The 118694-nt window shown below is 32.4% G+C and overlaps 7 protein-coding genes across 11 annotated transcripts in view; 3 read left to right on the forward strand and 4 right to left on the reverse strand.

Annotated features, from left to right (window-relative positions):
* Positions 1–28977, forward strand: part of LOC108771354 (uncharacterized) — a 57602-nt gene extending 28625 nt beyond the window's left edge. Inside the window, exons 3-21 of the mRNA XM_018536609.1 lie at positions 2396–2587; positions 4132–4242; positions 5168–5257; positions 5496–5582; positions 6551–6649; positions 8904–8984; positions 9635–9730; positions 10103–10337; positions 11124–11195; positions 12251–12416; positions 13211–13320; positions 13943–14118; positions 14475–14691; positions 15383–15453; positions 15911–16087; positions 21701–22015; positions 22517–22768; positions 27795–27928; positions 28326–28977. Of these exons, the coding sequence (XP_018392111.1) occupies positions 2396–2587; positions 4132–4242; positions 5168–5257; positions 5496–5582; positions 6551–6649; positions 8904–8984; positions 9635–9730; positions 10103–10337; positions 11124–11195; positions 12251–12416; positions 13211–13320; positions 13943–14118; positions 14475–14691; positions 15383–15453; positions 15911–16087; positions 21701–22015; positions 22517–22768; positions 27795–27928; positions 28326–28512 (2868 nt within the window). The 3' untranslated portion in view covers positions 28513–28977. The remainder of the gene's footprint in view (positions 1–2395; positions 2588–4131; positions 4243–5167; positions 5258–5495; positions 5583–6550; positions 6650–8903; positions 8985–9634; positions 9731–10102; positions 10338–11123; positions 11196–12250; positions 12417–13210; positions 13321–13942; positions 14119–14474; positions 14692–15382; positions 15454–15910; positions 16088–21700; positions 22016–22516; positions 22769–27794; positions 27929–28325) is intronic.
* Positions 28978–29852: 875 nt separating this feature from the next.
* Positions 29853–34667, forward strand: LOC108783644 (copper homeostasis protein cutC homolog). 2 transcript variants are annotated; one of them, XM_018552266.1, is made up of 3 exons: positions 29853–29901; positions 32446–32637; positions 33858–34667. In XM_018552266.1, the coding sequence occupies exons 2-3, from the start codon at positions 32452–32454 to the stop codon at positions 34587–34589; spliced, it is 918 nt and encodes a 305-aa protein (XP_018407768.1). In that variant the 5' UTR covers positions 29853–29901; positions 32446–32451; the 3' UTR covers positions 34590–34667. The 2 variants fall into 2 exon arrangements, with proteins under 2 accessions (XP_018407768.1, XP_018392079.1); XM_018536577.1 differs by lacking the exon at positions 29853–29901 and adding an exon at positions 31007–31102.
* An 8317-nt stretch (positions 34668–42984) lies between these two features.
* On the forward strand, positions 42985–91217 carry snu (ABC-type transporter snustorr). Of its 2 annotated transcripts, none has more exons than XM_018552212.1 (14): positions 42985–43207; positions 75646–75882; positions 79654–79968; positions 80209–80316; positions 84590–84683; positions 85432–85599; positions 86226–86360; positions 86732–86883; positions 87131–87338; positions 87529–87706; positions 88134–88320; positions 88578–88843; positions 89570–89656; positions 90267–91217. In XM_018552212.1, the coding sequence occupies exons 1-14, from the start codon at positions 43122–43124 to the stop codon at positions 90479–90481; spliced, it is 2436 nt and encodes an 811-aa protein (XP_018407714.1). In that variant the 5' UTR covers positions 42985–43121; the 3' UTR covers positions 90482–91217. The 2 variants fall into 2 exon arrangements, with proteins under 2 accessions (XP_018407714.1, XP_018407715.1); XM_018552213.1 differs by lacking the exon at positions 42985–43207 and adding an exon at positions 69911–69943.
* Positions 91218–94280: 3063 nt separating this feature from the next.
* Positions 94281–97619, reverse strand: LOC108783623 (alpha-tocopherol transfer protein). 2 transcript variants are annotated; one of them, XM_018552233.1, is made up of 6 exons: positions 97205–97619; positions 96894–97117; positions 95797–95956; positions 95208–95313; positions 94729–95101; positions 94281–94508 (listed from the first exon to the last, which is right to left on the reverse strand). In XM_018552233.1, exons 2-6 carry the CDS (start codon positions 97069–97071, stop codon positions 94435–94437), a joined length of 891 nt encoding a protein of 296 aa, XP_018407735.1. In that variant the 5' UTR covers positions 97072–97117; positions 97205–97619; the 3' UTR covers positions 94281–94434. The 2 variants fall into 2 exon arrangements, with proteins under 2 accessions (XP_018407735.1, XP_018407734.1); XM_018552232.1 differs by having other exon boundaries at positions 96894–97120.
* A 6355-nt stretch (positions 97620–103974) lies between these two features.
* On the reverse strand, positions 103975–108816 carry LOC108783639 (alpha-tocopherol transfer protein-like). 2 transcript variants are annotated; one of them, XM_018552261.1, is made up of 6 exons: positions 108743–108816; positions 106766–107023; positions 105364–105523; positions 104829–104934; positions 104363–104729; positions 103975–104104 (listed from the first exon to the last, which is right to left on the reverse strand). In XM_018552261.1, the coding sequence occupies exons 2-6, from the start codon at positions 106935–106937 to the stop codon at positions 104034–104036; spliced, it is 876 nt and encodes a 291-aa protein (XP_018407763.1). In that variant the 5' UTR covers positions 106938–107023; positions 108743–108816; the 3' UTR covers positions 103975–104033. The 2 variants fall into 2 exon arrangements, with proteins under 2 accessions (XP_018407763.1, XP_018407762.1); XM_018552260.1 differs by having other exon boundaries at positions 108649–108798.
* A 1830-nt stretch (positions 108817–110646) lies between these two features.
* Positions 110647–113112, reverse strand: LOC108771340 (alpha-tocopherol transfer protein). The gene is made up of 5 exons (XM_018536582.1): positions 112842–113112; positions 112143–112302; positions 111492–111597; positions 110999–111374; positions 110647–110708 (listed from the first exon to the last, which is right to left on the reverse strand). Exons 1-5 carry the CDS (start codon positions 113092–113094, stop codon positions 110647–110649), a joined length of 957 nt encoding a protein of 318 aa, XP_018392084.1. The 5' UTR covers positions 113095–113112.
* A 2381-nt stretch (positions 113113–115493) lies between these two features.
* Positions 115494–117117, reverse strand: LOC108783610 (alpha-tocopherol transfer protein; the record flags this gene model as incomplete). Its single annotated transcript, XM_018552211.1, has 4 exons — positions 115494–115569; positions 115841–116219; positions 116327–116432; positions 116935–117117. Coding segments are annotated over 4 exons (739 nt in total), but the record flags the coding sequence as incomplete, so codon positions are not given.
* Positions 117118–118694: the final 1577 nt, after the last annotated feature.

A 118694-nucleotide genomic window follows, 5' to 3' on the forward strand; every position in this document is an offset into this window, starting at 1 on the left:
CTCTCTCTCTCTCTCTCTCTCTCTCTCTCTCTCTCTCTCCCTCTCTCTCTCTCTCTCGATCTTTTCAGCTCTTTCTCTTTCTCTCTACCTTGCTCTCCCACTCTCGCTTCGGTTACCAACCATCTCGTTCGCTCTTGAAACTCAGGTCTGACCGCGCTCTTTCTTTCTCCTTCTGTCCTTCGTCGGCTTTCGTCGACCCCGTTGCCAAGGTGGACGCGCGTTCGTCATTCTGAATGCGTGGCCGGTGTCGGTGCTAGAGGCTGCTTGGACCAGCGTCGGATAAGTCCGAAGAAGAAGGACCAGGTTGTGTGCTCGAGGTGATATAAGTTGTGAACTGATGGTGGATGTGATCGGTATTGCTTTCACGTGAAAGTTCTCAGCGAGTATACCGTGGAGAACGTCGGAAGCGATTGTCTTCCGGTTTCTCGAGACGAGACGAATAATCGAGGTAGCGTATACTCGAAACTTCGCTTTTGTGCTTCGAATTAGAGTGTGTAAGTATAGGTGGAGTACCGTAAACTGCTGATGGTCGCAGAGAAATTGTTACGAGTTCCAATTGTTCGGAAGGACCTTGAGAGAGGATTGGGAAGTGTGCCAGGATAATTCTAAAGTGGCAATTTGCAGAACATGTTTCGTGTGGTTTCTCCCAAAGTCGTTTTCTATATTGTTAAATATTTCAAACAAGAAAACCTCGCTAAGAGAACGGGCAGTTTTGTCGACTTATCATAATTATTCTTTATTTCTTCGTTAAACAAGGGTTTATCAGTAGACATTTGTTAAAAGAATTCCTGTAATTAAAATGACATATGGAGTATTTAACTGTAAAAATTATACAGCACTTTTTGCTTTTATATATCTCTTATCTTATCGTTTACATTTGTTAATTTTGAATAACGACGTAATCGCGTCTCTTGCCGATTTCTCGATACTGCGGATAATTAATAGTCGAACGTCGCGGTTGAGATTGCGCATTGTGTCGCGTTTTACGCTACGCTCGCATGGCTCATACTCCGTTCCGGAATATTGCTTTTCGCGCGTGCGGCCTTATCAGAAATCTTCCTTGTCGGACGGCCATACCTGTCGGGCAATTACGCCATCGTGTGTAAATCGTTGGAGCCATGAAAACTTGACGCTCTTATCAGTCGTTTCTAATACTCGCGTCCGAACAAGCCGTTGCTTTCATGTTTCGACGGGACTGAAGACAAATCGCCGTGCAAATCGCTTGATGAAGAGATGAAAGAAGACACGGTTCTCTTTAATGATCTGTAATTTCAATTTCTATAATTTCTCGTCTTCGTCTGCATTTTCGTCTCACATTCTTTTGGTAATTATAATCCGTTATCTCATATCGCGTTATCGTAAAAAAGCGGAGATTATTACCAGCCGGACAATTATGAGTTGAGCCGAGAATCACGTAGGCGAATGACGTTTTAATTGCGCCGCACGATATCGGACTAGTTTCGCTTGTAAGTGAAGCCGTGCGGGTTAAACAAATATTCCGTCTGAAATCTTGCCTAACTAACGTGTGAATCGCGTTATGCATGCTCACGTACGTCTCGAATGACGTAGAATGAATCGAATCGTTGAAACTGAAACGGAAATCAAATGCGTGATATATCAATTTACGTTAGAACAGATTTTGAAGCTATAATCTGGACCGTAAAGAAAACGTTCAAAATTTTGTTTCATCATAAAATGAGAACTTAGTCGGAAGCCTAGCTTATTCTTCTTAGCAAAATTCAAGAAATTTAATTTATTCTCCAGCACGCTTTCTGCTTGACGTCAATCCAGTTTTCGTTTTCAATACGTTTAACCTATAACAATTTAATATTCGAGATTTTATGCGCGTCGAACAGGATATAAACTTTAGAGAGATTCTTTTGCACGTGAAAGAACGACGAAGATTTATCTCTCATAGAGAAGAACATCGACTGATCAATAAGCGAAGATAACGTAATGAGCACGCTAATGTTACTCTTTTCACTGCCACTGTACTTTTACATTCGACGGGAATATTGCGTTACGACACCGTGAAATCGATATTATTGCTTGCAAATCATGTTCGTTAGGCGAATGTAAACTTCCGCGTCGGACCGCAGAGACCGCGTTTCACCTACCTCGGCGTGCGCAGTAAAGACTATTGAATCCCAACGGCACAATGGCGTATGCTAAATCTAGTTCTTCCAAGTCTATTTTCCTTTCCTGAAGACCGTGTGTCCACCAACATTAAATCACGAAAAGAAACATTCAATCATGAAGGAATTATACCTAAACGTCCACTTTAAATCGCGTTCGAGACGCGAGAGATCCCGACGTCGCGTGATAGTAGTTGAAAAAAATAATTCCAAACGTTTCAAGTGTAACGTACGTGTCTCTTCTCTTTTTTTCATCGTAGAGCGAAAGCCGCGAGGAAACGGTGACCACCAGTTCTACCGTGGTGACCTCCTCGAAAGGTGGGACCAAAACGAAGAAGAAGAAGATCGAGGGCGTTGCTGGTAACGATGCTACCTCGCCGAACCTTACGCCGCGCACAAAGAAAACCAAGAAGAGCAAGAAGAGCGATCTCGAGAAGGAGAACATCTCCGTGGTGAGTTATAAATCGTTTTGATAGACGCGCGCGTGTGCTCGGGATGTCCCGCAGCTATCCTTTCACCGGTACGTGTTCTCTAATCGCCATAGCGTGGCAGTCTTGGCCGAACGAAAATTTGATAGGATATCAAATCAGAAAATATACTGTTGAATTAAACTCTCCAAGTGATATCGATCGAAAAACAAATCGGACTTCTATGTACCTACAAGTTGTAGCCTCGTCGTTATTATCGGTTTATCGGCATTTTCGTTTTGAGAACGATTTATCAGGCTGGTAAAAGGATCGGTGAATGTGAACAAAAACCGTGATTGTTCTGGGACATGCTGTGTCACGCGACTATATTGTATCTACTAATTTGCTATACGTTCTGTATATTGATTATCGACAAGACATATATATATATATATGTCACCGGGATTTTTCATCAAATAAACGCTGGTCATACCGGTCGCTACTCTCGGGAGATATAATTGAGGGCGGTTCTCCGACATGTGCGAGATGCTCGAGTACGAAAAATCACCGTGTGTGGAACCGTTATCACGCTAATTATCACTTTACCTATGGTAAAACTCGCCGCCGGCGCAGTCGCGCCGGTGAAAACCGGAAGCTCGCGCTTTTGGTATCGCATCTGCATGCGTCGGCTCGCTGGCTTTTCCGGATTTCGTCGGCACAGATAGGAGCGAGTTTTCTACCGTCTAACGCTCTTCTTGGAATCAGGGGATCTGATACGTGATCGCGACAGATATCGGAGCGCTATTAAGTAGAGCGCGGACGATATCGATCGAGATTGCGACGTTTCCTTTTTACGGGACTTGTCCTCGGCGCGCAATTACAGGCGAGTTGCAGCAGTGGAGCTCTTTACTTCCGTTCCGAAAGTCATTATGATGTTAACGTCGGTAGAAAAGCGAAATAATTAGACGATATTACTTTATTAAATAATATATTTAACATTTTGATTGGTTAAACGAAGAAAAAAGAAACGTTGAAGCTATGCTATTACTATATCATTATTATATTTTATGAAGAAATATAGATTATATTTATGTGTAATAAATCTCTTTTTTTAACGAGTTAATGCTTTTTAGTATAATATCGTCTGATTACGTGTAGATGCTGTGCGGACGAGATCTCGCGTAGCAAATTATTTATATTATTTTTTTTAAAAAAAGCTTATGTCCGTAAATGCAAGGTGAAACAATTTGCGCATTCTGTACAATACGTATAAATATCGAAACAAGTAAATGAAAAAGTGACAATGTAAAAAGTGAATGAAAAATAAATTTCTAATTTATTAAGGAAATGTAAGGATGATTCTCAGTGGGATATTAAAGTGTCTCTATATTTATAAAAATTGAATTGTGAAGAATGTGTCATAAACAAAACGTAGACTGGACGTGTAACGTGTAATAATTAATTATTTCTACCTTTGATTATCGTACTCGACTAACGGCTAGGCGCAAGTTAGCAAGTAGACGCAGCTTATTAATCTCTCATGCAGTTGCATGCTCAGTGTGTTCGTGTTTCTTTTGTTTTTCCATCAGAACTGTAGCTTACAAGACGCAAGCATGCATACGGGCACTCAGCGATCGCATTCGGAGATGATCGATTTTTCCGCCAAGGACGATTTATCGAACGTCAATGTTAAGTCACTGGTAAGTTGCGCTGAAGCGTATACGTATCTGAGAATTAACTGCAAATTACACACGCCGATAATTACAGTCAGAGTGTAATTTAATCCTCAGCTCTTACAAGTGTCGATCTAATTTTATTAATGGATATTACGCACCTTAGAAATTAATCTTTAGTATATGAAATAGCTCACGTTTAAATTCTCATTGTTCGAGTATTAACATAAAATTCGTGGTAAAAAGCACTTTTGACATTTAAGACAGATCTTGCGGAACGCGCTCTCTCTATTCTCAGACATTCCTTTTTCCTCTCGTTTTCCTGACTTCTCTCGGCACAACTGTTTCCCAGCGACGAGCGCGTTGCATTTATGCGAGATGCAAGTACTGTGCTCTAGCTTTGTTTCTCGGTCAACGAGATGAATAGGCGCGCGAATATAGAGATTTCCTGACCCCGGCCACTCACCAAGTGATCTACTAGATGTGAAAGAACGTGGCTTTAAATAATGAACGGCGGGTGCAGTAGACGTACAATTACCTCATTAAGCAATTAAAAGTTACCTACGTTGTTTGATTAAACCTGCCGACGAAATTACGTTGTTACTTTCGGGAATTGCGTGTGTAATTTTGCCATCGCACGAGCGTGATTCCAGTGAATGTTAAAATTTACCTAGCAAGCGTAATGGAGTTGATATAACGAACGTATCTTGCAATCCTTTCATAAAGTAAAGAAGTATGTTTTCCCTGTTGAAGTAAATTCGAACGAATACTACGTGCGAGAATCAGGGTACATTAATATATGTATAATCAAATAAGATAAATACTCAGCGAAAATTATACTTTACGTAATTGTTATTTCGCCATAACGTAAAACTGTGTCCCGAATGTACGTGTCTGTTGTTGCATGTATACTGATCCGCCTGCATTTTTGTTCCTCTTTTTGCGCATGCAGACACAGAACTATGTCTCGGAGACGAGTCGTAGTGATCAGGAGAAGTTGTGCAGGGAGCGGATAGCGACTGGCGTGTCCATCAAGCAATTAGTAAGTAACAACCATGTAGCCGGCATGATCGCGTTTGCAATGAAAGGAGACACATGAAAAAGGCACGCTAGATAGTGTCGTCAATTATTCCGTCATGGTCTTTTCTCCGTAGAATTAAAAAGGCCAATTTTCTCGATCGATGAGATATCGATTTAATTAATGTACGCTTTCGCTACAAATCTGCTTCGTTAATAGCACATGTGGTACATTTGTCAGATACATATTTTGTCACTAACAGTGTCGCAGCTTTGGCGACATCTCGAACATGAGTGACGGCGATCAGGCAACTTTTGGGAAAGCGAGCCATGCGATGGAAATCGAAGAGGTTTGTATATTGTCTTAATTCGTCCAAACGCGCGAATGTCTCGTGTTTTGTTTTCGTCCTGGTCGATGTAATTGAAAGTGATGTTATAATATAACAGCCGTGCAAATTTTGGCTAATGTTTATTTAAATTAGCAGTCTTTTTTTCATATAATGAAAGAGATAATAATCTTAAAGTTACATTTAAGAAGACTAAGATACTTTTAAGAATAGAAGAAAAATTTTTTATGATAATTATCTGAAATAGCCGCGTTTTCCTGATAAATGTGTACATGAATAAATTTTTATTTGTAGTTTGCGATATTTTATAAATTTTTATAATTAGTATTATTTTATTCATTTATGATTTCTATCGTGATAAAGTAAGAAGGGATCGATTACTGCTAGACAAAATTTGCAAGCATGCGAATGCTTATTAACGATGTTGCAAATTAATTTCCGGCGAATGAAAAATGCATTGTGTAACCTTTGTTGTTGCATGAACCATTTTCGACATTTGCTTTGTAACGTGGCGACAATATTACATAAATTCCAAGCAAATAAACATCCCGATAATATACTAATATCGTCTAGAGCGCGAGTTCTGTGACAAAAATTTCTACAGTAATAGCATAATTATTTTTTGATTATAATATATTTTCTGTAGAAAGTATTATTTTTGTATGCCAGATAATATAAAGTTTAATTCCAACAAGCATATTTTCATTATTTTAATTAACGTTATATTAAATAATGTTACGAGGTCTCGTGACACAATTAAAAACAAATAATAAGATATCATCAAAATTTAAAATATTTGTTGCATTATGAAATATTTTTATTCGGCAATTTTCAAAAGTATTTAATGATTATTTAATCTTTGACGAGACCGCTCCATTATCGCTTGCGATCAATATTTCACAGAGCTCGCGTCTCTCGAAACGACTCACCGCTAATTTGTATTCTCGTTGATGCTCTCGCCCCGATCGTAGAAGGCGAGGTCTATGGGTGATCTGAGAGTATGCGAGCAGGGTTACTCGCGATTTACCAGAGACGCACCCGTCTTCGCCAGGGTGTCGGTCAAGGCCCTCGTAAGTACCTCTCGTAAACGGCATGAACAACATTGAAGTCAGTCGAGCGAATGGAATAACGTTAGATAAAACGCGAGCTCAGCCTAATGAAACTGGAACTTTATCAAAGTTCGCAATCGGCAATTTCTACTCGGGAGTAACGATCTATAGAGCCTCTCGCGGTGGGCGTGTAATTGTTCTATCCTACGGTACTCGGTGGCGGCCGTTTACGCATTTACCGCGTTTCCATTAATCGCGAATGTTTAAAACGAGGTGAACGCAACGCCCGTATAGCTTAAGATCCTCATATAAAAATGACAATTTGTTTTTTAGATTCATTTAACGTTTTGTAAAAATATCTCGGATAAAAGTTCTCCGGAATAAACGCTCGGTCAAGTACACCGCTACGCATTCCGAGAACTTGCCGCACGCATGCCGGAGTAGTTTACCGTCACGCTGCGAATGCCGTCTCTCCATTTATGGAAGGGCCGACTTGATAATAACAGACTACTTATTTGCCCTACTTCAGCCGATTACGGGGAAACGCAGGGTCCGGATGTCGATTACAAGTTTTTGCCCCGTATTATCGGTCACGCGGTTATCGGGATTTTGACGTGAGCTCACCTCCCGGTGAAGACACCGTCTTCTGGGATGTGCATTCTATCGTGCAGTTTCGTGTGCTTTTTCACATTTTCTATCGTAGATGTGGAGAGAGAAGCGGGAAAAGCGGATCGACCTTCTTCGTGAGTCGTGAATTAATTAATCGAGATCAGAATGCTCGTTGAACGTCGCATAGAAACGTCAATCATAGAGAGAGAGGTTTTATTTTCAATTTGCGAAATTAAGATAAGCTCTAGTTTCATAATTGCTTCTGAAATAAAATAAACAAGAAGTAATATTAAGCACGTAATAAATAAATATTATTTTTTAAATAGAATCTCACTCTAAAGAGTGAATATTGAGCCAATCTTAAAAAAAGGATAGCTTAATTTTTAACAATGAAATTTCTTCAAAATAAGATTCATTCTGAAAATTTTAGAGAGTAATAAACGCGAGACGTTCTTAAATTAAATGAAAATTCAAGAATTGAAATAACAGCGTTTAAAGTATGATAGTTTTTTCTATTTTAATGAATCTCTTTGTTTCAGTTTTACCTAAAAATTACACAACTTTTAATATTTAATTTAAAATTCTTTCTGTTCTAATTTTTTTTTTAAGAGAGTGAAACGAGAGAACGTAGTACAGCATAATAACTTGACTGTTAACATCGTATGAAAATGTGGCGTTAGTAAAGCACTTGCGTCGAAAGATCGATAGTGTAAACCAACTAAAAGTTTGCGATCATTTTACCGAGGAATGTACCGTGATACATTTAATAACGTGTGATGATGCCGACGCAAAACCAATTTGAGATAAAGAGTGAATTCGTGACGCGAAATGATCGTCCGACGCGATTCAACGGTAATTCTGCGCTACTTCCAATGTTGTTCTTTGTCCGTTCGTTTTGTTCGTTCCCCTTTTCCTTGGTCATCAGACGCAGCAGTTGGCAAAGCTTCGATCAGCGATTAAAACGCCTCACACGTACACCATGCGAGCCAAAAGTAGCTTATTTTCTTGCCTGCCACGCGGTAAGAAAGATTTATTTCTTTTTTTCCTCCACACAAGAAATCGTAAATAATTCAACGCGAGAAGCAGGCTGCGAATACAGTATTCAATTGTATTAGGGAAAGACCGATTAGCAATGCGGCGCTTCGTATAGCAGATGTCTTTAATATTAAGCCGCAATATTAAAGACGGCAACCATATCGCCGGTGGTTTCTTCGCGGAAAATCATTTTCTCCTACACACGTTTACCTCGAGAACATAATGCATACGTTTTATCGAGTGTACGACTGAACGTTAGCTTGGAAAAAGGAACAAATTGATATTCTCGAAAGTAAATATTAGCCCGTGGCATCGTCACGTTGTCTCCACCTCCGCACGCTCGTCTTCCAACCGTGTGAGGGTATATTTCTGCCAATGCGCAAATCGCAATTTTGAAATTTCCGGCCGCGTCGTTTGATGACACCATTACTGCGGAATGTCGCAAATCTGCTAACTGCTGTGTCCTGAGACACTGTAATCGGCTTACCGTGTCTCGTCCGCCTGTGTGTCTTTTTTTTTACACCAAATTATATACTAACGCACGGTCCATTTCTTGTTGCGCGACGTTTCCTCTTCCCGACGTGTGAAACCCTAAATTGATAATCACTGAAACCAACCCCTGGGGAGACAGAGGGCTTCCTATTGTAGTTTGGCAAGTCTAACGAACGAGGGTAAGGACAAGGATCGAGCATGCGAGAGGCCGAAGCTCGAGGTAAGACTCCGACGAGGAAAAGAAAGATAAAACCTTAACGTGATAAGGTTGGTTCGTACAGAGATACAACCCAAATTTTTTCCTCTTCTTTTTATTGCTTTTATTGCTCTTAAGAAAAAATAAAAATATATGCTTCGCTTGCTTAGCTTGCGATTGTCTTTGTTCGTTTTCAGACCTTTGTACGATCTTTCCTCGAAAATAAATGCCATCCTCGTGCAAATCGGAAATTGGAATGTAGAAATGGAGTGTTCGATATTGTTATTATGTAATTACATAATAACAGTGTATTGCCTTCTTTTGATTAGATTTCATTTTTTAAGAGAATTATTACGAATTGAATATCTCAATCATATATTATATGCGATTAATTTATAATTTAATTTAATAATTTTGAAATCATTTAACAATTTCCAATTGCGCACGATGATGACTTGTTTGAATCTGCTTATTTTTTCTTTTATTTCTGCTTGCATTTTATTTTGACAATAATAAAGGTATGTTGAAAATTTTTCTTGCTTCGTTAATAATGCTAGAAAAAATATTTGCCTGTGTAGAACTTATTTTCGGTTTTTTTATATATTTTTTTCTTCTCTTTAAACTTCTTAACTGTAGTGCTTATAGTCTGATACTATTGCTGTTTGTATTTACAGAAATCGAGCTTTAATAAATTCGACGCTCTTAGCAAGAAAACAGTTCTTCATGTGCGTTCGGTCGATGCGGGGAAAGTCCAACAGCAGCTGAATGCAGTAAGTCTCCATTAATTTATTCCATATTAAATATTTGTCGCTACAATTTTTATTTGACAATCGTAATTGTAGTACTCATCCTCACAAGTAATTCGAAACAAAATTAATGTAGAACAATTTGCGTGTGACTCTACTCCCGATATTAATAAAATTACTCCACACATTCGGAAATAAAATCTTTCTTAAATTAAATTCGCGTATAAAGTTTATTATTTCTCGAACGATAAATTCAGCTACGTTAAATTCCAAGTATTCGCACTTCGATACGCGCGCGTTTAATCGAGCCTAGAGAATCGTCCTCTCGTTTCTTCATAGGCGGGGAGAGTGAAAGTTGTGAAGGTGCTAATTAATTGGTGCACTGGTGCATTGCAGGTGGGTCAGAATGCCGATGCGAATACGAACTGTCGCAGCTGCGGCAAGGTCGTGTTCCAAATGGAGCAGACAAAGGCCGAGGGTCTGGTCTGGCACAAGAATTGCTTCCGGTGCGTGCAGTGCAGCAAGCAGCTCAATGTAGACAATTATGAGAGCCACGAGAGTAAGCTCTACTGTAAACCACACTTCAAGGAACTCTTCCAACCGAAACCGGTCGAGGAGTCCGACCAACCTGGTAAGATGATTACCGTCCTGCGCAATATTAATCTGCTTAAATGGATCGTCTTTGCGAATTACTCGTTAAATCTTAACGTGGACGTTTAAACGACCGACCGTGGATTCTATCGTCTCTCCATCTCGCCGCTAATCTCTCTGAGGCGAACTTTGTGCGGACAAAGTTAATTTCAATCTTCACTCAGAGTGTATTAAAGGAATATAAAAACATAGATACGCTTGATCGGCGGGAAACTGGAGACAGGAAAACTGGAAGAGATCAAGTTTGCTTTCTCGGCGTCGTCAGTCGTAAGTTTCTTTCGTGTCGCGATTAACGCCGAGCTTGATTAATTCCGGCGTTCGTTGCAGATCATAATTATACGTATTCACGTGTCCCTTGTTTTCTTTTAAGAACGCGATATACATATATATATATATATGTCAGAGGATGAATGTGCAAAACTATAGACAATTAGAAGTAAAATTGCATCCTTGATGTAAAGATAATGGTAAGAAATATGCCTCAGTTCTCTATGCAACGAAGACAATAGTATATGGGATTTAGGTATACAGTGTAATGCTGCCTTAATGTGCGGACATAACTTAGGGGGCTTGAGTGCCGGCAGTGGGTCGTCTAAGACCCAGTTTGTTAAGCCCTTTAGCATAGGGGCTAGAATTACAGTTCTCTTTTCTTCTCTCTCCCCCCCCCCTCCCTCCTCCCCCCGTATAATTACACGCGAGCGTCCGAGCGCTGAAAGAATGAGAGGTATCGTTAATGTGACAAAGAGTTGTCTTGTGAACTTCGCAGTGCGACCTCGAAAGCCGGAGCTGATCATACGGGAGAACGAGCCGAAAGAATTGCCGCCCGATGTGGTCAGAGGTAACGACAACAGCAACAACAACGTTCGACGTTTGTGAGTGGCGTGGAACGCGATCTGGCGATCTTGCTCCTAACGCTCAATGTGTCTCTTTTGCGAGTGGCTTTTTAATCGTTGTTGATTGGTTGCTGAATCGAAAATTTATCTGTGCATTAAATCGCGTAACGTGTCCCGCATTGGCGTGCCGATTAATAAAACGGGACATTGAATCATTATTAACGCCGGGCATTTCATTAGTCGGCATGTATTTCTCGGGATCTACAAGGCGATATAAATTACTGGTGCATTCCATAGAATTACGATGTATTATAATTTGTACATAATCCTGCTCTCGATATTAAAATTAATTTTTTGTCTGCATGAAAAAAAAAATGGCCAATACATTTAATGATAATACTCTTAACGCTCCATGCATTAAACTCACGTGCAAAATCCCCTTAATAGCATACATTTTAACATATTGTACATATGTGTCTGCATATATATCTTTCTTATCACATTTAACTCGGCCACAGTTTTTAAGAAAATTCATCTAAATATATGAGAGTCGTTACAGTAGTTTGCAAAATTGCTGGCGAATTAACATGAAGAAATAAATACTGCTGTTTGCGAGAGACTTGCGATTGTAAATCGTAAGAATGCTATTACATTATACACGATAATACCAATAGCTCTTGAGAGTAAAGTAAACAATTGGATAGTATCTCGTCGCAGTGGTATGCGATGTGACATCCATGGGAAGAATGTAAGAAATTTGTAAGAGCCGTAACATGATCGATGTTGGAAATTGAACGCTGTGGCTCATGTTTGATCTTAGTATATTATCATATCGCGATAGGTTCAACTTTCTCTCCTCGATATGTGTCCTTTTAACTCTCTTCGACGCTTTTCAGAATTTTCGTGTAGTGTGTGTAGCCTTGCTTTTTCCGCGAATAGTCGTCCTCGAGTGGTCTAACAAGTTTACCGCCGTAGAAAAAAAGAGAGGGTGTTGAAATGTTTGAACAGCGATGAGTATTGCTGAAAGAGAGGAGTAAGAAGGTCTCCATCTGAATTTCAGCTTCTGACAAACCCGATCTGGGACTCGAGGAACTCTCAAGCTTAAACGTCAAGTCGCGCTTCCAGGTCTTCGAGAAAGCTAGTACGGAGAACACCAATGAAATCGAACGATCACCGTCACAGATCGCCGTCAAGAGATCACCCAGCATCCTTAGCAAACTGGCCAAGTGAGTAATGAGTGACACATTTCTTGGGATGGTTTTACAGTGTCAATTATTTTAATAAAAAAATCTATTTATGCTTACTGTATATAACATTTCTAAGATTTTCTCGACTATATATCTCGACATATGTATAAATTTATATTAGATAGTAAAATCAAATCGAGTCTTTCTTCGATAATATGCTCTCTCCACGAGCGATGATAATTTTAAAACATGATATACCGTGACACAGATTCACTTCTATAGAAGATACACAATAATACGTAATTTCGTCGAATTGGTATTTTTCAAAAGGCCAAAACACACAATTATCATTGTATCTATTTTTTAGAAAAAGATCAGCGTAATAATTCATACTTAATTAAAACTTTTACGAGAAGACATTAAAAATAATAACTAATAGTTGCTATAGAGCAGTATTCGTGAAACTGTTCTATTTGTGTAAATATGATATATTATTATAATTATTGTATATTATGATTTTCTGTAATTAGTAACTGCTTATCAAATAATATGTTAAAACATTTCAAGATTTATATTATAATTATATTTAGATTTTTATTATGGGGGGGGGGCGATTTTGTTAATTTGAATATAAATTATTGATGATTTTATTAATCTACTATGTGTGTCGGTATAAATGAGGTTTTCATGGTATTCAGCAGTCAGCAGTTTCTTTCTTGTAATTTGAAACTTGAAAAAATACGGAGTAAATAAATGTTACAATAAGCATAACGGCGCAATCGCTCATCCGTGTGCAAAGTATCTGTAACTATTATGCACGTTTTCTCATCTAGATTTCAAGCGAAAGGTATGGACATTGGCGTGGCGGACGAATCTCTCAATGGCATACCCTACGAAGAATCCAGCGAAAGTGAGGACGAAGTAGAGACAGAAGAAACCGAAGGTAGAGTCAAAAGAAAATATTGTCAATATTAAACAAGAAAAAATACAATAAAAATCTATAGATTTATTAGATTTGAATATAAATTTTCAGTTTAGATACAAATTTTTTAATCTATCTCTGATTAAAAAAATGTTTATTAGAGGTAGGTTAAAAATAACGTTAACATACTTTGACTGTCATGCGTATCCAATTGATACATATTTATATGGGTGCAGGAGAAAGTTTGAATGTTAAACAATGTTAGCTATTCCATAGAAAAATAAGTTGCTTTTTATTATTACGTACTATGCAAGATTACGTATCTCATCATAATTATTTCATAATTTTATAGTTATATATAGACTTCATTTTTTTGACGTCTTTTATGACAAAATTTGATGATTGATTCACAACGGACGTTTTATTGGTTTGTTATTTGAGATGATATTTATTACTCTTATTCTACGTATTTCCTTTATGCACATGGCGGAGGGATCAAATATCCACAAATAAAAACTAAATTCTAAGTCCTATATTAATTTACATTTGATTTATATATGAAAGTTAATCATAAAGTAATATTATGATTGATTATAAAAATCGAAGAATTAAATTGTAATTGTGTCTATTTTTTCTGTTGTAGAAGTGGATACCGAAATTGTGAAGTCAAAACGAACTACACGCGAACGACCGATTAGTTTTTCGAAGATGGATGACATTAAGAATCGTTGGGAGAGCACCAGCCAACAAGGAAGACGCGAAGTTCAGCGCGAGGCTAGGAAGGAAGAAATCGCAGGAATCCGTTCGCGATTATTCTTGGTAATTTCAATAATTTGTCATATAAAACTATAAAAAAAAATATTACGATAAAAATCATAATTTTTGTTATTACTTCATGACAGACTATCGATTTAAGGAAAAAGTCACACGTCCGTTATAACGGTTTAAATATTAACGTAGATGTTTGTATTTTTTTTATTATCGTTATGCGTGTAATATCAGAAAAGCGTAAATTGAACTGTCAGAGAACAGCTGTACATATTTCTCTCGCAACGTTTATTGATCAGTTCTTATTTTTTTCCGCAGAAACTTGCTCCTTAAATACAGATTTTTCCTTTACATCGCACTTTGCTGATGTGACATTAAAAAAATTTTTCTTTTTCTTTGATTTGCAGGGTAAACAGGGTAAAATGAAGGAAATGTATCAACAGGCGGTAGCTGGAAGCGACCGTGTTACAAAGATAAACGCGGCGGAGGAGATTCAGCACTCGACAACCCACGCTCGTTCCCTCAAAGAGAGATTTGAACGGGGTGAGCCAATCGCGGCGTCAGACGACGAAACCGACAGTAAACCGAAACCGGAGAAAGCCGACGAGGAGGTGATCGCAGCAGGTATAAAATGGACTTTCAGCAATTAAATGACTTGCGAATTGCGGAGACTAGCGAATTGCAAAAAGACATAGACGTCAAGATGGTAATTTGAAATAGACTGACGAAATGTTTGATCACACTACTTGTTACACTATAATTGCGAACATATAGGACTGGAGAGGAATTACGTGATGAACTTAGAAGTACCCATGTAACGAAAGTCAAATTGCAGTGAAAAATATAACAAGTCGTTTCGTACTTTGAATATATGAATAGTTATTTATATAGTTGCCAACGAATTGTACCTAATAATTTTTATGTAACAGATTAACAATTCTTAAAGATCTTATAGATATTAATCTACACCTGTCTTATATGAACTCTTTCGAGAGAAAAACTCAAAAGAAAGTAACCTAGTATTTCTTATAATACGAGACGTTCAGCGCAAAAACTCTCTACAGAATAGAAGACTGTGTTAAGAGGTCATATTATTATTTATCGGCTTTATATGAGAAATTATTTTTGTTCCCAACAGAAATAGACCGTTATGAATTGTCGAATTGCGTAGGGTGAAAGTATCTGTACTAATTGACAGTTTAAAGTTACGAGTGATTTATGATAATCTATATTTATAATAATATATGTTGGTCACGCCGCACAGGCATCAGCAGGAAGTCCCGGTCGCTCTTTTTGGAACTAGACGCGACTGCAGCAAAAACAGGACGTCCAGTGACGCCAGTTCATCCAAAAACGCCAACCGAAACCTCACGACGTGCACGAGACGTAAGTTCAGTTTCTTTTATCTATTACACATATTATATTTAGTTAAGTCAAGCTTATGATTTATTTTAGTAATTATTAAAATATGAATTTATTTGCTAAAATTACGAGAATAAAATTTCTATTTTTTATGTATAGTTTATTAAACATTTGTAACTTACAAAAATTATTAAAATGTATATTTTTCTCTTTTATTAAGAGAAAGTATCTATATGTTGAAAAATTTAAGTAATTTAAAATTACTAATTGTTTAAAATAATTAAATATTTTTTACATTGCTACATTGATCAATATAAGAATTATACACACACATACACAAAGTAACATAGTTAAACATAGAAAATATCTCTTTGAAGCAAATATATCTCGTTTTGGAATATAAGGTCTTCTACTAAAAATTGCACATGCAATGTCAATAACGCCTCTAGTAATGATAATTTTTAAAACATTTGTGAGAAAGGCGTTCATGGGTCGTCAAGTCTCAGACGATGTGGTGCGCAGTTCAGACGCGACCGAGGAGATCCAAGTAGAAACGTTGGAAATTTCGAACAAGTTCAAATTCTTCGAGTCCTATAAGGCACCGGAGAAACAGCGGAAGCAATTTCGCATTACGCCTCCTCGTGATGGTCAAGTCAAGGTTCGACCCTTCGACTTTGTTGTTGTTGATTGATTCATGTCTGTGCCAATTTTCTCTAACAATTTTATGCGTGTCAACTAATTAACGGTCATGATTTATCATATTTATTTGGTGGAGTAACTTTGCTTAAGAATTTTTACCGTCTTGTAGAATTACAAGAATGTAAACAGCAGGAATAATTAAATACCCTAATTAAATAATATAATTTCATTTTTATTGTTTAAAATATATTGTTTATTTAATAATTATTATTATTAGAGACTAACAAAAATAGACGTATATAAAATTTTTATAGTATAATATATGGAGATATATAATATATTTTAATGCGATTCTCTTCTATTTGTGAAAGTACTATCATCGTTTATATATGTAGTTTATATACGTATATCTATATTATACTCCGAGTAGATACATTGCATTTATCAATTTTATCGATTTTATTATCAATTTAATCTGAAGGATTTTCAGATTATTGATAAAGAAGAAATATAAAGATATCTTAACACAATTTACATTATTATTGGAGATACAAAAGATAATTTGTATTGTAAAAGGATATTGGTTTACCAAGAAACAGCATGATCTCATTTTCAATTAAGATAGGACAAAATGTTTGCACTCATACGTGTTTGACTGTTTTAAGTTGCATCACGTCTTTAATCATCCGCGCATTTTATATACGTTTTATTTTCAGTTTGATACTAACATGGTTTTGTATTATTTTCCAATTATACATGGCTCTCTACGTTAAGTAACATTTATCCCTTAAACCTTAATTACTTAAAATTTTATTTAAAATATTAACTTCTAATTCTAGGTAAAGAGCAAAGTAAAATTATTAAAACTAAAATTGCCGTATCTATACGTAATTAAAAGTAGATCTGAAGTCATTTTCTTTAGATTAAGTAATAGCTGCATTCTCTCCAACTTCCTCTCGCAACTTTCTGATATTTTATTGCGAATAAAATAAATTTTCGAATGATATATAAAAATGTAATACGATATTTAAATTGTATTTTTTATAAATAGCATTTTTTATATATTTCTATTATATAACAAAGAAAGTATTCCGTTGAAATCAAAAATCTTATTTTTGATATTGTACGTATATCTTGGGAATGAAAAATATTCGTGGAGTTCAGAGAATGAAACGTTTGTTATCTCGCAAGAATAGCAACCCCTTCTTTCATCCATCGATACAGCCTCGGCGTGAGATGCGAGTTTATCGATAATTATCAAAGCGCGACAACGAGTCTCACCATCGTTCGCGGACGCGGCTTAATAAAAGAGGGCCTCGTGCATCTCTTGGGGAACCGACGGCAATGCGCCTCGCGCGGAACGCACAACACGACGAGTCGATTCCAACAAACCGGGCTGTCCTTGAACCCCCTCCCGAAGTGGTCAGCGCAGCAGCAGCCATACTTTTACCGTTAGTATTCCTACATCCTTCCATTCGTGAAGAGCAAGCGGGGCAACACAAGCGGACCGGGTACCGGCGCGGCGCGGGCCCGGGAACCTTAACAGAGGGAAGGCGCGACGCGCGACGGGGCCCCTCGCAGTAACTCTCTCTCACACACACACACACACTCCCAGGGGAGGAGGGCATACACCGTCGGTCCCCTATCCTCTTGTGAACGGCATAGCAACCGGCTGTCGTACGAACTTCTCACGAATCGGAGAGGAGAGCCTCCCTCAAGAAGCGCGCCGAAGTGGCGGACCGGACTCGCGCAGTTTGAACGACGACGCTCAGTCTCGTTCCGCTCGCCGAAGGGGCTTTAATAATCACGGAAAGGTAATTATCGGCCCGACAAACGCTTCGGTTACGTTCTGTAATCGCGATCGGAAATACTGTGCTTTTAACACCTAGTTACTCGAAGTCTCTTCTCAGGCGGCACATTCTGAAAAAAGTGATGCAAAAAGCAGCCTGATGAATCGTTAATGGCTGGATATAATGAGCGTTCCGGTTCATACTTAATGATCCGCGAACAATTTGCATATTCTTCTTCGAGACTCTGTGAAATCGCTACTTAATACCCCGAATTCCGGTTATAATTGAAGATTTTTTTTATTAATATTTCATGAGAGTGATATATTTATTTATAAGATCGAGGGAAAGACTTTTTCTGGCAATTAATTGGAAAGCAATTGACATGGCGGTTATAAAATCATGCTCTGTGATTTCAATCAATTTTTCAGAATACCGTTTGGTAATTGAGGTTTCTTCAAGGAGGAATATTGTGTTCTACTTTCCATAAAAATTACACACCTCGTGTACATGAACGTTCCATTTACTTCGGAGTATTACTGTTCGATTGGATTTTTCGGAGCACTGCATATGATATCTAATATTCAAGCTTCCTTAATAAACATCGCGATGTACTAGTTTCAATTCATGGCCGTTACGACAATTGAAAAATAATTAATTTTAAATAATTAATTCGCACCTCAATTAATTGTTTAATTATATTTGCATTTGATTTATTAATATAAATCGCAGATCATATTTTTCGGAATATCACCTGTATGTTTATTAATACACGAGATCGTAATCATAAATTATTCTACATCGAACGATACATTCTAATGCACTTGCGAATACAGTGAAAATTGCGTGAGACTTTCATATGAAAGTTTCAATTACTTGATATTTAGAGCAAACGATTAATATGTGCAACCGCAATGTGTTTTCATCGAATTGTTAATTGTCCGTAATTGGCCTCCGACGAATCGAGATCTCTTCGTCATATGATTATAAGAGCGTTTCCGTCGACGATGAAGGAACGGACGTCGCTCGGGGGGCGCAATCTCGCCGTGGCTTGATTTACCGCTTGACGTGCCGGCAGAGGGATACCGTGTGATCAAATATCCTTTCTGGACTGGTGATTTTATGGAATTCTGTTGGAAGTACTCTCCCGTAGATCCTCTCGACTCCATTACCACAGCGCGAAATCCAACCAAGACTCGCGATATTAAGATGTTGCTAAGCGTTTTCTTTTTGTTTCGTTAGAACCGAAAATGAAATTGTATTCTTTATATTAGTTAATTTAGAGACCATTCAAGCATATCAAAGTGTCTCTCATTTTAGAGAATACAGAAATATCCTTGTTACAGCAATCACATTCTTATAACAATTAACTCTTCTTATTAATTTATTATTCTCTGCTTTTATATAATTTCCTGTAATGTTTGCATTGACAGACTTATAATTTCGATTTAAAAAATAAATAGTAGCATAATTCACTTTTGTACCGTGACGGAAATTTCCTTGATTCAAAACTAGATGAGGTAAACTCTAATCCAATACTGTACGGGAATTATCGGTTTTCTATTTTCTGTCATTTTCGAACGAAAGTTCTCGCTGAATTAATTTGATGTTTATTTATTATTCAATAAGCACTGTTTGACAAAAATTATTTTTCTTTCTCTTTAAAGTACCATAGTAAATTTCCCGAAAACTTTTTCGCGTTATAAGCATGATTGGTAAAATTTACGTAGCACATTAGAATGTTGAGTAAAATGGAATGAAATGTTTTTAGTCATTTTTTAATACTTCTTTGTGACAAAACGAAGACTTATTTCTGAATGAAGTCTACAACCATTCTACCTACACACAATATACAATTTTATTAACAACATCGTGTTTAATGCAAAAAAAATTTTAGAATATATAATATGATACTTCGGACCAGAATTTGATTGTTGTACAATGTAATTTTAGTTATCTTTTTTTGGTTCTACTTTTTTATTGCAAAATAATTAAAAACAATTAATTAATTACGCAAAGCCTGATTGAAACGTATGATTATACTAGCTTTTCATCTTTTTTCAAATTTATATTATACAAATTGTTTACTTCAATTCCAATTACTTTAACTATTTCCTTCCAATTATATACAATATATAACGTGTCTGTTTCAAGTTCTTAAGAATATCCTTCTCAAAATAAACGTCTCGTACTTTTTGCTGCAGTACTGATTCGTTGGCATAAACGAGTAGCGAATGGACAGATCAAGTGACGGCAATTGACCGTTACAGAGTGCGTATACCATTCTTAAACCTGTCAATTTGTCGCCATTAAATGCTAACCTTGAAGCGTACCACAACCCTTTTGTCTAACTAAAGTCGACTCGTCAGCATCACCTAGTCCCATCCCGATCGGAACTAGCGCAAGGGGGTCTTTCCATTGTAAAATATCGTAAGGCTCGAACAACCTTCGATCATTCCACGTGATCAGGAATCAGGTTTTCGACTTACCTGACCCACTTGGGTTCAGGTATAAACGACAGACCGATTAAACGATTGAAAAGGACCAAAACCTTTGTGTCTCGAAAAGGATTTTATTTTCTGTAATAGAAACCTTTGTTAATATTACAGTATCTTACAATTAGTTGAGATATACAAAGCATGCGAATGTTCATTCATTTACTTATGCACGTTGCATGGCTTCCTTTATTTAATATTTTCTTTTTTCAAGATTGTAATTTGAGTGCGATTGAATTTTTTATCCATAAATGTACTTATTTTTTCTTTAAAATGTTATCTCAATTCTCAGAAATATATTACATTTACTTATATCATTGTAATATAATATTTTTAATTAAAAGGAAAAGATTACATACTTTTTACATAAGATTTATAATCATACCACTCACGCTTGATTCAGGATCCTCGAAGTGACTCATGCCGGATATGATTTATAAAAAGAAACATTTCGGCCGTCAATCTCCGGCTTAGGTGAATCCTCCGACGATGTATTATGACTCAAACATTCAGTTTAAAATTATCAAGCGATATACAATACACATGAGGTGTGTTTTTAATCGAACATCTGTCCTTGTCGTCTTATCATATAATCTCTCTACGAATTTTGAAACAGCATTAATTATGTGAATATGTTAATATATGTCGAAGATATATTTAATTTGCAATAATTTTATGATATATTGGCGATTTACAATATTTTGGAATGAATGGGAAAGAAAGAAATAAACATGATTAATATACAAATAGTTCGATAAAGCTACAAATATGCATGTACATATATAGTATATATATGTATAATTTACATTGAATTATTTAAGATCCCATTTAATTTCTATTTTTTATATGCAAAAACTAAATATCTACATAAATTTTATTAATCTAATTAATAATTAATAAAATTAATCCTTTAAATATAAAATATTTTTGTGCAATTTAATTTTGTTTTTTTGATTCTGAAATACATACTTTGTATCTCCGAATCTATTCGTGTTAAATTAAAAAAAATATATGATTTAGGGTAATATAATTTAATTAAAAATTAGTTTAGAATGATATACAATATTATTCTCCGAGTATGATTGAAAGTATTTTAATAATTTGGTACAATGCAAGACGAAAAAATTGGTCAACTAGAAATACATTTTTTTAAATAAAAAAATCAATACATATTTCAAAAATAAAGAATTTTATTATGAAATATTGTTCGAAATGTTATATTATATACAAAAATTAATTATTAAATAGAATTAAAATTGTTTTACTTGATAACGAGATAATAATAAAGTTGTGTGATTTTTTTCAACTTACATTTAATTATTATATATTAACATATATTTTTTTTTGCAGATGGATTCACCAGATCGTGAGATCTACCGCGATCCAGATGTAGTCAGAGCCGACGACAGGGTGGACGAAGTGGTGCATACGGACACGGCGAGGAAGATGCTGTCCATCTTTCGGCAGATGGAGGAGAACGCGTGTAAGGAAGAACTGCCGGAGGGCCCGAAGCCCTTGAAACGTTTCACACCGCCTCCCGAGGATAAATTCGCCAAAGCAACGGCCTCAGACTCGGAAGAAGGCGAGGATGAAGAGGGCGAGGAAACCGACGGTGATGAAAGCGCTGAGGAGAGAGATCCCAACTACGTCCGCGCTTCTGATAAGGTTGACGCAAGATTTTTTTATTAACGAAAAATTGAACAATTTAAAAGAAATATAAATATATGAGAGAATAATTATAATACAATAAAAACGAGAAAAAACGAGAATAATTACAAGAAGTTGCATGTCTTATTATTATATCTCTATAGATATTATTTTATATTTTTTGCATAAAATGTAACGTTAAAATAAGACTGAATTATTGATTTAAATTATGAAATTTTTTAGTTACTTTTTGTACTTCTCTAACAAACTCTGGTGTTTCTTCACACCAGATGTATATAATTTCCTAATTATTAATAAATGTGAAGATCTACGAAATCTCGAAAGTGGCCGGAGCAAGATTGCCTAAACATGTTATTAGGCGGCTCTAAAAAGTCGGCACGAACTTTCGAGACAGGTCGTTGTCCCACGTTCAAAATTTCGGGAAAGCAGTTCTTTACTCCCGATCGGCACGACCCCACCCTATAATTCATGGAATAATTTCACCTGTTATCGGGCTAGGTGGAGGACGAGTTCTTGAAACAGGCGCAGAACGCGGCGCGCGCCAAGACCCTACGTGCTAAGTTCGAGCACTGGGAGGAGACTGATGGCAAGGTCAGCAATCACCATGTCGCCGAAATAGAGATGGCCCAGGGTACGGGCGAGCAGTCCAGCATAGAATCGGCGAGCAGTCTTAGAGCTCGTTTCGAATCCCTCGGCTCGCAGGCCAACGAGTCCCCGCGCACACCGAAGGTCAAAGTCAATCGATTTGTGGTAAGTACATTTTCTTGATCCATATAACCGCGCACGTCTCCTCGACTTGGTCCAATATCACATTGTGACTTGTCGTTTGTGTAATCACCGTTATTCTTCCTGCATCTATTATAATTAATCTCACTTCATATTACCACTCCTCCTGATTTTTAATTAGTATTGATTAAATTTGGAGAACATGTCTTTTTGATTCTTTTTCTTTTTACCGCAACAATATGCTTTTCTGATTAGTTGGTTGTAATAGTGCTTTTCTTAAACAATTGTAATACTTATAAAATGTTGTCACATAAAATATATTTGCAAGTGTTAAATTAATATTTTTTTTAATCAAAAAGTGTAAGTTGAAAAAATTATATAATACATGTGATTATTATTCTATTCTCATCAAGTAAAGTAAAATTTTGCGATTTTAGGTAATACTACTTTTTAAGTAAAGCACTATTGCAAGTAAAAATCAGTCAGAATTGGAGATTATCTTTTCTAATAAATTCCCATTTTATTTATGGACGATTCGGCATTGTAAAGTATGCGCATGGTGTGATTTTGAATTGTTGTTAGTCTGCCTGTGCTTAATATATCTGTTTTTATGTTAAAATTATAAGTGTATTTTATTCATTGAGCATGTTTGTATTGCGTCCAAAAAGTAAAAACAAACGTAATATAATATGAAATATAATATTTCAAAATAATTACCTGATATTTTTTTAATTAACTTTTTATTGGATGTTAATAAATTATTGTAGCATTTTGACGCAATTCGAATCAATGCTTGAAAATGCACGATTAAGATTTTATTGTATTTTATTTTATTTTATGTGGCTCATTTTTTATGTAACGAAAATTTATATATTTTTGCACTCTTTATTACAATAGTAATATATATATGTGTGTGTGCGTGTATGTGTGTGTGTGTGTACATTCTGCGATAAAAGTTAATTGTTGCTTATAATAATTTAATACAATAATTTTCCATCTCATATATTTAATAGATTTTACGAATATAAATTCATGTTGTTTATTATACTCTTTTTATATTATAACATCTTTTTATGGAACAAATAAGATAATTTGTCATCGCATTACCGCTCTTAGTTTTTTTTGCAATAATATTGCAATTATAATATTTTAATTTTTAACATATAGTACATAAGTCATGATGATATATATTTCTAAGCTATTTATTTATTTAGTTTTTATCCGTGATTAAGCAATAAGAATTAAAAATATGTTTATTTTATAATATAAAAATAGCAATTTACTCTACAACAACAATCTAGTCTACATAACTAGAAGTTACAGCTCTAAATGTTATAAAACTAAAAGTTATAGATTAATTCATTGTGTTTCTAGAATTATTTTCCGTTTGCAAAGAAATGTATTATATTTCTTTTCGAACGAAATATTGATGCAGTATAAAAAATAAATTCAATGTTTACTCACTAACATAGCGTAAAGTTGATTCTTTATTGTTCATTATTATGTGATTGTGAAATAAATGTATAAAATTGCAGTTTTGCAGATAAAAAAGATAAAAATAGCTCGATAACTTAATAAAAAAAATTATGTGAAATTAAAATAATTAGACAAAATTTAACAAATACACATCCTACATTAAGATTAAAAAAATTTCCTGCAAGCAACGACATTTTACCTTTACTCCTTTATAGATTTTTATTGAGCATGATTAATGTAATTTTCTTTTTTATTTAGCGTTATTGTTATTACATTTTCTTTCTTTACTTTTGCCTGCGATATTTTGGTCAAAATCCTGCCCGCTTGTGTCGTGTGTAATGTAAAGTAAAAGTAATCACAAACAAAATCAAGTACTCTTTTTTTTTTGTAACGTGAAGCAGTAAAGGAAAAAGAGAGAAAGAGAGAGACGAAGGAAATACACACCTGAAGATTAATTCGATTACGAGAAAGGTGAGAGAAGAAAGAGAAGAAGGATTAATGGAAGAGGGAGCGTCGTTGAAATCGCGATGGAAAAGCAATTTTTTTAATCTCGCGCATTAAGTAACGGCAATAAAATGTTCGATTATCGTCGATTATTGTAGCGACTTTGCGTTTTCTTAGAGATGATTTTAACACACTTGACGTTATGTTCTTATAGTATATCTTAGCCTGTAGACTGTATCATATGTTATGTGTTAATATTTTATTGTACTACGAGAATTTGTGCGATTGTTGGATTTGTCGAGCGACTGCATCCAATTGCCAATTAGAATGGAAGATATATGCTATCGGAAAATCAATTCCAAACAGATGGCAATAAACCGTTCGAAGCAATATGCCAAGTCACGCAGAAGAAAAAGCATGCAGGAATTTAATACATATTGATTAGCAGATTATAGCGTTATAAAAAGATTTAGATTTATTAATCATTATTTTTTTCTTAAAGATTTACATTAAATGATAAATTGAATTGGACAGCTGCAAAATTTCATTGCATATGTAATAGAAATCTTGCTTTATCAGTAATCTATGGAAATAGAATATTTATTGCATAGAACGCTCGACTTATTCTAATATATATATATATAACAAAGAGAGAACTTTATTATCTACTAATTTACTTTATATGATAAAAGACGAACATCCATCTTTCGTGTCATACGTATGTTGGCTTTATCGTTGAAGAATTTAAAAAAAAAATAATAAATTCTTTCCCACATACGTGTGATGCATCGCTGTAAAACATAAGATGGATTCGCTTTTCACTAGCAGTGAAATTCGTAACGATGTGCATTCAATTTTTACGTACTTTGTTAATTCCACAATACGCCATCATTTGTTAATTAATTGAAAATTCATATGTAATTGTAAACGGATGTCATTAAGCATCTTATATTTCAATTTTTTATTGAAATGGACTAAACCTTGTAAACTATTATAATACACACTGTGTACCAAATTATATTAAACTCCTGAGTAAATTTTTCAAACTATAATTCTGATTTGAACGGATTTAAATCTTCATGACTAATAACTAATTTATCATATGATGTGCCTTTTCGACTTTTTTATATAAATGATTCGCTTTTTAAAACAATACATAAATAAAATGAAAACCGAAATAATTAGGATCTACTATAAGTCTAATATAAAATATTAAACTATAAAATATATTGAGCAAATGTAGGAAATAAAAATATATCACAGTATAAACATCGACATGTATTATTTCGGCTTGTCGATGTCTACATATAATGAAACAGATTCAAAGTTTTCTTGTCTCATCGTTACGATCTTCTTCTGCTGCTTTAGATTTTTAATTTTCATAAGTGCCAAGTTTTTTGTTGAATGAAGAAAGAGAGAACGAGAGAAACAGAGCGAGAGTAAGAGTGCGAAAGGAAAAAAAAGTGCGTGAGAATGACGAACGAGAAGTAATAGGTAATGCTTCCTCAAATTTAATGTGTGCGATAAAGGCCTGAACGAAGAAGTATCGGGTACTGTCGAGGTGTTCTGGGGCCGACTAGCCGTTAGGACCGTAGCTATTTCGATCGCTTTTACAAATTTCGAATCTTTTTACAGCTTAGCGCAGTGGTACAGTAGATTTTTATACTCGTGTGAAAAAAGAAACGGAAACGACAATTTCGTTTTTGTGTCGTCGCGCTCGAGCCTGCTTCCCCGCATTTGTGATTCGAATAAAATCCTTCGTGAACGTTATTATATTTGTATCTCGGCACTTGTGCAATATGATAAACTGTGACTACGTATTTGTTGTTTTACAGAAAGTGCAAATGTCTATAAATTAATTTACTTACCCTGAGAACAAAAATTTACTAAATCTTAATAATATTTTTTTAATAGTACTTTAATTTATTTCTAGTAAATAAATATTTACTTAATACAAAAATTATAATTTAAATTAATTGTTTTTGTACCTAATTGATACAAATATATGTTTACATTTAGTAGGTATCCTGCACTAGTACTATTTAAACAAATAATTATAAAAATTTAGCATATTTTTCTTCAGTATAGTTGTATTGTATCCTAAATACGTTATATTATTTTTCTGTAAGTGAAACGTTCCCTTCCTATGGTTTTATCTTATTATGACATTTTTATACTGTCATGTCCGTTATTTTTTATATCTCTATTTGCCACAAGATTGTATAAAATTTCGCAAATTCTTAGAAACGACATATTTTGCTGCTATTGTTAGGTATGAAAGCGTCGTAAATGTAGAGGCATGATGCCACTTTCGGCATATTTTCTACTTCCAGAGAAGAAGCATAAGTATATGAGCGACTTCGGTCATATAATATCAGGGTAAAAACGCTGTCGCGTTCCTCGAATTTTAATCGAAGGACCCATTTTTAAAAGAGAGCATTGTACGATTTCTTTAGATATGTATCTGAGTACTGTAGAAAGAAAGAAAGAAAGATCGAACATGTATATTCTCGACAGCGAATATTTCTCCGTCTTCCTTTTTTCGTTTGTGCAATGATAATTTCCGTTGCGAATGTGCAAATTGCGAATTACGAATTATTTAAAAGAATTAAGAGATTAGTGCGATTTATAGCAGGAAGCGCGCTAAGCTGATTTTAATTTACGAAAGATCTGCTCCGTTGACCGAGATGCTGACGGAGATCTCGCGTGACAAATTGCGAGTCCTTGTTAACGGCCTTTCGAATTCTTCTGATTTGTATAGCATATATAGCGATAATAGTCTAGTTTACTGCGTCTTTTAGCGTATTATTTCTATTGATGTATAACGATCTGGTTCTGTTTATCTTTCACGTGTAACATTTATTACGATAATACACAAGTGATAAATAAAACAGGTGCTAAATTTATCTAATAAAGGAGGAGTGGGATAAAATCAAGGAGAGAGAGAGATCTCTTGATGCGAGAAACGTGGCCTTTCTTCTTCTTTGCGTAGTGTATGTACATATTTCTCTTAGAGCATCTCTCTTTACACAATCTATCATACATTCAACATACACAAATCTCCGGTATCCGGCTGTTATTGCGGAGTATTCGTAAGCATTAAATTTCCTCTGACGTAACAATCGCGCAGGAGATCCAGACGACATGCGCGGAGGTGTGCGAGAGTTGCGAGAAGAAGGTCTACCCCTTGGAGAAAGTTGAGACAAATAACAAAATCTTCCATAAGCAATGCTTCCGGTGTCTGCAATGCAATTGTATTTTAAGGTAATGAAAAAAGACATGTAAACTTTTGCTTATATTAGATTTAGATAGGATTATAATATACAATATATAATATTTCCTATATTAAATATATTTCGCTTAAAGAAAATGAAGATTCTATAAGTGTCAAGAAATTCAATGTCAGTTGTTGAAAATGTTTTAATAATTAACACAATGTAAATATATGTATAATTATGGAGATATTAGGTCCGTGACAGTAACAATTATATTTTAATTATATTGTAATATGTACATACATAAATATTATAACGTGCGTTATAATCAATCGCGATTTTTGTTTCTTTTTTCGAATTTTTATTCTTCAATTAAATGCAGTCACGAAATTATTGTTAAATATAGTTATGAATGATTATTATATCATTGTAATGTGTTCAAACAGGATGGACTCCTTTACTCTGAATAACGGCAAGCTGTACTGTATCCCGCACTTCAAACAACTCTTTATCACACGGGGAAATTATGACGAGGGCTTCGGTGTCGACCCACACAAGAATAAATGGGCGACAACGAACTCCAGCAATTCCACGAGCCCATCGCCGATCGCGGTCTCGAACGGCGATCTCTGATTTTTCAAGTCTTCCACCTCAATTCTTCCCTGGCTATAAATCGCTATTGAATTTTAGTCGAATGTTAGGTGGATCTAGATAAAGATTTGAAGAAGGAATAGACCCTCTCTATACATTGTAGGATGGATGTCAATCATCGCGGAAGAGATACAATACCTTTTACGATGTTGTTCCCCTTGTGAGTGGTAAATTAGATCCACCTATGATCACAACGCGATGATAATTATGATAAATTGTACATTTTATTACGTTATTATCGCGTACATATGAGAACGCGTAATTGTATATTTAATAACGGTAATTGGAATCAGTCGCGATGATCGGAGACTCGCTCCGAGAAAATGGTCTCTGCATGCGAAAATCTTTTCGAAATGTAAATCTTGCCAAACGCATTGAACAAATAAAAGGAATGCACATGTTTTTTTCTTTAAATAAATCGATAATAAATACTATTTAAATTACATCGAGGAAATAATGAAAAATGCGCGCGATTTTTTGGTTCGTCAAATTGCGTTGCATTAAAATGTATTTTAAAGTTCGTAATGAAAGATCAATGAAAAATTGAAGAAATTGATTCTGATATAATCGCAATGTGCTATATATATAAATTATATTCTCAATTTTTAAACTGTATTGTCATCGCTCACCATAAAATTTGCTTGATATTTGTTACTATTATTATTTTATTGATTTTATTATTATTATATTATAATTATTATTAATATTATTTACGTGCGTCGCACTTGGTATTATTTTATTATATATGTTGTATAATACAATATTACATTACGCTTCGTAAATCTTGTATCCGAACCTGTCCCTCAATAAATAAGAATTTTATACATCTATATTTATTATAATCTCCGCAATATAAACATTTAGAACAACAAATATAATTTATTTGTAGATAAAATAATAATTTTATAATGTATTTATATTGACTGAGTGTTGTCGTCATTATGAAAAATATTTTAGTAATTAGCTTCGTGTTCTCAGTTTTATTATTGTCTCATAATATCTGCGTCAAAAGTGAGTGGCAGTTAACAAATATGATATCGTTATCATTACGCAGTGCATCACGAAAGTAAAATATAGATGGCGAGACTCGCGCGTAAGAAGCATCGAGCATAGTGGTAGCCATATTTATAGTGCGCAGCCATCCGTTGAGGCAGCTCATTCACGAGAGTTTAAAAAAACTTTTTGCAACGAATTCTTATCAAATCAAATATATACGTATGTAATTTTATCATTAATAATGCAAATTTATTAATTAAAAAATTAACAATTATTGAATAAAAATAATATAAATTGGAGTATAGTTGTAAAATAGAGCTAATCGAGTTTATTTGAAGCTATAATTACCAATTGGAGTGATTAATCCAGTAACAAGTAAGTCAACAATTTTTTATTTGCTTTAATCAACCTTTTTGCTACAAGAACAAATATCATTCTGAGAATAATTTTTATTTCCTTCAGTCGATAATATATGTATTTAAATTTCTTTGTACACTGTTTTGTCAACATATGATGAAACTTCTTCGATGTCATAATGTGATATACATTTTTCATGTATCTATCAATCCGTGTATAATATTACAGCTTTTTCTATAATATTTTATATGTATTATACATTATAAATATGTACACTGTAAAAAATAAAATGTTAATTTTAACTCAAAGATGTTGAGTGGATTTTCTGAGACATGCAAAAATGTTAACATTAACACAAAAATGTTAGTTTTAACATTTTTGCATGTCTCAGAAAATCCACTCAACGTCTTTGAGAGTTAAAATTAACATTTTATTCTTCACAGTGTATAATGATTGTTACGTCCGGCGCGGCAACGTGGCACAATTCGCACCCCTTACCTTTTTTTCTTCTTTTCTATTTACGCGCCGTATGAATTTGCCTGCGTGCCTGCAGTAACTCTTTGTAGCGCCACGCTAGCGCGAGGGCACCACCGCCCGGCAACGCGCGCCAGCTAATTAGTATATTAATTTTCTACTCTAATTGAATGCATTGAGGCACAAGAAAGGAAGGTAATATCGGTTGGTACAGCCGACGCTCCATTGCATTACTCTTATTAAGTCATTCTTTCTCTTTTCGCATCTCTTATGCGACAATCGAGCACGACGGCTGCGCAAGAATACTGTCCATCACGCGACATATTCAAAGATTCGCGCTGACAGGTAGGCCGGAAGCCTACTATGAAAAACTGTAATTTGGAATGCGGCATTATCCTCGCGCCTCCACACTCGTTAGCGAGAAACCGATCAGATACAATGTCTTTAATAAAATCAAGTAACATCTGTATTAAAACTCAGGATGACACAATCATTATATTAGCGAGATATTAAATAAGCGATGATATGATTTATCGCCTAATTTTCGTGGAAATTCGGCGTTTCCGCACACCGCGGCCACCAAGCCTGGCCCTATATAAGCGAGCAAATCTGGTGACTCTGATTCAGATTCTCTCGTTCTATTGTACAGTCTAAAATTGTAGCCATTATTTGATCGATAAAGTTTATCAAGTCAATACATTGATAATTTCCGTCGGTCCGTACAAGCCGCGAAACATAGTGCGAGGTAATTAATAAGTTAATTAAGATAAGTAATGCGCATCTCGTTTTCTTTCTCTCTATCCGAACGGAATTCGGCATAATTCAGTTAGTTTCCGCGCGTTTTGTAGTGAACAATAAGTTAGTCCGAGTTGACTTAATCATAAGTGGCTGTGACGGTGATTCAGTGCTTTAATTGCAGTTTTCCTTGCGTTTGACTATTTTATCCGAGGAACGGTTTCCGTGTCCCGGCAAATTCCATTACTTTCTGATTTCTTTGATACGTAAACTCACGAGTGACTATTCGTTCACGGGTCGATTATACGCAGTGCGAACGCGATGTGCTGTTAGTATGGTAATCGTAATCGCTGTGTGAAGTTCAGCTTTATTAACAATAACGTTTATAGCACTGGTTTCGCCGTATCAGTGAACTCTCGCGGTGACGTTGCATCAACGCGTTAATTTCAGTAGCGATGTGTATTATGTTAATTTCACGCGCCTCTTATTTACCAATTTTCTCGCGGCGCGGAGAATTAAATTGATCGAATTGTGCAACTCTCTTCTTTTCTTTCATTTTCGAACAAATAAAGTTATATGTACATACATAGAACGTTGATGAATCATCTGTATTTCTATCATTTTCTACTCTCATTTCTTCTTCGCTTCCCTCTTTTTTTTCTTTTCTTTTTTTCTTACTCTCTTTTATATATATATATATTTTTTTTTTTTTTATATATAGTGGACAGCGCGTTACCAAAAGGGGCGTTCTGTTATTCTTTTACTTTTCATTCTTTCTTACTATCTTTCTTTCTTTCTCCTTCTTCTCTTCTCTTTATCTGCTTTTTCGTCTCTTCTCTCTTCCTTTTTTTATATATATATAGTGAACAGCGCGCTACCAAAAGGGGCGTTCCGTTTCTCTTTTTCTTTGTGTGTATTGTTTGTTTTGATCGCTACTCACCGGTTGTTCGATGTGCTAACGTATTCTTACCTGATTAGAAATTACATACTCTCAATATAATTCAGCTCGTTAGTAAAGCTGATTTTTCATGTGCAGCACGCTGCGGCAGCAAAATGTCATGTGACACAAATTTTCGAGAACTGATTGGAAGTGCGTCACAGTGCGACACCTCACAAAAGATTTTTAACCAATAATAACATTTTGCTGCCGCAGCGTGCTGCACATGAAAAATCAGCTCAAGTCGCCCAAGCGACCTAATCACGGTGAATTCTCGCATAAAGCGTGGCTTGAGAATTTTCCTTATATTACTATCTTTCGTTATTTTTATCGACAACGTCCATATATATATATATATATATATATTTTGTTCATATATAAATACCGTTAATCATGATGGGTTTTGACTCACTCAGCAGGCTATGCGCCGCTCACGGAGAGCGGGCTGGCGGGTCCAATTAAGAAGGCTGTGGAGGCAGTGTATGGAAACCGGCGAAGTCGATGAGACAATTTTGTCGCGCTTCTCGAGACCTCCGAACCCATCCCGGCCGTCCACTGAGCCATCGGCCATCCTCATCCCGACGCCGACCGTAACGATCATACCTAAGGTACCACCCGCTTCTGCTGTTCCGCTCGCCCTTCGGCAATCCCCGCGACCTAACGCGGATTCTTCCGCTCCCGGTGGTCTGCCCCGGCCGCCCGACGGATATCGACGCCTCCACCCGAGCCATCGTATCATCCTCCCCCGTTGACTCCCCTCCTCCTATCTTTCCTCCGAGATGATGATACCACGATTAAGTCTGAGGGGCTCGATGAGCAGGTCCCTTCAGGGTACGAAAGGTGCATTTTAAATTCTCCTCTTTTGATTCTGCGCTAATTGATGCTAATGATTAAAGTTTTCCCGCGTAATGGCTCCTCCAGCGATCCACTTCAGGTTATTGGCGCGTGCCACGAAGCCGCGGATTATACACAATGTATGTATTGTAAATAAGATGCTCTCGATAGTTTGCAGTTCTTAAATATTATGCCATTTATATAAATATTCAGAGACTAGAGTGTACATAGACTCTTTTGTAGCACAGCTTTGCTTTCTCATGTAGTTAAAAATGCACTTAATGCCTCGTTGAAGATAACTAGTCAGAAGGAAGCTGACGTGTCAGCTCGGCCCACTGTCGCTTCACACCAATCTGATCGGTCCTCTCCTTCTTCCAAAATTTCCTATACATAATAACGTTTCTAATATCCTACTGCTATAACTACACATCGGTAACACCACCGATAATATCCCTCTTTTATTACTCCACGCGCAATCAATTCGCACAACCCCACATCCCGCGTCCGACGCATCGCGAAAATGAAATTCCGGACGTGACAATGATATATCATTATATTATAATATTACATTACACTAAAGTTTGTTCTTATTACATTTTCTATTATTAATTAATCATTTTTTATTAATAATAACAAATATAAGAGAGAAGATAGAAAAAATATTTTTATTCTACAATACATTTAATTCTTATTGTTGTTAAGAACAGTTAAAAATACAGAAGATATAATTTCAAAATATTCGCAAGTCAGTATAACTTTATTTTACGTAAATCTTTCGCAAAAATGTTCTTTTCTACATTTTAAAGTAAATAATTTGTCATAAAATACAAATTATTATTTTCTTTATAATTTTATTTCAATTTTTTTTTATATGTAGAACAATGAAATATATCAATGAATGCAAAAAATTCGTAATTATAGTTTAAAAAGTTGCAAATTATTACGTCTATCAAGAGATGTCACCATTTAATTAATTAATTATTTTATTTTATAGATGGAGATCTGTATCGATTCTTTAGAGTCCGCTAGAAACGCGATAGAAGGTGGTGCCAACCGATTGGAGGTTTGCTCGGCTCTCTCGGAGGGTGGTTTAACACCTAGTCCAGGTTTAATTCAGCAAATTAAAAGTTTCACGACGATTCCGCTATATGCTATGATCCGCATTCGCTGCGGTGATTTCGTCTACAGCCCCGAAGAGATCGACGCTATGCTGTATGATTTGAAAATTCTCAAGGATCATCACGTAAACGGATTTGTCTTTGGCGCCTTGACTCCCGATTGCGAGATTGACGTTGTTACATGCGAGAAGATTATTTCTGCCGCTTGTCCCTTGCCGGTGACATTCAATCGCGCCTTTGATCTGACGAATGATCCGGTCAAATCGATGGAACTCCTTGCTGATCTTGGTTTTGAGAGAATTCTAACTTCAGGACAGAAAAATACTGCTCTGGAAGGATTAGAGCTGATAAAATTATTAGTACAAAAGGCTCAAAAATTAATAATTATGCCCGGAGCTGGTATCACAAAAGATAGCATTTGTAAAATCATGGAATCTGGTGCCAAAGAATTTCATGCGTCAGCAAAGAAAAGGAAAATGGTAGTCTATGGAGCGAACAGAATCAAAATGGGTATCAATGAGAACGATTTTGTTAACGTGACAGATAAGGAACTGGTGAAAGAATTAGTTGAGATTATTAAAAATAAAAATATACTACGTGAAAATTAACTGAACTCGAAGCTATTGAATTATTATCTATTCAGTTTTTTTATGTAATTAACATCTAAATAATATATTTAAGAACAAATTGGCTATTTTAAGTTATGTGATTAATTGAATAAGCTAACACTTTATCTGAGTGACAATATATACCATACATTAAGTTAGGATAAGTGATTGAGAGTATCATAAAGTTTATTTTCGAATATTTTTTTTTAATCATAATTTTGTTGTGTACATTCTGGGATATAAAATGCTCATTAATATTATAATATTTATTTTAGCAATAAAACTGGATTGACTTTTAATTGTAACTTTCAACTTTCACGCCAGATAAAGTACAACTACAAATAATTGTATACGAACCATGTATATATAATATAGTTTTGTATAATCATATATAATCTTTTATATATAATACAATTATATTTTTTATATAAAAATATATTTTACCAGATTTTTGCGAATATTTTGTTGTGCAAATGATAGGTAATGAAATGCCCCCCATTATCATATCATGGATGTAAAGTTATGCCATTTCTCAATACGAAACATGAAGCTCTTTTACATTTTATATGATTTAATCGTGCCTGAATATCATACAATATAAATGAATTATTAAAGTAAACAATATTAACTGCATTACATACATCTGAAGAAATAATCTCACAAACAATAAAAAAATTTTATGATCTCTTTTTCTCTCATAAAATATCGACTATTTTCAGTTTTTGATAATTTAAAATAAATCTTTACTTTATAACTTTAAAATAATCTTTACTTTATATGATATACGTCTTTTTTATTTTGCTAATTATGTAGATGTATAGGACGTAAGAAATCGTATTAGAAATCTAGAACGTTATCAATATGTAAATTTTATGTACGTAAATAAGTGAGATTATTGAACATTAAGCTAGGATTTTCGTAGTCTTCATTAGAATTGACTGTGCTTAAAGCTAGGACAAGCAGAGAGGCTTTTACAAATTTTATCCGTTATATGTCAGTTCTGACTCTCTCAGCATTATAACAGAGAGTGTGATGAGTAATTTCAATTGTTAAACAATTTTGTGTTATTATTTTGTATTATTTCAAATTTTATTTAAATGTTATAAAAAGACATACATACCAATTAAACTGCATACTTTTTTAAGAGTTAATTCTACATGTAGGATTGTAAAAATGCAGCTAAAGAGTAAATTTCTTTATCTCTCTAAATAAATAAGATCTTAAATCTAAATCAGATCTTAATATAATTTATAATAATTACTGTATTTAATTTCATCGCAGCAGAATTACTATACAAAAGATTTGCATTATGTTTACGTAATTTCTACCTTGATATAAAGTTACGAGCGCTTACACGTATGTTCGCACTACGTGCACGAAATCAATAATGAGCGAGATCACGCAGCTTGCCTAAGAATATATAAATGTGGAATAATAAATTGTCAACAAGAGGATTTATCATACTTAAAACGTGAGACAATGTCTTTGCATCGATACATTCGAACATCCGGTCTATTCTGATTTTTTTCCCGACCAATTTTAGCAGATAAGAATTACTTGCAAATGCGTTAATAAGCATCGTTACAGCTAATCATCACTGCTGTTAAAACAAACATAAACGTTTTAATAGACTATGCGGGAAGTAATGTTAAATTTTTAACAACTTGGGCCGAGCGGTTGTCGTGAAGGAAGTAGATTTTTCGAATATATTGTCTTTCTCTTTCATATATGGAAGGTTCATGGATAGTAAAAGTTAAGCGTAAAACGCGGAAGATCACGGGGCACAGGTTTGTACACAGTATCGGGTACACTTTCGTTTATGATAAATACACCTCTGCGTTTTAGAATGTGTACGTGTGTACATATATATGCCGATTGCGAAGCAGGTTTTATGTGTAATACACACGTAAACGGAACTTCAACTGGTTATTCTCACGTGTATGCATGTATTCGTGTCGACGAGTATTTCCACTAAAAAAAGTCACTTGCATTGACGTACTTGATTTCATACACAAAGATATTTTATTTCTGAAAGTATGTCCATTTTTCAATTCTCACATACATTGATCTTCCTCAGCAATCTTTTTCGAATATCTAATCGCTTGTACTATGAGTTTTTCGTTTCTGTTTAAAATAACAATTTTGAGTAATTTGAAAATTATAATTGATACTTGAATTGCATTCAAATACTTAATAGCATTTAGATTTAAGATTAAAACACCATTTTTTGATATTTCTATTTCAAATATAATGCTCTAAAAGTTTTTTTTTAATATAAACCTGCATCGCGACAAAGAACAACTTGATACGAATGGATCAAAGATCGCAGCTCTCGTTGGCATTATTGCATGTCATGTTAGTATCTAAATTGCGCATATAATTAAATATACAATTTACCTAGAATTCATGAATAAATTATATATAAATGAAATGCGTGCAGTATGTCGTAATTACGATAGCGATTATATTAATATGTGAATAAAAAAATTCTTATATAATGATTTGATCACAGATCAAGATGCACTTATCTGGGCTGGCAAACATCCTTGGATACATTTTCAATAGAAGAATAATAAAACACTTTATTTTAATGGGAAATTCAGAAATATGAAAATATACAACGACATTTAATGGCATGTAAGTAATTTAACGACGTCCTGAGAAATGACATTTGAGATTTTACAATTATACTTTTAATAACTGCAATAAAAGCACAACTTTATCGCGGTAATTCATATTTAGTTATTATAGACTATAAAATATTTTTCCAATTTACACATAGGACTCTAGTAAAGAATCTCTTACTTTATACACGAAAGGAAAAGCAGCAACGGGAGATTTAAAGAATTCAGAAAACAAGATGATATATTCGAGTTTGAAAATAAAAAATATTATCTTTTTTTTTTCACAACAATTTTCACCAAAAACGTGCTGTGAAAAACGAGGGCATTACAGATGGCCATTCAAGAAATTTTCTCGACCTCTCGAATTCTCGATCTTATTCAGAAAGATAACTCATCCCTTAAATGGGATGAATCTTTCCACAGTGATCATCCTATGGAGCCTAGCGGATTCCTTTCGGATACTAGTGTGCGGTAAGTGCGTTTGCGTTCGTTGTGTACACGTATAAATTGATCAAGAGCCGGTTCGGTTTCTCACGTCACGAGGATACAGCTGCAGGGCGACGTGGATATACTTTTCCTGCGTGTACTCGAGAGCGTTGGAGCGGGATCGAGCGCCCGCGCGCCCATACGTCTGTTGCTCAACCAGACTCCGTCCCGTCAGTGCGAGAAACACGTTCAAACCGATCGGTCGTACTGTACATCCGCGGTCGTGCTAAGCCTCCGAAACCGCTTCTCCACAACAGTGCAGATGTAAATCACGGCTCCAGGGAATCCCGTGGAATCTGACGAAACGATCACGCTTTCATTCTTTGAAGGGCATCGAACGGGAACGAAACGCATCTCTCGCGAGAAGGTGTGAGAAATAGTGATAAGTCGATCATGTCGCCCTTCTCGATTTGTGAAAAGTTAAATCTTTTTTGATATTAAAATAAAATACGAAATTGCGCTGTTCTCGAAGTGAAAAGTAGTTTTTCTCCTTTACTTTTCTCCTTATGTTGTAATGAGTTATAAAAATGTTTAATTTTCTTCAGTGGAATAAATGTTAAAGGTAACGGAGTAGTCGACGCAGAATATAAAGGAATTGATCGCAAATGAGACGCGGTCAAAGTGAGACGAAACGTTTAACTTTGTAATCTGGGAATAGGACTGAGAATACGTGAAATGAACTCGAGAGAAAGTGTATGCGTATATATAAGTACGATGTCTGAAATCACGTCCACATGTTCAGTATTACGTACTCAATTTTGCCAATTACTATCAATAAATTCATCGAAGAAACGCACGATGCATGTAGAATATTAAACAAATTTTACAACCTCGAGGTATATGATGATGATAATTTTTTGATAAGCAGTCAACCAATTTTATAGCTTGCAAAAAGACAGAGATGTTTCTCGTCAGCGTATCACTATACCGTACATCCGCGATATGTTTTCACGGAGAAACATATGCTAGAAATTAATATCTTTGAGTATCTGAGAGCGCTGCCTTTAGTAAGAGCTCTGATCTCCATTCGAATACATTACATCGCACTTTCCTACTTTCATCGCTAACTGAAAGATATTAATCTCGAGAAGATGTCTTAAAGCGAAAGGAGCACCGGATCTTTTCGAAAAATTGAAGTTACTTAGAAATGGATAAATGCAGGTTAATTAAATAATGATAAAACGATAAATAAAATTTCTATAAATTAAAAATGTTTTGAAGTTATAAAGAAAGTTAAAATTTAAAGAAAAAGAATCGTGTATGTAAAACGCAGACAACTTTCAGAATTTAGAGTATTGAGATTAACATGCAAAAGCGAAAAAATTATATTGTTAAAAGTTGTGTAAAATATGTCGAGTAGTGAAATTAAATACATAACATTATACTAATCTAATTTTATTTTACATATTGCATTATCGAAGATTAGATATTTACATATATGTAAAACTATTGAGTAATAGAAAACCCTGCGGGCGTTAAATCTTTAATAAAGTTGATGACCGATTGGATACGTTCAGTCATCTACTAAACCTGATTACATATCGTAATACTTTTTAAAATTCTTTTTTCATTAATTAGATACTATTAAGAATTTTCGAGATTGTCGATAAGCTATATCTTTTTCTGTTTAAAATCTGTTTTTCTGACAATTATCAGGTGTGCAAAACATGTTCACATAGTAACGTTATGTTATTTAACGTTATATAAGTTAAAATAACGTTAAATAACTAACGTTATTATATACGTAATCAAATATTAATAAATTTGAAACTAATGTACGTGACTGAATATTAGTAAATTACTTAACAAATTACGTCAAGTAATATTATATAATTAGTCTTATTTTTATACAGAAAGCAGACTTTACGAAGTGTTTTGTTATGTATGTGTAGATGAAACTATCAGTTTCGCCATTTTCGTATTAAATTTGCTGAAAATATTAAGAATCTGTCTTTAAAATATTTATTGTCAGTTTTGGGTCACTCTAAATACATATATACATACAAAATATTTTCAATTTTTAAAAAATATCGAGCAATGTGAAGTTTTAAAAAAATTTGTTGCAAATTAAAGTATTGCATTACAAGATCTTTAATTATGCGTGTTACCTTTTCACGGCAATTTCCACGCGATTCATTCAAGAACTGCGCATTAACAGTTGTTGTCTAATTGTTTGTGACATTATTCTTACATACCATGACGTGTGATGCGAATAATTCATTCGTTCGAGTAGCACGTGTGATTATAGTTTTCCGATTGTGTACACTGTGTTTTTGATAAACACTTTATACGACGTATAGAATCGTGACAAAAATCACTCCTCTATCTTTTGCGTCAATGGTTTAAAGAACATCATCGAGAACGCATCGAGAAATCAAAAAATTTAAGAAAAAATTTAAAAAATTTATGTCTTGTAAAATGATTTTGAATTCCAAATTACTGCTTATGTATCTTTGACAAAGAAATTAAAATATTTCGTGACTCAAATGACTTACATTAAATAACAATGGGATTTCATAAACTATCATAATTATTATTGTAATAAACAAATATAATAAATCTCTGTTTTGTTAATTAATCAATAATGATTGTCACATTCTCGCGCGATTTAATTTCCCATTTGCTAAGAATATCCATTGTGTCGTGCGGTTTGCGGTAATAGGATTTCATTTCCCGAGATTACACGCTTTTTAACCGCGTGCAGACGTTTAGTACGTCTTCGAGCATTAATATACTGTATATTAATTAGTCGAACGCGCGATATTCATGAATGCCGTATATCGTACTGTCAATCATTGATCTGAAATTTTGTTTTCATGAAAGGAAGTTATACTTCGTTTGATATATGAATAAACGCAAAAATTAATGTCAAATAGACAAATATAACAACATTATTCCATCAACAAAGAGTATGATTGGAATCATATCTATAATGTATAGTATAATAGTAGCAGTTAAGCAAACTTTTGTATGGTTAAAGCTAAAGAAAGTTCTTTAAATAAATTATTGTCTAAACTTTTACAGGATGATCAGATAACATAATAATAAGATGATTGTATAATAAAAATAAGATAAAAACGCTAAAAAAGTTATATAAAATTAACAAAAATGAGATAAAGATACATACACGCTTTATAAAAATAAACAAAATCAATTCTTGGTGAATATATTTTGAAATCTGAGCTAAACGTAAGTTACAATTTTATACGTATATGGTTTAACGGCTCTTTACTTCTTGAAGAAAGATTGACCAAAATTATCATATATTTACGTGAGAGTCTCTTATCTTAAGAATGATCGGTATTTCCCGGCACTTTCACAAAAATGTCTGGGACATTTTTCAAGCAGAGGTGAGGCTGGTAATATGTGTCGTCGCGTATACACACGATTCCGCCATTCAGGAGAAACGTCGATTCGTCAAGGTAAACGTGGTGCAAAGTCCTACAAAATTCTTATGACGTTACAAATCTCCATTCGAGTGGCAGGGAGTCCCCTCTGTTTTTTTCTCTCTCCCTCTTTTTTCTTCTTTTTAATAACATCCGCTAAGAATATTCCGGCAATATTTAACAAGAGATACATGTACATTATCTATTACTTATTACGAAGACACGTTATTTTAAAATTCCATTTATATTTGAGATTTTTTGCAATGTACTCTGACAATAAGATAAATATGCTAGATCTTTTATTTCTTTCTCTTAGATTCTCCTTGCACGATTCCCTAGAGTGCAATAACACGTAGAAAGAATTGAATACCAATGTAACTGCTAATAATAATAATGATAATAGTGTGAGATGAATGAATCACATTACAAAAATTCAAATCGTTAGACAAGAATTGGCGAGAAATGCAGTTGCGTGCTATTGATGAAAGAATTATTATTATTCTTATGTTGCTACTACAAGAATGTCATTGCGATATTGTCGTAAAAAGTTGTGAATGAATCTTCTTGTTCAGTTAAACCCGTAATGGTATTTTAATTACATCACAAATCGTTGTAATGTTATAACGATAATTTATCATGATTTGTCAATCATTGTCAATTGCACTTAAATTAATCCAAATAATTTTTTTATATTATAACTATAGCATGGCAATAGAAATTTAATTTTTATAATTATATAACTTTTTTATATTTACAAATTTTATTCTCTATTACTTTTTAAATGGCAACAAAGATATTTCGATTTTACAATGAAGGAAATTACTTAATGTTTAATTAAAAATTATTTATAGTCTTCATATTCTTCATAACGTAATCATTTCTTATATTGATTTTCAATGATTAAATACCTGCTATGATAATGATAGGATTAAGTAACATCCATAAATGAACTGAATCGACACGTTCGCGATCTCTTACTTTCAGTCGCTACGTGACGTCGAACGGTATCATACGTTTACTACTGTATCGTATCTCCTATAAAGTTCGAGATATCCTAACAAGTCAAAGAAAATGATCGCTATTTTCAACAACGGTGCGGCCGCATTTTCTATTTCAGTGGCCGACAGTTCGTTATATACCACGCTTTCTTCCTAATGACCTCGAGCGTGCACACTTCGCTCGACCGCGATAAAGTTGCGTTTAAAGTTTCACTTTCTGTTATTGTCATGAATGAGCATACAATCATTAAAGCAATTATAATATTCTCCTGCAATGAGAAAATCAGATTTTCTTTCGGAGTTCGCGTTACTGCAATACTGAGAAAACAATCGCATTGTCAAATATTATTTGGAAGAATTTCCAAATATTCATAACTCTTAAAAAATATTTAAATGTGTATAAAGTTCTCTCTCTACATAACTTGCAAATCGTAAGATTACGTAGATGCAGAATGACGTATTGCAGGTAAAAGGCAGATGCAAAATAATAAATTAAATTGCAATGCTGACATTTTAAAAGCGTTAATATTTTTATTTAAGTCAGGTTAGAGAAACTTACTATGTGTTTAATCTTCTCTGTATCTCATACCACACACAGAGGCAACTTAATACTCACCAAGAATATATACAAGAATTTTCTGTTAACATAAATTTAATTAAATGTTTTATAATTGATCTAAAATATTAAAAATATTTAAGATAAGATGTAACAAAATAATCATTGTATAGAATTCTTATCGATAATGAAAAAATTCATTTTGATAAAAGATTGAATATGCAAGGAGAAAATAAGATTTTACATTTAATTATTCAATATATTCCATTGTGATGTATTATTTATAGGAAATCTTCAATAATCTATTTAACTTTCAGCACGACGCAAGTGGCGGGTGACGTGTTTTTAACGTGGAAACAAAAGATGCACCGTCGTTGTTAAATCAAGCAGCAGAACTTTCGCGCGTGTGTTCTCGCGGAAATTCTCATCCCGCTTCAAGGCCGCTCGTGAAGTGAAACAATAGTGGAATTTAAGCGCTCACGATGGATAACAAAGGATTTCAGGGTGAGGATCAGGTGCAACGGGAGAAGTTAAAGAAAATGTTTAGCTGGACCGATGGACTTTCCAGGTAAGTCACGCAGTAAGCTTGCAAACTCGAATGTGACGGAAGAGATCTCTCAGATTTTGCGAATATGGTATATTATTTTAATTTCCAGTGATAAAAAATTATGTAAATAAGATTTTTTACGGAATATATATATGTATATACACACAGTAGAATTCCGTTTATTTGCATTTTATCTATACAAATAAGTTTCTTACTTACATTAGTCATAATGATTATATTCGAGATCTTATCTGAGCATTATCCGAATTATAACATCATAGTTTGGATAGTAGGAGCTTGATATACTCAACTTCATTTGTTTTTAATGTTAGCTTCGATTATTAGAATTAATAAGTATTGACGTACAGGAGAATTAATGAGCCTATTATCCATTATAGGAATTATTATTGGAACTATCTTGATCTCATGTGCGAAATTTGCGGAAGCAAAGTTCTCTATTGTATATAAAAAATAATAATACATATAATAATAAAAAATCTTTATTAAATATTTCGTATATATTTTAGAAGTATATATTTTTAAATATAATGTTAAATAAAAAATTAGTATTAAAATTATACAACCATTGGAGCTAAATTTGATGCCTGGCAAATTTCTTTTAGAATAACATAGGTATAGAAATCTAAAAATTGGCATTATTAGTACAATACATTAGAATTTTGTTTCACAAGTTAATTATACATCGACGTTCATGTACATTCATATTTTACGAAGATATTTTACGGTCCAGCGAAACTTTCTTCAGTACGGGTTTCTAAGAAAGCTCGCGCTGTTTGCGCATGCATATAATCATTAGGAATTGCCAATCGTGTGATATTGCAATTGCAATTGCAATTGCATTATGCGCGACTTACGCGATGCGCCAGCATATAGGAACAAAATCGGTGCGGCGCGACATACGATTTCTGAGGTATTTTGCAATTCGCTGCAAAAAACTGATCATACGAAGGAAACTTGTAAATTCGCTTTGAATACAGATGATCTTTTTATGGTAAACGCGAATGTGAAGAACAACCTTCCACGTCAGCTGAAGATGCGAGTATTTGAATTTGTAAAATCATCGCATCTTGTCTTCCATAAAGAACAATTTTATTCAAGTACCTCAAAATTTAGCTAGATACAAATTTAAAAATAATTTTGCCGGATTATCGAAATAATTACGTAGAAATTTTTTATTTCAAATATTATATAATAATGCTGCAAAAAACTGACGTTCTGTTACAGTAATCCGTCCGCACTTTCTATATACATAATTATTTTGATGATTCGACATAATTTTTTCAGATTTACATTTAACTACATTTTTAGATACTTCAACAAAACAGTAGTCCTTATCGTGCATTTTCGCTACTCTCATCATTTTTGTTCAATACTTAGACAAATCAAGTTTGAATCTCTTGAAAAAGATTCTTCAAAAGTTTATAATGTCTTGAGAGAGAGAATTCGAAATCGATCATGATTATTTGAAATACGACTTTTAGGTCACTCCGTGCTATACGTAACGCGCGCATTGGGAATTCCTTCTTTTTCTTTTTCTTTTTTTTTTTAGGATCGAGCGTAGTTCTCGATGTAGGAACTTACGGCGTGCCATTCGGCAATGAGTCCTGCGCGGCTTACTTCGGCGAGACCGAGTTCGCAATCGCACGTGAAAGTGGCCGGCAATGGCCGGCAAGTGCAGCGAGAGACCAGGCCGTGCGCTTTGCCTGTCTACAGCATTGTACAGTGAAAGGACAAACGCAATCGAATGCACGCATACACGATTGCATGTAACGCATCTTTGCTGTCGAGACATTTTACGGCGAATTTAAGTAGAGGTTTAATTTTATTTTGTAGGAATACCGCATGTTGATAATAAAGAGCAATATTTGAAAAATGCAGTAAGAAAATACCATGATGAAGTAACATATCGAGAATGCAGACGAAAAAGAAGGAAAGGAAAATGTATGTAGATAAAAAGAGTATGCGTGAAAGGAGTAATGCAAAGAAAAAAGAACAAAAATTATAATTGCGGTAAAAATATATGATTAAGAGAGACAGATAAACGAGATAGGATATATCAATTTTACTTAAAACGATTATTCTAAAACAAAAAAAACGTCGAAATTGTTTCATGAGTTTGTGTGTATTCGTTTCAAAATTATAGTTTTATCCATTATAAATAATAATTTGTAAATAAAATATTTAATTGTATTAACAGACATTCTGTTTTATCTCTGAGATTCTGAGAAAAATATTTGTAGAAAGCTGTTAGTAGGCGTGAGATTAGAATAAATGAAAATTTTGTTTTACTATATTACGAAACTAGACATTGTTATCTTTCTATTTTTCTGTACCATCTTTCTCGCACAACCTGCTATTCGATTCTTTCGATCTCGAAACAATAATTTAAGGAAATTTAGAAAGGTTTCAAGAGGCATGTCTCGCTTTATGTCATTGCATAATCCAACAATGCGCTATTATGTGACTAGGAAGTGTGAAACTCGAAACGCGTGATTTGTTCATTATCCGACGTAGACTGGTGAATGCACGTAATAGATGCCACTTTAAGTGTCATCCGAAGCATAAAATTGTTCTTTGGCTATTGTTATGTGCCAAGCATTAGATTTTAGCGTGTCACAAATTTTTAGCAATTATCCATCTGATAACGTGAAATTAGGTACACAAATTTCATTGAGTTTACATATAAAAAGAAATAAGAAATATTTCTTTTATACATATTTTAAGTTGAAATTTTTTTTAATGTCAAAACATGACAATCTAAATTTAAACTTTGATTACAAGTTTACCAAGTAGAAAGTATGTTATTTCTTAAACTTCTTTTTCTAGGAAGTAAATTAAATTTAAGAGGTTTAAATTTACTTCTTCTTTTGATTTCTACTAAAAATATAACGAAATATAAACAAAAGAATTACAGTCTGAAAGATTCATGCTATGTACTTATTAAAGAGTAAATAACGCGCAATAATCCTCTTCTGCAATCAATATCGCAGATGCTTATCCATAAATGCGTCTTCAAAGGTATGATGTGTCTGCTAGGTATTTCCTCCAAGAGATGGCACCACGACGTCGATTCCTCGGTAGGACTTTAAAGGCCGGTATTCATAGTCAGTTCTTATATTCAAGATTGTCTTAAGTTCAGTCTTGAGGAGTTACGAACCAATCAGAGGACCGCTTTAGCATCTTAAGACATTACTTAAGACAGTCTTGAAATAAGAACCGACTATGAATACCGGCCTAAGTCAAATTAGTATATATGCGGTTTTCTCCTTCTTAGCAAGTGCCTTGAGACGCAAAATAATTAACTCATCGGTCGATATTTGTCATCGCTGCAAGCGTAGCTTTAATTACACTTCTAAAATTACACTGACATTTAAGAAAAATCTAAACTGTTCGTTTATACTAAATCTTTTAATAAATTTTAATAAGTTTTTTTTTTAACAAATGATTTAAAAAAAGAAAACTTTGATAATTTTTAATTTTACCGAGTAAATTTTACACGCAAAGACAATTTTCATTAAATTTGAGAATAAGATTTTTTAACTGATTCGCAAAAAAATATTTTTTTTCGAAGATGGAATAAAAATATCACAGAATTTAAATAATAATACTGCTAAATAATATTATTAACCGAAGGTTATGACTTTTTTATTTAATTTTTATAAGTGTTTTATCTTTTTTATTATCGGATGATTAGTAAGAAAAATTATTTATGTAAATAGATATTACATTATGCCTGACATTTTTGCTTATTTATTTTTCTTTGTTTTAATGTCCCTTTAACATTGATGAGTGGCATTGTTACCATTTCTAACAATTTAAAACGTTCCTATTTACGTCTGATGACGAAGCAGAAACATATAAAGACAAATCGATTAATTCTATGCAATTAAATTTATACGTTTGTACGTGCTGCACCTGTGTATGTTAAGTGTAGGTTAATTTAGTTCTTAAGCACAAACATGCTTCACAAAGTTCATTGAAGTTTTTTGTTTTAAATGCAAATAAAATGATTATACGAGTTTTATTGTTTCTAAGAAATATACTTCTTTTTTATTACATCTAATTTCAAGTGTTTACTAAAATTTTTTTTGATCTTATAATGTACAATAGTAATAAGATAATATTTGTTTAACTTTTCCTCTCTTCTTTTGATACTACGTACAAACTATCTATTGAATCCTCATACAGTTTAAGATTTTTCATTTATTCTAATTTCAATATTCTCTTTTTATTTTTGTAATTTATAAATTGTAAATATATATATACATAATTGTATTAATTGTTATTACATCATTATCAAAATAATATTTTATGTGTATATATATATATATATATACGAGTATATATATATATAGAATCACATTCTCTATAGTCGAGAAATTGATCTCATCTGCAAAATTATCTCTGATAAAAATTCGCATTTAGCTGTTTTCTCTCTGCTTGTTTATGCTGTTTCCGTTGAATATTAAGCATGACATTCTGTATTGTAAATGAGCACGCCCTATTAATAATAACTGACACTAAAATCATTACGATCGTTGTACGTCTCCTGATTCTATTATGTTGATAAAAATAAATGATAATAATTAATAAGATTTTGTCTCTTAATAGAATTTTGATATTGATAAATGATATCCTCACAATTGCATGTGGTAATGATAAATATATAGAATTTTTTAAGATTAAGCATCAAAAGATAACATATATATGTGTGTGTATGTTTTGTGTAATAATGATACTTGATAATTAATGCGACATGTATGTTATTCTCGTTTTATTAATTATTTGCTAATTGCACATCTAGTAAAGACATGATATAAAAAAGAAAAAGAGTAAAAGAGAGACGAGAAGAAGACGGATAGATAATAGGATATCAAACCTTTTTATTAACGCGTTTATAAATAAATTATTATATTTATTCAGTAATGTTATTAGGATTCTATCCGTTTGATTAAGAAATATATAGTGGCAATAATGACATTTTTAAAAACTAAAAATCTTCACGTTTATTAATCTTTTAATCAGGATTTTTACCGCTCCCTGTTTGTGTGCTATTTAAATTTGCTTATCTATATTTTCAAGATATAACTGTGTGTTAAGACGCAGCCACAAGCTTCACTCACATTGAGGAGAAACTAATCACACTACTTTTTTACCCAGTAAATCTCAGAACACTACAGGATGAACATGTCAAGTATCCAATTCATACGCACACGTATTTATCCAGCTTAAGCTTTAGTGACGTAAGCAAATAGCAAAATGTATGTATATTCGCATACATTGTCCGGTGTCAAGATCGGTGCATTATAATTTTTCAAAAGGGCGTTTATTTGTTCGGTTAATTGCCAGTCAGCTATAATGTCAAGCTCGTCGACACGATCATAATGATACGATGCGAGATATGCTGCAGGTTTAAAGATTACGCACGCATATCAATTCAATGACGCAAACAAATATAATTTTTTATGCCTTTGTTTAACGAACAGTGGCACGTTGATCACATTTTCGCGATGAATATCGGTCCAGCAAATCAGTTTAAAAAAGTTACCTACCGCAGTTGTTTGGTTTGTCACGTTCACCAAAAAATGGTTGAAAATTTAGCAAATGTCATGAGTCGCATGCGATTGTAAATTAATAAAAAGGACACGTTTACCTTCTTGCACCAATCGTTAAAGAGTTACATAATACTAAAATGCAGAATATACTTGCAGCACTAAGTGCATGAATGACTTACTTTTCATACGATCGATGATAATTACGGTCAAACAACTCGTATATATCTTTACATCTACATGTACTTCGTAAAGAAATATGTCTGTTTCGAGGTAAATTGCTAGAATTTTAGATTCTTGTACCATCAAAACAGCATTAATAACAGTTTTATTAAAGAAACCTTTTTTTTTTTTTTTTCGAATTCACGTCGCCTCCGTGAATAACCGATCTTGTTTAATTATGGACGCGCCCATTAAGCACGTTATTACGTGAGTATTCGCGGTAAGTTTCTCTTACTCTGTTATGTCACGTATCGTTAATACTTCGTCACCGAGACACGAAAGATCCGAGGCCACGCCACGCATCTCGGACGTGAGATCCCAGCCTTAAATTCGCACGTGGTTAATGGAATTCGCGTGTGTCCGAATATCGATGTCGCGTATCGACAGTACGTACTCTCGTCAGACGTTTGATCGCTCTTCCTGGGATTTACGTAATCCGGCAGCAGCTGGATTGACCGCTTTCACATCTACACCATGTCTTCGGTCGCGTTTAGCGACCTGGTTCGTTGATAATACCATGACATTTTCTTATTTACGAACATTGTTCGCTTTATCGTTCGACACCTGTAAGCGCGGTTTAGGAGTAATCGGATCGAAATTTACTTTAATCGGACAAGAAGTTGCGTAGCAAAATTGCGTAATAATGAGTACATAACGCGTGACAACAAACAGATGAAAATTGTTTATTATATAAAATATGAAAATCGTCCATTATGTAAAATATGAAAATAATAAGGGGATTATTTAAAAAAATAGTTCAAAACAGGTCAAGGCTGTTTGATACTGCACCGATAACGAAAAGAACGTAATATGTCTCTTGAATAAGTCTTGGGAAGACCGATTTTAGTCTTCGTCGATGATCGTAATGAGGATTGCGTGCTGTCGCCTGACCCGATAGTCATCATGCATGCGCATCGAAGCGAAGACTTTCGCTTTTGCGCGAACAAATCTGCAAAGATGTATTATACCGCGAATCCTTAATACTGACTTTGAATTCGCGAGTATTTGTATAAATAATCAATTTATAATGGTTCTGCAATGCGATGCAATGCATAAACAAAATCGTTGCTTAAACGAGCAATGAAAGTTGTTATAAAAATTGTTTAATAACAATTAATCATATTTTTGCAATACAGTGAATACGTTTCGACTTACAATTAGTCGTCATCAGTGCTAATCTACAGGTGTCCCGACATTCGAGGACAATATCATAACAGCGCTAAACTGCGTAAAAAATTAAATAATGGAAGTGAAAGCCGTTTTTTTCCGTAAAGCCGTTTTTTTCCGTAGTTTTTAAGTATAAACATTTAAAATTCGACTAATCATAAAGTGTTGTTTGAAAGAGTTATCTATCCGTTTAAAAGAGTTATCTATCCGTGTGAAGATACGTGTCATGGTATTAGATACCAAACCAAACATTGCTGCTGTATGTATATATATTATCACACGGACAAACAATTTTTTAATCAACGCTTATGATTAGTCGAACTTTTAACGTTTATATTTAAAAAAATGTTTATACTTAAAAAACTACTTTATAAAAAGATGGCTTATTCTTTTATTACTTAATTTTTATAAAATTTCACGCTGTCATAATATCTTGTATAAACTAAAACCCTAGTTATTTATGTACCCTATATTAACTCCTACTTTATATCGCTCTTTTTACATAATTATTCAAATGATCGCTCATGTTACTAAAATTCATATAGTCTTTACTGGTTAACATTGATGTCTTCATTCGGTTATTTTTATCGTAAAATCCGTTTTTTAATGTTTGGATCATGTTATGAAGAAAAATATTTAATTAGCAATCTTTTAAGGATGCGTGTTAAGCACTGAGAAAATTATTATAAAATTTAAATTATTATGTATTTCGCGTGTTTGCAAAATTATTTGTAAAATATTTATTATAATTCGGTTATTAATATTTGATACATTGTATATATGTGCAACCAAATGGGTATATGGTTGATCTATAATATGCGCAACCAAATGGATCCATGGTTAAAGTACACAGTTATTTTACAAATGGCTTTAAGCGTTCTTTAATTTTTTTAATTGGCAGCGTTTAACTAAAAAAACAAAAAAACACTTAACAAAACGTTTTTTAGTTACTACTACCTTTATAGTATCAAAATTGAATTCGCAATTCGTGTGATGTATTTATAATATACTTATATCGGAAGTCTCTTGCATTAATGCTATAATAATATATTTATAATATACTTATATCGGAAGTCTCTTGCATTAATGCTATCGAATTCGGATATATTTATGTTGCAAGACACGTACGAATATTTATGTTTATGACTTTATTTTTAATCGCATACAGCTACATAAAATAATACATAATGTGCTGCGTAACCATTTTCATTATGCATATTGTCTTGAAACTTTATTTATATTAAACAGTTTATAAATTTAGTTTATTATATTTCTTTTGAAAGTTGACATAAATATTAACAGAAATATTAATTTTAAATATTGACGTATAGATTTTTAACGTTTATCGTGATAGCTTAAATGATGCTGTATTATTCTAATTTAGGATAAATTAAGGAAGAGAAATTACGAAGATTTTTTTAAGGACATTTTTATCGAAGAGTTTACTTGTTTCGCATAACTTTCTAGTAAAAAATGATGAATTAACAAAAATTATAAAATTGCCGTAGTATTCTTCTCTCGTTAGAACCGCACAGGTTCAAGGTTGTCTTTTATGAAATAAAATTCTTGTACATTCGCTTATTGGGCAGGCCAACGTATCGACTCCTCTACCGGTTGATTATCGCATTGACATCGTTAGCAATTGCGACATACATTGCAAATGGAGAAAACGATGTGATAAACTGTCAATACTATCGCGATAAAAAGGAGATATGTAAAGATTAGTAATAGCTATCACGGTTACTTCAAGGTCAAAAGGTACCGAAATGGCATGTACTTTCCGTGCGACCGTCGCGGACGCTTTCACTTTTCGGCTTGACGTTAAATAAAAATTCTGCTGCTGTCAAGCAGCATCCGCCTTTGCGATCCTCTATGACAGTCTACTTTCGGTTTCACACGAGGTGTAAACGCCTATATAACGATCCATTCCTTTCCTGATGCTATCTCTAGCATTAAATATGTAAAAGAACGTAACAAAATAACTTTTATTAAAAAATAATAAATAGAAAGTTTAATTGACTAACAGATAAACGAGCAAATGAAAAGTGTTCATAATTAAATGTGTGAAACGTACATTATGACGCGGAGAAGAAGAGTTATATCGTCATATATACACACTACCATTTAATTATGGACATCTTTAATTTGCTCGTTTATCTTTTAGTTAGCCTATTAAACTTTCTATTTATTAAATATGTCATATCCTTTTTATCAAAATGCATGACAATGTTGCGATGCGAGAGTCACATCAGGATTGTGTTTCAAAAATTCGACTCTATCAACTCGAGTATCATTTTATCCTTGTTGTTCACCAAATATTGAACAAGGATAAAATGATACTCAGAGTTGACAGCGTCAAGTTTTGGAATGCATCCCAATACGAAGGTAGGTATACTTTCGTATGAGACGCGATTCACGAATTTAGTGGTACAGCAACTGTTCCTCTTCGCAGATTTTACGTCTCTTTATTCATACAAACTTTGATTCAAGCTATAAGCTCCCTACGCAATCGGAAGTCGCGTTTTACAAATTTCTGGTTGTATCATTACCGATCAGCCAGCCGCGGACGATCCGTTGCGACTTTCTTCATTATTGTAGTCGCCACGAAGCATATTAATCCGTGTAATTTCGTATCTGAGCCTGTCCACCTGGAAATCCATGCGATATCCGGCGATTGATATGTCCTTGCATGCATAATTATTATTTCCTTTACGAAAAATGTGACAGGGGAATATCCCCTATCGTCGTTTAACCGGTATTAGCGCCTACAATAACGGTAATTTAATTTTTTATGTTTTATTGCTAGAGTTTTTTTTTATATAAGAATGCAAATTTATTAAGCATTTCCCCCTCAAACAGACTATTTGTATTCTCATTTTAATATATGGAATTTATATGGTATACTAATTTACGCAAATTAAGAAAGAAAATCCATCGGATACGGGGCTACTTAAAAACTTTTAATATTCATATGAAGTTAATTATACAAATTTTAATTTATGCAACAGTAATTATGTTGTTTATAATACAGTATATGTAACAATCATCGCTCAGAGAAGTGCCAATGATTACGATTCGATCGAACGTTAAATGATATATACATCACGTGTATGAATGTCAGTTTCAAATACGGACAATATGTATATAGTCTGATTTTCGACAGAAAAAAAGAAAAATTTATAACTCCTCGTTATTTAATCAGGTTCACATTACGTCAGGTGCCGCAGCCTACGGTTGCGCAATGTTGGGGAAAGTGCAGACCGTCTTGACCACAGTTATAGTCGCTACTTCTTGACCTGAAATAAAATTGTTGACTGCCACGGGAACAATCGCATTTGAATGTAGGCAACGCAGATAAAAAAATAGTGAGGAATATTGTTATATGTTGTTATCGATTTGATATTATAAATAGAACGAAAGACAATGTTAATGGTTTGAAGCTGATAAAAAGAGCCAGAGAAAAAACTGAGATGCGATATTTAATTATCATGTCACAGTCTGTAAACTTATTGAGAAAAATTATGTTCACTCTTGAAGAGGGGTCTTCTCTTGAAAATACGCAAGAATTTTTAATGTATACCAAAGTCCTGTGTGATAAGTATGTCACGTGTATATAAAACAAATATAACAGGCTTATTCAAAGAAGAAATGTTACGAAACGTTAATAAATTAGTCCAATTCTTCTCTCGTCGTATATATCTTTTTTAGAATTGAAGAAATATAAAATAATCAATTTACTTCTTTAGCAATGTTATTTAATATAAAAAACAATGAAAAATGACATTTGCAGAAAGCTGAGCTGAATAAAATGCTACTTTATTGTTTGTTTATCTTCACTGTTTTAATGATTTTTAACGGGTACGTATACCTATATGAAGATATTTACATATAATAAACATAGTTAAGAATTCATCATGACCTTCTTGCGAAACATTATGAGAAAAAGAAAAGAGTAAAAGATAGTCGTTAATTATTTCAGGCAGTGATCGAGGTCGTCGAAACAGCGTCTACATACTGTTTCTTCGGTTTCCATGGTCGTCAAAGGATTAGCTTGTGGCAGTATGCAACATTTCTTCCAAATCGATTGCAGTGAGAAACTGTTTGATTTGTTGGACAAAGATGATTAAACGTGTCTTTGTGACTCTGCGAGTCTTATCAATGTGAGATTAAATATTCCTATTGCGACAGTAAGATGATGAAGACAATAACGAAGAGGTCAATGTCAATAAATCTGTTAGTCACCAAAAACACTCTGACGAAGCGTTAATGTAAATTAGAAGAAGATATCTTTGTAACAAAATTTGTTGACTCAACTATGTCGTAAATCTCCCATTGCAAAAGAAAAAGATATGACACATTCATAGAAGAATAAAAAAATAATGTCAAACGAATATAAAAAAACATTCAAGAGAGTTAATGTTCTCTATATATAGTTAATATATGCAGCTCTTTTTCTTTGTATATAGTTAAAATATTCGACGTTTGTTAATCATTAATGTGGCAATATTAGATGCGGCGGGAATTTATTTTACTGTTCGATAAACAATGCGTTGATTGAGATAAGCGGAGAAAATTGTTCTTTGCTTATACTCAACGTCTAACAGATTTCACGACGCTGCTTATTCGGGTTATAACTAACCTGCGGGATATTACCCGCAAGCATACACAATCATAAGATTTAAGTGATTTCCACGGTCGTTAACCTTCTATCGTGTTTCCTCGTTTACTATTAAATGAACAAGGAGAAAGAGAATTTTTCTTGTCTACAAGAAGAAAATTGAATTTCGTCTATCCATTAATTCGCTTAGATTACGCGATGTATAGATTTTATCTCGCTTACCTAATCTAACGTAATCCATTTTATGTACATATAATACATTATATGATTATACGCAAGCAATTTTACATGCAACAAAAACTTTTTATAGGATATTTACATACAATACACTGTCGCGTAAATATGACTCATTATAAAAATTTTAATTAAAAATTAAATTAAATAGATTTTTATTTTCAAAGATAAAATAAAGAAAGAAATAAAAGTAGATTTTTTTTCTCATATTATCGCTCACAGCATGCGCTTTATGCGTTCTCTTGACTAGGCACAAACGATGTAGCACGACATCGAAAGAATCTTCAGTGTCTTATTATCGACGATGACAATGGCATAGCAAGGTGTTTCACCGAATTAACTACCGGAAGTGACCAAACGTGAATAGGCTCAGGAAGTCGGTGACTTGTGCCCTTGCCGTTTGCAATTTGCTCGCTAGCGCTGCACACTAAACACTAGGATCACGTGTCGTTAAATTATTCGCCAAAGAGGCACCAAAAGTGGAAATTGCAGAAGTAATAAGAGATTCTTGACAGTAAAACTAATAGAATAAGTATGCGCATTATCATTCGCGCCGACCAATTTACAATGTCAACATCACAAGACCATTAATCGGTGATCAAACAAAAAAATTGCAGGATGTATGTACATGTTTTGACGGGGGAAAATTGAGAGCGGAAATTGAGCAAGCGGATAAAAACAAATTGCAAACGCGTTATGTGCGAAATGCGAAGAAATAATCATCATCAAACAATATTTCCCAAGTGTAATACGAAATTTATAAAGCAATAAGTAATAAAACGGGACATCAGAAAGCAAAGACAGAAATAGCGGAGATAAAATAATAATGGCAGAAAATCAGAAAGAGAGAGAAAAAGAGGGGGGAAGAGAGAGAGAGAGAGAGAGAGAGAGAGAGAGAGAGAGAGAGAGAGAGAGAGAGAGAGAGAGACAAAGTTACATCAGGCATTACGAATGGAAATTGATGTATGTAAGTCTGAGACAAGGAAGTTAACGCTAATCGGGATTGAAGATACAAGTGCAGAAGGAACGGAGAAAGTGATCTCGCGGTGTCAAAACGGATCTCCGGATCGACGTGCGCCGAAGAACTGCCTTTCGCGAGGGAACAGCAGGTGATGGGAAGAGGTACATAACTACAGCGTCGAGATGAGCGAAAGCGCCCGCAGGTCGCAGTTCTCTCAAAGACGGAATCGGCTCTACCGCACGATTGCGAATAACATTGAACGAGCAGTCGCTGCAAAAGAAGACGAATACTCAGATCAAGTACATATCTTTATAAATATTCTTTTTCTCATGTAAGATTATCGGATAACCGTCGGGAGTTTAGATAGATCGAAATAAAATATTTTTCACTTTATTAATTAATTCTTTGATCTCTTTGTGCAATTCTTTGGTAAATATTCCTAAAAAAAGAAATATTCTTTTGCAAAAATGGCGAAGATGAATCACCGCGTTTTTTATTTCAAGGAATGGTATAGTTTTCTTTTTTGAATTTTTGCTCGGCTGTCTATTTATCACGTTGGTTATCATAACATGATTTAACGCAGTGCCAACGAAACTGAATATATAGGAAAGGACGATCCACTGCGATTAGCGGGAAATAAGCCTGCACTGGTAATCAGCTGGAAATTCCAGATCGGAAGTAAAGAGAGAAAATTAGCGCGAAAAACGTAGCGGAGAATTGGCGAAGCTGAAGACAAGGACGAGGAACAACCACGACGTGGTGAAACACGAGGGAGCAACAGGTGGAAGGGAAGGCGAGCAAAAGTACTCACCGCAGAGGGAAAGCATAGTTAGACAGAGATCGTCCGGGACACTCCACGAAGAGGGAGGTACTAGCGTAACGACGCGTTATTGAGTGTCGCGACCAGCCCGAGTCCGAGTCCATGCCCGAAGCTTGAGTCAGTCCTCAGTCTCGCGTCAGGACTCGAAAGTCGTGGAGGAGGAGGACGGCGATCGATTCGATCGATCGGCTGGCTGTCCCTCAACTGCCCACTCGCGACTAAGTCGACTCGTTCCCTGTCTTTGTTGATCTCTTCGAGCAGGCACAAGCTTCTGTCTTTTACCTCGCGGTGCTTTGTGTTAAATCCGAGTGTCAGTGTGTGAGCGAGATAACGTCAACAGGTGAACATCCCCAGATGCTGCTGCCAGTCGCTTCTTCTTGTCTACGTCCCTCAACTACGCCGGTCTACAACTGGAATTACACGTGAGCTCAGCGAAATTTCGACGAGAACAAGAAGTTCTGGTAGACTGCCGTGGAATTGCGAAAGGTAGGGATGGAATGGAGTGTAAAATTAGTGCTCTAATTGCAAGAAAAGTTACGTAAAAAAGCGTAAAATCTACACTTTTATAAATCTTTCAATTAGTCTTTCCGATACCAAGCAGGTTGTGAGACTGATATGTTTGAAGACACAATATTACTATTTTTTCGGCTATACTATTCCATATTGAAGATTCGTGATTTATAGACTTCAACGTGATTAATTTTTAAAGTAATAATAAGTATCACACTGGCTTATTTACCTGCTGATTTAGCAACGAATTTATGAAACACTTAATTTATGAAATAAGACAATGTTATTTTAGCAAAATATCTTTGATCAAAATCCTAATTTTAATCAGTACTCTCTAGAAATAACCCTGTAAACACAGAATATAACTGCCATATGGTATGTAAAACATATATATGCTGAGGATTAGTTGAAGTGACGTTGATCGACGTTAATAACACCAGTCAATGAACATCGATTTCATCTAACACTTCTGGTTGAAGTAAAATAATGTAAAAAATATACAAATTGCAAATTTGTCAAGATATAGCGGAACTTTTATATAAAAATTTACGTAAAACTTATTGATTGATTATTGCTAACATAAGAGTCATTTATTCTCATTCGATGACGTGCCTATTAATCACATAACAAAAAATAAGAATCAACAGAACTTTTTGGCTTGTGCGAAAGTTCCAATTAGAATAAGATATATAAATGATAAAAGAAACATATATTTAGCTAAATATAGAGTACTCATAAATGTAAAAGAACGTTTAGAATGAATAAATTTTCTACAACACGCGCGCCAACACGCACTTTGTTCTATCTTTACATCAAGATCTTAACGTATGTATAATGACCTAAAAAACGTTTTAACTCTAAAACGCTATTGATATAACATAAATTTTACTTACAAATGAGTGGGATCACTGGACGTTAAGTTATGACTTTAGCAATCATGAGGAGATAAAATTGGCCGTACTAAAAGCTAGGATAAACGAAGATAAATATTTAAAAACTTTATCCGTTATATCTACATCAACTTGGTCCTCTTGGTGGTCAATGTTACACTGGAAGAAAAGATTGGCTGCTGCAGCAATTTAGATGGTAAAATATGGTATAACATTTTTAATTAGCTGCTTCAGCCAATTATAATGCTATGCCATATTTTACCATCTAAATTACTGCAAAGTTAATTTTTTCTTGAGAGAGTGTAATAAAGGATTTTTATTTTTAAGCAATTTTATGTTACTATTTTGTGTTATTACATAGTTTACTTAAGATATACATTATGAAGACATGCAATCGTACTACATTTATATCATTTCAAGGTTGAATTTGATAGTGTGCTTTTTTATTTTTCAAGTTAATAATAATTTGTGCAATAAAAATGTCGATTATAAATATTTCGCACTAAAAGTATGAAATGTATGAAAAAACTTGTGTTATATTAGAAATTATATTTCCTTGTACTTATTAAAATTAATATATCAATAGGAATACTGTATCACACTGTGTTGATAACGTTCCGGGATTAAGAAGAAATAATTCTGCCGGAAAGGAAGTTGCTAAGAATTGTAATATCTAAAAGAACACTGCGGAACTGACGAAGAGTTACATGCCGGTGTCTCATATTCTCATGTCGACTTTCGTGCTGTATGGAAGTCGACAGATCAATGAAATTTCTTCGATTTCATGTGACATATATATCCTTCATTTACCATCTAAGTGAAATTTTCTCTAGATTGGTTTAACTTTTCTGAGTGAGATGTGAGAAAGTAGTAAATCGTGGGAAAATTCGTGTTCCGCTTTGACGATCAATTGACTGTCTGACTGTGAACCCAATAATTCCATAGTAAAATTGTTTGAGACGAAAAGGAAAAACAGATTAAATACACACACACACACACACATATATATATATATATATATACATAAAATATAAGAAATTAAAAAACTTTAATAACAACTGGAAAATGTTTTGAAAGAAAACATCTCTATTAGTGTCAGACTTTATTTTTCACACATTTTGCATTAAAATCTTTAATCTGTTAATCTTTCCTCATTTTTAACATTTATATACGCAGTTTTAAAAGAATATATTATTCTATTATAATTATTCTCATTGCTATTCCTACTCATATGAAAATAAGATGTTAATTATTATATTCAATTACCATATTATGTATACATAATATAATATTAATTCATCTTATTGAAATCGACTCCATTCGAATCTAAATAAGATTTTAAATTCAAAATGGTGTATAATGGTGTATAAATACACGCATATAGTATTAGCGCACGCTAATATTATATTTAATTATTAAATGCATGAGGAATAAGAGCGTGTACAATGCAATCATTGTGAGAATTTGCGGAACATTCGCGTCGCGCGAGTCGTCTTCACGTAATACACGACACAGGAGTCGCGCTCTGATGATACCGGAACACACATCGCCAGTGAAATCGAACGTAATGAGGCAGACGGCCGCCTTCGAGCACATCTTCACACACGCATTAGCATTTCCAATCTCTCGTTTCTAGAAAGACTGATTTCCGACTGATCCCGCGAGAAATTCTTGTACGCCGCGTAAATTGCGCTGCAACAATATATATCTTTTTTAATTTATAATTTTTCCAAAAAGTCACTATGAACGCATAAATTGATTATTTTAAATTGTTGTTTTCCTGGAACACCTCATATTAACAAATTTTGAAGTTTACAATATTGTTAAATTCTTGAATAATCTACGTGAAATATCATTATTCATTCCTTTTAAGACTTTTTGAGATATCAGATTTTTAAAAAGGACAAATAAAAAGGTTGCATTCATAGATAAAAAAGTTAAAGATTTTCAATTTTCCTAAACGAAAGAATTCTGCAATTTTTTAAATCTTATGATTTAAAAATTAAAAAATGTAATAAAGTAATGATTTTTTAAGGAAGCTTTAATGGTTAATTTAATAGTTAATAGTCGTACAGCAATTTTTCTTATATAAATGTCTCTTGTGAAAGAAAACGTTTTGAAAACTTAAACCTTGTTAAGTGCAACGCTGACACGTTTATCATCATAAACTTTTTGATGGATTAATTAATTAGTTTTATTATGAGGAGATAGAGTGACGAGTGCCATCGTATATAATAACGTTGTAAAGAACTCTCACGAAGAGAGATATCGAGCCGCGATGTGAAAGACCGAGAGAAATATACTTTCTAGACGGTACCAGAAGGAAACTGCAAGTTAAACGTACCCGCGGCAAGAGTATTGTTTCATCTTTCATGATGTGCAGTAAGGTCAAAGTAACATCTCTCGCTGTCATAACTTTCATTTGATGCTTCCTGTAAAGATTATTATCACAATTGACATACGAAAAAGATTTAATTGCTTTTATTTTAGTGTACTTTGTCGTCGTAACAAAATGTAATCCTTGTTGTGAAAGCTCGCCACAGAAATTTATTGTGTAAAAATTCAATCTGTTAAATTATATAATATTTAATACGTAACGTGTTAGAGAAATATTGAATAAATTACAATATTATACTAGGGGGGGATAAGGACAAACTTCCATAAATTTCGGTATCTCTCGACAGATTGATGCTGTGATACTAATTGGAACGTTAGTTGTGTAATAACGACAGGAGCGCAATCGGGAAAAGTATGCTCCAATTTGCCTTGCTCGCTGCTAATGGCACGCGAATTGCGAAACAGTCGAGAAATTAACCAGTAGACGTTAATTCGTGCGATATTGTGCGGATGTATGCGCGATGGCAACGGCGGCGTTATCTGAAAACGCTTGCGGACGAAAGAACGTTTACAGGGCTGCGTTCAGAATCATCATCTGAGTGCACCCAGGTGTCGTGTTATCCTTGTTTATCATTCGTGAACAACAAGGATAAAACAACATCTGGGTGCATCCGGACGACGATTCTGAACGCACCCCAGGTGAGACAAATCGGAGCGCTCGCTCACTAACGCGAAGTTCGCACGCTTTCTCGCAAAAAAAAAAAACCCCGGGGATTACCCAAGTCCTCGTCCTTCGCTTTCTCACTTTGTAGCGCGATTTTTCCGCGCATATTCGTATCATCTCATCTATTTATAGAAAACATGAAAAACTTCTTGATTGTAAACTTCCATGCGAGATGGGCGAGACTAGCTATCAGCATGAAAAATTGTTTTATAAATTTAAAGATGCCTTATAATCTTGTCTTTTTCTTGATGCTGCCTCGCGTTTCCTATATTATTATAGTTGCATGTCATTTATAATTTTGTTCATTAAAAATTAAATATTTTTATTTAACTTCTTCGTTAAAAGCCAGTAATGAGAAATAAAAGAATCGCCAAAATACCAATACCTGAAATGAGAAATTTTTCGGACAAATCATCCAAGCGAAAGAAAACTGGACATTTATTTTTCAAGACAAGAAAACGTTTTATTGATAAAACGAAATTAATGTTAAAGTACAGGACAGAATTCTATAATAAGAAGAAAAAAGTAAAAGAAGGAAAAAGAAAAATTAAATATCAAAATTGAGCAGAGAACATTATCATTGACCGTATTCAGAATGTTTGTCTTGTAACTGTTAGAAGTCTTTTTTGCTAAAATAGAACTATTTGTCTAAAAGAATAGTTCAATCGACGCAAAGCGTTTACTAATTGCTGACTTGTACTAAATACGAACATTATTGAAATTATCAAAAATTGTTTCTAGATTATAAAAGTATCATTTAATCCATGCTATGATGCATTATTAACGATGTGCTAATAATTGATGATGATTTAACAAACTTATTTAAATATGTGGATAATTATATGAAAAACATATCATAGAATTACGTTAGACGAATATAATTTGCTTATTTTTTATGTATAATTTAATTATTCTCCGGAAATCGCAAATTATTATTGACTACGTCTGTAACAAGTGTATTACATGTATATACATATGGCTAAAGATTAGAAATTATGCAGATTTAATAATTAATAGAAAATTGCTTAACGCACTATTACTATATAATAAATTTCAAAATAAATATCAAAATTTTTTTATACTCTGTGTAAGATATTACATACATTTTTTTGTGACGAAATTACAACATTATTAATTTTATAATTATATTATATATATTATTAGCAATATTTTTTAAATATTATGTTTACAATTTTATTCTTCTTTTATATTATTTTACAATTATTTATTAATTTATATTACTAGAAATTAAAACGTGATTCCTTGAAAAAAAAAAAGTAATGTTATAATGTGTTATGTGTATTATGTTTCCAAGACACTATGCCTTTACCTTTAAATGTAATCTATCTCTTTGTAACAATATTTTCAATTTGTTCGGTAAAATGACATTAACGTAACACTATTCGTTTAATAGCGTTCAAATAATTTTGAATTGAATAAACATTTTCAATTTTTTTATCGCATTGATGTTATTATATCTTCAATATTCATATGAATTAATTAAACACACATTTGCACATTAAATACGTTTTTTACGCATGCATATTTTAACACATATACTTCTAATTTTCCTAAAATCTAATTTTAGTTATAAAAAATACATCCTCACGACCTTACAAGATTTAATAGAATGTTATCAGATTTTACTCGTTTATCATTAAAAATTCACAAAGCAATCATTAACGTTCTGTACCCAGTCAAGAATGGTTAGATCTCGTGTTCAGATTCAGCGAGAATCGCGTGAGAATAGGAAAAATACTATGCATAGGTTCAAAGTACAAATTTCCTAGTTTCTCAAGCATCGCAGTTATGTGTAATAGCATCTCCAGATAGGGTAAAATCGACGATGACAAAACGTTAAGGCTAAAAAAAAGCTTATATACGAATAGATTCTGTCACTGACGCGAAAATACACGTGTTATGCAATGAGAATTGCAAGAAGAAACTTGATTAGCGAGACGCAACAAAAATACTTCATTTGAATGGTATATCGATACCTGTTTTTACTCGATATGTGAAATAAGTATTAAAAGTTTACAATGGAAGTAAAACCGCGATAAATATAAAAATGTATATAACATCTCGGTAACGTCAAAGCGTATTGCGAGAAGCATCCGTAGTAGCCGGTCAATCGCGGAAGATAATCGCGAACGTGAACGATGCCTTCGGCTTTTCCATTCGCGTTACGCAAGGAAGTCATCGTTGTCGGCGAGAAGACAAATCAGAATCGCGCCCAACACGACGGGACGAAGAAAGAAACGGCAGAGCGAAGAAATCGACCTGGCGAAGGTCGAGTGCTGCCACGATCCTTGTCACGCGAGTCACGCAGAAAAATTCGCGTGGACAGCACATCGCGATATCGCGATCGCGTTGGGAAATGTGCCAAGGTCAGTCACGGATGTCGATTTTTATAGCGAAAGTGGTGCAACGACACTGTTGCGCGGATGACTATTGGAAGCGTCGAGCGTTCTCCAAACTCCATGGGCCCCTCTCCAATTTCTTCGCCGGCGAGATCAACAATGCCGTAAAACGTCACGCTTACGTAACAGCGCGCATGGATAATATGTAACGTAAACATATCGTAATAAGGGAGAATAATCGACGAAATCGTCGTTACAAACGAAACTTCGAGAGACTTTTCGAATATCTGGCTAGTGTAATTCCCAATGGAGTAAATTACAAAATCGCAGCGATGGATTTCTTCGATTTATCGTTGTACAATATTTTTATTCATGCCGTCAATTTTGATGTCGCATATTTTTTAACGCATTTAAAAAAATCTGCTTTACGTAGGAATGATTTGTTGATACTGATCTCTTCTGCAATCGGCAGTTGCCGAAAGTTAACTTACTTAGGCGTATGATTTCATCGTCTCTAGCTTTTGGTGTATTTCAGGATGGGCGCATCACATTGATTTATATCTTTCCATATATTTACTATTCGTAAAATTTCATTTGAATTAAATTTAGATCGTTAGTTTATTTCCTTGTGAGATATTAAGATGATTATATATAGCCGTCGAATAAGCAACTCTTACGTTGAAAAATAAGCCATTACGTTACGTTTAATTACATAAGCATTATAAATGTTCATGTGAAGTTATAAAATCTGTTTATAACTTAATAATAAAAAAAAGCGTAGTTGCGCATTATCAAACTATTTTATTCAAAGATAGGAAGGAACACAAACAGTAATTATGGAATAATTATTTTCACAAGGATTATAAATCTTTATATATTTATTCTGTTCATATAAACATGAAGTTTATTAAGAGACCCAATAAAAACAGTATAAGTAATGCGTTAGTCTGCTGTAAATATAGCAGTCAAGTAACATTAATTCAAATTCACATGTGCGTTTACAGTGATAAAAAAATCGTCATGTTATTAATTGTCGCGTTTAAATATTATTTAATTTAAAATTTAATGTATTCTTGTATAATTGAGATGATATAAAGCAACGAATATTCTCTATTATTACAAATTAAAATGTTTATCAAATTGCAAACGTCATTCAATTGCGTATCGTAAAAATACTCGTCGATCGCAAAATGCGCGTCGCTTGTGTCGACGTTTGCAGAATTTTTGGATCGACTACGGGTTGAATGTCTGTTGCAAAGTTCTCAAGGTCATCATGTAAGGCCGACTTTATAATTAAAATCATCGCACGTGTTTTTTATACGTAGAACATATAATGGAATTGCTGACGCATACACTCGCATGATTTTTAATTGAGCTGATGTTTTATGGCTTTTATAAAAAATTTGAATAAAACTATGCGTGCGCATAATTAAGTAGTATAAATTCACTTCTTTCCTTTTTAATTACCTAAACATTTTTAAAAGTTGCAAGCAAGCACAGAAAGAAAGAAGTAACAGTGAGAGAGCAGTAAGAGAGCGCGCGATCGAACAAGTAATAATTTCAATTCGATGTCGAATGTGTGCGAGGGAGGGATCACGTTCTAAATTAAGCAAGATTAATTAAGCCCTTTCATCTACGTAATGCATGCTATAATTGGAAACAGTGAATTACAACGCGTATAACAAACAGGCGCGCCAGTGAAGAACGTGCATCTCTTCCAAGTAATTTCGCTTTAATTGAAAGTAAACGCAACGCTGCAGACATCGGGATTTTAATCGCGTCTATTTTCACAATGTGGTATCCAACGGATTGTACAATTTTAGTAGATCGTTCTGTTATCATAATTTATGAGATTTCCACGTTACATGTAATAAATATCCCTAAAAGTATAATCTTTAATTCCTAATTAATTAGTAATTATTATTATTGTTGCTTAAATGAGATGTACCTGTAATTTACTTATTTGACGAGAGGAATAATTCTAATCACGCGTGATGCCAGTTGATTCATGAAAACGACATTTAAGACACGCCATTGTACGCGAGGCGAACGAGCGAGGAGAAAGCTTCCTCGCTACTTCCTCTCTGAGAAACGAAATAAATCTCTGTTGTTTACGCGGGAAAAGCGACGGGAATGTTTTTGCATCGTTCGTCATTGCTTTCGTGTTTCGACCATGGCCCAGAAAACAAAGAGGTTGATCTTTCCACATGTCTTCGCGCGGAATGTCGCATTGTGCAACGATCCTGCATTTCGATTTTCGAATACTAAACGTCATTACGTAGATGGTCCCATTGACATTAGCAAATTTGTAACCCCATAACTACGTTAGTGGATGTTTACGTGACGGATTCGCGTGCAAGCACGAGCGATCAGATTGCCTGACGAATTACGAGCCTTAACTACTTAGTACGATATGACGTCAATAGATATATAAATATAGCAGCACACGAATATCTTATAGATCATCAGCAGGTTGCGTTTCTAGTTTATCATTATTACAATGACCGTCATAAAATTTTATTTGCAACCATCCGTTTCGGCTCAAGCGGACAATAGGAAATTGCCTGAGTTCTCATCGAGTCACCAATTACAGACTGTACGACGCTATTGGTCAAGTATTTATAATAATCATTTGGCGCGTGAAACTTGAAAGGGAGGGGAAAATAAAAGAATTATTTAAAGGGAAAAATCTACGAAGAGTAGTCGTTCAACGAAATAGCGTGCGAGGGGTATAATATAACCCTGATGAATGAAGTTCAACTTAAGCTCGCATTTATAATACCGTATTTACGTAATCGATCGTCGTATCTACGACCGGTGTATAGATTTCAATATCATTTTGCGAACACTGAGTTGCGCACCTGTTTATCTCTCTCATTTATTATGGCATAATGCAGCCCGTATACTTAACGCGATCGTAATCGCGATGTCACGAACTCGTAATAATTGATCATAACGGTAATTATACATGTCATGGAAGGATAAATCGTGTTGGTGACGAACGTGCGATTAATCAGCAGAATTAATCGGATTGCAGAAAGTTTGTAGCTGCCGTGGAATTTCCCGTAAAACTCACGGTTCTAACTAAGCTAAACGGTAGCTGTTCTTCTTACAACAGACGATCTCTCTGTGACTAATGCGAAAATTATGGACGTCAATTAGAGACGCGCACAGGACGAATCCCTCGTCTCGTAATGCGTCACGCACGTGCATCTTTGACACGATTAAAATTTACGCTTTAAGTGCAATTGGTAATTTACTAACTGAAATTATTACGTTGACGAACGACTAAAGCAACTTATTGCATGTTTATTTATAAAACGCAATAATTAATTAACTCTGTCGTAACTTGATAATACTACGAAAGGTAAATAATATATTTATTACATGTATTTTATTTTAATTTATATACATTTTAAAACTCGTTTCTTCAAAAATAAAAATAACATATAAATTTTGTATATTAATACGGAAATTACAAAACTAGTTTCATAAGGACATCAATTTTTTATGATGAATATAAATCAACAGTTTGCTATATACACAAAACTTTAGTAAAACCCAAAACTCTATTTTAAAGAATCCAAGTTTATTTATAAATATCTCGGGAATTGATAAACCAGATGATTAAACGCAGTTATGGGATAATACAATATTAATACGTTTAATTGTTAATAATATTTCCATCTCGGACACATTTCCAGAAATGAATCAGACCTGATAATAATTGAGTTACATGTAAACTATTATCTTAATAAAAAAATCTATTGCGCATAAAGAAATATTTAAAAGAGTTTTGTATCATTTGCAATCTCAACAATAATTATAAACGAAAAAATAGTACGTATAAGTAAATAAGTAAACTTATTAGTTCGCGCAAATTGCCATAAGATTTATGCTTTTACAAATAAAATTTATACAAAGACTCAGAAGATTACAAATCGTTACAAAAAAGAGTTAACAAGATGTATACTTTTACATGTAAGTGTGACTCTATGTGACACTAAAGTTAACACGGAAAATTCATGCTTGTTCAAAGAAGTCACGTTATCCCCCACGATTGTTTGCCGGGAAACCGTCGGATGAATAAGCGGCCTTTACGCGACCGTGACCATATCGTTTTATGCTCATGAAGAATTAAGTGATACTGGCGGCGACATTGAACCCTGACATCAGTGCAGTGCTACATTAAGTACACGAGAGTACGCAATCGTTCTATCTACCATTCTCGCTGTCAATCTTAACTGTCACGTCAGTATGGTGGCTCACACGATCGTACAAGTTTACCCAAGAATAATAATAAGATTCACGGATGTAGTAAAGTTTCGATAATATATAGATATAACAAAAGCGGATTTCTTAGAAGTCACTTTATGCATATATCAGTAGTATGTACGCGACAAAAAATTTTTTTTCGCACGAATTGCAATTGTAATTTTAATAATTCATAATTTATTTCAATTTTGATATCTCGTAAGGTATACATCTCATAATGTGCAGATATATAACTAACTTCATTACTAGAAATAAATTTACATATACTGTAGCTGTAAATGTTTTGAATTACGATTATTGCTATTCCACAGTGATTTTGTCCACAGCATTCACTATTTGTTGGACTCTATTTGATGATTCAAATATCAAGAAGATATCCTCGGATCGATGAAGGTATAGGATCTAAATGGGAGTAAACGCGTAACCTTGGTGAATCGATTTACCAAGCGCCGAGGTTTACTTTACCCTGAGATACAGTGACGTATTTTATGAAGAATCGGAATTGTTGTTTACTTTTTTCTCTTTCTCAACCAGGAAACTTGATGAAATTAATTACAGATAAAACCTTCTTTTTTTTATCGCAAAGAAATGTACAATTTTTTTCCTCTCGCATTATAAACCATATAAATTGCAAATTAAAAATATTTTTGATTCCACGCAAGTACTCTGATAATGTTAAAAACTATGAAGCTAAAATAAGCTTTACATTATGTATGTGTATATCTGTATGAGTATCGATCGATTAAAGCTGTAGAAAGGGTGAGTCAATTTTAGATTCAAATATTTACATCGACGAAAATATGTTTTTCCTCTCGCAGGATATGCAGCCATGGGACGTAAACGAGACGTCAAATCATGCCCGCCCACGATCAAAGGCAGATCTAAATTCTTATCACGGGCATATGATAATCGGTAACGATAATTGCACTATTGACCTTCGTATCTCGCTAAAATTTATTTAACACAAAATTATATTCTTTAAAAAATTATCTCTATTAAACTTTCATTTATTAATAATTATTTAAGCAATTTTTTATTATAAATTTGTTATTATACCTATTATTAAATCAAATCTATTATTTTTTTATCTGGCACGAGAAATGTATTGTTTTACACTCTCTGTGATGTATTTTTAATGTTATCATTGTGGATAATAAAGCGAACAAACATTGCAAAGAAACCGAGCTATATTAGTCGAACCTACTAAGGGAACACGAAGGTTAATCGCGTTAGAATGATTGCTTGCAATGGCGACGTGGTTTTCTTCTTCCGCAGACGCGAGACACGGCGCAAACGGCGCGTCAAGTTGACCACAACGTTACAATTACCCAACGAGATCGAGCTTACGCAGCGAGTGCAATCCGATCGGTAAAGAATTCTTGTCTCGCAATTTCTTAGCGATGGCTTCAAATAAGAATTCTCATTCGCTCCTATTTGTAGAAAATAGCATTCCAAACAATGATATAAGTCATATATTCTTGGAATTACATATAACATAAACTTAATTCACTAATGTTATATGTCAAGTTATATATTATACGTTACATATTACATATTATGTGTATATTAAGCTTTAATGTGATTATATAAATTTAATTCAATATTTATATATTTATATAATCCATTTTTTTAAATTCATTAAGTTAAAGATTTATTAGAAAAATATTTTAATGTATTACATTTTCATACTCGAAAATTTTTCTATCCCTTATATTCTTTATATTGTATAAATAATTATTTTCAATAATAATGTAGCAAGTACAAAAATTTTTGCGTAGACAACGTTGAAATTAGAAACGCATTTTGACACATTTCATTAATTAAAGTAAAATGAAATCGGAGAATGAATCCATCGCTAATCGTGACATAATGTGTGACGTAATTGTGGTGTAATAATCGTGTGATGTACATGCTCATATTTTCTCCATCTGACAGGTTGTATTAATTTATTTTATATCTAGAATAAGGCAAGCTAGACGACATGCAGCTCGAGTCGGCGATATATCATCAATTAGTTCCCAATCGATCACCGAAATTACATCGCAGGAGCAGACTGAACAAGAAAGGTCTTTAATCCACAATCTCAGTTTCTTTTATCCGTTACATATATGTGCACTAGATTGTAATTACATCTCAATTAAATATAATTGTCGGATAAACGAGTTTCACCAATTACATCGTTACATCGAATTATTTTAACATTAGTAAGTTACTAATGTTGTTTGCGAACTGCAAAAGTTCCTGGAGTCTGCTCTAATATGATTGTGCGTCACAATGAATGAGCAGGCATCAAAAGGTGTGCAAACACAATATATTTCTCGAAACACATAGGCCTTTCGCAACGCTACGATTTATGGCTACATTTCTTACCAACTCACGCACGCAGGCAATTGTGCAAATTCACTCGATTGCAGGTCACGTGCAATTCTTTTTATGATTTTATGTGTCATGCACCTATTCTGAGATTCACTACATACAAGATGAGGCGTCTAAAACAGACCACATGAATAACTCGTTTCTTTTTGACGGTACGAAAAACCGTTTCAGATAAAAGTGGAACGATTTCGAGAGGAGTATATTTTGTTTTTGCCTAGGTGGAGGCACCGAAAAGATATTAAGGTCATCTCTACTTTTTAAAATGGAATTACATGACTTTTTTACATAATATGATATAATTCCTTTAACAATTCTGCATATAAATTACAAAAGTACAGGTATCAAAAAACCAATGGTTTACGAGATATTTTATGCTTTTATACGCAGAATTGTTAAAGGATTCATATTATGATTCATATTATGTAAAAAAATTTATGTAATTCCATTTAAAAAATGGGAATGACCTTCATATATTTTTGATACCTCCACCTTGACAAACAACGTCACTAAACACGTTCCCCTCGAAACCGTTTCACTTTCATCTGAGATATTTTTTCGTATCATCAAAAACAAGCGAGTTATTTAGGTAGCCTGTTTTAGATGCTTCATCTTATATACACATATATGTATACATTTTAAATCTGCAAGTGCTTTTATCTGCTTACCCGTATAAAATCACGAACACAATATATATTCTTCGTTATGAATTCTAAGAACTATATATCTAAGATAGCTCTTAATCGGAACAGGCATGATCGTTATTTTATAAAGATTGCGTGCGATTGACAATCGCATTATTAGCGTATCCGGAAGCGTTTTCCTCTTCATGTTCTTTCTTATATGACGTTGAATTCGTCGCGAAAGTTGCGCAATGCCACTTCAGTTCAGCCTTTTCCTTTTCTTTCTCGTAATACGTATTCTGCACGTCCGGTATTGTAAGTCGTTTGCCGCAATGCATCGTGATAGATTCGCAGTATCCTCGAACATCGCAGAAACGATAATTATTGTCACCGCGCGCATCGACCTACATAGATGAAGATCGTTTGCTCGCAATAATGAATTCCCTTAAGTGATATCAATAATTTATCAGTGCATTTATCTATAATTATTAAATGCCAGCATATAACAAAAAATTAAATTTTTCCGTAGTAAGATCAAATACATGTAAAATTTTATTTTACAATATGATGATATAAAGTTATACATTAATTTTAATATATATAATTTCATCATTATTCATTTTAGATATTATTTCAGTTAAAAACACATAAAAGTATACATATACATAAAAACTTAAATGTACTTATTTAATTTATATTTCATATACAATAGCTTTGTTTTTTATTATTTAATTAATTATAGTTTTTATTTAAAATAGAAGTATTACTATTCTATTCACAATTATATATTATGTGTATTTATATATGAAATATATAATACACACAAACATATAAGTTACAAAGCAGTGTTCCTTGTACAATCATTGGCAATTAGTAGGTATCTTATTAAGGTGAATAATTCCTTTCAGCAACAAAGAAAATACACGTGTATAACATATAGTCAAGGAAACTAACAGCAAATTATAATTAACGTCACACGCCGATGAAGTCGACAAATCACTATGCACAGTTAATGTTAATTCGTGAACATACTTTAAAAACATATTTTACCGCATGCTTTAATTAATTTTAATAAGTTATATGTACATTAAAATATCAATCAGTCAGTTTTTTCTATTTATTTTAAAATATCTGTGTTATTAACGATATTGATAGAAATAATAAATCGTTTAATTTTCTTGATTACATCTATGCAAATGTCACTATAATGAAATAATTATCTTTCGCAGCAAAGAATTTGTCATTAGTATAGATCAACATAGATGTAGATGTCATTTTGAAGATAAAGAGTGAAGTAATTGATTAATAACCTAATAAGGGATCTAATTGTAGAACAGTCAATATTTTATTTCAATCCTTCGAGCAAAGAAACTTTCAGAAAACCTTCTAAAAGGTTTCAGAGTCATTAAATTGATTGATTCTAATCTCCGAATTTACATTTAAGAAAAATAATTTTATCATCGTGAAAATGTGAAATTTTAAAAGGGTGGTAACCTCTGATGAAAAAGATTTATTATCATAAGATTCGTAATCAGAGTTTGAAAGTTAATTTAGAAATCAGTATCGTTTGCGTAATACTTACTAATGATTCATAATAAAGCAAAATTGGAAACTTAATGTTACTTTGTAATTGTTTGTAATTAAAAATTCTTTAAAGCCACATTTTATGATTAGATTATTTGTTTGAAATCTAGTTGATTCGTCTCATATTAGATTTATCATTAAACTTTTTTTATTTTTAACTTCAGAATCAAAAAAACATTATCAAATTATCTTATATACCAACATTTATGAAAATCGAGCAAACAGATTACAAGATAAAAGAGAACACAAAAGTTTATAAAGAATTAATGAACGTATTTTGCGGGAATCGAGTAATCAATGATAGTAAACAGTATTAATTTTAATAACAATTTTTTATAGCAAATTCGATTTGATGCATTTAATGCACATATTGAAACTATCGTACACAAGTTAGCGTAAAAAATGTATGTTTAATGTAAATATAGAAGCGGATTAAATAATGAAATCCTTAATATGCATTTTGTTGTGCTGTTAAATAAAATCTGTATTTTATAATTTAAAATAATTGCAATTTACTTTTACACAGATTAAATCAGTGTAAACAACGGCTTTCATAAGTACACACCAGTGCATCCAACCGAATTTGCTGTTAACTTATTGGTTTCTAATGACTATTCTAGCCGTACTATTGTAGCCGTACCGGTAATTAATAATAAATCCGTGATACTTTCTACATTTTAATTAAATACTTTAAGCAGAGTTACGACCTGACTTGAGTCCTGATGTAATCTCATGCTGCAACACGCAAAATTTTTCGCGCGCGACTGCGGGCGCGCATACATTTTATACGAATTTGATACAGACGCGCGATACAGTTTTTACACAGTCTGAAATGGGGTATACATACCAACGGCTATAACTCAGAGTAATTACATATGGAGAAACGTTGCTACATCATTCCCCTTCACGAGCGCAATGCGTGATAATTTAGCGAATAAATATGCGTGAAAACTTCAGAAAATGCGTGTTTTGCAACACGATATTAAGGCCGCGGTATTCGTATATATCCAGCTTATTAAAGAGATAACTCTTCATGAAATATACATATGTATCTATATGTATGTATATAAAAAAAAATATACATATGTGTATACGCAAATCATGTAAAGGAGAGTGGGGAATTGTGAAACAGGACAAACACGAATTACACTATTGTAGTACATCAGAGTAAGGATAGCCGCTCACTCGCATTCAGTGTTATTTCGAAATATTCTCAGTGCCACATATTTTAAACATTATAGAATATAACGCCGTTTAACATAAATACCATTACACATTTTTAATATTTTGGAAGTAGGAGAGAGTGTAAGGATTACGAAAGAGAAAAAGTTGAAGTCAGTAATATTATTTATCAGTTACATGTTTATTTAAACAAAATCGACTTTGTGAACTTCAGTAATTCACAATTATAATTACATTTTATCAATATAAACTATGATTTAAATTAAGAGAGACAGAGAGAGAAAGAGAGAGATTTGACATTTTGCTCCTCGTGATACCGGGTAACGGTAGAAAAAAAATTATTTTGTGTTTTTTATTTAAAATAGTTTACATTATCACGATATAAAACAGTTTATATATTTTAATTACCATAATTTAAAACCATAATAAAACCATAATAAATGACTTTCGGTATCTTTTGAATAAAGATTTATATAATTAATAAATAATCGACTTTATTTAACTCTTTTTCTTTAGATATTCGCAGGTCTTCCACTTTCCCCTATAAATAAAGAATTGCGATTGATTTAGTGTTTTATTTTAACATATAAATGATTTAATACGCTGTTGGCATGTTGACAATAATTATACGTTTTCTCTATTACAATTAATATTTTTTTTATTAGTATAGCAAGTATGAAACTTTCTTCGATTACTCCAGAGATAACGATGCTATTCAGATTATTGTTCGACAATCGATTTCTTTGAGCTAATCCAACCGCTTGAACTTGTGCAACAGATAGTAATGGCAAAATGTAATAAACAACGGCACTTTCAATTAAACGCGTTGAGCAAAAAGAGAGAAGTCTGTCGACATCTCAATAGAGGGGGAGACGCTTTCCCGGACGACGTATAATTAAAACAAGATATCTTTTATTGAAGGCGTACAATAATTTCGAACTCATGAGCAAAATACGAATTCGGGCCATCGCCTGCAGAAAGGGAAATCGCAAAACAAGGTTCATCGAAGCAGCGGTGTACGCGAAACGAGAGCGCGAGAATTCGCGCTACGCGCCCGCGTGCCGCTGTATATCGCGCATACATTACGTATTTCGCATCTCCGATCGCACACTTGTATGTTAAATACACACTACACGCACAATCGTGTCCATGTATTGCCCAATGAATCGCCACACGCATAAGCGAAAAGAAAGCCGCGTGCCCGGTTACGTAACCGCATCGTTCAACTTTTTCTATACGCACGCCGTGCAATTCGCGTCGAGATTTGCAGAATCGTTTCTTGCCATTTCTTCGCGTAACATTTCGCGGCAATTTCACGTGGCCATCACGCTTTTGGATCCTTTTAGAATAGTTTGGTACATGTATCAAATTTTTAACACGCTAAGAAAACTTTTGAAAATCATTTCTTCTTTTTAACAAAATTTTTACAGACGCTTAAAAGAAATCAGTTAGTTTCTTTATTTAATTATATCTTCATCATATCTTTAGTTAGATTTCAGAAAAGTACTTTCATCATTTTCAACGAAATTAGAAAACACTTGAAATAAGAAAAATTTACATAGTCCGTTTTTCAATCATATCTTTGTTACACATCTTTTATTCACGGAAAAAGTAACGCAATATAATTCACTCTTAGGGCGGGTTTACACCTTGACGGAAAAGCGGAAAGCGGAAGAGCAGTTAACCGATCAGAACTCGTCCTGGTAGTAAAAAGTACAAATCTAACAGAAAGTCGACTACTTGATTGGCTACTGCTTTTCCGCATTCTGCTTTTCCGTCAAGGTGTGAACCCGCCCTTAGAGCACATTGCAATTAACGCCTTGATGTTGTGAGGTTCTGCACCGCGATTTGAAACTACACGCTGCAAGTACCTTGCGATACGCCGACACAAAGAGAGATCTCTGCCGAATCACTATCGTACAAGACCGCAATACAAGATATTGGCGTTATTCCGCCGTAATTCACTGTTACTTTCTCATTACCGTCACCGACGCTTTCGTTTACAGCGACGGAGGTGCGGGTGCCGCAAACGCGACAACGATGCAGAGCAACAACGGGGATAGCATGGACCTGGCGACGGTGACGTCGAGCAACCCCGTGCTAGCGACGCCGGGATTGAACAACCCCACCTGGAATCGTCAGCAGGCTGTCAGCGTCAGGCATGCTTTCAAGATTTACGGCAGCAGCAAGAATCCGAACCATGTCATACAGAACCTCAGCATGACAGTGGCTAAGGGCTCGATGTAAGTACTCTATGATTACTTAATAAAGATCCTGCAAAATATATTAGATTGGTGCCTATAAAAAAATGTTGATTTTTTAAAATAAATAATTGAAACATTATAAACATCTTTCAAAAAGGATGGTTTATTTAATCAAAATAGGTTCTATTGATATTAATACATTTCTCCTAACTATTTTGCAATAAATGCCATTTTTTATAAGATCTGTATTTTTTTTTTAGAATCGATAGGTTGTTTTATAGCTCTTTTGGCATCGTCTTTATTCAAAAGTTTTACTTTTTAGAAAATATTTAAAAATATGGTAATCTGTAGATGATAAATCTAATGAATAAGAAGGATATGGTAGAATTTTGTAATTTGAATTATTTAGTTTTAATATTATTGTTCAAGAGAGAGAGAGAGAGAGAGAGAGAGAGAGAGAGAGAGAGAGAGAGAGAGAGAGAGAAACCATTAAAGTGTATTTTAAATAATATATACTAACAATAAAACTAATGTAGTTGAAACAAATATTTGAAAAATTGGTGGAAATTTGACATTTAATATACTCCACTTGATAATTTTACTAGATACTAATGTTCAATGTAAATTCTTTTTAAGCGCGCAGGATAACAACAACGAAATAATAGTAATCGTAATAATACAGCTTCTTTTATTTCTCTACTACGTGTATGTTTAATATTGCTATAATTTTTTTGTTGCCATCAAGATATTGCCTAACTTCCTGATCTTAAACCTTTCCTCACGTAATAATGATCAAAATCGCGAAAAATTGTACGTGTTTATGCCTCTCTGCCTAATGTGTTACATCGAGAAAGCGACGTGAGAAACTCGTTTTCTATTTTAACGAACCATTTATTATAACGACTAATCCTGCACTGTGCGCAATTAATTAACGCGATCCTTCATCCGCGGTAAATGCATGGCTTAAATTACGAGATTCTGATTTGCGATAAGGATATATCCCGATAGTTATTTCATAATGCGAAACAACAATGCACACTACGTAGCTATCAGGAAATTGAAACACTTAAAATAGATAATATCCATTATAATCATTTCGGTACACGTTTCGTAATCGCTATGCGATCGAGATACATGATTAATTATTCTTTGTGTTAATCGCCATAAAGTTGAAACAACAATTTAGTGTAAATTATGCATCTTGAGTTGTACGACCATTTTTTTTTTGTCAAATTGTGCCAGAAACCAGAACTGTGTATACGCATTGCGAAAACACAAAGCTTACGAATTAAGCTAAAAACATAATAATACAACTTTTGCGTCGTACTAAGAATTGGGACGAAATGCAATGACTGTATTCAAGGAATGTGTGTTATCTGTACTATTATGTTATATTATACTTTTATCGTTTATTAGACATAAAACAAGGACAAAACGACGTAATAGCGTTGATAGCGCGCTCCTAGAGAATGTAGTCAATATTTATCAAACAATTTAACATTTACTTACATGCAATAATACACTGAAAAAAATTAAATATTAATTTTAACTCGAAGACGTTAGGTGGATTTTCTGAGACATGCAAAAATGTTAAAATTAAACATTTTTGCACGTCTCAGAAACTCACTCAACGTCTTTGAATTAAAATTAACATTTTCTTTTTTACAATGTACGTTAAAAATGTGCTGACATTTACATATATTCAAAATATTGTGCTTATAGGAAAAAATCTTCCTTCTATATTATTTTTTTGATTTTCCATATTTTCCGACTAATATTTATGTTCCAACATAAACATATGTACAGAATTTGATGAAATTGTTAAATAATTCATTTTTGGTTTTATTACAATTTATATATTAATTTGTTATTTAAATGAATCTTTTTTTCGATGAAATCATATTATGCGTGTTTAAAAAAATTTAGACGTTAATCGAGGACATCTTGTTTTACACACACACATAGTCGTAGATAATTAACACTTTACAGATGAGAATATTCTTCATTTACAATACAAAAACTAGATTTGTAAAAAATATTACAAAGAGAACTGTTCTGTTTTTTTTACATTTCTGTTTTCTATATGCTTTTATTCAATTATAATAATTTTTTTGCTATTATGCATAACTACATATTATATTTTTTATACAAATTATGATTATGAGAATATTACTATTTCACAATAATAAATGTTTATATAAAACTTCAGTCAAATTTGTATGGTAAATCGCCTATTAATTACATATTCGCTTAATACGCTAGCATCGAAAAAACTTATCTTGTTTTGATTGCATTGGAAACGTAACGATTTTTTTTGTAATAAAATCATATTATTCATTCTGATTAATTACTGTATAATGTAAATCTAATCTGCTTTTGTGTGAAATTTCCAAACAACAAAAAGTAGATTATTATGATTAATGTTCATAATGCAAGTATCAGCCAATTCTTTACTTAACAATTAATCAGCCTTTGTGTGCGTTCTACTTGACTTTTGCAACGCTTTAAGAATCATTTCCTTTTTTTATTCATCGATTGTTAAACAAGGACAAATAATACTCATGATTGTTGCGGGCTTCAAGTAGAACCTTTGGAATGCACCTTTTATTGATCAAGAATCTATATTTGAGAACAAATGTCAGGAATAGACAAACGCTGACGTGAAATGCATTAAAGAAAAAGATATAATGACTAATCAATAAAAATTTCTTTATTATTCACTTTAATACGAAGTCCCATGTTTTCAGTCTCGCCTCGTCACGGATTACGTCACGTTCGCGTTCAGCCTTTAGCTGATCCCATCAATGTTATTTAAATTTAATTATTCATTCGATTTATTATACTACTGAATTGTTGTTTTTTTTTTGACAAACCACATGCACTTCGTGATGGCTGCGATAATTGTTTTGTTCCGTCTGACGAAAGACTCCTGCGCGACCGCTTATCAGTCAGTAAACAACTGCGTCGTTCGATTTCCGGTGAAACTGCTACGTGTTATAGTTACGAATAATCCCTGAGAGCTTGTATTTGCTTGGATTTCAAGGACCACGATTCAAGTTGGCTAACTACGCTTTCGTTCTTAGCATTCTGATGAAAATTGCAAATGTAAATGAAGTGATTAATTTGTCTATTCATCCAGAGACGGTCTTGAAGGCTAAAGCTTCTGTAATGTACACACACAAACTTTTTTCGTCAGTTTAATTTGTTTTATGTAAATATTGGTCGGATGTCCTGAGATTCAAGTGTATTTCTTATTTAGCAAAATTTTAAGCTATTAAGATATTTTCTACTAATTTATTATTATTTTTGTGCCATTCGTTAAAACAAAATTTACACAGAAAAATTAGTTTTGCTGAAGTATCAAAAATATAATTAGATACAAATTTGAAAATAATTTTGTTAGATCATTAAAATAATTACGTAGAATGCGCAAAATAATTGTTCTAATGTTAAGCTATTCTCTCTAAATTCTTTGGAGTAAAATCACACTCTATAGAGTGAAAATTAAGCCAGTCTTGAGAAAGAGTGGCTTAATTTTCAATCTATAAAAGTGAGATTTACTTTAAAAATTTTAAAGAATTTGTAACATTGCTTATCGGATATTCGTATATAATTTTTTGATGGTCTAACAAAATTATTTTCAAATCTATATTTACCTAAATTTGTAGATACTTCAGCAAAATCGTTCTTTCTATATAGATTCGTTAGCGTATCACTGTTCGTTCTTAATAAAGCGAATTATTCATTCTGATTCCGATTTCACGAATGCTGATGATGGTTGTGCAATAAATTGCAAGTTATTTGCATTAGATATGGTCTGCTGGGTGCTAGTGGATGCGGCAAAACAACCCTGCTATCTTGCATTGTCGGCCGGAGGAGATTAAATTCAGGAGAGATCTGGGTGCTGGGTGGCAAACCCGGGACAAAGGGCTCCGGGGTGCCTGGAAAAAGGGTTGGCTATATGCCACAGGAGATCGCTCTCTACGGCGAATTTACCATCCGCGAGACCATGATGTACTTCGGCTGGATATTCGGAATGTGCACGGCCGAGATCGTCGAGAGGTTGCGTTTCTTGCTGCAGTTTCTTGATCTGCCTTCGCAGAATCGTTTAGTGAAGAATCTCAGGTATAGATTTTTCACATTCGCGATGACGCAAGCGAAAATGTTCTTCGGTTAATATCAAATTACATTAACATGCAACTACAGTAACAAAATCTCGAATCAAATTCGTAAATACATAGTTTTGTAAAAATTTGTCAGTCTTTGCGCGATACATATTCAAGATTTCCATTTAATTTAAAAATGAATAATAAAATTCTTGCTGAACATTATTAATAAGTTAATATCAAATTTTTTTCATGCTAGTGGCGGTCAACAAAGGAGAGTATCTTTTGCAGTAGCTCTCATGCATGATCCAGAATTACTGATCTTGGATGAGCCAACTGTAGGTGTGGATCCACTGTTAAGACAAAGGTGCGTGATATACTTTTACATTAAATAAATTTCAGTTGCAAAAGCGCATCATGTCTCACACAACTATTATACGCAGTTTGCAGTATTAATAACTGACTTTCATTTACACGAGGTATACACGTAGTCAATAATCATCCTTAAAATTAGCGCAATTAGTTATCGTGGTAAATTGCGACTCGTGTTGAATTAATTTCCTGCTGTTGCCAGTCATTAAATGCATATATTTGACGTTAGTGGCATAATCAATAATAACATGCATATAATAAATTCAATATCACTATAACAACTTTATTAAATTTGTAAATTGGAATAAGTAGGTAAGCCACACACGAAATGCTCGAACAGGTTATAAATATTTTAATATGCCGCACTTACAAAAGGCAAAGTATCTAATATTAACATAACTATTTTCTAAATATTTTTGTTCAATAAATTAATATTATTGTTACCAATTCTTAATAAAAAATGCCACATAATATGTATTTCTATCCAGATAAGCCAGATAGTTTGTGAAGTTGCCGTCAACTGTCAAAGCAATTCATTTCTAGAAACTCAAGACAAAGTGCTTCGTCATTATGTGTCTTATGGGTTCGACATTAGACTACAGCAAACTGATAGCACTTTGTTGATATTAGTTTGCTTCTCCGAACTGATTTGTGATTGCAACATAAATGCATTTGTTGTCATCAAGTGTTATTTGTAACAAAAAGAAAAACAAATGGCAACATGACAACATATGTTAAAATATTAGTGACAGGCATATGAGGATATTTAATATTATTATAAACAGCGCACTATAGAAATCTCTGTTAAATGTGAAGATTTTTTTAAAAGATCCTCAATGACTTCGTTATTTTATAGTTATTCTTGACTAAGGCAAAAACAAAATAAGGAAGGAAAGAGTGAATTCGAGAGTGACGGGAATTCCTATTCGCACTTTCATTGAAAATCTAAATATAATATCGAGATTAAGTCGTGCGTACCAGCAGATTTGTCACCATTGCACTGAATCTGTAAGTCACGCTTTAAGCTTGACTTAAGTGAAAGTAATCACCCGCGCGGACTTAGGCGACGAATGACGAAAAATAAAATTAAACTTATGGAACGTGCTTCTTATAGTTTCTCCTGCGCGGCCTCTTTCTATTTGTTATTAAATGCAGCTACATAATACGAAATGAATAACGTGAACTTAAATTCAAAACGCGCTATAACGAGTTATAGTATATATTTAGTTATAGTTTTACGTTACACATATCATAGAATTTCGCAGAAACAAAGCAGCAGAGAATGGAAGTCTTGTTACTTGTAAAATGAAGTTACAGTTACAAGTTACTTTTGGGTAACTTTACTAATAACTACATTACTTTTTTTCAGTTACTGTAACGTAGTTACATATTTTTGATAACGATAACGAATTTTACTTTTATCGTTACTTTTGGCATACGATTGAACATGGTTCGATAGAAATTATTTTACACTTCTACATAATATATCGAATAAATATCTCAATTTGCCTCATATTTTACAGGTTTCAGAATTGTAAAACTATGTTTTTAAGAAAAAACTAAAAAATAAAGCTAAAATGTTATTATTATACACTGCTTTTATTAACGTTTAAATAAAAATATTACAAGAGTACAATTTTTAGACTGATTTTAAAAAGGAAAAATAACACAAAAAGTAATGAAGCGTGTTACTTTTTCAAGTAACGGTAACTATAACAAATTACTTCTAAAGATCGGTAATTATAGTAGTAACGGTAACTAGTTACTTTTTCTACTCGATAACGAGTAACTGCAACTTGTAACTTTTAAAAACTTTACATTTCCTGCATAACAGTGTATTGATAAATTTACGATTTTCTTAATGCTTAAGCTTATAGAAACTCAAAGCATTTTGTCTTTGCATGGTTAACTTCGACCTTTAAAATAAATAATATTGGTTGATTTAAATTCTATTAAGAATATATATACGATTCTTAGTTTTGAATATTTAAATTTAATAAATGTTTTATTGAAATATTTTAAAACATAGATATAATATATTTATAAGGAGTTTTGAGTAATAACATTATCACTCCTCATAAATATATTTATGTTAATCTATACAATTATACGAGGCTGTTAGCTTATAAATATTTAAATAATATCAGGCACAAATAAAGCGAAATGTAATATATCAAAATAGATTTATTTTGAACTAATCTATATAAATATTGGAAATTATTAAGGACAAAAGCAAAATCTATTTTTACATGATGTTTTATCTTGGACTGTGCAAAGGAACCAAGTTTGTTCATTCAAGAGAAAAATGATCGCTTTCATTTGCGAAACAAGTAAAGCGGATGATTAACCGAGATGCTTTCTACAATAACATCCTACTTTTACAACAGGAAATCAATTACTGTAATTACTATGTTGTTATCATCTTCTGCGTTTTGCTTCCACTAATATAAAATTCCCCGGTGCATAATAGAGAATTTCCCATGTGTTTTCGCGACCACATTCATACGTGACGCAAATGAAACAGAAATAATACATGTAGTTAGAAATCGTTATATGCTGAGTTAGGTATTTGTGAGAGACAATTTTATTAATGTCTTATAATACATTTTAAATTTATTTTATGATAATTGCCTCTCTTTTTCTAGATCTGCTAAGATAAATAAATTTTACAAACAGAAGAATTAAAAAAGAAATATTGTATCTGAGAGCAAAAGCTTTAAGCGCTTTGTTCATTATCTGAGAAAGTTTGCAACTTTGTTACGATCGTCTCAGCTTATTTTTCTCACTCTTTAATCGCACAAAATTGTCTCACGAAATGTTTATGGATTCGATCACTTTCTAGGAGAATATTATAGAAATCATAGCTCACTTTTAATTTAATCGTATTTTGGAATAGTCTACTTTAAAAATATGTTGCAATTTATACGTTAATCAATCATCAATTATCTCACTTTGTTGAGATGATGATTAAATTTCTGACACACGTTGGGTTATATTAACTGCGTAGCGTATCGAATTTTTTATGATTCATTAATTTTTATACTCGGTTTTTAATTATCTTTAGACTATAACGTTAATATACTGGTATGTGTAATAATGTTAGATATATTAAACTTTACAAAGTAAATTAATTACTGAAAAATTCATATTCCGTGTAAAATGCTTTTTTCTTATTATCACTTAATATATTAATTTTATATAATATATATATGTATTTAAATAAATTATTCTTTTGCGTGAAACAGTTAATAAAAGTTTTTCTAAAATGCAGTCACTTGCAAAAAAAGCGGTACACTGAAAAATTAAGAAAAATTTACCAAATTTCATACATTAATTGTGGCAATCTCGGAACTTCTTTATCAATTTTTCATTTTTTCACTTCGTCATCTGACATTTTGAAAATAATGGCCTAGTACAAATCTCATTCAAATTTCTTAAAGGGATACTTTAAGCTCCATTTTGCATTTTTAAACATATTTTTATCTTCATTATTCACAAAGTTATTGTTTGTACCTACAATGTTTTATCGTGATATACCCCATATATATTTTCTAAAATATATATAATATAGTAATTTAAACGTCGTGTCTACATTGAGCACAGCGACTTTCGACTTTTACTTTGTTACGGTCTAGTTTTATAAATTGATGACTGATCTCAACATTGTGCATGTATCGCAGCAGTTTAGCTCGAAAAATTAGCCTGTTGGCGAAAAGTGAATCCTCGCTTTCAAACACGATTCTGCAAGATCACGTCACGTTCTTTATGTATGGCACGATAATGCATCCTTTGCTTACTACATATGAAAAAGTTCTAATGTTTTTTAGTCTGATGTTATAAGGTTCAAGGTGCCAGGAAAGTTAAGAAGTCATGCAAGACTCACTGCGAGCGCGATATACTGCATAAATAATACATGAGTTTTATGTGTATATGCACACGTACGCATCACGTTGCAATGATGATTGCATGAATCCTCCCCCCTCCCCTTCAATTAGAATAATCAGGAACAACTAATCGGAATCCATCGTGATTCGCTACTGCAAAAATATGTCGTTAGTAATTGCAAAATAATAGTTGCATATGTTGTTGTACATTTTATTCTATTATATTTTTTATTACAAGTAGTTTTATTTAATTTCTCTTTTAATCAGACATTTATATACAGTTTATCTTCTTCCTTATATATATATTTTTTTTTTAAATATGTAAATATATACTGAAAAAAATGTGCATAATTAAGACATGCCTCGTGCTTTTTTATTTTTCAGCATATGGAACCACTTGGTTCAAATTACCAAAGATGGTAACAAAACGGTTATTATAACGACTCACTACATCGAAGAAGCCCGACAAGCACATACGGTAATATCGTTCTTTACTTATAAGACATTCTTCTTTACTTATAGATATCTTTACGTATAGACATCATTTTGTCAACATTGATTAATTCTAATCTGGAGATGACTAGGATTTTCTCCTGTTCACACATTAAAAATTGAAATGACGATAAAATGTAAATTAGACCAGGTTAATGAAAATATTTAAGTTTATATATCGGAAAAACAATTAATAAATAAATCGGCATAACAACCTCGATCGATGTAAATCGCGCCGCATTAATAAAAAATCTTACTAACGATTGACGTCTGTTGGCCGATTGCATGTCATTACCATGCCATTGGTTGGTTATTCCGCCTGCATATTACGCCAGGCACAAATTATAGTGTAGACCTACTGATCTCGATTTTTTACCGGCAATTTACGCGTATCTCACAATAAATAACATCAGAATGTTTGGCGCTTTCGTCGTCCTGAAAGATTTCCTTTTTCGACGAAGATTTATTCGATTTATTATTATTTTCCAACTTAAAATTTCCAATTAAATCGGAGACTCTAAAAAATGTAATAAATTAGTTTGACTGATAAAATTGCTCAGATAATAAAATTGGAAAAATAAATAAATGTGTTTTTTATGGAAACTTCTAGTACATGCTATGGATTTGTGTCTTGAGATCTAAATCGTAAATTCACATCTCCAATACAGTCGACCTACTATTAATCATGAATATGATAAAAACAATAATAGATAAATAATCTGTTCTATTAACAGATCGGTTTGATGAGGAGCGGTCGATTATTAGCTGAGGAGGCGCCTAGAACTCTATTGCAAATGTATAACTGCGCCTCCCTCGAAGAGGTCTTTTTGAAGCTGTCCAGAAAGCAGGGGCAGTACGCTCAACCTACAACAGAGTTGAATATCTCTAACAACATCAGCTTGGTGAGCGAAAAAGTTCAGAAAACCATTTTTCTTTTTTTTTTTTTTATTTTTATTCGTGTATTGTTCCGGAATTTTTGTGTAAATTTAAGAATCACAAATTTGGCACTTTGCACAATGTACGTAAGAGGCAATCAAATTATGGCTGATAGTAATTGGATTGTTGTCTTTATTGTATGATAAGGTAATTATCATTTATACAATAGTATTATTATATTATCTGTTAAAATATTTTGTAATTATCGGTATGTCGTCACACGGTTATCATATTTTTGAATAATAATTTTTTAATTTTTAGTTCTTAAAATTTCTTTTTTATTTCTTAATTTTTATCGTATTTCTGAATTTTTATTTCCATTGTTTTAATTTTTATTATATCATATTATACTTCAATGTAGATAAAACACTCATATAAAGCATATTAGGTTATATTGTTATCTTATATTCAATATTTTATTTTGTCTAATTAATTGCAGATAATTGATTAACTGTATGATCAATACATGTATTCAAGCAAAAAATTATTTGTTCGTTCCGTAGCAAATCTTGTATTATCTTATTTGCATTAATTAAATGTCGCCTCACGTGTTATTGCCACCAGCCACACGCTTCTTTGTCTTTACACACAGGCTTCTTTAAACTGGGGGAAAAAAGATGAGCCAGTGTACGTGACTGAGGAGTCCGGTGTTGTCGGTCTCAACTTCCACCAAAGCAAAGAGGTCCTGATATACGACTCTACCAATGGAATAGCAAATCATTATGATGTAAGAGATTATTTCAGGTGCACAGAGGATTAAATCCACTTAAAGTCGACACATGCGCTTCTTCTTTTGTTTTTGCTCCAGGCATGCAAATCCTTATGTTGTTGCAATTTATTAAAGTCAATTTAATGATCCTTACACTTCAACGTATAGAAATGAAATTATACAATAGATTACAAATTTAAATTTGTTATTTTTCTTTTTATTAGTTATATCAGTTGTTTTTAAAAAAGACATGCATCGCAGTTTTTGACCAAGAAACATAAAAAAATTATAGAACTATAAATAAAACTCTAAATTACTATTGTTAAATTATAGTTAATCATAACTTTATCTATAATCATTTTAATATAAATAACGATTTCGTGAAACAGATTAATGGCAAATCACTGCCAGGTGCGAAAGCCAGTTCTGTCCTGGAATGCGACGATTGCGGCGACTTCACAGACTGTTATAAGATCACCAGTTGGGGTAAAATCAAAGCGCTTCTGCAGAAAAACTTCTTGCGTATGTGGAGAAACATCGGGTACGTTTCCAACATAACAATTATTAGCGTAACAATTAATACTGAAGTTTTCATACATACTCTATTGTTTCTTTTTTTCGTTGAAATTCCTATTAAAAGATGTATCATTTACACATATTATATATAAATAAATTAAATAAATTAACAAAATTTAAGACAAGAAACAAGCAGTTGCTTGAATATGTTACCGAAAAAATATATTAATGTATAATATTAATGTCTTACGAAACAATTTATTTTCGCATAGTGTGATGCTGTTTATCTTTGCCTTGCCGGTGATGCAAGTGATCCTCTTTTGTCTGGCGATTGGGAGAGATCCTACGGGACTGAAACTGGCCATAGTGAATCATGAGATGTCTTACGAGAATATGTCGTGTCCCGTTTCGACGAACTGTAGTTTCACGTTTCTCAGTTGTCGGTATCTCAACTTCCTGGATAACGAGACGATGATAAAGGTCTTTTTACACAAAATTATATAATAAATCTACATAATATATTAATGCAACATAACTTGTTGTGATGCAATTCATTATAAGAGTGTGAACGAGACAATAAATATAATTCTAAATAAAATAGAAATTGATTTACAACTATCCGTAAAACGTAACTTTTGCTTCTTGTTCTATGTTCTATTTTCTATTACAGACGTATTATCCGGATCCAGAATCGGCGATGGACGCCGTACGTAAAGGTGAAGCTTGGGGCACTTTATACTTTACGGAAAACTTCACGGACGCTCTTGTAGCGAGGATGGCCTTAGGAAGAGATTCCGATGACGAGACTCTCGATCAAAGCGAAATCAGAGTTTGGCTGGATATGTCTAGTAAATATTTGTTCAGTGGATAGGAATTAATAATTCTTATTAGAAACGTTAAACTTAATCGTTGCTTAAATATGTTATTCATTCCACGTATTGAATTTATATTTATCATTTATCACTTTACGTTTTTATTTATTACTTTCAACGAAATATATTTTTATATTGATAAATTGATTGTTGAATCTTATTTTTGAAAGCCGTAATACTCATTTCGTATCACACTTCTTTTTATGCAGTGACTAAGCAATTGGCAATCGAATGTGTTTCTTTCCCATACATATATGTTTATTAAGGCATTTACTACACTTATTCATATTTATCAACGCATTGACTCATTGATGTAATTAACATTATGTATAGACGTGTTAATAGCCACATTTCGAATACAGTTTGCTTTGGATATATACACTGTGAAATCTCGCAATTTCAGATCAACAAGTGGGCCTGATGCTTGCGAGGAACCTTCAATATACGTATAGAGATTTTGCCAAGGATCTTTTATCGGCTTGTGAACAGAATACAAAACTGGCTGACGTGCCAATTCAATTCAAGGAACCCATTTACGGCACCAATGAGCCCAGCTTCACGGACTTTGTGGCACCAGGTGTAATATTGACGTAAGTTCAATAATATTTTATTTTTTTATATATATAAACATTTATTAATACTTAAGTTAATTAATATTTATTTAATCCGATTTTTAATTTGTATATATTCTTCACTTTTGAAAAATTCAAGATCTTTGTACCTTTAAATTAAAGTCACTTAATAAAAGTAATGAACTTAATCCTCTCCCTTCCTTCGTTTGCATAAACACTTAAAAAATTTTACCCATGATATAACACAATTTTTCAAAGTTGATTTTAATTAACAGTATTGTTTTCTTCCTGGCGGTTGCGTTAACATCATCGGCGCTAATTATCGAGAGGATGGAGGGTCTACTGGACCGAAGCTGGGTAGCTGGCGTATCGCCCGGTGAAATCTTATTCTCCCATGTGGTCACGCAATTCGTAGTGATGTGTGGTCAGACAGCCCTGGTGTTGATCTTTATGATCCTGGTGTTTGGCGTCGAATGCAAAGGTGACATCGGCTGGGTTATCATACTGACGATCCTTCAAGGACTCTGCGGCATGTGCTTTGGTAAGATGAGATATTATCCAGATAACAAAAGGTGTTTAAAATCATAAGATGTTTCTTGCGTCTAAATGACGATTTAAAGACGTCTTTTGTCATAATTTTAGACTTTGTGTTGGTTGAGTATACCTCCTTATTCATAATGTATACGTAAAAAGAAAAACACAGTTCGACAAATTAATAATGACTTTTTACAATTTCTGAGAAAAAGATGTAAATCCTTTTTTACAAAAGTGCAAATAAGATGTTTTTATTTTTTTACTCTTTGCATAAGCGAATTCCGACGATTAGAAAACAAGATTAATGTATACATGTCAATATCGAACCAAAGTATCGACTACAAATATATTCAGATATTTAAAAATTACTTATATTCATTCTAAATAAATATTGTATTGAGTATATTGAATAACGAATAGACTTTTCTAAAAAGAAAATTAAACAAAGCGACTTTCAGATAATTGATTGATGGATTTTTTATGCATGGTACAGCTGTGAAAGGTCTGATTAGATAAGCCCTTGAAGAAGAAAGTTTTGAAAATTAAAGTGTATTTCTAAAAATCGATAGTGAATATGAATAATTAAAAAATATCTAGTCGATATTTTATTCATAATTTTTTATTAGATATTTTTATATCGAGCAGCAAAAAATATTGAATATTTGATATTATTGAATAACAACAAATATCTCTAAAACAAGGATTATAATCTGGATTTCCCTACTTCTCGCAGGGTTCGTAATTTCGGCCATTTGCGAACTTGAAAGAAATGCCATTCAGCTGGCTCTAGGCAGCTTCTATCCTACGCTTCTTCTCAGCGGTACGTATGGCATTACAAAGCTTGTGGAAGTGATAGACATAGTATTTTTTAAATTCGTGTTTTTATTTGTAATATTATAGTGTATCTAAAAATTACGTTTATATAAAATTTGTACGAGAATTGGAATGTTGCTCTTATCGATCAGATTGAATTGCAGATAATACTCTTGATATCATATTACTCTAAAATAAATATGATAATCATTTTGTCTTCGATAAATTGAATTTATCGCTCTTATAGTAAGCAGTTGTTTTGATCTAAATGTCACGTGTTGAAATCTTTACTGTATCTACCAGAAGTGAAAGTCGGCCAATATCCACGCGCGCCGTGCTCTAATCAAATTGCTACACGAACTGTTTGCTAAATCTGCACTCTCTGATTCGCTCTGTCTGAATAAGTGTAAATTTAATATTTAATATTTAAAAAAATTTATAGAAGACTTGAGAAAATTAGAAAAAATTAAAATTGATAATTTGCTGCTGAAAGCAGACATGTGAAAGTTAAATCAAATTGAGAATAAATGAACATAAAATAAAGAAAAGAACATATATTAGTCGATTATTCGGCGAACTTTATTTTAAAGTTTACTTGATTTTTCCGATATTTGCAGGTGTAATATGGCCAGTGGAAGGCATGCCGACGATTCTTCGGTACATCTCGCAAGGTCTACCACTGACGATGGCGACGACCGCCTTGCGTTCTATGCTGACCCGCGGCTGGAGTATCACAGAGCCGAATGTCTACAACGGCTACATATCCACCATCATCTGGATCGTCGTGTTCCTCACGATAAGCTTACTGGTGCTGAAATTTAAGCGCGGATAAAAGCTGCTCACATAATTTTCGCTCTCATGTTTAGACTGTATTCGGTGTATAGTGATTTGCGAACATTTCGTAACGGATAGACAATCAGGAAGCAAGTGTTCCCCGAAGAGGAACGAATCAGTCGGAAATTGGTGTTCGAACGTGCGTTCGACAGATGTGACATCGCAACTCGGGACTCGCGTTTCCATCCGGAAGCGAAGCGATCCTTCGAAGATGATCTACTTCGTTCATCCGTTTTATAACTGTATTATAACTGGAGTTAAAATTAATGGAGCGTTAGTTAGGAACCGTACAGAATTAGCGGAGACTGTAGACGCAATTGAATGTTGATAGCCGAAAATGATATTTGGAGAACTGTTTGGACCTTGTCGTTCATGAAAGTTCCACGATTCAAGAAAGGTCCTTCCTTCTAGAAACATAATATTCGATAAAGATATTTTCTACCCAAAAAAAATTTACATTCAACTGCCATCGTTTAATTGATGTCCGGCTGCATTTCTGGAGTTTTCGAAATGAAGAACAGAAGATACATTAGTCGGTAAATCGACTTTAATTCCAAATGTAACGCCGATACGATCTCGCAGCATTCTCCGCCGTGAATGGACCTCCAATACATGTGATGCTCCTATGTGCGCTGAATGTGTTTTCAAAGCTCATGAATCGCGCGTACATGTGCGTGTGTGTATTATTATATGTTATACGTATGTGTACGTGTGTGTGTGTGTGTGTGTGTTTATATGCATAATTATAGGAACTTTCAAATAAATGTACAATATATAAATGTACGATAAATGTATACATTTGTACGTACGATGATGATAAGCGTGAGACTGCCGCGTTTACTTCATGCGTCTGTTTGTAGGGATTATATTTGTATTTGGCGTCTGTAAAAATTAATGCGGATGCCCGAGAATATCGCCAGAGTTCTCCTTGAATCGATCTCTTGAGAATCACGATCGAGGGAAATAGAATCGACGTTTTCCATTTACATGACTATTGGTCGACACAAATGTCGTTCTATCTTTGTTACTCTCTCTCTCTCTGAAGTTAAGAAAGATAGAATAAAGTTTGTATCGACTTGTGTCACTGAATGGAAAACACTCTATGTCGACCCAAGTTAGCTTCAAAAAGAAACACGATAGTGTCACTGCACTTGTTTCAGCGCCGAAACACTATCGTGTTCTCTGATAAGAAAAAGCGTTTATCATATATAAAGATTGTACTATTGTAGACAATAATGTTTCGAATGATTTAATAACATTAATTTATGTTTGCAGTATAATTTAACATAAACATTTATAAAGATAAGTTGATTTTATTATTTTTATGTAAAAGCTGGAATATTTTACACAATTATGCAGTAAAAAAGAGAATAAATAACAGAAAACAAAAAATAAAAAACAGAGAATAAAGTGTTTTGATATGTGACGCCCGGAACAAATAAATTTGGGTCTTATTTGTACTTAAATCTTTTTTTCACAAAGAATCGTTTAAGTAATTTGGCAAAGAGGTCAAAAATAGGAAAAGTAAAAATGCGTTTGATAGCACTGTGTTTTACGTAAAGAATATTAAGAACAGTATTCTATTCCCCCTGGTCGCGCCTATTCACGTTCGGAATAGCACAAATAGAATTTACGCGTTTGCAATTAAAAATTAAATCTGTCACGTGTATTGTGGACAATGAGTGATGTTACCATCGCTGGACCACACGTAATCCTCATTAGCGATCGTAACGAGATGTCTGGGTGTGACATCTTTACGAAGCTATTTATTGGAGATCTGGTGAAGGGGTCCTGATAAATATCATCCCTTGGGTTAAAATGGGATGTAGTTAATAAGTTTAAGTAAGTTAATAGGTAAGAGTTAATTATATATATATACTCGTAGCGCGATTCTATACTTGCCCATGACTTTAAGTACATGCATACGTATTTTATTTAACTCACAATGCAATTGAAAGCAGATTAAACAATCGGAAACAAAAAGCGACAGTTCCGTCATTCAAAAAACTTATAATTATAGACTTTATTTTATTATATATATACAATATTACATATATAATGAAATATATATATAATATATATAATTAAAGATATATATTACATATATATTTTACATGCGTTTTTATATATTCTTATTTGTTACAAATTATTTATTATAAATCATGTATGTATACGACGATTTGTAACAAGTAAAAATATATTACATCATATTGAAAATTTTTATTATTAATTCATAATGACCTAATATCAGCTCATAAACTACAATAATATTTATGTAACAAAAGTTATTTGCCATATATGGCAGTTATTCAGTGGTGTATATGATAGATGAAAATTGTAAATGATGTAATCACTCCAAGAAAAAAATCAATGCGATTTTACATACATGTATGCTGCAACGTATAAAGAATTCTTGACGATAATATTGATTTTTTTATATATAAATAAATTATATATTAATTGTATATTATTGTGATGATACGTAAAATGCAATTCTTATCCGCGGATCATTGTTGTCAAAGAAAAACTATATGCTATTGGACATTTATCATTAGTAAAGAAATAAAATTTAACAAAAATGTACGCAAACAGGAATCTTGACAACATGTATTTGCACAAAAGTGTATTTTATTTTATATAGTATATAGATACATATGTGTGTATATATATATATATATATAAACGAGGCATGAAATTCTTATATATGTACATGTATCTTTTCGTAAAAATGTTATTATTGTGTCGATATATCACAATATGAATTGTTCTTTTTTTTTACCCCTCATCCCATATTATTGCTTTATCTTTATGTAATTTATATGCAGATATTAATTCTGTTGCGATTCATATCAACTCCGAAATTATTATCTTGTTGTTATCATCCATTTTTGCAATATTCAACTTTCCTAATATATAAATATAATTAGTATAAATTTGCGCGTTGATTTAAGTAAATTATACAAATCAGCGAACAAAGTAGTACAATATTAAATATCCAAACATTTACTAAAAACATATTTTTGTCGTTTCTCTCTCTCTCTCTCTAAACTGAATAACACATGCAGAAATATACCATATATGTATAATGGAAAACATAAAATGGATTAAATTTTAAATTCAAGATAAATAGAGTGAATTCTTGACAGAAATTAAAAGTTACTTTGCTAAAAATAAGTAGTTTATTGATTTTATATTATTATTATTATTATTATATTATTGTTTATATTACGTCACCTGAAAGAAAGACATTGTTTCATACTAATACTTCCATGTACTAATTACTGCAAAGAGTCTCTAAGGTCTAAAAATAAAAGCAATAATTTATTCTGCTATAATACCTTTTCATTTTTTAAGTAATACAATACGGAAGAAGATCATAATCCAGTATTCACAATTGGTTCTTATGATTCAAGACTGTCTTAAGTATAGACTTAAGCCTTGTAACTGATTATAACAAAGCCCCGTATTTGTATCTTAAAATATTACTTATGAATACTAATTAAGAATTAGATACAAAGTGAACGAGGAGCACGCGCCGACCCTGAGCATCACAAGGATCAGAAAGCTCATTCGTTAATTTCAATCTGCTCTGCTGGAAAACTACTAGTTTTGCAATTTTGCAAAAGAAAGTTGTTTCTTTTAGTATAAAATCACATCTTATATTTCGTAGGCAGGAACATCCTACATAATTTACATTAAATTATTTAAGCATCAAAGATCCAGCTTTGATCGTTATGGCGCTTTAATTCCTATTATCTTTTACAAAAAGAAAAACAGATTAACAATACATTGTGCCATCAATAAAATATGATTTCTCTGTGCAGCAAAAAAGGAAAAAAAAAGATATTTTTGTAAAATTTGCAACAGTGTAAGAGAAACCTATGTTCGATATAATAATAAATACCCAAGGATGTGCTAAGAATATATAGTTTTGTTGCCGGAATTACTGTTTCAGACAGTAACAATGTCCTTTTCATCTTCCATAAGCCAGTCGCTATTTTCCTCTATTAATTTCTTCCAATATTCTGTAAACATAAATTTTTCGTGTTACAAAACTCTGCCCCTCTGTAGTGATGTTATTGATGATTATTCAATAAACATTTAATAATTGTTGTTGAAGAATTGCTTATCTTAATTACAAAAAATTAATTTTTTCTTCGACACACAGTACTTGCTTACAAGAAATTCCGTATCATACATCTATTATAATATAAGCGTGTTTCATTCCGTTTATTTCATAATTACTTGCTAATTCCTGACGTGTACCACCAATGCCTCCATATTCGACAGGTAAAATATTAGCTGGTATATCCTTGAAACAATTATGCATCGCATTTTGTGAGTAGACGTGCAATCTATTCTTCATTTTTTCATTCATAAAAGTTCTAAAAATTTTTAGAACAATATCGACATATTTAGGCGCATTAATCATGTTAATCAATTGTATCCTCATAGGATAGCTACTCTGCCATGTCTGAACCAAATTCTTTATAATTTGGGGTTGCATTTGAAGAACATGTCGCATAGTCGGATTGGCTATATCTATGAACACTGAACAGCCATACACAGATGTTGCGGTATAATTCTTCGTCGCAATTTCCGTCGCCATCACGCCGATCTAAAAAAAAAGGAATAAAGACAATAGGCGAAAATTACAAATACTTCAGAATGTGACAACATATCTATCACAAAACATTCGAGTATTATGCTATTTTAATCTTTACTTTAGCGATATCTGAAATTTTGTGTTTCCTTGGATCATGCCGAGTACCACATACGATGATAACCAATCTTCCATGATTATCCGGCTTCCGCAGAGGCAGAAATACTCTAAACATGAATATAAATATTTCAAATTACTTTGAAAAATCAAAATATTTTTTAAGCTATTTAACAAAATATTCTTCTTAAAATGTAAAAGAAAAGAAATTTATCAAAAATTTACGATATTCACTTTAAAATCAAATTTGGGATAAATTTGAAATCTCTGAGCAGATTAATTATATTTAAGAAACTAAAGATAGAATGCAATATATGTAGTATTAACTATTAATACTAAAATATAATACTTGTACTTGGCAGAAAAAACTAATCACCAATACATTCCGGTAGGACACGCATACATAGATATATTCTTCACAGAACATTTTAAATATACAGAGTCTTAATAAAACATTTTTGAATAAAATCAACAAAAATATTTGTGTTTTAGAGATAAAACAATGTCGTCTCTAGAGAGATAAAAAAAATTAAAAAAACAAAAATTAAAAAACTCATAAAATGTGATTAATGTTATGAAATAATAGTAATTACCCTAAATTAAACAGTTCCTGTAGTTCCGGTCGAAACGGATCTTTATTCATGTACCAATCTGGTAAATAAAATCGTTGTTTATAATAGTTTCGCATCCTGATCTTTGTTTTCTCGAGATTAAATTTGCAGACTCTCAAAAATCGCAGGATAAGGAAATCATCTGTGTACAAATTAAGAATTTCAAATAAGAAGCTACAATTGAAGCACTAAATCTATTATTATAAATACATACATAGAGTAGAGTAACTTTTGGAACAAAATATCTGTTCTATTATCTGTTTAACAAAAAATATTAAAAAAAGATATTTTATTATATCCTAGAAAAAAGTAGAAATTTATTGAAATTAATTTATTCAGCGAATATATGATTTAGAATTTAATTATAAATTATTATAGTAGAGGGCATTTTGAAAATTGTGTTATATGTATTATATAATGTGGAATCGTATTTTATTTTGCTCGAGCAGTTAATACCCAGAGGCGTAACATGTTTCAAATTTTTTTATTAAAATAGCATTCATATATATACAATTAAATTGCTGAATTTTATTTATCTAATAATGAAAGTGTATAAAAGAACAAATTAAAAATTTGAATCTTATTGGTTATAATGACTATATAATAAAACTTTAATGTAATCGACATAAAAAGTTTAAGATCAGTGTTGAATAGAAATTATTGGATGTGTAAAATTTTAATCCCAATCGCGTAAATCCTATTCATAATGTTTAATTAAACTTATTGTTTATAACACTCTGAGATTTTGCAATCTTATCATTTTAGCGTTTTCTTACTTTAATTGATTTTTACAGAATATGTGTAAAGAAAGTAACATTTTACGTAATATGATCATCTATATCTATAAACATTTTAGTTACTAAAATGACAATAAAATACAGAAACTTTTTTTACTTCCTCTATTAAATATAAAGGCAATTAAAAAATGGATTATATCCCTTAATTAATTCAATGAACTAAGTATTAGACGTAACATCGGTCTCGATTGAATGTAATTTTATTATTCCGAATTAATAAATCGTAATTTCAAAAAATCTAGCGATGCTTCAACCATATATTATGATCTGTATCATTTTTACCAATTTTTCTTGCGCGCAAATCGTCGCTCTCCTCGATCCAGCATTTGATTTCCGTGACGATGTTCTCTCTAGTCTCGTCGGTTTCGTTTAAATATACCGCTGCGTATTCTTTATCCTCACTTGTCAGTTCTTGCCTAGCCTGATGCACGACGCTGTCATCACTGTAGTTACTCGCCATCGCGATGATAATGAACGCAAAGCCTCATCCACGAAGGGACTCGTATCTGCTGGTTGTAAAAACTCACCGTGAACGAACAATATTGCAACGCGCAATGTGCGATCTGCAAACAATTTGATGAACAAGTACGTACTCTTTGGAATCTGCTCTTTGGAATAATTTCTCATTAACAACTTCAATAATCAGATATTGCGCCATCTGCAGTACGTAATGATAGATCTGGTTTGATTAACTTAATGAATATTTAATATTCATCAACTCTAATGATTGAACGTGCACTGTCATGTTATGTCCGTAAATAAAAACCGAGAATAAGATAGTATTACGACAAAGGACCATCTGTCTCTGTTTAATCACTCTGCGAGGAAGAGATAACTTGGTGTGTGGGTTGTCTGTCTCTTTTTAACCATTTCGTAATCTGCTGATTCTCAGTATGAATCATAGCAGGCAGTGCACGTTCGAGTATTATTATTAGTCCAGTGGTACTCATTCTCGAAAGGATAAAAAAAAACAATTAATTTTCTTCGCAACCTAATATAAAATTGAAATAAAACGCGACAACTATTTATAGTAATTATTCTAATTATTGTAGCGTTTTAGAATTGTAATTAACTTAGAATGAAACCGTTATGTATTATAAATGTTTAATATTAAAGATTTGCGCTGCTACTGTAGCAATCAATTATTTTCAGTTAACTGAAAATAACTATTACGTAATTATTATCATCCTCTAGAAGATGTATTAAATATTCAATAAAAAAAGATTACAGGCTAAAATTTTTACATCAAGCATCGTATTAAAATTCAGATATATAGTATTGTACAAACAAATATAAATACAAACTTTATATAAAGTTAGTTACATATTATTATTGTTTATACATATATTATATTATATATCTATAATCGTCTTTCGGTTATACATTAAATGCAAAACAGATCGATTAAAATGTATTCGCAGGAATAAATGAATAATGAAAGAAATTAAATAGACATTATGTCCTAAGAATACACAGTAAATTTTAACAAAATTTAAAAATATGATCTACTGACTAAAAGTAGAAGTTTCTTCATTAGAAATTCGATACTGCATTAGTTTTTTACGTTAAGTCACTGATACAAAATTATGATTTTTCTATAAAGAGGAAAAATAATACTTTTTTTTAAACTGACAAAACAAAAAGAGATAACCGATAACAATACATATTCAATTGAATGCTACAACCAAACCTTTTATCGTTCTTAAATCTACCGCCTTAAAATAGTGATTTTATCGTTATTATCATCTGTAAGTAGCCATTCGCGATTTTCCTCGATCAATTTCTTCCAATAATCTGCAAAAGTAAATGTTTGTATTACATATACATTAAATTAAATTATATACATTATATATAAATTATATATTCGCAATTACCAGTTAATTCCTGGATTGTACCATCAGTGCCGCCATATTCGACGGGTAAGATGTTAGCTGGAATATCCTTGAAACAGTTCTGCGATGAGTAGACATTAAATCTACTTTTCAACTTCTGCGTCATGAAAGTTTTGAAAATTCGTGTAACAATATCGAAGATTACCGGGGCATTAAATATGGTCATCGACTGGATCCTCCCTGGATAGCAGTTTTGCATCGCACGGACATAATTCATTATTACATAAGGTCGGAGTTGAGTAATATGACCTAAAGTTATATTAGAGACATCTGAGAATATCATATAGCCATACACAGATCCTACGGGATAATATTTCATCGCTATATCCATCGCCATCCTACTGATCTAAAAAATCGTCCATCGAGAAACAACGAGAATTAAAATATATCTATATAATATTGTTGAAACTATTACATATTGTTTTTATTTTTACCTTGAATATATTTGATATTTTGTGTATTCTTGGATCATGCACTGTGCCGCGCACAATATAAATTATTCTTCCTTGATTGTCTGGTTTCCGTAGGGGTAAAAGCGTGCTAAATGTAAACAAAGAATTTCAAATTTTTTAAAAAATTAAATATACTCGTACATATTTTATTTTTACAATAATGTACATCTTATAAGAGAGTCTTTGGAAGTTCTTAATAAAATATTCTTTCTAAATATACATATATGTGTATTTACATAAATCTGTCTGCAAATATAAGCAATTTTTCGTTAAAAATAAAGTTGCAACTTGTAAAGTATTCTGTATACATATATTATGCAAAACAAGTAAAAGTAAATACATAAAAAATAAAAAATATCTATTACAATCTATCAATTCTCATTGTGATTAAATTGGTAAAACTTTTAACTTAAAACATTTAACACATATAAATTAATTAATTAACATAATTGAATTTAGTCAATAAAGTAAAGAATTGCAATTTCATATTTTTACGAAAGAAATCGATTCTAATTAGAATGCAGGAATTATAAAATTTTGCTGAATTATTCTAAACCATCATATTATATAATTAATATCTAAGATGAGTTGTTTTCTTTTATAATAATAAAATAATAAAAAATAGAATAATTATATTTACATCATATAAGCACGCTTTAATATTAGTCTAGTTTATACACATGAGTGTAAAATAATTCACCATATGATCTTACAAATTTCAGCACTCCAATAAATTCTTATATATTTTAATGGTTGTTACCCCAAATCAAGTATCTCCTGCAGCTCCGGTTGAAGTGGATCTGTATTTGTGAACCATTCCGGCAAGTCAAATCGCTGCTTGAGAAAGTTTCTTATCCTGATTTTAGTTTTCTCGAGATCAAATTTAGAAACTCTCAAAAATCGCAAGATAAGAAAATCATCTAAATATAAAAAGATTAAATATTCCTTTCAGATAAAAAGCTATGATTATGGCAATACTAAATCTATTAAATATTAATTAAATACTGTGCATAAAACAATGTGATTTTATAGGCACAAATTTCTACTACCTTTTTTATAAAAAAATATGAAATCTTTTTTATTATTCACATTTTAGAAAGCATCAGAGAAGCTAGAAAAATAATAAAATTTCTTACAAAATATATTAAAATACAAATATTCTTTAATAAAGCAATTCTTTTGTACTTTTGTACTTTTGATATTTATATAAATATACTATATATATATATATATATATATATATATGATGGATATACATATACATTTGTAATTAAAATATACCAAAGGCTCTTCTTTTATTTTGGAATAATATAAAACCATATTTATTTTAATTCGATTGTAGCTTGTTTTGTTTTCTAGTGATAAGATGTGATTAAATTTCAAATATACGGTTATTGATATTGATAACTGAAGTACAAGGTATATATTTTACAAATCTACTCGTACTCTATTGACGACAAGTGTTGTTTTATAAAAAAAAATATTTGTATCTTTTGTTGTAATTTGCATTTTGTTATAATTTGAATTTTAAACTGTGGTCAAAGGGCGCGTTTTTTAATTCATCGATTGATCAATCGCATGGCGCAAGTGCAACATGCTGCATCTGCATACATGTGATTGATCAATCGATGAATTAAAAAACTCGCCCAATGTCACAAATGTTTTAAAGTGTTTGATGAACCAATCAGAAGAAAGAATTTTACAAGTTGACCACTCAAAAGACGCTTTAAAGAGTTTAAAGCATTTGAAGCATTGCATAACCGTATCCATTTTTATGTATTTTTCGCTTTTAACGTCATAATTCAAAATTGCCACAGTGAGTAAGCAAAAGCCATTTCAACGCGTCTATCACGTATCAGATGACTGTGTTTTTATAAATTTTACCCAATCGATCGTGTAAATCGTCGCTTTCTTCGATCCAACGTTTGATTTCCTCGATGGCACTCTTTCTAGTCTCATCGGTCTCGTTCAAATAGGTCGCTGCATATTTTTTATCTTCACTAGTTAGTCCATGTAGAGCGTAACTCTTTATACTATCATCGTAACTAGACATATTTGCCATCATGACTTCACAAGAACTACTGTTGCCAAGAAAGTTAACGAGCTGCGCCGAATAGGATTGGCGATAAACATATAGTTACATAACACAGAATTTCTAACGCGCAGAATCTATTACTAATTGTTAAATTATTTCAATGATAAATCAGTTATTGGAACTTATGTCACCTCACGCGAACATACATATCATCAAGACATATAGATATGTCTGCAAAAAACCTTAAATTTAATATTCTGCTCAATTTTCACTATAAACGTCTTAAATACTTCACTGATAGACAAATCTATGCGTTTTACACATAAAATAGAATAAGGCAATTGTCAACCTCATATTGTGCTCCCTCCCAACAAATAGTGGAATTGGTGGGATTGTCAGAAAGGAGAGAACATATGACATGTTTTCTTTGTCTTTTCGAGTTGGCGCTGTTTGCTACCTAGCTTACATAAGAAGACAAAACGTGTAATATTGCATTTAATAACGGCTGAAAGGAATTAAAGTCAAAACGTTTCGTTATCACACATTCATTAAAACATATTTGAAATTGTTAAACTGCTAATCAATTTAATTCGTGATACTTTGAGAGTTTGTGTTTCAAGACCGAAAAATTGTTTCGGCGCGCAGTTTAAAGGACTACGTACATAGTACAGAAATTCACATGGAATTATATAATACAAGCATCTATAAAATCCACAATGAAAAAAAGGATTGGCTAAATATGGCATAGCATTTTTAATTGGCTACGACAGCTAATTATTGGTTGTAACATCCAATTTTTGGTCGCATATTAGCCATCCGCAATTGCTGCTACAATTTAAAATTAGCTGCTGCAACAAAACATTAGCTGTTGCATCAAGTTCAAAATGCTATGCAATATTCAGCCAATATTTTTTTCAGTAGATTGGTAATAGTTATCGTTAAATAAATGAACGAAGAGATATTAATTTTTAATTCTGTATATTATATAAAGTACGCTTTTGAAATTTTTAATAGAATGCATATATGAATTAAATTTATATTAAAATGTTATTATTACATATCGTTATTTATAAATGATGTATACTTATAAAATAAGTAAATTAATGTATATATCTAAAGTTTAAAAATTATACATTATAGTTGAAACGATGATATGAACTATAATAAATAAAATAATTTTTAAATTACAAGCGATTAGAATAATTTTCTTTTCTTATTCACATAATTTGAGAACGTAGGAAAATGTCATTAAAAGTATATAGGTACTCTTCTGTATTATATTTTAAGTAAGAATCTTCCGATAAATATATTAAAGGGAAAGGTAAATGACTTAATTTTTTTTAATTGCAGTGAAAAGAAAATCTAGTCTATATTTAATAAAATAAAACCAAGTATGCTGCAAAAAAAAATAAAGAGGAGACTTTCAAAATTCATTTTGTCAATAATTGCGTTCAGCAGAAAGAGCAGCTTTGCAACTGTTGTAAAATTCTTGAATATGATTGGTTTATACATTTAGGTTCACTAAGGAACTAAGAGCAAGACCAATCATATTAATGAATTTTGCAACATCTGTAAAGCTGCTTTTTCTGCTGAACGCAACCAATGCTTTTGAGGTTTTTACGGATATTATCTTGAAAGATATCACAAGGCTTGTGGATTATCGCCGTCCATTACCAATGTCAACGTTTCGTGAACTTTGCCGTTCACTTCATAAGGATAAGGAGCGCACTGATAAATTTATTTTGTCTAAAACTTCATTTTCTTTTTTAGTCAGAGATTTAGACATAGCTGTTTAGTGTTGAAAGACCCAAGTTACTCTACGATGTTTTAAAAATATTTTTTTATCATCAATTTATGTGCTGAAAACAGTCTAAACATTTGAAGTATATTGTATTCTTTAACTAGAGAAACAAACAAAATGTATTTGTTTAATATTATTAGAAATAGTTTAGTAATTTTGTTTAACACATTTTACATCTTACTGATTAGCAAATTGTTATTTTCTGCAAAGCGCGTTAAGCTTGTGACTTTCTGTCTCGTTTTTTGAAAATTATAAATTCTGGACACAACGCGCGTTTTAAAAGTCTATTCCTCAAATACTTAAATATTTTCTAGCATTACTCATTTTTTGAGAAAATCTCGAAACCGATGGCTTTTTCTATAAATTCATACGTGATGAGAAAAGTCACATGCGATATCTTAACGCGTAATGTACGTATGTTTACTGGTATATGTATACTTTGCATGACGATAATAAGCCCGAAACTTGTATTTGTGATTCATGACATTTCAATTTCTGAACTGTGATAAATATTATAACAACATTATTTATATAATAAATAAAAAAAAGATATTAACAGCATGCTCTTCAAAATCTGTAATTTTTAATATCATTTTGCCTTTAATTAGCAACGATAACTGCATTTGTAGTAAATAATGGATTGAAAAATTTATCTGTAATAGCTGTATTATCTATTCTGTAGAAAAAAATTTGATAAATGATAAGAGAAGCTATTAACTGTTGTATTTTATGTACAGTAATTCAGCGCATGTATCAACCTTTGGTCATTGATGTTTTAAATAAAATAAGTATAAAACAGTTTTTATATATATAAACAGGTTACATTATTATTTGTATTTTATAAATATGTATTATATAATTACATATTAGTTACGTAAAATAGATTACGTAAAAAGATTTCGTAAAATATGTACATAAAATATATATCTAATAGAAAAACTGGATTAAATTCTTAATATACATAAATTGAAAACAGAGAATTTTTTACCTCATTTATATTATATATATATTTAACTTAATAACATAAACTAACTATTATAGCTTTTTAAAAAAATTCATATTTTATCTACTCTTTTGTACTACATCACTTATAGAATAACTATTTTAGACAGCAAAAGAAAAAAAAACATCTCCTTATTGCAAAATTTGTAAAATAAGTAATGATATTACGACAGTAGATGCATCCAAATGTGTGTTGATAACAAATACTTTCTGCCCATTCAACAACTATTGTTTCAAATGTTACTCAATTTGAACATTATCATCTTTCGTAAGCCAGTCGGAATTCTCTTCGATCGCTTTCTTCCAATATTCTGTAAAAGTAAACATTTATAACACGTTTTGAATTAAATGATTATGTGAATCTAAATAAATAATTCTTACATAAAACATTTTGTAATCTGAATTGAAAAATTCTTAGTTTTTAATTATTATTATCTGAACAATTGCTCGTATTAATTATTTATGAAAAGTTCATTTTTCTTCTTCGGCAATATATGCTTAATAAAAGATATTCTTTATCGTCTATTATAGCAGCGTCTCATTTATTCTATTTTAATTTACCTATTTACCTGTTAATTCTTGGCATGTACCAGCAGTGCCGCCATACTCGACGGGCAAAATGTTAGCTGGAATATCCTTGAAACACTCAAGATTGTCTGCGTATACGTGAAATCTGTCTTTCAATTTCTTGGTCATAAAAGATTTAGCAAGATTTATTATAACATTGAAGAATTTTGGGACATTGAATACGTTAAAGGCCTGGTATCTCATAGGATAACAACTCTGCCATGTGTGAATTATATTCATTATCGTATGAGGACCAAATTGAAGAATGTGACGTATAGTTGGATCAATCATGTCTATCAACGATACAATACCATACACGGATGCTGCAGGATAAAATTTCACCGCTAATTCTATTGTTAACATACATGCCTAAAAAAGTCAAAAATTACGAACATAAATTAAAAATATACCATGACTACATTACTCATTTCAATTAATTATTAAACATTATGCTATTTTTATTTTAACCTTCGACATGTCTGCTATGTTGTGTATTCTTGGATCATTCAGAGTGCCGCGTATAAGCAAAATCAATCTTCCTTGATTGTCTGGTTTCAACAGAGGCAAAAACATGCTAAACCAAACCAAAATAAATGTAAATTTTTTGAAGAAATTAATATACTTTTCATTTTTATACCAATTACATCTAGTTGTTCCCAAAAATTCTTACTTAATAAATGTTTAAAAAATTTTGATATTACAAGATTTACCTATTCTTACATACAATATAATAGAAGTAATAAAAAAAAATATAAACAAAAATTTATCTTTAAATTAACTAAATTTAAGCAAATAGTCATTAAAATTAAAGTTGCGATTTAATGAAGTTCTCTGCTATGTATGGTAGTCAAATAAATTGAGAATAAAGGAAATCCACTGTCCATCGAACAGTAGTAAAATATATATAATAAAAAAAGATTTTATAGGTATATATTATATTTGCAGAACTTACAAATGTGTGTGTGTAAATAGGTGCGTGTGCGCTGTGTAATATAATAGTTACCCCAAATTAAGATATTCCTGCACTTTCGGTTGAAACGGATTCTTATTCGTGAACCATTCCGGTAAATTGGATCGTTGTTTGTAATAATTTCGTATCCTGATTTTAGTTTTCTCAAGGTTAAATTTGCCAACTCTTAAAAATCGTAGGATAAGAAAATCATCTATATACAAAAAGAATTCCCTTTAAAAAATACAACATAGCAGTACTAAAAGTTTATCATTAGGTATTAAAATAAATTAGATTGTAATTTTATGAATTTATATGTAATATAGAGTAACATAATTTGAAAAAATGTTTATAATATATACAGCCATTGACAAAATTATTAGGCACCTAGTTAATTCTTTTGCCGTTTGCCGACGATCTTTTAGAGCATTTTGCTTTAAATATCGATCTTCTCTGGCAGTAGTCTTTCGTTTTCTTCCTCTTCCAGATCTGGATTTAAACTGTTTAGTATCATTATATCTTTTTATTGTAGTTTGAACTGCGCAACGGGAGCATTTTATTTTTTTTGCTATTTGCACTTGAGATAATCTTATGGAATGCAACACAATAATCTGAGCCCGTTTTCCTTCACTCAACTCGCGTGTTTTAGGCATATTTTGAAATCTCGGATAATATGTTAACAATAATAAGATAAAGAATTGCCTAGCAATTGCTCGAAACAAGACTGATAACGTCCGTATTATTCGAAGTCGAAATGCACACTAAACAGTTTTGTACATATTATCATTTCTCTAAGAAACTTATATGCCTCAGTTGCTTGACCTTCTCACAAAGTCAGTAGCATGAAAACAACACGCAAATAGAGAGCTTATGTACATTCAGTTGTGAAAAATTTAGAAAAAGCAAGGGTGCCTAATAATTTTGTCAATGGCTGTACATGTACATATACAAATCTAAATGTATGAGTTTCTTGCTTTTCCGATTAATAAATGAACGAAGTTGATCGAAAAACTCTTTTCTTTTTAGGTGTAGAAAATGGCGAAATATTATTTATCACTTATTGACTTTTAAATCATTATCACTATTCTTTTCAATAAATCAAACACAATTTGTTATCTATATCATGAATTTATCTTTTCTTATTGCGTAATTAAGAATGAATTTAACAAGAATAAGCATTAAGCCATAACATCGACGCAGATTAAATTTATTGCGTTGAAAGTAATAAATTATAATTGAATTTTATTTAGTGTATTCAGGAAAGAAAACCGATTAAAAAATATGCCTAATTGATTTTAAAATATAATTCATTCCTGTAGTTAGTATTAACTGAAAAAAGGCAAAAACCAATTACATATTAAAGAATACTGAGCGCTTATTAGATAATTAATTATCTCTGGATAATGCAGAATACTTCAATGGAATGACGTATTTAAAAGAGTGCTGTTATTTTTACCAATTTGTATGCGCAATTCGTTCTCGATCCAAAGTTTGATTTCTGAGACAGCATTCTCTCTAGTCTCATCGGTTTCGTTCAAATACTCCGCTGCATATTTTTTATCTTCGTTAGTCAGCTCTTGCGAAACGTAATCCACTATGTTATCGTTATGATTGCGTTCATTTGTCATTATGATGATAATAGTCAAGAAATTTTATCCACCGTGAAAGATTCGCGTTTTTGAGTCGCGGAAATGTGATACACAGTCACGATTAACTATAAATGCAATAATAGCCACGTTCTAGTATACATACGTACATTGTCAATACAAATTTTATAGTATATATAACGAAAAAAATCTGTAGATTTTGAACACTGTAAAGGCTCCTACAGATGAGCGACTTTGTAGCGCTACAATTAAAAGCACCGATCATACTAAGCTATAAACGTATATTTGCGAATATATTTGCAATACTTTTCTGTAGCGTCAGAAAATAATTCTATATGTAACGGATCGACGCTTTTAATTGTAACATTATAAAGTCGCTCGTTTGTAGAAACTCTGTATATATACGTATATCGGAACACAGCAAATATTTATATTATATAACGCAGTGTAGAGCGCAAGGAGGCAAGACGTACTGTTTAAAATTCATTATTTGAATCATCGAATCGACTTTCACTTTTTAGAAATTACGCCATCTACAGTAAAAAAACATGTAGTTCAAAATCTTTTACTCGATTACCTTGAAACCAGAGGAAATCTAAGAGGCCTTGTTGGATGCAAGGCTGGCCTTAAGATTATAAAAAACAAGATATAAAGTGACATAACTGTAGTAATCGTACCGTAGAATAAGGGCCTATCTACATCTATCGTAAAGTTTATCGTAAATGCTTTACGATCCTTACGACAGCTGATTAGAAGTTATAATACACATTGACGTTTCTCTAATTGCCTATCGCAAGAACTTACGAAACATTACGATAGATGTAACTGGCTATAAATAGATGTAGCTTTGAGACAGAGACAACGTAAATTAGAAACAGTGGCGTAGCTAGGGATGGCAGCGCCCGGGGCGGTCCCTTTTGTTCCCGCCCCCGTGATTTTTTAAATTAAACTATTATTTTTTGAATTTTTTTAGTTAATAACTAATAATTTCGACAATTTAAATAAAATTTTATTTTTTGTAAATTATTTAAATTAATCATGTAATACAACACTTTATATAATAATAATTATACGTAATATTGAAGTTATTCTGTAGATAAAAATTAGAATCTTTTTAGGACCGTACAATTAATAAACAATAAACAAGAAGAAGGAAGTCAATAACGGTCAAAGCTGGATCACAATGCTTATTATAATTATGTGTGAATTTTATATACTACGTATATAGTCCCCCCAAAAATCGCGACGCTGACAGTTTTTCAGCATTGACGCATATGTACTTATTACCGCAGTAATATCACGAATTTAATTGATTACAATTTTTTATGCTCATAGCATCATGGATCTTAATAGTGTTAATAGTGTTGATAGTCTATGGGCAATACGCGATCAGCACCACCAGTCACAGTCAGCGGTCTGGGTATCGATTGTGTAACTTTTTCCCTAGGGCGGAAACGTGAAAAGTGAAAATTTTTTGTATGTATGTGTATATATGGTCAAACATTCATAAAAGTTTTCACTTATCACGTTTCCACTCTAGAGAAAAAGTTACATGACTGATATCCTATTGATCGCGTGCTGCCACCAGTTCTGAATTTGTAACACTGATTGGCGCCCTTGTCAAGACGGCGCGGCGCCCGGGGCGGACCGCACCCCCCGCACCTCCCTTGCTACGCTACTCTAATTATTAGAGTAATATTAATGTATGTACATACACCTTAATAGTTATTACTTAATAGTTATGTTATGTGTCAAATCCGTATATCGTGCACGACGAAATAATATAAATAGAGATTAGATGCTATCGGTTCGAACGCCACACGCACACCCGTATATGTTTCGATTCACACAGGTCGTCTCGAAGTCGACGAACAGCGAGCGCGGAAACACAAAGGATCTGCGGCATCTGTGATCCTGGCAGTAAGTATCGCACTTATATAATTTTAGTCAACATCGAGCGGGGCGATCCTCCGATCGCCACATGAGAAGAGAGATCAAATAGTAACTCGAGGGTCACGTGCAAGAAAGCGCGGGCAGTCAGCAATAGTCAGTCGACTACAGTCGACCACAGCTCTCGGTAGCAGCAATTTCTAGTAAAGTGTCGCGATTCAAGACCCTCTCGAGGCGTTCTCGTGAAGTGTGTCCGAATCGTGCGCGGCTCAAGATATCTGCCTCCAAACGTCGCGTCGTCGCGAACTCAGCGGATCAGGCAATAGCCCTAAGCGTCTCGGAAATTCGACTCAAGGCATAATCCCAGGCGTCGTTGAATTAGATACATTGTCACCGAACGAGTGGTACATGGGACAACCGTGTCAAATATTCCGTCGTTGTCAAACGAACGTTGTACCGTGTATAGTGGTACATTAATCCGAGTGTCACGAAAATCGATCTCTTAATTCAAGAGAATTGGTGAACATCTTAAAATAAACAATATGGAACTTTAGTGTAAGGTCCATTACATTTTCCACACTGCAAACGAACAAGTTAATATGTAAATAGATCTATACACTGAAATAAAATTAGAAAGATTAATTTATAAATATGTAATATGATTTATTTATTTTTCCACCTCTGGGAATTATTGTTTTAAATTAACCAATATTTTTTTTAACAAAGTTGTAAGTATCTACAATACATATATAGCTAAATTTATATTGAATATATGCAAATGTGTGCAAAGTTATAGTGTATGCATTCGCCATAGAGACATCTTGAACAGAGCAGCAAATAATGATAAATAATATCAAAATGATATTAAATTGAATCGCGATTGATAAAAAAGTGACTTAATAATTATTTTAGTGCTACGTTATTTTGACTCAATTTTAGTAGACAAAAATCATGGCTTTTTGTTCTACTTATTGTGAGTACGGGGTGACACTATTAATGCTATTTGTGACATTCCATCCTTGTTTTACATCTAATAAACGACGGAAATAGAATGACAGGATAGCGTTAATAGCGACTTCCCGAACACACCTTTAGGATCAATTGCACAACGTTACTATTCTCACACTTTGTTTCTTTAAAACTAAAAGAGAGGGAGAGATAGAGTTTAAGCCAAAATTTAAAATCAATGTAATGATAATGCACGCACGCGCGCGCGCGCACACACACAAAACCTGGTCTTAGATGTCTATTTAATATAATTTAATATATTTATTCTCGATTAATAAAGAAACTTTTTTTTAGAAGAATATATTGGACACACACATACACACACAGACACACAAACGACATTCTATATGCTTTATTAAGAGAATCTTAATATAAGCATTGCTCAAGCATCCGTATCGGTTCGTAAATTCAAATCATTTTTCTGTTTATTGATATGTAGCATCTCCGATATTGTGCGTTAATCTGGTATAATTCATAATAAATATTATTTGTTATATAGAAAAATAAATATATTTATTTTTATGTTACACATATTATTGCATGTTGACTATACATGTGAAACAAAAATATGAAATAAATATACAAAAATATATAACGAATTAGATCCTTTTTTTTCTAAAAAATAAACTTTTTATTTCTTTTATTAACTTACAGTAATAGTACTATTTTTCTAAAAATGCTTTCGTACACATTTTTTTTGTACTATAATAACTAACAGAATTCTAGTAACAAATAAGGAAAAATGATAACATTTTTCTCGCGAACCTCATAAATAAACAAAGTGTAACATATATTACGACAATAAAAATATAGCTTCTTAATATTATTCATTTTAATCATTCTTATTACTTGTAAACAAATCGCGATTATCTTCCAACAATTTCTTCCAATACTCTGTAAAAGTAATTGTTTATTATTTTTCTCTTGAATGAAATACTCTTAATTCTATTTTTTTATTTTAGATTATGCTTATTCTAATCTAAAGCCTAAACAAGTACTTCGTACATGTAGAATCGTTAGAATCCGATAAATTCTTTACGATTATTATTTGAACAATTGCTTGTTTTAACTTTAATTTTTGTGAAAAATTCCTTTTTCCTTTGATAATATTATATTTCGATAATAAACATCTCGTATTGTCCACTAAGAACGTCACATTTATTTTATTTAAATGAAAAAAATACCTGTTAATTCCTGAATTGTACCATCACTGCCACCGTACTCGACTGGCAAGATGTTAGCTGGAATATCTTTAAAACAAGTTTGCCGCATGTGTGGATAGACATGAAATCTCCTCTTCAATTTCTCTGACATAAAAGATTTAAAAATTTTGAAAGTAATATCAAAAAGCTTTGGCGCATTGATTATGTTTATCAACTGTAACCTTATAGGATAACAGTTTTGCCATGCGTGTACTATTTTCATTACTAGGGAGGGTCCAAATTGAAATATATGATGTATAGTTGGATTGATCGCGTCACCGATGAACGTTACACCGTACACAGATGATGTACGCATGGCGCAATTTTTCATCGACAGTTCTTCTATCATTATACTGACCTGAAATGATATTTGTCAAGAAATAATGAGCAATTAAAAATATGTTTTATGACGACATCTATCTCAAACGCATTGTTTGTAAGTTACTTGCAATTTTAATGCTATTTTAATTTATACCTTAATGATATCTGAAATGTCATGTATTCTCGGATTATGTAAAGTAGTGCGCAAAATGACAACCAATCTGCCTCGACTATCAGGTTTCCGCAAAGGCAAAATCAATCTAAACGTAAATAAACAATTTATTCTAAAAATCTTTTGAAAAGTTAGTGTTAATTCTACAACGATGTGTGTATAATTATGTCCGGAAGATCTTATTTATTAGCAAATAAATCATAATAAAAAAAGGTAAGTAAAGTGAAACCCATGCCATCGATTACTCATTGCAATCAAATTTAAATTATTAATAAAACAAATAGTTTATTATTTATTATAATGAACATATATAATAACATATAATTGAATCCTCATCAACAATGTCAGCAATTAAATGTAATCCCGTAATGGGATTATTAAAAAGAAATCAGTGATCATTAATACATTGCGAAAATGAAAATAATATTATAATAATCGTTACAGTGATAATAATAATTATTACAGTGAAAATATATGAAATTTTTAAATAAATTATTATTGTGAATTAGATAACCTAATTGTTGAAATGCGATATTTAACCGATAATTATAATATAGTACAAAAAAATTTTCTTTAAATTGTGTATTTGTATACTTTGAGTATACAAATATATAAAAATATGATAATCTTTACCCCATATTAATTATCTCCTGTAATTCTGGTTTAAACGGATCTCTATTTGTAAACCATTCCGGTAAGTCAGATTGCATCTTATAAAAGTTTCGCATTCTGGTTTTAGTTTTTTCGAAGTTAAACTTGCAAACTCGCAAGAATCGCAAGATGAGGAAATCGTCTGTATAGAGATTAAGTTTGCTATAAATAAAAAACTAATACTATCAATTTGTCATTAGATATTACAAATTAGACAGTAATTTAATAAATAGAAAATATACGCAAATAAAGTCGATTGAAAAATTGTTTGATTCATAAAATGTTTTCAAAATTATAATTTGGTTACAAAAACATATTAAAAAGAGTAATATGTCAAATAAAAAATAATTCACAGCGTATATAAATAATTAAATATAATAAAAGATAAAAATTAAAAAAAATTTCTTACTTATCATATGTAATAAATAGTTACAGATCATTTATTTAAAAATGTAAATGTCACCTTACGTTAGAAAATGGAATAGTAAAAAAAGTTATTTATTTGCTTTCAGTCATAATCAAATTATCATAATTAAATAGATTTTGTCTATATTCGCTTAATAAAATCGGCGCGCCCACCGGACAGTTAACATCATGTTGAAATAGAAAGTATAATAATAAATCATAATTGAATTTCATTTATTGAGTGATTTCCACGCGTAAGATTGCCATTATTTTTACCAATCTGTATGTGCATTTGATCGTTAAGCCAGCGTCTGATCTCCGTAATGGCAGTCTCTCTAGTTTCGTCGGTTTCGTTCAAATTTATCGCTGCATATTCTTTATCGTCGCTGGTCAGCTCATACTGCACGTGATGCTCTATGCTATTTTTACAATTGTCTTTATTCGCCATTGTGATGACAATAAGCAAGTAGCTTTCGGAAGAATATATTGTGTCTTCAAATCGCAAAGATACACTGTTACGTATCAACATATGGTCAACGATAAACGCAGTAACGTTTCTCTAACACTGTAAGAGAGAAACACGTACTGTTTGCAATTTACGTGCTCTTTGGAGTTTAGTTTCTCTAATCAGCTAACTTCGCCATCTGCAGGAGATGTCGCAATATAATGATGATGACATAAACAAACCTGTTCTTTGAATAATTGCTATGAACAATTAATCTCTTCTTTTTTCCCATGTTAAAAAAAAAAAATGTTGATCGATACAAGAAGCTTGAACCTTTGTAAAAAAATACTACTGAGCACTAGGAGTATTTTGAGGCACTATAACTATACTACAGCACTACTCATTGTCAGCACTACTGTACTACTACACTACAACACTACTGCGCTGGTATAGTACAGTAGTGTTTCAAAATACTTCCAGTGCTCAGTAGTACTTTTCTACAAGGGAAAAAGCATTAGACATATTGACTATAACTTTTATGTTTATTTCCACCAAGGTGGATTAACTCTAATTTCGGTTTTTTATTTCTCTCATATTTTTTATATTAAAATTAATATAAAAAACAATTAAATGAATGTAAATGAGTGTAAATTGCGCTGTTTATAGTTGTTGCCGACTAATTTCGCGGCTACGGGATATCATACAGAATGACTATCCGTTACTTATTTTAATCGAATGACGACACACTTCGCAGATTTTTAAATTATATATATTTGCTCATAAAAAGTATACATCAGAGTTGACGCAAATAAAATAAAAGAGCGACTTCGCTGCTCAAAGGCCTTGAAACGTAACGCAACGTCACATGCATGGAGGCGCCATACAACCAGCGCCACATAACAACGCCTCGCTTCTCGAAATCGTATGTTAGGGTCTGCGCACAATGGAGGAACAGATATTAGATATTAAAATATTAACCTATCAGATACCAGTTACACCGGACTACACAATTCTGATAGGTTAATATTTTAATATCTAATATCTGTTTCTCCATTGTGCGCAGACCCTTAAAGAACGTGCGCGAATAATATAAAGCCACGCGAAAGAAGAGGCGGCAATTACAAAAATTTACAATTTAAAAAACTTAGTATCCCGAACATGCGCAGTTAATTATTTTTTAGCTGTAATAGCTGTAATCTCGAAAGTCCTATTGTTATAAATACCGATGAGGACATGTCGTAAAACGGTCAAGTTAGATCTCGGGTGATTCTATATACGGTAGACCGAGCGATGAAACACCGTAAAGAGGTAGTTCTGGTTTCAAAATAAGTACTTCAAAGTTTTTTCGCGCTACGGAACCAAGTGTACCTCATTTTTAAGACTCTAAGGCATCATTTGAACATAAAAAATTGATTTTTTGAAAATTCTAGAGTGGCATTACATCTTAAAAATTGTGCACAAATGCGGTTTAAAGCTTTCAAAGACTGAATCTTTTCATTTAATTTGTTTTTTTCTGACCTTTATAAGATTTTTTTTTCACCGAGTTATTTCAATGTCTTTATTCAAATGTCTTTTTTGTTTGCGATGATTTTTCATCAAGTTCTGAATATTGCGCAATTTCGAGCGTGTTCGAAAATGTTCTCTATTTTCTGTTATGTACTAGATTTTTTATTTATCACAACAGCTTTTTATCTTTAACGTTCCAAATAAAATAATAAAATAAATACAATATAATTTTTTATATTAAAAAAACTATATTTTAATTTATATACATTACACATGTTATTGCATACTCATATACATGTAAAACAAGTATATCTCAAAACAAATATAAAAAAATACATAACGTATCAAATTTATTCTAAAAGAATAAACCTTTTATTTCTATTATATATGCTTAATAATAGTTTTATGTACTAGGGGTATCTGAGATTTTGAGTTCGGATCGAAAATTTTTTTGGGATTGGGTCGAATGTTTGTAATATTCATAAACATTACAAATATATCGTTAAAAATAATTTTAACGATATAAGTGTGATGCTTACGCATAATGTTTTATTCGAGTTTTCCACTTAAACTTTCAGTGAAATTAAAAATTTGAGTGAAAAATTTGAATAAACGTCATAAAGAAGCATTACATTTATGCCATTAAAAAATTTCTAGATCTATGATCACTGCCCGACCCGATTTTAAATTCGGGTACACGAAGTTTACGGGTACCCAAACATTACAAACATTCGGGTCCTGACCCGATCCCAGAAAAAAAACCAGTCCCGAACCCAAGACTCGGGTACTCGTAATTTTCGAATACCCACAAACACTTATTATATATTATTTTTCTAAAAATGATTTCATATACAATTTTTGTATTATATAACTGACTGAATTCTAGTAACAAAGGAAAAAAATAGAACTTTTTTTCTCGTAAACCTGATAAACGAATAAAGTATAACATATATTACGATAATAAATACATTGCTTCTTAATATTATTCAATTAAATTATTCTTATTACTTATGAAGCAATCACGATTCTCTTCCAACAATTTCTTCCAATAATCTGTAAAAGAAATTGTTTAAATTACATATCTTGAATGAAATGCTCATGTTAATCTAAAGCATAAACAAGTATTTCATATATATATATATATGTACATGTTAGAAATCGATAAATTCTTTTACGATTCTTATTTGAACAATTGTGCTTGTTTTAACTTTAATTCTTGTGAAAAATTCCTTTTTCCTTTGATAATATTATATTTGAGTGATAAACATCTCGTATTATTCACTAAAGATGTCACATTTATTTGATTTAAATTGGTCATTTGTACCTGTTAATTCCTGAATTGTACCATCACTGCCACCATACTCGACTGGCAAGATGTTAGTTGGAATATCTTTAAAACAACTTTGCAGCATGTGTGGATAGACATGTAATCTCTGCTTCAATTTTTCTGACATGAAAGATTTAAAAATCTTTATACTAATATCTATAAACATTGGCGCATTGATTACGCTCATCAATTGTAACCTCATAGGATAGCAGTTTTGCCATGCGTGTACTATTTTCTTTAGTACGGAGGGTCCAAATTGAAATACATGATGTATAGTAGGATTTATCGCGTCATTAACCAACGACCAACCATACACAGATGCTGATGAGGCCAAGGCGCGATTCTTCATTGCCAATTCTATCATCATAAGACCGATCTGAAATGATTATTTGTCAAGAAATAATGAGCCATTAAAAATATGTTTTCATGACGTCTATCTCAAACGCATTATTTGTATAATAAGTTTGCAATTATAATTTGTACCTTAATGATATCTGATAATTTGTGTATTCTCGGATTATGTAAAGTAGTGCGCACAATGATAACCAATCTGCCTCGACTATCAAGTTTCCGCAAAGGCAAAACCAATCTAAACGCAAATAAACAATTTATTCTAAAAACCTTTTGAAAAGTTACTGTTAGTTCCACACCGATGTGTGTAATTATGCAAGGAAGATCTTATTTGTTAGTAAAATATTTTTATTCGTATTAAACCATAATAGAAAAAGGTAAGTATAGTGAAACCCATTCTATCAATGACTCATTGTAATGAAACTAAAATTGTTAATAAAACATGTAATTTTTATTATTTATTATAATAAACATACATGTATATTAACATATGATTGAATCTTCATCAACGATGTTGGCGAATATACATAATGCTGTAATCGCATTATTAAAAAAAAGTCTATAATAATAATTATTACAGAGCAAAAATTTCTAAAATTTTACATTCAATTATTATAGTGAAGTAGATAATCTAATTGTGAGAAGCGATATTTCACCGATAATTATAATACAGTACAAAATAAATTTTCTTTAAATTGTGTACTTATATAATCTGAGAATAAAAATATGATAATCTTTACCCCATATTAATTAATTCCTGTAATTCTGGTTGAAACGGATCTCTATTTGTGAACCATTCTGGTAAGTCAGATTGCAGCTTATAAAAGTTTTGCATTCTGGTTTTAGTTTTTTCAAGATTGAATTTGCAGACTCGCAAGAATTGCAAGATGAAAAACTCATCTGTAATAGAGATTAAGAGTTCGCTTTAAATAAAAAGTTACTAACAAATATTAAACTTGTAATTTTTTTTGGAATTACAAATTAGATAGTAATTTGATAAATAGAAGATATACATAAATAAAATTGATTGAAAAATTTTTTGGTTCATAAAATGACAAACTGCGATTGTTCGACAATAAATTTAATTATGTAGATTTTTTAAATCTAATTTTTATATTATCATTATTATGAATTTAAAATTATTATTGATTTTCTTACCGATAAGTAAAACATATCTTGTTAAATTATTTTATTATCTTTATTTTTTTTAATTATGCAATCAAGGCGAATAAAATTCACGCGATAAGTGTTAGTAAATGTTTCCAACTTACAAAAATATAGTAAGAAAGGTAAAATGTCAATTAAACAATATTTCACAGCGCAAATAAATAATTAAATATAACAAAAATAAAAATTAAGACCTTTTTTCTTATCATGTATTATATACATATAATGAATATTGTACACTGTTGTTAGTACTTTGCTTAAAAATTAACAAACCGAATTATAAAATATAATTGTTGCTTAAAACATCTTTAAATTATGGAATTCATTCCCTCTGTCAGAACAAACAATGGCTACCTTCCAACAAATGACACAGATGACACGAAGTGACACAGTGTACTATCATATCTAGTGGCCTAACTTCAAAATTTAGTACCGGGGGCATATTCTTTTGAAGACCCAGTTATTGAAACAGTAGTTATATATAATACATTTTCTTTAATAATTAGACTGTTTCCTTAGTAATTAGACTGTTTAAATATCACGAAGTAAAAATCCAATTATGTACCAATACAATATATGTATTTCTTTTAAATACGAAATGATACACAGTAAATGAATTTCAAAAACGTAAATATATACAGTTTTTAGTCTAAAGAAACAAAAATTCTTAGTTTAAAAAATTGTTAGAAACAGATAGATCGTGCACGATACCCAAACATCAAATCTTAGCTTTTACTACACAACAGAGTATTATATCAGAAACAAAGCGGTATGTAAAGTGCAACTACAGTACAAATTTGGAAATACAGAATTTTATTTCTAATTCAACTATCAAATAATTAAATTTAAAATGATAACATTAATCGAGACAAAATAAGATCTTTTTTGTCTTAAACTTTATTGAGTAATTTCTGATAAAATTTTAGCATTGACAGTAAAAATAACATTTCATGTTCAGTTTTTGAAATAACCTCTCAAAGTTGCCCATATAAGCGTTTTTAATACCTTTTGCGTTAGTCATATCCTTCACTGTAAAAATTTACTAAAAACGATTTATATCATGGCAAATGTTATTGGACAACTTAACTAAAAATAAAATAAAATTTCAATGATGATCCTTAAACTCGGGGCCGCAACCCCCTTTGCCCCTCTGTGGTTACGGCACTGAATACATCTTCAATGTGCATCGTGATCACTGTGCTGTTCTGTGATGCTTGTTAGAAAGCACACAATAACGCGCATGCCTTCAGGGCCGCATCAAACTATTTGCGACCATGTTCTAAAATACGTACTTTATACATCCTTTTGTAAAATATTATATTATATATATATA

Source organism: Cyphomyrmex costatus, unplaced genomic scaffold (genome assembly GCF_001594065.2).
Source record: "Cyphomyrmex costatus isolate MS0001 unplaced genomic scaffold, Ccosl1.0 scaffold157, whole genome shotgun sequence".
Taxonomy (NCBI): Eukaryota; Metazoa; Arthropoda; class Insecta; order Hymenoptera; family Formicidae; genus Cyphomyrmex; species Cyphomyrmex costatus.

What these genes read in the sequence shown, in the direction of transcription:
- LOC108771340 (XM_018536582.1), bottom strand. Translation starts at nt 113,094, where the DNA reads ATGTTGATACGTAACAGTGTATCTTTGCGATTTGAAGACACAATATAT. An exon ending in TCAAATGCACATACAGATTG is followed by an intron (nt 112,303 to 112,841) that starts GTAAAAATAATG and finishes ATCTCTATACAG; the next exon opens with ACGATTTCCTCATCTTGCGA. An exon ending in CAGGAGATAATTAATATGGG is followed by an intron (nt 111,598 to 112,142) that starts GTAAAGATTATC and finishes ATTTACGTTTAG; the next exon opens with ATTGATTTTGCCTTTGCGGA.
- LOC108783623 (XM_018552233.1), bottom strand. Translation starts at nt 97,071, where the DNA reads ATGGCGAGTAACTACAGTGATGACAGCGTCGTGCATCAGGCTAGGCAA. An exon ending in CAGGAACTGTTTAATTTAGG is followed by an intron (nt 95,314 to 95,796) that starts GTAATTACTATT and finishes ATTCATGTTTAG; the next exon opens with AGTATTTCTGCCTCTGCGGA. An exon ending in AAATTTCAGATATCGCTAAA is followed by an intron (nt 95,102 to 95,207) that starts GTAAAGATTAAA and finishes CTTTTTTTTTAG; the next exon opens with ATCGGCGTGATGGCGACGGA.
- LOC108783639 (XM_018552261.1), bottom strand. Translation starts at nt 106,937, where the DNA reads ATGACAAATGAACGCAATCATAACGATAACATAGTGGATTACGTTTCG. An exon ending in CGAATTGCGCATACAAATTG is followed by an intron (nt 105,524 to 106,765) that starts GTAAAAATAACA and finishes TTTTGTATATAG; the next exon opens with ATGATTTTCTTATCCTACGA. An exon ending in ACATAGCAGACATGTCGAAG is followed by an intron (nt 104,730 to 104,828) that starts GTTAAAATAAAA and finishes TGACTTTTTTAG; the next exon opens with GCATGTATGTTAACAATAGA.
- snu (XM_018552212.1), top strand. Translation starts at nt 43,122, where the DNA reads ATGGATAACAAAGGATTTCAGGGTGAGGATCAGGTGCAACGGGAGAAG. An exon ending in CGTTTAGTGAAGAATCTCAG is followed by an intron (nt 79,969 to 80,208) that starts GTATAGATTTTT and finishes TTTTCATGCTAG; the next exon opens with TGGCGGTCAACAAAGGAGAG. An exon ending in ACTCTGCGGCATGTGCTTTG is followed by an intron (nt 88,844 to 89,569) that starts GTAAGATGAGAT and finishes TACTTCTCGCAG; the next exon opens with GGTTCGTAATTTCGGCCATT.
- LOC108783644 (XM_018552266.1), top strand. Translation starts at nt 32,452, where the DNA reads ATGCGCCGCTCACGGAGAGCGGGCTGGCGGGTCCAATTAAGAAGGCTG. An exon ending in CCGTAACGATCATACCTAAG is followed by an intron (nt 32,638 to 33,857) that starts GTACCACCCGCT and finishes TTTATTTTATAG; the next exon opens with ATGGAGATCTGTATCGATTC.